This window comes from Marmota flaviventris, chromosome 5 (genome assembly GCF_047511675.1).
Source record: "Marmota flaviventris isolate mMarFla1 chromosome 5, mMarFla1.hap1, whole genome shotgun sequence".
Lineage (NCBI taxonomy): Eukaryota > Metazoa > Chordata > Mammalia > Rodentia > Sciuridae > Marmota > Marmota flaviventris.
In genome coordinates this window covers 138,599,028-138,743,206 of record NC_092502.1, presented here as the reverse complement: position 1 = coordinate 138,743,206, position 144,179 = coordinate 138,599,028, and the positions used below count along the sequence as shown (strand labels likewise).

The 144,179-nt window shown below is 31.3% G+C and overlaps 1 protein-coding gene across 2 annotated transcripts; it reads left to right on the top strand.

Annotated features, from left to right (window-relative positions):
- The first annotated feature begins 38,152 nt into the window (after window positions 1-38,152).
- Cdh9 (cadherin 9) lies at window positions 38,153-137,245 on the top strand. Of its 2 annotated transcripts, XM_071611884.1 has the most exons (11): window positions 38,153-38,380; window positions 102,358-102,652; window positions 110,733-110,852; window positions 111,097-111,264; window positions 113,647-113,834; window positions 114,834-115,087; window positions 127,274-127,410; window positions 127,852-127,973; window positions 132,252-132,369; window positions 132,458-132,709; window positions 136,758-137,245. In XM_071611884.1, exons 1-11 carry the CDS (start codon window positions 38,153-38,155, stop codon window positions 137,243-137,245), a joined length of 2,370 nt encoding a protein of 789 aa, XP_071467985.1. The 2 variants fall into 2 exon arrangements, with proteins under 2 accessions (XP_071467985.1, XP_071467986.1); XM_071611885.1 differs by lacking the exon at window positions 110,733-110,852 and having other exon boundaries at window positions 38,303-38,380.
- Window positions 137,246-144,179: the final 6,934 nt, after the last annotated feature.

Below are 144,179 nucleotides of genomic sequence, written 5' to 3'. Positions count from 1 at the left end.
AATATAGACAAACAATTGATATGAGAAATGTCTGGGAAAATCCTACATTAGAATGAAATTCCTCTTCAGATTTTAGGTTTGGAGAAACATAACTATTTATGAAAAAATGTTTTGGAAAATATGTATTTTAAAGCTGATTTTGAGCAATAACTAATTATTTTATAATTATAAAATATACATACATATTCATAAGATTACAGGTCTTTCTTATTTAGCATTTATATGAAAATGTTCTAAGTGACATATACCCTAATACAGTATATCAACTAATATACTAATAAATACATATTTTTATCCAGTGTGTATATATATATATAATGAATTAATGAGCTACTATTTACAAATATGCAAGGGGGCTGGGAGTTGAAGCCAAGACTTCACCCATGCTAAAAAAATGCTCTGCCACCAAGATGAACCACAGTAATGCATTATGTATTGAAAGTGTTACATTTATTTTCTCTCTCTCCCTCTTTTTATTTAAGTAATCTATGAAGAAAGATCTCCACACCCTTCTCTTATCCTTTCTCTTTAGCTTGAATTCTAAATCATTTTGTGGCTATTATAGACTTTAATTGTCTACTTTAATTGAACATTGCCTATTTTTTCCAAAACCCTGACCATGGTTTTATGGTGGTTAGCAGAAAGCAGACACGGACCATCTCCTGCAGTAAACTGAGGTGGTGCATTTCTCCTGTTGCTTGGTCTCCGTGAGCTTTCCTACCTCACCATAGCTCTAGCTTCGCTGACCCTTCTGTCTTCACCCTTCAGCTTTCCTTCATTCCCTCATCATTCTCCCCCTCTGCACTTCTCCACTCTAAAGACAGAATATTTTTAACTACAAGTGTCTATCCTTCGTAACTTGGCTTTCACTCTGGGAGATGATTCAGTGTGTAACAGAAAGTGACTTTTGCAACATGAAAAACTCCTTAGATGCCAGGATTGAATAAAAATTTGTCAATATAGTTCATGACCAATTTTAGAAACTCCTCTCCTCTGCTGTATCTCTCTATACTTTCACTGTCTAATTCACTGGAAATGGGCCTTTTAGAGAGCTGAGAATTACCAAAATCACATTCTCTTTTGTTTCCTTTTCCATATTTTTTATTGTTGCGTTGTAGTTGTACATAATGGTGGAATATATTGTTACATATTCATATGTGTACACAATATAAGATGTAATTTGGCTCATAATCTCCAGTATTTCCCCCTTTCCTCCCCTCCTCTCTCTTTAGTCCTTTTCTTCTATTATACTAATATTTAAATTTAAATGAGATCCCCCTCCCTCACCTTTCTTTCCCCTTTTTCTCTCTAGTTTCCACATATGAGAGAAAATCACATTATTTTAAGAGACATAGTAAATCAAGCAGAAGCATCTCACCAATAAGAAGACTGATGAGTCCAGCATTATAGCCCACCATGCACACAGCTACTTGAGGACTTTGGAGAACTGTTCATTTAAAAAAAAATGAATATTTAAAAGTTAATCTTACTGCAAGTGGTTGAGAGGAGATAGTTTGTCAACATATTCTTTACATAGACAGTATGGCTGCAGGAGCCCCATACCTGATACTTTCAATTTTTCAAACTAAAAAAAAAAAAAAAAAATCTCATATTCTACTTCAATGTGGTAAAAACATCAGTCTATCTTGAAAGTTGCAGGTGCAATAGGAAACAGTGTTTCCCTATCACTACAAGCACAAAAGTCATTCTCAACCTGTAGGGGCTTGTGGAGAAGCTTATTCAGAGTTTGTCATGGGCCCTTCATTTTCCTTTATTACAAACTGATAATAAGGAAAAAGCCTTTTATATTATTCATAATAATTGATTAGTCCATCTGTTGACTGATCATTTAATTTTCTTACATCTGAGTTTACTCCTTAGTGAAACTGCTGCATCCAAAGTATGTAACTATAATATAAATTGTATTTGCTCTAACTGGGTGCTCTGCTGGGAAGGTCACATTCAGCTGGAGACAGCAGTTGTTTCCAAATAACTTCAACCTTTAGACATTCCTTTTGGCCATCATGTCAAAATCTGCTTGAAAAAACTTCCCTCCCCTCGCCCTCCTCCTCCCCCTCCCCCTCCCACTTTCCCTCCCCCTCTCCCTCTTCCTCTTCCTTCTCCTCTCCCTCTCCGCTTTCCTTTTATTATTTTTTCCCCTTATATAGCTTGGAATTCATCTAATAGCATTAAATGCCTTTCTAATAACCATTAATTTTTTTCAAATAAAAATTTCCCCAGTTATATTTTCTGATTATTATGCATTCTAGTTACTGCAATTTATAAATAGCAGTGTTTTATAGATTACTCTATTATTCTAAATTAATCCTGAATGAAGGTAAGTCTCATTTTCATATTGTTCCTAAAATTTAAATTAGTAAATCTCATATGAAACACAGAGCATACAGTAAGTAGAACTATTTAAAAGAGTTCTACAATAAGTAGAATTATAAAAGCTACTTTTCAAATCAGTTCAATACAATTTTTAAAAATTTTCTTCCTTGTTTCCAAATGACCTGCATAGAGAAAAAAAACTTCTTCATGATTTGTAATCATGTCTTACAGGTTATATGATATAAATTCTGAGAGATATAACCTTTGTCAAATTATTCTTTGGTCTTTCACTGTCTATCCCTTGGTCCACTTTTCTTGTTCAGAACTTCAGCCTCTTGGGAATGTGTGTTTGTGTGTGTGTGTGCGTGCGCGTGTGTGTGTGCGCGCATATGTTTGTGTATGCAGTACTGGGGATTCAACTCAGGGACCTGCTACCATTGAAACACATCCCCAGTCCTTTTATTTATTTGTTTGTTTGTTCGTTTGCTTATTTTGAGACAGGGTCTTGCAAAGTTGCTGAGGCTGATCTCAAACATGTTCCCCTTGCCTCAGCCTCCTAAATCCCTGGCATTACAGGCTTTGGCTAAATTGTCTAACTCCTTGTTATATTATATGAACAGTCTTTGAATTATGTACAATTATTTTAACTACTGAGACATTCTTTATTGTGTAATTTTGTAAATTAGGGATCAGTCCAAGCTATTTTTCTCCCCTTACATGTACCAACCCCTCATCCCATCCAGAGATACATCAGCTTTGAATTTAAGATACCAGGAATTTATCTTATATTTGTGTTTTTTTCCTGCCATTTCTAAGTCTTAAAAGTATAATGTCTCAATTTATATCTATATGTTGGCACACAGATATATACTTGAAACACCAAATTTTGTCAAGAAATATTTGAAGAATTGAATAATGTCCATGCATGACTTCAAAATTGCTCTAATCAAAACTAGTAAAAATCACTTCAGTCAAACCAGATATTATGCTTCATTGGTATAAATATTATACCCATTATACTTTATGGGTGGGGGGCAACTTTCCCATCCTTGTCTCAGATTCTTTTTTTTTTCCACATTATTCTGTTATTCAAATATCATTTCCTCTACCATTCCATTGTAACAGTGGCTACCAGTTATTAAATAGTATATTAGTCCCTATCAATATATTCTAAATTTAGGAAGTAGACTCTGAAATCTTATTTTTACCAAAGAATACTAGAAAGCTTGGTCACAATTTATCTGAGAGTCATTGCCTTAAAATGTAGGTCTCAAATGGTCAGAATTGGTTGTAGAAGTTTTAAAAATATAATGTCTATGATTGAATATAAGTTACTTGGGAGAAAGTCCATGGCTTTCATACTCAAAAAAGGTATGAATTACTTACAATTAACATATCAAATTTCATTTTCACTTAAGACACAATTTTATTGGAATATAAAAGAAAGTACACAAGGTTTATGAAGTGAATAGACCCATGATCTCTTTCAGATTTCCACAGTTGCTTATTCTGTTTTATTTGTAGGTTATCTTCACTTCTGGGTGCAAATTATAATCAGCACAAACTTTAGATAAGCAATGTTTTGTGGTTTGAAAAGACAGCTTCCTGTGATCAAATATCTTACTTGTAAAACTCCATTCTCCTATAGGCGTCAAATGTAAATTCAAGAAAATAAATTTAATATCCACAAGCTCAAAGCTTTCTGTGCAAAATTCAGGTAATGGTGGTATTTATAATTCAGGACAAGATGAATAGATACAAAATGGATTCTACTGTTATTATTATCTTAGAATGTGTTCCTTGGGTTCATGATATCTGAACCTGACCATGGAAAGGTTATTGGAATCCTCTATTTGTATAAGTTGGAATGACACTTTGTTTTATTTAATGAATAAAATTAATTGTTTTGATAGTAGGAGAAAATTGAAATTAAGAGAGTTTAGAAGTAAGTTTTTATATTATGAATACAAATATTCTGACAAAATATGGTTCCTTAAATGTATTTAGCATACAGTGGAAGTATTCAAATTTTGAATAATTTTGTGCTTCAAGTTTATACCATCTTGAAATTAATATAGAATATTTACTATCACAGAATATTACCAACTTTACTGCTTAAAGTTTAAATCGTCATATCATTCACAGATTTTAGAAATGTGAATGAATTATTGAAGTCTTTTAGACCAATGGTAATAAAATTTCATACTATTTCATATCATCACATATTTTAATGCCAGATATTTAACTTTCCTTTTCTATCATTTTTTATTCTTTTGAATTATATTAATAATGACTGTAAAGTAAATGCCATTTTTACCTTAAAATGAACAGTGCATATAAAGATGGTTTATGTGTGGAAGAATTTTACTGTGGTTTAAACAAAACAGGTAATAATTGCATATGTGTGAGCAATGTTTACTAAAAGTAGCTTAACTGTTATATTTGTGGTTAATAGTAATAATTTGATAGTTGCCATTATGCTCTATAAAACAGCTATTGCTATTTATAAAATATATAAAATCTTAAATTATATTATTGAATATATTATCCCTATAATTATATATTAGTTACAAGTAATTTTACTCAACTGTCACTATAGATAAATATTTTTTTGGGTACTGAAGTTACAGAAATGAATGTTATATAAGGAGTTTTTAAGGTATTCTGAGGTACTTTCCAGACAATTATACAAATAATAAATAAGACAATTATAGGTATTAAGGACTTGTGGAAATAGATGGAGTGATGGAAAGGTACTGTTGGATTTGGTGGAACTTCCTGGAGGTGCTGGAGGAATTTTCTTTGAGAAAGTAACATTTTAATGGAGAGGAGCAAAGAATGGAGAACAGCATTTTAGGTGGCAGAAATATTGGGTGTAAGGGTATAAGTATGTTAACAGAATTTGTTTATTTTATAAATAGTTTTAATTAATTTAACCACAATGTTATGTATTACTTATTATAAATTTCTGTTTTGGTGAGCTTTTTCCTTGCTGTGACCAAATCACCCAATAAGAACAACTTCGAGGAGGAAACGTGTATTTGAACTCACATTTTTAAAGGTCTCAGTCCAACCTTTTAAGCTCTTGAAGGAACTAGCTAGAAATTCTTTAATGATAGTCCATAGCACATATTGGAAGGTTTATACCACGTGTGCAAAAGAAACAATTATAATGACACTGTTCTTTCTGAAAATGACGTGGAGATAAATATGTTTTTCCTCATAGCTGATAAGCTACACATTTTGACTAAAATGTTATAAAATGAAAATAAGGCCCAATCTGCATTTTTAATAAAAGTTCAATAGCTATTTTCCAAGAGGGAATACAATGTTGTGTTGGGGGTGTGAATTGTGTAGTTCTAAGTTAATCCTTAGGAAAGTTCATCATTGCTAAGTTGTCAAAATGATTCATATGCCCTTTTGGAAATGATAGGGTATTTATGACTTTAGTCTGAGGCAAATTACACCTCTAACTTTCTATTTCTCTTTTCATACCCCACACACTTTCACCCTTGTTTTGAGCTATACAGTAGGCAACATCTCAAGTTTACTTAAATATTAACTATAGTGGGTAAGAGCTCAGGTTCTGAGTCAGAAATGTTTGCTTTATTTCTTTCTTCTTCTGTGGTTTCAATATATTTTAATCTTCCTAAATCTCAGTTTCCTCACATAGAAATGTAGATAATTCTAATTCTCAGGTTTGCCAATAATTGTGTTAAAACATTCATCAAAGTACTTATAATAGATACTAGTCTGTATTATTAGCTTGAGAATGCACTCAAACTGTTAGTTTCAAATACTAGTTTTGGAGAATTTTATTATTATATATGAGAAAAGTAGTAATAATATACTATGTTTCTTTTTTTTTACCAAAATTTTAAAAGATGGCAGAAAATTCATAGTAATTCTGCCTCTATATACATGATGAAAAACATGCTTTTAGCCACATGTTCAATTTCATTTGGTTAATTGGTATACTTTTGCAAAATATGCAGATACTGTATTTTTCTTTTATTTTATGTATATATTTGCATTTGGGGGATGGAGTATCATTGTATTGCCCAGGTTCCCTTCAGACTCCTGTGCTTAAGTGATCCCTGACTCGATATCCAACGAAGCTGGGACTACAGGCATGTCTCACCCTGCACAGTATACATACTGGCTTTTAAAAATACCATATGTTCAACCATGAGTACAGAGAGTGTGAGTAACAAGAACATATTTGGAAAACTGGTGAAATGTTTAAAAGAATGCAAGCAATAACACTTTCAAAATGCATAGAGCAAAAATAATCTCCACCAATTATCAGACTGTGGAAAATATATTTATAAAGGTATAAAATATGTCTTGGAAACTATTTGTGCAGTTTTCATCATTAATGAAAATAGTGTCAAGTTACAATGGTGCTATATGTTATTTTTAAATTAAAAAAGATAATCCTGAAAATGTGATCACTTTGTTGAAAGAACAAAATTTAAATTTAGAAGAGAATGATTCTATAAATTCAAAGATCGTTACAAAAAAAAAAGGAAACTGACATTTTATATATTTAATTTTACAGGTAAGGATATTAAGATTTTTTAAAAATTACTGAAATAGATCCTAGAATGGACAAAATAGGGTGGTGGTCAGGTCTAGAGTAGATCATGTGATTAAGAATGCCTCATAATATGAATCATTATATTCTTATAAAATCATTTTTGAATTGCCACTGCACCTTTGGTTAGATGTCCAGTGTGCTATACATTGTGCCCCAGAGCTGGTTGCCAACAAAATCATTTTTGATTCAGAACCATATCAGTGTAAAACATGCATTATATTAATTATGAATAACCCAAATTAAAAAATGACAGCCTTTGGGTCTGGGATTGTGGCTAAGTGGTAGAGTACTTGCCTCGCACGTGTGAGGCTCTGGGTTTGATTTTCAACACCACATAAAAATAAATCAACAAAATATAGGTATTTTTCCATCTATGACTTGGGAAAAAAAAAAAAAAAAGGACAGCCTCTCCCTCTCATTTCCCACTCTGTTTGGGCCTGGCTTACTCTGTAAACCTTACTGAAAAAAATAGGATGTATCTGAACCTTCCACCCATAAAAGGAAAAAAAAAAAAAAAAAAACAACAATCATTTAAGCAGAGCATCTATCTTAGGAAACTTAAAATGGGGTTAGCAAATTTGTTCCCAAATTGTACATGGTGAATTTATACTCTACTGTGATGTAGTAAAGAGAGCAATGGGTGGGAGTAAAAAGACTTAATTTCTTTGTTTTGAAAATGATGGAGAGTATCTAGAAAATACATGATGGATCATTCACTTTCAAGTCAATTCAGACTTTGCGAATATTATTTGCAACATTTTTTTTTACAAACTTTCTATTATGATTTAGATATGAGGTATTCCCCTAAAAGCTCATATGTGAAACAATGTAAGAAAGTTTAGAAGTGAAATGATTGGATTATGAAAACCTTATCCTAATCAGTGCACTGATCTCCTGATAGAGATTAACTAGGTGGTAACTCTAAGCAGGTAGGGTGTACCTGGAGGAGGTGTGCCTTTGGGCTATATATTTTCTCTTCCTTCACCAGAGCTTGCGCTCTCTCTCTCTCTCTCTCTCTCTCCCCCCTCTTGGCTCTATGCCCCCAGCCACTTTCCTCTGCTACACATTTATCCAATGATGTTCTGCCTCACCTTGAGTTCCAAGGAATGGAGCCAGTCACCTATGGACTGAAACCTCTGAAACCATGAGCCTCCAAATCAACTTTTTCTCCTCTCATTGTTCTTGTCAAGTCTTTTGGTCACAGCTGTAAAAAGTTGACTGAAACATTTCCATCTTACAGGAAAACATAAAAAAATAGAAACAACGGAAAAACTTGGAGATGACTGAAAAACTAAACATCTTCCCTTCACTTCAGGCCCACAAAGCTCCTCTCCTCTCTGTGATCCTATTTATACAGCACCCATTGTATCTCTTCTACTGACTTCTATAGCTCTCCACATTGATATCAGGATTTCATTGTATAAACAGAATATGACTTGTAATACCATTCTGTCACACATATTTAGAAATTCATTCATTTACTCTTCCTGGAGCCTCTCTCTGCCTCAAGCATTCTGTCATTCACATCTATTACAACCTTGTAACAAATCCAAATATCATACCTGAAAGGAAGATGTATTTCAGGCATCTATTTTAAATCATTTTTTTGTGTGTGCACTAGTTACTTCAAATAGTATAATAAACCCATTTGTTTAAACTCATTATATGTGTTTCTGCTACTATAAAATCATGCTATATTTTACACTGCTTATACAAACTAATATTTCACTATATTGGGAAATTACATTATATAAACAATTTAGTTAATACAACTGACCAATAATTTCTAATAAAAAACAGATAAGTCAGTTTGACCATTTTAATGATAAATATTGAGATCATTTGAAAAGTAAATAATTCTAATTTCTAATAAATCTGTACTCAATTTGTGAATACTAGATTTTTTTTAAAAAGAACTAAAAGATCATTTAATTCTTTGAGAGGTCATTTATTATCATCTTTACATAAATCTGTATTCTTGGTTATTATTTCATCAGTTTATGTCTTGATAAAAAGCCTCTTTTAGACTGGTCAGATAATAGAACCACCAAGCAAACCTAGAAGAAATTGCTATTCTTAACCAGTTTATCAGTGGCATTCTGGAAATAGTAACAACTTAACTGTGGAAGAGAAGCTCCCCTAAATCATAAAAGAGCAATGTCCTCTGCTTTAATGTGGTTTCTTGGGAAACATAACAATAGGAGTATCTGATAGTCAATTAAGCATTTCACTTTCACAGCCTATTTACATGAAAATAAATTATTTATAGGTAAATTATCTCTTGTGATTTCCTACTGGAGTGAAAGATTTCTGTTTGATGTTCCAAAGGAAAAAAAAAATCTATTCATTAATTAAATTAATTGCATTATATAATATCATTTTTGCAGGAAAGTACTTTCAATTTTATTTTACTTTGGCAAAGAAAGCTTATTCTATAATGATATCTTGCTAAGGTCTATAGGGAAAATGTTTGTACCTACACTGGATATTCACACATAATATCAGTTCATATAATCTCTTTGCCAATGATTTTGCTGAAGTCATATAAAAGCATGTATATATTCCTGGGTTGTATTTTATATATGCATCATATTTTATTCTACTATAAAGGGTGTTTATATACATGGATGCAGCTTCAGTATTGTTGGTCTTAATATATAAGTTTAGAGGAAATCATGTGTTTCAAGTTCCCGGAAGCCTGTATGATTTCGCTCCTTCCTTTGTAAGACTTAATTTTATAAAGAAATTTTTACTTAATATTCCATCAAACTTTCATAATTTGCTTTTATTTTTTATGACTGAAAATGTTTTCTTTTGGTAGAATACAAAATTTTAGAACATAAGTTAATTACTGTCCATTAATATGTCAATAAAATAAGTGAGCATCTGACCCAGTTAAATTTGCATCTAAAACGTTGTTCAATTCATATTTGAAACAGCTTGAAAATCTTACATTCATAAAACTAAGCTACTTAGCACAATGCTTTAGCTCCCTCTTTTGGATGGCCCAGATTACAATATACAAATAGGTGAAAATGCCCTAGCACATTTCCACAGACATGGAATAATATATGATACAATATTTATTCTATTATTAAACTCTGTCATCATTTTAATCAGTATTCAAATAGCCAAAATTATATCTTTAAGTAATTTTACAAGTTGAATGCTCATTGAGCATTTTATTTTAATGCTATTTTAAAGAATAAATTTTTGATGGAAGTGTTTTAAAGAATACTGTTTGAAATGAATTAATAGATACTCAGTTTTGTAAGAACTTAGAAAAAATGTTTCTCCAAATAATATATTTGAGATCAGATAACCCATAAATTAAGTAGCAATTTTCCATAAAACAACTCAAACACCAAGAAAGACTTTGAGAGGTTCCCAGATGTTACATATTTCACAAATTATTATTATTTTTTTACTATTTTCCTTAATCATTTCAATAATGTCACACAAAACAATATATCAATATGTGTAAAACAGGAACTTCATGCAATATATATACATATGTACACACACACATAACAAAGTCCTAAATATATTTCTTTTCCTATTATAGTATCATAACATAAGTTAGTGCTGAAACTAAAGCAATACAAATTCATAAAAATCAAATATCACATTTGGTTTTAAGCTTTTAATTTTTTCAGTGAAATATATATGTTAATTTCTTTTTAAAAGTTAATAACAACATACATAATTTGCACTTTAAAATACAGTAATTGATGGAATAGTTGCATTCCAGAAAAGAGAAAGACTGTTATTTTATTTATTTACATATTTATTTATTTTTTTGTCATTGTAGATGGATAGAACACCTTTATTTTGTTTTTGTTTATTTTGATGTGTTGCTGAGGATCAAATCCATTGCCTCACACATACGAGGCATGTACTGAGCTACAGCCCCAGCCCTAAGCTGTTATTTTAATTATCTAAATGTATAAATGCATGGTGTATTTTTATTTTTATTTACTTCCAATTGAAATTTCTTTGCTTAGTCATTATTTTGGAAAAAACAACAACTTAAAATTACTAAATGATGTTTAAGTCGTGATTGTCATTAGTATATTTAAAGTAATGTAAGTAAACAATTAAGACGATTAAATTTCTACATGAAATTCAGACAATTGTATTTCCATTTCTCAAAATATTTTACACTTATATTTTAAAGTGCACATGTTATTATCAAGTATGTAAAATAATTATAATGAAAATATCAATCACCCAATAACCAAATGAAATATAATTGTATTTTATACATTGCACAGCTGTTCACATCATAAACTCAGCCTTCCAATATTATAATACCTCTCCTTGAGTTTTAAATTTTACAATAATTTAGATTTTAATCATGTTTAAAGAATTTGAAAATATAAAATAAATTTCCATTCTATAAGCAGTAGATTAATACTAGTAATATTTTCATACAGGGAAATAATTATCTTATTTGCTTTTATTTTCTCTTTCTTTTAAATATAATATTATTTCAAAGGATTTATAAAATTGATCTCAATTGTTTTTATTTACACACTATTTACCCATTATTAATTGTTTTTTTTTTTTTTTTCTCAATTGAATCTAAGTTGTTTTCTCCCTCTTCATACCAATTTTTCTGCCTTATGTGTTCTGTGGAAGAAGAAATGAATGCACAGATATACAAAAGTTTTACCATAAGCTTCATTTTACCATATACAAATGATAATATGGCTATTACATTGCAATAAACTTCACAAAATAACATCATATCATAAAAATATATAATTATGACATTTACTAATGTTGTCTCATGATAGAAAAATGGCAAAATAAAATATATTAAAATACTGGGATTAATTTTAGGTTGTAAAAATGTGTTAAATATTATTTGGGTAACTAGTAATAAGGCTTAATATGTGAGGTCCTAGATTCAATCTCCAGGACCACAAAAAAATCATATATTTCTATGTCATATAAAAATTAGAAGATGAGTCCAATATTTTGGAAAAATCCAAAATTTTACAAATCAAACATTTAATTACTTAGGGTCAGACTAAAAGCATTTGTATCATAGATGTCTGATGCTCCATTATTACCAATATCTGCATCTTCCCGTTTCCTTTCCCACATGTAACAGAAGGTATATACCTAAGCTTTCCAGTCTCCTGTAATTGTCTTTTTCTTTCTTAACCAAATACCTAATCCTAATTCCACCTAGAAAAGTGAGTCAATCCCAGAATTTATGTCCTTAAAATAAGAGTGCCTCTAAAACTCTATATTTCACCTATTTCCATTTAGGATTACTGACAAACCTTCAAAGTTGATTTTGATACTCAACCCAATTAGCCCTTATTCTTTCCCTCAGTATTACTAAGACCTACTAGTAAATTTATATACATATATATGAACATATTTAAGTGTATATGTATATACATACTTAAATATTACAATTTAAAGGAGGGGGTGATGAATAAAGATTATGTAGAGGACACAGGTTCCCAGGAAAGAGAATACTAAAATCCAAAACATCATTGCTAAATCTCCATTATAATTTCTGGCATGGCTTCCGGACTTGGCTGCATGTAGCTGGGCTATATCTCTCCGAACAAGTATTATCTGGCAGGAATATTAATTTGAAAGTGCAGAAGCCTTAATCCTCAGACTGTAGAAAAGGATTTTTAAACATAAAATAATACACTGTAATCCTATTAGTCCAGAGATGCCAGCATAAAAAAAAAAATACACTGTTAAACAGAATTCTTTATATCTTGGTATGATACATGAACATTTGGATTTCTCTATTATAAAATGTAAGACGAGCAGTTTAGCTATTAAAACAAGTACTATTATTGTTAATATTTATCATTAATTATAAGTATGTTTAATTAATTAAATATACATATACACATATATGCATATGTATATATACACACACATATGTGTATATATCTGAGGAATATTCTATACATAATATGTGAGAAACAAATTGCTTATAGAAAATAATAAATAATACTATTTTTATATTTAATCTTATCAGTAACAATGCGTATTTTTACTATTCTGAAAGGTAAAATTACTTTCACATACATAAATTTCATAAAAATTACCAATGTGTTTCCCAAAATGTAATATCAATGAAAAGAGAAAGAATATAATACAAAACAGACGCACAACTACAATAGAACATACATTAAAGCTCCTGTATATGAATCAGACAGACATAAATGCAGGTAGAATTAGGAGTGCTGGATTGGGGTTTAATAACCTCTCACTGGTTTTGCCTTTTAAAATGTGTCTTTCTAAAATGCTTTGCTATTAATGAATTTCTAAGCGAAATGAATGTCAATCTTTCTTTGACCTACAATGTAGTTGGAAATTTACGTATTCTATTCTAAAACTGTTACAAAATAGATCTAATAGAGTGTTAAAAATTTAAGTAAAATCATGAATACTGAGTTAGGTCCTAGAATCAAAAAGTAAAAGATATGTACAGACATTTCACCTGCATGAATATGGGACACAAGAAAAAATGCTTTAATGTTTGGAGTTGCCCTGAACCACACAGAGTACTTAGCATCCCTGATATTTGCCCTCAAAATCTTATAAACCAAAATAGAGAAAGATTCACTTTGAGCAAATTTCTCAAAGACGACCTGGGGTACTTTCTGATATAAATATGAACGGAAAACACAAGAGTAATTTTGGTGTTAGGAAAACAACAATGCCAGAAATAATGACAACGAGTCTCAATTATCTAAATTCTCTCTGCATCTGTGTCTTTCATATACACATATACACATTCTCTCTCTCTCTCTCTCTCTCTCTCTGTGTGTGTGTGTGTGTGTGTGTGTGTGTGTGTGTCTCAGCTCTCATTTATTCTCTCTCTCACTGGAAAGAAGATATGTACTAGGATTTAGTGGGCCAGAATTTGGAAGACCAAGTTGATCTTTCTAAGTCTCAATTTTTTTTCCCTGTACAAGGGACTCATAATAGTTTTCCTTATAGATGAAGTTCATCTGCCATCCTTAATTAAATGTACATGAGAAGTATGTATTTCCTATGAAAATGGAAATACAGGACAGAAATAGTATTTTTCAAAAAGTACTTTGACATTTGCATGACAGAACTGACAAAAGTGAGACTGAGTAAAAACTAGAAAGATGACATGAAGAGTTTTGAGGTGAAGAGTTCCTATTGTTACTAAAGTTAATGTTCATACTGTAGGAGAAGAATAGTATTATGGTTTGGATATGAGGTGTCCCCTGAAAGCTCCTACACTAATGCAGGAATGTTCAAAGAGACATAACCTAATCATCTAATTAATTCATTTACTGGATTAATAATATGAATGATTGAATAGTAACTGTAGGCAGATGGGATGTGGCTAGAGGTGGGGCCTGGGGCATATGCCCTGGAAGGGTATATCTTCCTTTCAGACTCTTCCCCACCCTCTTTCTGCTTCCTGCGATTCATGAAGAGAGCACCTTTCCTCCTCCATATCCTTCTGCTCTCATGGTCTGTTCGCCCCTTGGACCCAGAGCATTGTAGTCAGCCATTAAGTGAACCCCTGAAACAATGAGCTAAATGGAATTTTGATAAGTCAAAATAACTTTTCCTCCTCTAAGTTGTTCTTGTCAGGTATTTTGGTCACAATGATGAAAACCTAACTTACAAAGGATATTAAAAAAATCCACAAAAACAGAATTTGATAACACTGGCTTCCATAATTCCCCATGATATTAATGCAATCATTTAGAAATCTGCCAAAGATTAATACTAAATGAAGAGGAAAAAAATACCTTTCCTTGCTTTCAAACAAAAAACAATGTTCTTTGAAACTTTTTGTCTGCTTCTTTAATTTTTATCAGTCTCAAAAAAATCCCATAAATAAAAAATATATTAAATGTTTTTGATTCTTAAAACCATTTCTACTTGTTGAAGATAATTTTATTTAATAATATCTACAATATTTTCATATTATTTTTTTATTTAAAACTACTATTGTAAGAGAAAATTATGTACCATCCATGCTGAAATTTCTCCATAATGAATAGAACCAAATCCTCAGATTTTTTAATGAAGGACTTAACCACCCAAACATTAACTATATCTTCTTATGTCATGAATAAAATAAGAGATTTTTAAGTACAATGGCAAAATGGGCTTCCCTTCTGAATTGAGGACAGAATATAATGTATAAAGTAAGGAAACATTTTACAGAAATCTCAATTGTGTTCATATTATGAAATTCTGTAATGGTAACATCTTTTTATTGAATGATAATCTCTCTCATGTTCATTTTTTACCCTACCCATAATAGAGTATATTGATTTTCTTATTATGCTATAAAACTGAATTGTGAATATGTCCAAAATCCATACTTCTGACAAGTTTCTGGAAAACACTCATGGATAAAGTTTATTAATAGAAAGCACTAGAATTCCAGTAGTGTCAGAGATTTATTAAGAAACTATAGTTTTCATCTCTAAGAATGGTTTTTAATTAAGAAGTGAATAGGCTTTTCAAAACCAGTGATTATTCATATTAAAACATGCACCAAATATTAAAGAATAGGTTATTTTGCTAATAATTATATAAGATATCATCACACATTTGAATATGCCTCAATCTGCACAGTCCCTCTTCCTATTTACCTACATCAGTTCTCTTGATGATGATGTCTATTAGATCAGAATGACAAAATCATTAACTAAAAATAGTGTTGCACTAAATTATTATCAGGAGATAATGGCATGGTGAGTTTTCTGAGTGCCACTGTTGACACAGAAGACCCTCAAATGCTTAATAAGCAGAATCTTATTAGAAAGACAGCTGTAAAAGTATTGACTTTCATTTGTGAAAGCCTTTTTGTCAACTGTTTGACAGAGTACATGGTTAGAATATTATGCAGAAGAAACATGAATTAAATAATGCTGGGAATCTATATTAATGTTTAAAGACTGAAAACTTATATTTTAGATTTTATTTTTAGTAATGGACAACTGTCTAAGAGGCAAGTATTTGAAGTTATTTTAGCTTTGATAAATATATTTCATTTTAGTATTTCATATCTCTAATGCCCAATGTGCTACTTAAGTAACAGATAAATGTTGCTTTGGTAAATACATAAAAAAATCTAGTAAACTGATTTTATTATGTGGCAGTTAAATGAGTCTCCCACACAGAAGACTCTATACATAGCAAGAGATATAAGGAATTTAAATAAGGTCTGATTTTAGAAGATGAGCACTGATGATTTTTAGTCTAATTAGATTTTTCTTATGAAAGAAAAGATGTGTTCTGGCCAAGATTAATAGTGAGAACATGATTTGAGAGAAAAATAATAAATTACTTACCTTTAGAAGTGTCTCTGTCCTAAAAGAAATATTGCAGTCCTCTATTAATCTCCTTAGTTTTGTAGTAATGCTCTCTTAAACTTAGACATTTTAAACTTTAAAGTGTTTTAGAAATGAATTCCAATTATATGAAATAAATGCAAAGTTAAAGAAAACATATTTGAAGTGTTGAAATAATCCACCAAAATTGTATGTCCCATTGTGTCCCCAATATATAGAGCACAGATGACACATGGAGTCACTTCAAGTCTTGGTGCAGTATTCCTCCTACAAACCAGATCATAATTCTACATTAACCTCTTGGGATGTGAAAAGGATAGTTAATTTTTACTGTAAAACATTTTAGATTCGCAGGTTCTTATTTATTGAAAAACCCTTAGGGGAGTTGAGTGGTTGAGAGTGACAGATGGAGATAAAAATGAAACAAAAGAAGGCCTTTGTATGAACACAATAATTATAGTCTATGAACTGGGAGGATAATTGTTCAACCCTCTTAACTTACAGCTCAATAATTTTTCTTATTAATCTATATCAACATAGATGTCTCTATGTCTATCCAAGATTTTATCTACATCTGTATTGATATTTTATATTTATATGAGGCCTATATATTGGGTATCACATGCAGTCCCCAATAAATCATATCAATGCAAATTTTACCACACTATCTGTTACATGATATTTTAATCAGATTCCTTGTTTGATTCAGCCAAATCAATTTATTATAGAAAAAAGTTGGAAAATAACCTGTTCTAACCATCTTATTAACTCTCAACATTCATACTTAGATTGCAGCTTATCAGTTACTTTGTGGGCACCAGAAATATACTCTCTGATGATAAATCACAGCTACCACTGACAAAAGACTTAATACACCCATAGTGCCAGGAACTCAAATATGTTATGTATATATTATATCTTATAGCAAGGGAATATTTAATTCTTACCCATGAAAGGGAAATATGAGAGTTTGTTTCAGGGGAGGATAAAATTAATGTAGAGTTTAGGAAAATGCAGGAGACTCTAAGGTGTTCTTTTTAAAAAGGGGGTAAATACCTGATTGTCAGGAAATGAATGTAAATTCCCTAGATGTATATTAATTTCTGGATGAACAAAGTTTGAATCTATTATTGGAAAAGTAGCAATAATTAGAAGAAGAAATCTGGTCCTATTCTGAGGTTCTCAGTTCCCTTAATTTTTCTGGTTCAATCACAGCTATTGAAAGAGTTCATCAATTAGTATATTCTGTTAAAAACATTATGTTCACTAAGGGAAATCATAGTCTTAAATTTAATCACCAGGGTCAGTCAGTACCAGATATTGATTCTCAATCTTTTTTGTTTTATATATCACTACCTAGTAAATGTGTTACCTTGGGCAATGTGTTTAATTGCTCTGAGCTTTTACTTTGTGTGTGTGAAAGAGAGATAATACCATTTGGATCAAGTGGATTTTGAGAATATCATATGATTTAAGATGTGCCATTGATGAATGGCTACATTCTAAGTGAAGTATCATGGTTTGAGTGTGTCCCCCATGGATTCATGTACGGGAAGCTTTATCTCAGCATTGCAGTAATGGAAAGTGGCAGAATCTTTGAGAGATGGAACTATGGGTAGTTAATTTGGTCATTGGAAGTATCATCCTCAAAGAAGATGAGTAAAATTCTCATAGGACGCCTTCTTAGTTCCCATAAAAATGGATTGCTATAAAAAGAATAAGGCTGGTCCGTGAATCTGTTTTCCCTTATTGCCCTGTTATTTCTTCAATACTTGATCCTGTAGTTTTGATCCTATTGCCATGAGGATTTTATATAAGCCAAATAGATGAGGCCATCTTATTTTGGAATTTAAGCTTCCAAAACTGTGAGCTAAATAAACCATGTTTGTTTGAAAAGACTGAAACTCAAGTAGTTTACTAAAACAATAAAAATAACTATGATAGCATATACAATATCAAGATGCTAATGAATCCCAATCCTATATACTGGCAAGAGTGGATACATATAATGAATAGAAAGAGATGATAAATGTGTGAGGAGACAGATATATTTAAACAGATTAGAACATCACACAATTTTTACATGCATCAAAATATTACATGGAAATGTACATCAGTGTACAATAGTTTGTTTCAGTTTCAGTTAAAATTAATTTTAAGTGAATATTTTAAGTTAATTATAACTGAAAAATTCTAAAATAATTTACAAAAAGATGAACTTAGTTATACTAAATTTATAGAGTTGAGCGAAGCAGGCAATGATTCATGGATGAGGTACCACTAGACCATAAGCAGCTTGACTCCACCAGAAGGATATGTGGGAGCATCTAAAGTTTTTGTGAAAGTAAGAGAAAAAAATTTCATTGATTAAAGTAAAATGTGAGCCTTAAATTTCTGAGTTAAAGACTTGTTGGCAGTCTCTGACTGGTTTAACCTGCTTCATTTTCCTAGGATATGGCCACACACATTGAGCTGAGTTTCATTTTGCTCACATGGGGATCCAGGGTGCATGAGCCACCTAAATATAATGGATCCATAATTAATTAGTTTAACAAACAAATAGCTACCACAAACTGTGCAACACTTTGGATAGTGCCTGGCATGTTCTTCATAAATGCTAATTATAGCAATAATAAATGAGTATTGTGTTATTATTATTATTTCCCTTTTTCTCTTGCCCTCCTGCAGCTTTTAATAATAATGATTCATACATCATATGTAATTGTGTTTGTTCATCCTTAGATAGTCTTTCCGGTTGAAATAAAACCTGGAATTTTAATATCAGTGTTTGCCATCAAGATATTAAGAATATACTCTTTGTAAGTACATTGTGTTCTGATGGGGGATTTGCAAAGGGAAGCATACTAATGTATTTTTATATTAAGATATCCTCAAAGTTTATTACAGTATTATTAAAGTTTAAATCCTAGGGAAAATTTCATGGTTTTTTTTCTAGTATGATTTTTTTTTTTGTCCATTTAGACTTTATTTTCTGGTACAACTAAATTATCTATAGATCCATTATAAAGTTGCCAAATGGTACACTAGACTCACATTATATCAGAAACTGTGTCACACTAATTGAAAGCATTACCATGGTGATCACTATAGTGACATTTAAACTGGCATCAGTACCCAAAATTCTTTACTATTGATTTCATACAGGTTATTTCACTGTACAGTTCAAAAATACAAATGGAATTTTGCTAGAGTTTTCATATATGTAAAGTGAGAAAAAGTGTAATTTATATATACATCTACAAGTACTATTTAGATCAATCTTAAAAACTAGATATTCATAATTAGGATAGTGTGCTATTTTTAAACATCAGACTTACCTCATATAGTTCTTTTATATATTATATTTTCAGGGTTAATCTTAAAAGCAGTTATTAAGCACCAAGTATATGTTAAGCATTGAGTCTTTTTGATCTTTATGTGCCCTTTAATATATAATTTTGAGATTTTGCTCTGCGAGGTGATGTAATATATGAATTTGAAAAAATCCTTTTCTGTTTTTAAACCATTGTGTTACAAAGAGAGAGAATTAAATATTTTAAAAAGCTAACCTAAACTGAGTACATTTATAAACCTTCTAAGAGAATTAGCAGTGAACCCATGAATTTTTTATTGAGACATATTAATTATACAAAATGGTGGGTTTTGTTGTGGCAAATTTGTTCATATATTTAAAAACATAATTTGTTTAGTTTCACTCTCTTTTATATTCCCTACCCTCTTTTCCTGTGTCCCTCAATGCCTTCTGTCCTACTGTTCTCTTTTCTAACATCATGAAGTCCCCTTCAGTTAAATCCCATTTTACACATTAAAAAAAATTTAAGAAACTGAGCAGTGAAACAGATTAATGCACAACCAGTAAATTGAAGAGCTATCTGGAACAGTTCCAAGTATTAAATCATAAAAACCTTTTCATGTGAATTCTTTGTAGTATTCAGAACTCAGGGATGCTGCAGCATAGACAACATCTCTTGACCTCTCTTGGTAAAGTGAAGGAAGTATTACAAATGGATAATAATTATTAATGATTGATTAGCACTGTATTGGTATCCTGAGGCTAACATAACAAAGTAGGCCAAACTGTGTAGTTTCAAGGAACAGAAATGCATTTTCTTGCAGTATCACATACTAGAAGTGAATTAAGGGTGTTGGCCACACTTTCTCTAAAGTTTTCAGTGAAGCATCTTTCTTTGTCTTTTCTAGTGTCTACTAATTTGGCTTGTGGCATAATTTCTTGCTCCTTCACAGGTCTATTTTCCATCTATGCCTATGTCTTTTTCTCTTCTTTTAAGAACATCAGTAAATTAAGTTAGGGTCCACTTTAACTCAGGATGACCTCACCTTAACAGAGTTATATCTTTGAAGATAATATTTCTGAATAAGATCAAATTTACAGGTTCCAAGAGATGGTATTTTAACATATCCCTTGGGGGTTCACGATTCAACCCAAAACAAGAGTTTTCACATGCTTTTGAAGTAATCTTCAGAGCTTTTGACCATATTTCTGGCATTAAATATGTCATAAAGGGTTGGGGTGTAGGTAAGAGAGAAATGCATATGTAGTATGTATGAGGACAGAGGTTTGATCCCTAGCACTGAAAAAATAAACAAACAAAGAAGCAACCTGTTGTGGTTTAGATTTGTGTTATCCCCTATAAATTCATTTGTGAGACAGTTTAAAAAAGTTTGGAGGAGAAATTATTGGGCTAAGCCACTTTAGTTCAATCAGTGACTTAATCCCCTCATAGGGATTAACTGAGTGGTAACTGACAGCAGGTACATGTGGCTGAAGGAGGTGGCTCACTAACTCAGAGATGCCTTTGGGATTCAATTTCATCATGGTAAAGAAAGCTTTCTCTCTGCTTCCTGATGCCATGATGTTTTGCTTCCTCTGCCACATTCTTCTCCCATGAATTTCTGCCTCACCTGGAGGCCCGAGAAATGTAGAAGGTTGTCTATGGACTGAGATCTCTGAAATTTAATCCTTACCCTGGGATTCTTCTAGCCTATTGAAAGGTGAGCACAAATGAGGTTGTCTCTTCTCTGAGTAAAGCTTAAGGGCTATGGGACAGACACGTTCCCTCTTTTCTCTTGGAGATTACAGGAGAATGTGATGGAACTTCCTATACAAAATTCATGATAGTGAATTTTGTCACGGTTTCTTAGCAAAACCACAGTGTGCATACAGACTAAGCAAGAATAAATATTTGCTTTGAAAGCATCTGTAATTTTGAGAGCTATCTGTTATAACAGCATAACCTATCTCACTGCAACCAGTACATAACTATCTACCAAAAGTCATAGGCTTTCTTAAAGAAAAAATATAGCATTAGCTTAAGACAAAGAAAATTTTTTCAGGGTCTCAAAAGATGGAAATCCACTTCAGGAAGAAGGATAATATTTTGTAAAATTATAACTTGTGATAACTTTGGAGGCAGATTCTGGATTCTGTAAACTTGCACTAGGAGAATATTGAAAGGAGAATATTATTAGTTTGCACTTGTATCTATAGCAATATCTTTGAAGTATTATATAATAAAGGGATGTATTCAGAAATGCTTTTGCTAGATTGCTGGCCAGAAGGTAAGGGGATGAAGATGAAGAACACATGAGAAACTATCAGGAAAAGGAAATAGGGCTACTCTTTCTGATACTTTTTCTAAAACACATAAGGATACTTTTTGTGCATAACTGGCTATATCATTTAGCATAAGGGCAAATATTGAATGATTCTGCTTCTATGCAGTATTACAAGTAGTCAAACTCATAAAAGCACAAAGGAGAGTAGAAGTTTCCAGGGGGCAAGGGCATTGAGAAATAAGTATAAATGCTCTTCAGTGAAGTTACTTTTTCATTATGCAAGATGAAGATACTCTGGAGATCTTCTGGACGACATCATGCCTATAGTTAATAAGAATGTACTGTACAATTAACAAAAAAATGTTGAGATAGTTCTCATGTTATGTGGGGGTGTTTTTTCTTAATATCACAATAAAGTAAAAGGAATACCTTTGTGTTAAAATGGGTTATTTGAAATCTTGTAGCACAGAGCAATTCAAGAGAACAGCGATTGCATCTAATTTTAAACTTCTAAAGGTATTACATAAGCAAAATGAAGGGCACTGCTAATGGTTCAGGTCCCAGTAAAACCTTTTCATTGTAAAAAATTTATCATGTTAAAGTTGTGACTGGTCCAATAAAGCTGAGGAGTGGTAATTAAAAAAAATATAAATATAGAAAACCTAAGAAGTATGCTTAAAAAGATACTGTCTCTATGGTGTGTCTCTTGATATTATGAAATTAGAATCAAATAGAGAAGAAGCCTGTGGTTTTAGAGAGTTGTCTTGCTGAATAAACCATCAAACAAACAAAAAATGTCTGATCTCATTGAGCTTAAAATGCTGTGAGGTCCATCAACTTTCACAGCTAGTGTGTGCATAATGTCTGTGGCCTTCCACAGGTGTGGCCAATGAGGCTACTGAAACAATTCCAAAAGGTGAAGGAAGACAGAGAGCCCTAGACAGGGGAGCCCTTCTCAGTTAGCAGAACTGAAGACTGAACTCTGCTCAAAGCTTCATTCTTCACTCCTGGGTTACAAGGGCAAGTAACAGGTGTTCAAAATGGCTGTGGCAATGAGAGAAGTTGAGGAGGAGGGAGGTTGATCAGTGGGGACAAAGCTATAGCTGGAGAGGAGTGAGAAGTTCTGGTGTACTGTTGTAGATGAATGGTGTGCATAATGATGGATCATGATAATGTATATTATATTTTCTTTTTAAAATCTAAGGAAAAGATTTTTAATGTTTTTACCACAAAGTAATGATGCAGTTTGAGAGGATAAATTATGGTTAAACTGATTTTAACATTGCACAGTAAATACATATGCTGAATATCACATAGTATCTGGTCAATATATTTATTTATATGTTTTTACAATGTCACTTAAATAAATTCAGTGTACAAATTGCTATGAATTACCCTGTGTTTCTCTTCTCCTTTCAGAAGAAAGGTATTTATGGTGCTTACAGTGCCCTTCTGTCACCACTGTTTATTGCTTGTGGGGGAAAGCAGGTACACTGTCGTTTGGTTCATAAATCTCTTGGTCAGGATCTTTCTCTGAACCTGATGCAAAAATTATTGCCTGTTACATATCCCTGCAACTCCCCCTCCCACTCCAAACACATTGAATCAATATACAAACTATCAAACCCTTCAACTTGCACTTTAGAACAAACCTGAATTTTGGCTCAGATGACATTTTAAAATATTTTCTCTAAGATGAAGAGTCAGCCTCATATTTGCTAGCCAGGAATTCAGTGCCAGGATCACCTGTGCTATTTACCAACTATTTATATATCTGAGGGCATGATGGGAAGATACTTCACATGTCTTTGAAGTTAGACCAAGAAAAATGATTTTATCTTTTTTTTATTTGATGTGTACCTATTCTGGGTGGAATTATTATAAAACTTAGTCCAAATTGCAAGACATTTGTTTCCTCCCTTAGCAAAGTTGAAAAAAATGATACTTGTAATTGTATTACGCACGATGAGCTGTGGTGATCTAGGTCTTTAGGTTTTTGGATTGACTTCATAAGTAGGATCTGAATGGAACAAAACATCGTCTACTACATTTTACTATCTACTATAAATGTGCTTATGCTTTTAAAATGATTAATGTAATAATTTATAATGACCAGCTTCAATTTCATTTGTAGTTCCCTGGGTAACTGTATTTAAAATTCATTCTATTCAAATGTTTTATTTAATCATTTTATAAAGTAAGGTTATGATTCCCAGTTTAGATAAAATGGGGAAAAACCCAGTTAATAAATTCAAAGAAACTCTTGAAGAGTATAGCAAGCTCCAAATGTTGATTTGTATCTACTTACTACAGGTTTACTCTTTGTTCCCCTCTTCCATTCTGCATGTCTATGGCTGTATAAAATTCCATAGTTTTCAAAATGTAAGCTTTTTTTGTATTATAGAGTTAATATAAGGATTTTTAGGGCTCAAAATTTAAACTAAAAAAAAAATTCCACCAACATCTCTACCAATCTTTTAAAGTGACATTTAGTGTATACCTCAGTTATAATTATGAGTATCCACATCTGTATTAGAAGTGTCTAATAAGACTTTCTCATCAGTAGAATTTATATATATCCTGCTATGTGCCTTGTGTATACAGTCCTTCTCTGAAATGATGGCAATGATTAGTTCTTCTACTGGAGTTTATTATTTACTACATTAATTAGGAAGCACATATATTGTTTCACCACAACTATTTTCTAAGAATACTTTTGTAGTTTTATGTTAAATTTTTTTATATAAAATAACATAAGACTTATTTCTTATTTTGTGCTTTGAATACATTACTCTGTCATCAGACTGACAAAGCACCATTAAAACAACAGAAAAATCTATCTTGAATATTGAATTAATATATTGCTTATAATTTACATATCTCTTGAGAAAATTATCATGTTATTGCATGTTTATTTTACAATGTATCTTTCTATAGTTATTCAGTTCCCCTTGCTCTACTTAATATTGCCACAAACCTTGGCCACCTACCTCCTCCCCATTCCAATTTTCCCCTCCCTAAACTATGGATTTCCAAAACTGACTGATAAAAGAATCCCTGTCAAATCCAATACAGTTTTAAATATGAACAATTTTTTTAACACTGAGTCTTTTCTTATGTGTGAAGTACTTAGTGTAGGCTGACTCATATAAGATACTCATTAACTTGCATCTGCCAGCCTCTGATGTTCATTTCTGAGCTAAAAGTTGACATAAAACCACAGGCTGAAAATTCATTTATAGCTTTCTCCACTGATTAAAAGTTTGGCATATAAATTCAAGGTTTTCTTTCATTTTCTCAAGAGATTAAATATTATTCAGTAAATGACTTCTAATGTCCGTGCTTTATTCAGAGATATGTCATAAACTCTCCCTTGTTATGTATATGGATTATTTTCTTACAATATAAACTCTTCTAGAAGTCAGCCATTGTGTCCACCTAGAAAAATGCCTAGAAAACAAGTAGGCATTTCATATATATTTGGTGAAGGAATAACTATTTAAATTTCGTAATAATTTTATATATTTCATAAAATTGGCATGATTTGTTTACCTTTCTGTTCTTAGACATTTACTTCATTTTCATCCTTCCCCTGACATTTTCAACAGAGTGCTTTAAGAAAACTGATGATGTACTCAAATGAAATACAGGGGAAGGGTTTAGTAGAATATGCAGGCATACTTGAGGGAAGAAACTAGGGATGCTGCCAACAAGAATTCTTTTTTTTTTTTTTATAAAAAATGAGCACAGATTTATTATAAGTTTAAAGACAGTAAGAGATCAAACATAACATACTTGTTCATGCTTTGGAAAAAATTCTATCTATCTATCTATCTATCTATCTCTGTCTATCATCTGTTTACTTAGGCATCACACTGTGGTTCCTTATTTATAAGCCATAAATAAACCAAATAAATGTACATAGAGTATAAATGTTGACTATCTTGACATTGTTAACTTGCTCTGTTTTTATTGAAGACGTAGGTTGTCTAGATAAGTTTCTTGTAGACAGCAGACAGTTGTGTGTTGCTATTCCATCCAATCCAATGAAATTTCCCAAGCGAGGACTTAGTCCATTTACATTTAACATCATTCTTTATTTGGTTTTGTGTAAGTCAGCCATTTTACTATTTGTCTCCTCTTTGTCCCATATGTGTCTTTCTGTATCTTTAACAGTAATTAGTTGAAAAATTTTCATTCATCTGTTTTACTTCCTCTGTTGGCTTTTTAGTTATGCCTGTGCCTTATTCTGCATTAGTAGTTATTTAGGAATTGCAGTATCCTTCCTTAACTCTATGGTGGTTGACTTAGAAGTAATACATACCTTACCTTCATTTCTCACACATCACAAAAATATGAACCATATAACAGAATAATCTCATTTACCACACTCATATCCTTATCACATAATTAATTCTCATATATCATAAACTCAAGATTGAATATAATTTTGCTTTAAATATATTTATCCTTTGATGAAATCAAGGGAAAATTTTAAAACCACAATATTTTGTTATATGCCCACATAGTTCCCATTTTGGTGCATTTCTCTTTTTCCTGTAGATGCCTGTTTTCATTTTCATGATTTCACTTTAGGTTGAAGAAATTTGTTAGTCTTTCTTGCAATGTTGTTTTCTCAATCCCATCTTAACTTAACCCTCATCTTTTGGTTTTGTCTTGCTTTTTCGTTTTTTCTTTTCTTCCCATGTTTTGTATTGGTGCGTTAGAGCTGGACATCATGGTGGACCGCATGGTTACATATCTGTGCATGCCTACAATGGAACAACATAATTTGGCCAATGTTCTTCTTCAGTATTTTCCCTTACCCCCTTCTCCTTCCCCCAGTCCTTTTCCTTAATCTATTGGTCTTCCTTCGATTTTCATGAGACCCTGCTCCTCTTTCTTTTCCTCTCTAGCTTCCAATTCAAGAGAAAATATATGACCTTTGACTTTCTGAATTTGGCTTATTTTGCTTAACATAAGTTGTTCTCAAGTTCCAGGGACACTGCTACATCGATGTTCATAGCAGCACAATTCACAATAGCTAGACTGTGGAACCAACCTAGATGCCCTTCAATGGATGAATGGATAAAAAAAATGTGGCATTTATACACAATGGAGTATTACTCTGCATTAAAAAATGACAAAATCATAGAATTTACAGGGAAATGGATGGCATTAGAGCAGATTATGCTAAGTGAAGCTAGCCAATCCCTAAAAAACAAATGCCAAATGTCTTTTTGATATAAGGAGAGTAACTAAGAACAGAGTAGGGTCGAAGAGCATGAGAAGAAGATTAACATTAAACAGGGATGAGAGGTGGGAGGGAAAGGGAGAGAGAAGGGAAAAGGCATGGAAATGGAAGGAGACCCTCAGAGTTATACAAAAGTACATACAAGAGGAAGTGAGGGGAAGGGGAAAAATAATACAAGGGGGACAAACGAATGTCAGTAGAGGGGGCAGAGAGAGAAGAGGGGAGGGGAGGGGAGGGGAGGGGGGATAGTAGAGGATAGGAAAGGCAGCAGAACACAACAGACACTAGTATGGCAATATGTAAATCAATGGATGTGTAACTGATGTGATTCTGCAATCTGTATATGGGGTAAAAATGGGAGCTCATAACCCACTTGAATCAAATTGTGAAATATGATATATCAAGAACTATGTAATGTTTTGAACAGCCAACAATAAAAAATTAAAAAATAAATAAATAAAGGGTATTAAATGCCAACAAGAATTCTTAACAGCAAAACCTTCTTACCCATCTTGGGCATGAAAGTCACAGGATTGGTGCTGACATTATCCCAGAAAAGGTATCTCATTATTTTAGCACAGTGTTATCTGTAAAAAGCTGTGGCTCACATCAGAGAAAAGCAGCCAAATCATAGAGATGCAACATGGAGGAAAAGATACCCCCCTATCATCTCCCTAGATATCCCGCCTGTGCTTCCTGCTCTGGAAAACCAACTTAGGAGTACTGAGCCAACACATTCAATTCTTGGAGGTTTATTTCCCGTAACACCGAGGAAAGTAAAGAAGAACTTGGAGTTGATCTGAAGGGGAAAATCTTCTAGCAAATCTAATAATAAAATGTGATATAATAAACAGGCTTCTACATAAATATATCTCTCAAATGACTAATTTCTTAGTAGACTTTCTAAAACTTAAGTTACTTGGTCAAACATTGTAAACAATTTAAAGATCTTTTTTGGTGTATATTGTTAAATTACATTGAGAAAAAAACCCTCAAGTTATTTTTCCTTTCCACTTATAATATTCAAATAATTATTTTAGTTTCCCTCTTTATACAAAGAGCTATGCCTGTCCTATTTCATCTTTAATAACTATATTTAATATAGTTATTATTATTATATAATTGAATACTATACTTATTTGTTTTTTGTTGAGGCATTTAGGTAAAATATTTTGCCAGATATGTTATCTGAAGTATCTTGCTAATATCGAATCTCATAAAAATCAAACTTTCATTATGTCATGTGTATTTTCTCAATTTCAAGGCAAATAAAATTTTATTACTCTTTTTATTGTATACTTACAACCATTTTGATAATTTCAACAACTGTGGAATATACTGATGGACTGCATTATTATTATTCTACTCCCAACAACTATAATTTCCAAACTTGACTTTTCAAAAACATATTTGAGTGATGATATGTACTTGCATGTCAAATAAATACTTGATTACCTTGATGTACGTGTTAAATGGAACACATGGCTCTTCACTGTTAAAATCAAAATCTTGGCTAGGCACAGTGACCTGAAATTCCAGCAACTTTGGAGGCTGAGGCAGGAGGATAGTGAATTGAAAGCCAGCCTTAGCAATTTAGGGAGGCCTAAGTAACTTAGTGAGACCCTGTTGCAATTACAACATAAAAGGGGGTGGGAATGTAGCTCAGTGATTACACACTGATACCAAATTTAAAAATAAATACATAAATAAATACAAAACTTGACTTTCCACTCCCACATAAAACCATATTAATACGTCTAGTGGCTCTTCTTAGTAAATGACAACTTAATTTGCTGTTCAAGACAAAGTCATAATTTATCACTATTTTCTCCACTTCTTTTTTAAATTAAATTAATGATTTATTTTGAACAGATTATTTTATTTTAAATGCATTTTTATCATTTTTCTACCTTTTTCCTTATGCTGTAAAGTCTTATTTTCATATAGCAGCCAGAATTACTAATTCAACATTTCACTTGCATCATGATCCTACTCTTTCACAAACCCTCTTGAAGGTGAAAAGAGTGTATGATTTTAAGGACTCTGAAGCCTACTGCCAGTTTGGCCTCATTGTTATATTTCTCTTGTTCACTTGCCTATAGGTGTTCTTTTGTCCTTTCAATGAGGTCTTCTTCCATAAATATCATTTCACCCCACCTCGCAGTCAAGCATGTGCCTTGTACTGGGTCTTTGCTCTGCAGAGCTGTTCCTATTGAAATCCTAACAGCTTCTTCCCTATCTTCTTTGAGCTTTCTACTGAAATGTCACCGTACTAACAGGTCTTCTTTGACCACAGTACTGAAAATAACAATATTATTATGGTTTGTACATGAGGTGTCCTCCAAAAGCTTATGTGTGAGACTATTCTAGAAGGATTACAGGTGAAAAGATTGAGTTGAGAAAGCCTTACCCTAAACAGTGAATTAATCCCCTGACAGGGATGAATGAGGTGGTAGCTTTAGGCTAATAGAGTAGGGCTGGAAGACAGGGGTCATTGAGGGTGTGTCTTTGGAGTATATATTTGGTGAGCTGAGCTTAGTCTCTCTCTGCTTTCTGATGTGATGTTTTGAGTCCCTTCCCTCGATGGCACTCTTCCACCATGATGTTCTGTATCACCTCAAGCTCCAAGAAATGGAGCTGGCCTTTCATAGACTGACACCTTTGGAACTGTGAGTCCTCAAGTAATCTTTTTCTCATCTAAAATTGTTCTTGTTAGGTCTTTTTGTGACTGCAAGAAAAGCTGACTAAAACAAGTATCTACCCCCAAACTTCTCACTATTCAAATTGCTTTGTTTTTCTTGTGTAGACTTATATTTTTATCATAATTTTAGATTTATCAAAAAATTGAGAAGATAGTTTATTGTACTTCAATACCCTGAATCCATTTGTGTCTATTTTTAAATTTTACATTCATATAGTATGCTTTTATAATTGATGAAAGTATGTTGATATATTAATTATCAATATCCACAGGTTGTTCAAATTTTCCTAGTTCATAGGTCGCATCCAGGATTCTATCTAGGATAGTACATTTAATTTAGGAGTCCTGTCACTTAAGACTCCTCAGGGACAAGATAATTTGTTTTTTCTGCTTTTGGTAGCCTGGACATTTTTAGGAGTACTGTTTATATGCTGTGTAAGATACTACTCCATTGAAATTTTTCAGATATTATTCTCTAATTAGATTGAGATCAGTGCTTGTGGAGCAGGTTCAGATAGGTCAAGTGGCTTCTTCATCTCTTCATATTAAGGGTCCTTGTACCCTTTATTTAGCTTTGTTGATATTGGCCTTAATGATCTGGTTGACCTGCTGTTTGTCAAGTTTGTCTAAAGTAGAGGTACTTGTTTCTTCCAATTTCCATTGTGTCCTTTTGATAAGGAAGCTACTAAGTGCTTGCCATGCTTAGAAAGTGGGCATTTATGTTCTTCCTCCATGAAAGCAGAACATCTACAGAAATCACTGGAATCCATCTTTAGAGAGCTTGGTCTCTTCTTCTGAGTCTTTAATTATTTCTTAAAGACTTAATTACTCATTTATATAAAAATGAATTTATCAATAAAATATGAATATTTATTTTACCTATTAGGTTATGATACTTCTTTTTTTTTTATTCTATTACTCAGATAATTTTAGTTTCATCCATAAGGATCCACTCATTATTTTCTTTTAACATACCCCCATTAATATATATTTTTAATTTGTATGAGAAAGAAAAGCGAGGGAAGGTTAGAGGGAGGGAGAGAGAATGTGTAATTTCTGGTATATTCCTTGCTCTAGGACTAGAATCAGCCATTTCTCTTTGAATCCTAGTTTCTTTTATTGGAAAATGATATTAGAAACCAAGGTCTGAGCTATAGGTGATATATTGGTACTGTGTGTTGTCCTTTCTAGGCCATCACAGCTGACAGAGCAAGGAATTTGTATAAACCTCACACATACACACTCATCTCTAAATATCGCACGCACTATGTAGCCATCTATATTAAGATAATCAGTTTACATTGATAACTTCTACTTTTATACAAAGAGATCATTCTGGCTTCTTTCTCTTATCTGTGAATTTCTAGAAGATTAAAACAAGATTAAGAAGCCTGACTCTAAGATCTAAGATCTATTTACTTAATTGATCAGGTCCAGCAAGAGAATTGTCAGCCCACATTGTGTGGAAAACAACTCTATTAACTATACCGCAGTGCATAGGTATGATTCATTTTCTACCTACTCTGAAATGCCCCTAATTTCCAAACATACTGGCATGAGATTTTTGCCCTCTCACTGCTTTCACTGAGTCTGTTTCACCCATTTGTAATGAAACTAAATGCTCACGTCACAGTCTGCATTTTATCTGGGGCTGTTCTTCAAGTCTTCATCTCCAAAACACCTTTTTCTTTTTTTTTTTTTAATCTTTTAACTTGTTTACATTATTTTTTCTCTTCATAAACTTTTATGTAAAGTTTTATGAGTTTTGATAAATGCACAATTTGGAACTCACCACTATACAGAAAAGTTTCATCACCCAACACTTTTCCTGTATTTCACCTACTAAGCCCTCCTATCCTGCTCCACAACCTTTGGAAACTGTGGTGATTTTAGGGTTTCCTAGTTTGGACTCTTTCAGAAAGGCACAGAATTAGAATAATTAAGTGTGTAGCCTTGTCATACTAGAGACTATGACTTAGTATTTTGCAGTTAAGTTTTCTCACTTTTGTGTGTGTGTGCGACTCAAAAGCTCATTTCTATCATTAAATAACATTCTATTTTAGTAAATGTTATAATGTTTATATTTGTTCACCTAGTAAGCCACCTAGCAAGCCACCTAACAAGCCACCTAGCAAGCCACCTAGCCACCTCTTTCTTTTTGGTTTTGAGAGATTATGAGTAAAGGTTAGATAAACATTAATATACAGGTTTCTGGGTGTGAGTTCTTTTTCCATCATTGTGTACATACCTAGAACTGTGCCTTTTGTGTTACATGGTAAAACAAAGTTTACTTTTGTAAAAATAAAACAAAAACAACAACAACAAAAAGAGCTTCAAATAGTTTTCTAAATTGCCTGGTCCATTTTGCATTCTCTCCAGCAATAAAGGATAATTCCTACATCCTTGCCAGCATTTGACATTTGGATTTTAGACACTCTTATATGTATATTATAGCATTTTTAATACAATTATCTAACTGCCAATGATTTTGAGAATGTTTGCATGCTTATTTTCCATCTGTATTTCCATTTTGCTGATGTATCTTTTCAGATAATTTTCAGACCTTTGGCTCACATTTTAATTCTTTTGGGTCTTTCTGTTGAATTTCAGGGATTTTAAAAATATATTTACATAATTGACCTGTATCATGTATATTTTATTCAAAACTTTGCCTATAATTTTATTCTCTTAAAATAGAAGATTTTTTTTAATTTAATGAAGTCCATTTTATCAATTGTAGTGTTCACCAAATTATATTATTGATACTATATCTAAAACTCTACCAAACACAAGGTCACTGAGGTATTGATTTTTCTGTATTTTATTTCAGAAATTTTATACTTTATAATATTAAATTTGTTATCTGGGATCTATTTTGACTTAACTGATGTGAAAGGCTTAAGGGTTTTATGTAGATTAACTTTTAAAGAAATTTTTTTCTTTTAATTTTCTGGATAAGCTTGTAATTGTCTATTTCTTGCACATGGTTGCCTGATTGTTCTCACACCTTCTGTTGAGAAGACTATCCTTTCCTCATTGAATTACCTTTGCCCAGTTGGATGTGGATTACCCTTGGCTTTATTTAGCCTGATTCCTTAATGCATGTTATATTTTTGGGGTCACCAACTTGAAAAAAAATTTTTTTCTAGTTTCCATTGTTTAAGAACATATTAACAAAAAATATCACCATTTACTGGAGATGATACCAAATTCTACTTTCCCCCAAGCTAATTATGTTTTGTTAACCAAATTTCTTAAGCAGGCCATGAACCTATACTTGTTGCTGTCCTAACAGTTGTCTTTCCATCTCTGACACTAGCTAAAACCATTAACACAGAAAGTATATATTTAAATTAAAATGTATATGATATAATACCCCTTTCAGCTTTCTTCTTTTTCACCTGGGTTGTTACAATCTTGTGTTGCATTAGTTTAACTGATGTAATAGAAACTTTGTGACCTTCAAAAAGCACATTTTTGTGGTAGGAACAAAGGTAAATTTTGATTCCTTGATACTTATTCAGGCAGTGGGGTTAGTATTAGAGAAAAATTGTTGGCCTATGTCCTTTCAATTAAAAGTGGATGTGTGTTTCCATGTGCTGTAGAAAGTCATAGATCATTAATTTTTTAATCTAGTTCCACTATCATAGATAATGATTTTTTTTTTCTCAGAATCTGGCAATGGTTGTTGGTACATTTTTTAGAGTCTATCCTTCCATTTATCTCTTTATATTCTATGACACATATGCCATTATTGTTATTTTGATAAGTTATTATTAAAACCTTATTTCCCAACTGTTCTTATCATACTAGTTTATGCTGTCAATTTTCTAGGGAAGGTTTAAAAACTAAATTTTTAAATCCAGAAGTTCATTGATGATACCAAATAAAGACTGTTCACATGATGTTGGAAGCTCATGTTTCTGCAATATAATATTATTTTCCTTGAACCAATTTTGTGCTCTTTATTTAGATAAAAATGAGATAATGAATTATAGAACAATAGTGTTAGGCATAACATTCTTGAAAAAAATATATAACTGATTGTAGAAAACTTAAATATGTATATATTAAATAAGCATAAACAAATAGTGAAATATGTATATAAGTATATATATTTACACAAACATATATATATTTACATAATAAATGTCACAATTATCAATTACCATGAAAAAGATTTTTCTAAAAACACATTTCCTATAAAAAGATTATTGATTTTAAAAGATCCATAATTTTGGTGTCACACATATTGGCTGAATATATTGTTTAAATATTTATCATTTATTTAAGTTGTGAGACTTTTTTCTACAAATGATCCAAGAGATAAAGAAAAGAGAGTTGGGAATATTACAGGAATCAAATAATCTGAAAATATATGCATAAATTTTCCAAGACACAAAATTACAGGTTAAGAAATGGTTTTGCTTCAGCTCTGCAAAACTAAGATAATGTCGTATTAAAATATATAAAAAAAAAAAAAACTCAGGGATGTAATATGTCTTATGATTCTTTATCAAAGCTTTTCTTGAAGATCACTACTTTAATATATGTGAAAATTCATTGTTGATTACAAACAGCAAAATGATAAGACAGCAAAATTAATCACACAGACTTGCTTCATATGTACCTTTAATCTGAGAAAATTTGCCTAAAAATAGGAATGAAATACCTTTTCTGAATTAAAAGCATACAAATGTGCATTTACAAGGAAAATAATATGAAAGAATACAATTTAATTTTAGATGTGCAGTTTATATGCTAAACAATCTACTTAATTACAAAAACGAACATTTTTTCTTGATTCATAAATAACCAAAAAAACATTTCTTTTAAATGCAATTGAATATAATTAAGGTAACAAGGGAATAATAATAAAACAATTTTCAGTTTTTAAAGTTAACAAGATTGCAGTGAATTCCCTGATTATAAAATCAAAGTTAATCCAAATTTAAAATATTGTACTTCATCATGCATCTGATAGTATTTATTTATCAACAGAAACGTGATTAAAATGCATAGTATTTAAGGCTGATAGAGATAATTAAGCATAGAAATTTTGGTAGTCAGCTTGTTGCTATTGAGTGAATAAAGACTATGAGGAATTTTTAATAAACCTCATGGGATAAGAGCTTGCTAACTTTAAAATCAAAAGCAGCAGAAAACCTTTTAAAATGTGCACTTTTATCTAAGAGCCAAGGAATGTACAGGTATTAAATTAGCCACAAGAGAGCTGTACTAATGTTCCCTAAATGTGAAACAAATATGTGAAGAGTTATGAGAAAAATAAAGGTATTTAATGAAGGGGATGTAAAGTTCATATAAACACTCTATAATTTATACCAATCACTAGTGAAGTTCATACTTAATCACATTTGATGCAAATTCTTATAAATATTAATCATATTACTGAAGATTTTTTTTCATTTTTATAGGAAGCAAAAACATGTCCCATTCTTTCAGAAAAGATATTTTCTCCTAGGTAAATTCATCCCATTTATTTATTACCTTGTTTATGCAACAGAATAGAAAGTCAATCTCAAATGGAATACTGGACTCAATATGGGGATATCTATATTAGCATTAATCTATTAACCAATTAATTTAACATAGATCTGTCAACTATTTTATGCAAGACACAGATGTATATAAAATATCTCATATCATGTAAATTGCATTGTAGCTAAGAGAAATAAGCATATATACACTAAATAAAAATGATATTAAAAGTTGTCACAAACAATGTGAAGAACATACAGGGTAGAAGAAAAGTAAAAGAAACTATAATGTGGTAAACTATCTTTTGAAAGATTTTTTAGAGACTTTTCAAAAAAGGAGAACATTATGAAGGAACAGGGAAACGAGAAGGAGATACTTAGATGAACTAAGATCAAGGTCAGAATTTCTAAAGACAAGTGCTGTTTTTACTGAGGCTGGCTTTGAACTTTCAGTCCCTCTCACTCAGCCTCCAGAACCACTGGAATTACAGTTTTTTGCATCCATGCCTGGCATAAAGGCAAGTTTTAAAGCACATAAAGGAAACTTCAGGTTAGTGCATATAGAGTAATATCACTGTGTCATAGTTGATTCTGGCTGCTATTACAACTCATCATAGAATGAATAGTTTAAATAGCAAACATTTATTTGTGACAGCTTCAGAGAATGAGGAGTCAAGGTCAAGGGCCAGCAGATCTGGGGCATGATGAGGACTCTCTTGGTTTGCATTTTGCAGTTTTCTTATAGTGCCCTTACCCAGCTGACAGTCACAAAAGGATTCCGGCTCCTTGATGTCTTTGTAGAGGCACTAATCTCATTATGAGGGTTGCATCTTTAAGGCCTGATATAAATCTAATCACTTCCTGAAATTCCTACCTTCTAATAATATTATCTGGGGTGATAGGATCTCAACATATGGACTTTGATGTGATGCAAACATTCAGTCTATATTTCCACTACAGCCCCTCCTCCATGACTTCCACATGTATAGTATTACATTTTATCCCCAAAGTCCCAAGTATCTTAAGACATTTCACTAGTAACTCTGTAGTCAAGTCACAAAACTCATTTATTATCATATAAATCAGATATGAATGAGATTACAATATGATATATTAAAAAGTAAAATTTCTCTTTAACTGTGAACATAAAAAATCAAGCAAGTTATATCCTTTCTCACTACAGTGATGGAGAAAACACAAGATAGACCATCTCAGTCCAAAAGGAAGAAATAGGGATGAAGGAATGGATAGAAAGCAGAACAACTAAGAAAAAGAAGCCAAAGACAGGTGTCAGATTTCCAGATTCAGCATGATTTTGCAGGGGATTCTTGCAAATAAATAATGTGTGGGTTTTCCCACTTTTGCATCCAATAAGTCCTGGCTAAGGAAATCCATGGGAGATGCTTACAAAGTTTTAGCATTTCAGTCTCCTTTTGCATGAGGGTAAAGTGGCTCCAGTCACCAGAGGACATGGTTCAAAGACAGTTGTAGGTAAAGGCTATGAGAAATAAAAGAATTCCAAAATTGTAGTATGTGTGTGGCTGTATTAAAGGATCAAAGGGATTTATAGCAGAGAATCAGCTTTCACATCAAACACTTCTTTGTATGCTGTGCTCATTCCTTTCTGAATTAGAACAACAGACTCCAATTGATCTCTCCCTTAACCAAATCCCTTTCCTACTTTTTAGGCTATTTCCTATTTAACCGCCAGATTGATCTTTTCTAAATATATTATGTAAAAATCTTTCAACAGCTTTGCATTTAACTGGAAATAAATGTGAATTTCTTACTCTAGCTTGCAAGGCCTATGGGACCTTGACCACTTCCTGAATCTCTGGATTCAGTTAATACAGATAGACTTTTTGTTCAAAGGCCTACAGTCTGCATGAAGGGCGCATCCAAGTTAAAATATACCACAGATCATTTAGAGTGATATTCAATGTCTCCTGCAAATGTGGTTATCAAGGTCAATGGAAAAAATAACTTCTTCCTATGGGAAGAAATCAGGGTAACCAGTGTAATCAGCTAAGGAGTTTGTTGTGTTTTATATAAGTGAAGCATCAGCTTCCTTGAAATTCTCTTGCTACTAATTTTTCATTTCACCATGGCCCATCTACCCACTACTGGGTATGTTCTTCAGTAGTGGTGATTAGATATTTTTTCCTCCCACAAGATATTTTCTAAGTACTAGTTGTTAATTTGGATATTTATTAAAGAATTTTAACTGGATTGTGGGTAAATTTGCCAGTTACCCCATAGCTCTCAAGATTATGATTAGCTATAACAGCCCTGATGAATGACAGTTATTATCAACTGATATTTCAGATTCAGAAAATGATGAGGTTTAGGATTTCTTTTACTGGGGAGTGTTTTTGCAATCATGTATATGTTTTATTATAAATCATACCTTTTTAAAAAGTAATAAATTTGGGAATTAAGTGACATAGGTATGATGGACAGAGCTGATAGTTTTGCACTGTAGCAAACATCTATAACAATACTTGCCAGTCTCCATTCTCTTTTCTGCTGTGCTGGGCCCATATCTCTGAATTCATTTAGATTGTATTTAGTTTACTTTAGCTATCCATATGTATATATCAGAAGATATCCATATCTCCCTAATTATCTCTGTGTTATATGAGTTTTTAATGGTGGTTCACTGCTTTATAATAGAAAAATTATATATAAACTTAAATAGCAGTCAGAATAGATTTTTAGTCTACAGGTTGTGTGAAAGTGTAACACAACTTAGTAAAACCATTTTCTCCCCTCCTCTTCAGGAGATACAGACAATACATTGAATTTGACATCCTTCTGAAGTAGCAGATAATGAGGACTTACCATTGTCTACCATTATTCATCTGGACCTACATCTTGCACACAGTTGACACCATCCCATTACAAGAAAACGGTAGCAGTTACTTACCCAGCCAGAGGATAGTGAGCTTGACAAAAGATGATGGTAAAATGCTTCGTCGCACCAAGCGTGGCTGGATGTGGAATCAGTTCTTCTTGTTGGAAGAGTACACAGGTACAGACACACAATATGTAGGCAAGGTAAGGACTTTGATATGAGAATTCCAAAACTTGAAAGCTATAGCTGTTTATTTATTATTTGTACCAATTTTCCACACAACTAATAATTATTCAGAAAAAAAAATTTCTTAAATATGATGTTTGAAAAGCATGCTCTTGCAGATTATTTCAGAAAGGTAGTATGTGGAATGTGATGTATTCACATGCCTATTTTATATCACTATCTGAAAAAAGAATCAAAGTAATATAGCTCATGTGTGGCCTTGGTTCAGTGTTAATCATGACATATGAATTGATTCTATATGTATTCATTTTATAGAACACTTTCCTTGAAATGTTATTTAAAATCATGATAACTGTCTGCTATATAAGAAAAAACAAAACACAATTTTAGTATACCATAAAATTATTAAAATATAGTGGTATCTATAGATGACTAGTTCATCATAAGAATAGCATGTTCTGTGTGAGACATAAATTATTTCTAGATGCTTCCATATCTTAATATCAGACTGAACTACTTCCTGACTATAATCCAGACTAAAAGTTTAAAGGCAGAAGGAAGAAGAAAAGACAAAAGAAGGCGAAAGAAGACACTATCTTTAGGGAAGTATACTTTTTTGTTAATAGCAGCAACATGAATGGTTTCTCATCCGCAACCAATAACAAATGGTAATTGAAAATGTGTAACTCAGTTCCTCATGTCTTCCTTTTGTGTTTAAAAAGATCCTTCTCTTTCTTTCATGTATTACCTATTTTATCAATTCATTTTTATTTATTTTTTTTCTTTAGTGGCACAACCTATCTGTCATTTCTTATCAATCTTATTAATTCTATTCTATACTTAGGAGAATTCATTTTTTTCACCCTGATTATATTTGATTTATTCTCAGTGCTGAGGCCTTACCCAATTCTGAGAATAAGCATGTAAGTAAGCATAAATACTAACATTATACACAGACCATATATCTATTTTTCTTGATTCTTGAACAAAAATTCTAGATGGAATTCTAATAATTGAACTATCGACTTACTGACACCAGGTGAATACATTAGAATAATCCCAAAATAAAAAAAAAATAAAAGAGTACCTGATAGCACAAAGTTATATAGCTTTCTATATTAAACCAGAAGTGCATTTATTCTGTGAAATTGCTTAAATGTTGGTCTATTTCTTTATTTGTGTGTGGACAATATGCTTTTCAAATGCAGCCTCCCTTTCCAGAAGCCCATTTTTCCACTTCTTTTGATATATCTCCTCTGGTCCCATAGGTCATCTCACTTGACCCTTCAGTTCACTGGCTGCTTTTTTCTCTGTTATTTCTCCTCAGGTTAGTCATATGGCATCCTCCAGCATCCCTCATTTAACATCACTCTTCACACCATAGTTATTAACTAACGTGAAGACGTTTCCAGTTCAACAAGCAGACATTTGTGTCTAAGGACTTGAAATTGCCTTATGATTCTTTTTCTAAGGCAGTGTATAAAGGACACATTCAGATCACAGGGCCTTACTACAGAAATAGTTTCATCCTTGGAGACTCACAGATACAGAAAAATAGCCACTGAAAAAAGAAATAATCATAATCTCAAGACTGTTAAGGCACTACTATAAGCATTTGATTTTAGTTGAAAACAAAAATGCTTCCTTCTGAACAATGAGTTGATTAATTTGTATGTTGACCACATTGCTACATGAACAACTTAAAATACACAATATGTTTTAAATCTTTAGGTACTACTTTCCTTATTTTAAATAAATTGTATAATCTCTTACAAATGATTACTAAAAGTTGGTGACAAATCTGTTTTGTTTTGTTACTTTCCATAAAATGTTTTATCATTTGTTTTAGCCAAGTGACATTTTTTAAACCCATGAACAAATTTAAGATGTTTAATTTGTTTGTCTTTTTAACCTCAACAAACAGATAATAAGTCAAAAATAGAATTTTCATTTAATGAGAATAATTAAGCCAAACATATATGTTCACTTTTTATTTTTTCCATGTAAAATCTACATATATGGAAAAAGTCTTCAACACCCAATTCTTTCTCAGTTTTGGTGTAGAACCAGATTTTACATCTGCCCTTACTACATATGTAGTTCACTGTAGAAGTGGGATACTAACCACTTTGGAGCCTTTGTTATTACGAGCTTATTCACACTAGCCTACCCTGTTCTCATTACTTTTAACTTCATTAGTTACATGCCTATACAGAAGCTAACAGAGCCCTTGACCCAGAACATAGAGAAACACAAGAATTGTAGTAAAGACTGAACCTCTCGAACACCACAAAGACAGTGTCTGTGACCATATTGCTGCTGGTTCTCCTGGTAAACTAAACTTTTATCCTTCAGAATCTACTGCACTGGAGGCATTATGCCTTGTGAAGTTACACCTGCCAAATTCACCACGCACCAGGACTGGAAAGAGACAGGAAGTTTCTAATGAAAAAAATTATATTTCTTATATCATATTTCTTATAATTTTATAGTTTGGTTTCAGTTTTTGTACATACTAGGTAACACAGAAAATTAAAAACAAAACATTTATTTACAGGTGATATAAAATTATGTAAAGTTGGAATAACAAATAATCTGAATAGAAACTAATGTTTCATCATAAATATAAAAGAAGCAATTAGAGAATAAACAAAATAACAGCAACAAATTTAATCTTTACATATATGAACACCCACAAATATGCAACTTACAAGATTTGATCCTGATTGTGGCATTTGAAATGGTATAGAATTTATGTCATTTAGTTTTCTAACCCTCAGATTTTTGTTATATTAAATCAATTGCCATTAAAATTTCTTTTATTCTAAGATTCTGCTATTTTCTAGGCTTTTGTAAGAATCTGCTGATGTGGGCAGGAGGATTCAGTAAAAATGTTCATGTAAACAAATTTAAGAAGGTGGGATTGAAAGCAGAGGAAAAATGCCTAATCTAATGTATCAGAGATTTACTAATACTCTTTTATGTAACAAGAGAATCCTTTATTTCTTACTCAAAACAATTTCAAAGTCACAACTGCCATCTAGTTTCTCTTCTATTTGAACAGAGACATTTCATTGAAATTTTTATGCAGAATAATAATATTGAACAAGAGAGAAATGAATAAAATTTAGCAAGAAGTATGGCAAGTGATTTTACTCTCTTGTTGAAGAATCTTTACATGTACTTTTTGTGCGTATGTGTGTGTGCACGCGCATGCAAGTGTGCATGTATGCTTGAGTTAAAATCCAGGGCCTAGCATAAGTTTAGTAAGTGCTCTACATCTGAACTACATGCCCAGTCTGCATGAGATTATTTGTTACATTAGAACAAGATCCTAAAGAACTTTTGCTTATTATGGATCAACAATTAAGTTATATGTCCAGTATTAAGAATTGGACAGAATTTCATTCTGATTTTAATATATGCTTGCTAAATCGCATTTATGGTATGAAGAGATGCTACCTTTCCAGACATAACTGATATAGCACTAAATCTTGAAGGAAAAAGTTAATATTCTTTAAATTTTTATGAATATCAACTTAATTGACTATTACATTTTAATTTGAACATATGTATTTAGAACTAGTTTTGTTCAGGACAGGGAGTGTGGTGGTCAATGGCCTGCCTACAGTAGCCACCATAAGAATAAAATAGGATCTCTGTTACAGAGTGAGTTCTGAAATCCTCATAGATTTACTTCAGAAACTTCCATTATTCCATAACTGAAATAATTATGACTATAATCATAAAATATAAAAGGGGTGTTTATCATTGATCAAGTGCTGCATATTTGGTTATAATAGATTTTGTTGTCACTGAAAACAATGTGAAACACAGGTAACAAATATGAAGTGGGAGAAAGGGTACAGTCTTGTTTGTATTTGATTGGGTATCAAAATTCACATGATTCTCTCATGCTCTCTCATGATGATACATGCACTAAATACTAATATATCCCTAAAGCATATATAATATATTGGAATGACTGGGAATTTTTTATTAGGCTTTTAAGATATAGCACTTTGATGTGTATAAGTATCAGGCAGAGGAGAAATCAAAGACTGAAATAAAGCATCAAATTTACTAAGGGAAATCTGATGATTTTATTGGTATATTATAGTACTTTTTAGAATCTAAATAACATTTTTATGAGGGTTTTAGAATGTCATTATTTATGGTGCAGTACATGTAGCAGCAACTTTTTATTTGTGAATGCATCATATTTCAAAATTCTCTTTATATGTTGATTGCTTAAAACTCAAAACACATGACAAAAATACTAAACATTATAGCCCATTATAACCAGACTCCCAAGATAGTCTATAAAAGCTGGGTGCGATGGTGCAGCCTGTAATCCCAGCAGCTCCAGAGGTTGAGGCAGGAGGATTATGAGTTCAATGTCAGCCTCAGCAAAAGCAAAGTGCTAAAGCAACTCAGTGAGACCTTCTTCCTAAATAAATACAAAATAGACCTGGGGATGTGGCTCAGGGGTCATGTGCCCCTGAGTTCAATTCCCAATTCCTCAGAACCAAAAAAAAAAAAAAAAAAAAAAAAAGGATAGTCTACAAAGATTTGTTTCACACTGAGTTCTATTAAAAAGGCAAAAGATTTATACGATCTGAAGAGAAACCATAATCAGAGATATGATAAATTATGATACAATGGTGTAGGAATTGTAATGCAAAAATAAAAAAAGACCAGCATAAGTAAAGAATTTACCATTACTTCTGACATATTAATTGAATAAATAATATGCATTCATTTTTTTAAAAATCTGCAATTAAAGTTGAACCAGTCTTCTACAACAAATACCCTTACTGCCAGTACTGCATTACCATTTTACCAGACCAACCACTGCATTTCAGCACACTAAACTAATATTTTAATTTTAAATTCTCAAAAACATATTACCCACTTTTTCTTTCTTTCTTTTTTTAAAAAATGACATAATAAGTGTCCTAATTTATGGCATATAATGTAATATTTTGCCATATATTTATATTGTATTATGGATAAAAATCATTGTGATTTGCATATTTTCCTCTCAGATATTATTTCTTCACAGTGAAGCACTAAAACACCTCTTGTCTAACTACTTTAAATACACAGTTTATTATTCTAAAACAGTTTTTTGAATAATACCTATCTCTTGTAATATTATAGAAAATCAATCTAAATTTACTTAAGTAGAATTAAGTGTTCAATGGTCTCACATGTTCCCACCTATGTTCTATGTACCCCTAATCCTTGGTTCTATTTAGCATGAAATATTTCTTCTTCCATGCACCTATCTTTTTCTTCATCATGTCCACAGATCACATTTATTGTATGAAGAGATGCTAGCTTTCCAGACATAACTGATATAGCACCAAATCTTGAATAACTGATCCTTTTTTCCAGAATCTCCTTCCTTGGGGTATCACTAAAGAAAACCCATCCTCATTCTTCCTAGCTAGTATTTTCCCACAGAATAGTAAGATTATAAAAATCATAGTCATGGAGTATTTCCATTACTGTGTTCTATCTTTCATTATTTTCTTCTAGAATTTGTGTACTTGAATCTGCTTTAGACCCAGATTGGTTTTTTTTCGTTTCCTCAAATGTTTAACATCATTGGTTTTCTCAAAAATAATATTTAGTTGGTATTTCAAAACTTTTTTTGGGTGACGGGTATTTATTAGTTAGTATCCTGAGAGATTATAGTATGGAAAACAAAACAAAAAAAAATTAGATAACATTAACCAGTAATCTATTCACTTTCCCCATTATATGCAACAGAAAATTCAGACATTCTCAGCAAATGATGTTAGTTTTGACTGTTCTTGTAATTTTCCCTCCTTATTCCCATTACATTCAAGGTCCCTAAATGCATTCACACCCCTGTCCTTTTCCCATATTGTCTCAAATACCATATACTTTAAAATGATTTCTACTAAAAATAATCTCTATTCCTAATAGTATGTAGAATTTAAAAATAAGACAAAGCCAATTTGGTCTGAATTAGGATTTGAAGTACTCCTACATATACCTGATTCTAAAAATTAAGTGGACTTTTTTGTTTTATTTATTGTTAGAATATAACTAACTGTGAAACTATTTTAAAAATATTAAGTGGCAGAATATTATTAGTATGACTACCAAATTATATGTGTAAATTTTCATCACAGCATCACTGGTTTCAGAACTATTGAACTATTTCTAATATTACAATATTTTCTTCTCCTTCAAATTTGAAGGGGTCAGATCCACTATTACTCATTAGGAAGGAAGAAGGAAGGAAGCAGGGAAGAAAGGAAGAAAGGGAATTGAAATAGAAGAAGTAGTACTGCCTCTAGAAGTATTTAGAGGGAATAATAGGGAAAACATTTACACACAAGAACACAAGATATTATTATTGTCATTATTATTTTATAACTATAAAATATATCACTATAAAACAGTATATATTACCTATGAAAAACCATGTGCATTGAATTTTTAAAAAGGATGAAAATACTAAGATAACTACAATCATATCACAAAAGATTAAAATATTTATATATTAATTTTATTTACTGAATATATTCTTTAATATTGTGAGTTTTCTATTTCTTATACTTTTTTCCTGCCTTTCTCAGATAATTCTACCTTTTTGCATATTGTTAAAATGTTGAAATAAGCCATGATATATGTTAAAATTTTTGTTTTGTTTCTTTCTAATTTTATACACATATACACATACATGTGCACACAAACATCTCTGTGAAGGTTTTGTACTAAATAATCTTCGTATATTATAAATTACTGTATCTAAATTTAAATTAATGAAGTGGAAATTCTTAAAGTTAAAATAAGAATTTTAAGACTTTGAATATATTAGCTAATTGTACCTCAGAAAATTTATAACTCTTCTATACCACTAGCATTTAATCAATGCACCAACATAGCACATTAATGTTTTGCATATTAATTATAAGCTTCCAACTGCATTTTAATGTTCATTGTATTCCTGTGTAGTATTATTAATGAGTGTGAAAATGGAAAACTTGAAATGTGAAACCCTAGAAGGAGGAATAAGAAGACCTCACCACTTCTTAAACAATTTTTTCCTGTGTAAAATAAACAAAATACTATTATTCTGGCCTAATATGGGAAAAGCCTACCAAACATGAAACGTCTGTTCAGAGTAAAATAGACAGATTTTAATTGATTATCTAATGCACTGAATTCTTTGTTTTGTTTTGTTTTAGAGTGTGTGTGTATGTGTGTATGTGTGTGTGTGTGTGTGTGTGTGTGTATGTCTGTGTGTGTTAATTACTTGAAATTCAAACCAGGAGATTCTGCCTATGAGCAAGATCCCCAGTTCCTGTTTTTAAACAATTATCATTTTGAGAAGGGTCTGCTAAATTGCCACGGCTGTCCATAATCGTGTAATCCTACTGCCTCAGCCTTCCAAGTAGTGGGGATTACAGGTGTACACCACTGCTCCTGGCTAAGATTAAATCACTAATAAATTCTATGGTGCCTAATTTGACACTAGAATTATTCTCAATTAATAATATATGCAAGCTTGCTCCTTTTGTTTAGGAATTATTATGTTTCCTGTTTCCAAAGAACAAAGACTTTTGTACCAGATAAAAATGTTTCAACTGTACTCATACAAACCTTTTGAAGTTTGTCCTGAGCAAATCTTAAACAATTAAAAACCACAGAACTGAACTGTTGATATTTATGGAAATGGTGTAAAGAAGGTACTCTAAAACTGTCAAAGTTTTACACTAAGTATATAAGGTATTTGAAATCACTCTCAATATGCAATTGAAAGTTGGGGATGTGGCTCAAGTGGTAGCACACTCGCCTGGCATGCGTGAGGCACTGGGTTCGATCCTCAGCACCATATAAAAATAAAATAAAGATATTGTGTCCACCTAAAAAAACTAAAAAAATAAATATTTTAAAAAATATGCAATTGAATATATACTTAGCTTAATTCATACAGTAAATACTCTTATTTCAAAGTCAGAGTTTCCTAGGAATGTGATTATAATAAATTATCATATTCAGAAATAAACATTAAAAACAAAGGGACAAAGATGAGTTCAAGATTAGTAGGTAAATAGTGACTCTGCAAATCTATGATAAAAAGATATACATTGCAGCCGGGTGTGGTAGTACACACCTGTGATCACAGGTGTGAGGCTCAGGAGGCTAAGGCAGGAAGATCTCATGTTCAATGCCAGCCTCAGTAAAGGTGAGGAGCTAAGCAACTCAGTGAGACTTTGTCTCTAAATAAAATAAGAAATAGAGCTGGGAATGTGGCTCAGTGATTGAGTGCCACTGAGTTCAGTCCCTGGTACCCCCACCCAAAAAAGATATACATTATTTGTATTTAAGCAATTTTTGAAAATTCTGATACTCTTAATTTTTCTAAAAACAAATGTTTTATTATAAAAAATTATAATCATCTTACAGGGTTTATTCTATTGGTCATAGTTTATAATTGAATAAAAAATTGCTACTTTCATTTGTTAAGATTTTAGAACAAAATATCATTTAAAAGCTGTTTTGATATATGTTTCTTATGTACCTGAAATGAGCATTTATTTCATACTACTGGCTACTATTAATATGCTATAGTCTTAGGAAAATATGATGCTAATATTAAATTATCTATCATTATAATTTTTATCTCCTTGTTCAATTCTTACTGGGAGTAGAAATTTAAAACCTACATTGTTAAATTTCTTTCTACTTTTGTCAATTTTTTAAATTATTTTTATTCAGCTATTAGGTGTATATCTAATTATCTTTCTTGAGTTTGTGATTAAGAGGTCTTTCATCATTATGAAATTCTGCCCTTTACCTGTAATAACACTTCTAAATTGATTTCATTTCACCTGAGGCATGTGTTTGTATCCTTTATCTTTTGTCATCCTTTAGCTCTCAGCATTTTTCTGTATAATTGTATTTGAAAAGCAGCTACCATGATTTATTGAAATGCAAATAGTTCATGGTTGGTTTATACATTTTTGTGAAGTTTGGTAATCTTTGATATTTAACTGGCAGTTTATTCATATATGCACAATTAACTTTTGTAAATCTGAAAATATTCTATTTAACTTTCATTTTTTGAAAGATATTTTAATGACTATAGAAACATGTTAACCTGACCGTTTTATTTTCCTTCTAGCATTTTATATTGTTGCTGCCTTTTGTTGTGTCCATCATTATATTTTTCTTGGGGTGGGGGGCTGGTACCAGGAATTAAACCCACTGATGCTTACCCACTGAGCTACAACCACAGTCCTTTCTTATATTTTATTTAGAGACAGGATTTCACTGAGTTTGTTAGGGACTCACTTAGTAGCTGAAGCTGGCTTTGAACTCTGGATCCTGTCTTAGCCACCACAGTTGTGTCACTGTGTCTGAAGATTCAGTCATTATTCTTATATTTGTTGCCCTATATATAATGTGTATGCTTCTCTAGGTGCTTTTAAGTTTCTGCTCATAATTATGGTTTTCAGCTGTTTTTCTCTAATACCCACATACAGTGCTTGTTTATTCTTCTAGGAATTTGTTGGCCTTCTTAGTTCTGTAAATTGTTTTTCATCAAATTTTAAAATTACATAAACATTTAAAAATTATTATTTTTGCGACTGTTTGTTCTTCATTTTGGAGATTTCAAATACAAGTGATTTAAGACAACAGATATTGTTCCATAGTTCAAAATTGGGTAGATTTATCACAATATCAGTTTGTCTCTGGGCTCAAATTGGGATAATTTAATTACATTGTCTTCAGATTTATGTTTTTATATGTTTTATATCCAATCTACTGTTTCATATTTTTATTTTAGATATTTTATTTTTTGCTTCTAGTTTTAGTATTTCATCTCTTTGACTTTTCACATATATTATGACATTCCTCATATTTTACCGTTTCTTTTATTATACCTTATTATATTTTTTATATATTTATGTGAGTTATTATAAAGATTTTTTCTGTTTAAATCCAGCATCAGGGTCCTCTTTGTTTCTATTTATGTTGAATATTATTTTTTTACATACTGACCTTTATAAATTATATATTGTGGGGATTCTAGATTATGTTATCTTCTTATGAAGAATGTAGAGTTTTGATTCAGTAGGCAGTATAATTACTGTAGGCTTCTTTGATGTTATGTAAGTTTTGTATTAAAGATTTAAAGGCAGATTATTATTTTGTTTATGTGTTAGTCTTGTGATATATATATATATATATATATATATATATATATATATTTATATAACCTTTATGCCAAGTTTATCATTCTTCTCACAAATTATCACACTCCTAGTGTTTCACTGCAAATTCCAAAATGTTTCCCATCCTCATCTAAGTAGAGCTTTAGTCTTCTCTCCTAGGACCTGAAGTGGCTAAAATCTCTGCTCAGGTGTCAGTCTTCAGGCTATTCCATATCTCTTTTTCTTTTTTCTTACCCCACAACATTCCCTGTCCTCTGCATGTTTAGTTTAGGCATTAGCTGCATGTTAAACTGTATGTATAAGTACCACCTCTTCTGCGACTTCTTCCATTCCTGGATTTTCTCTTTTCAATTTTCGCCTCTATGAGGGTCCTGAATCCTGACTGTGATTCCTCACCTTTAGACATATGACTTCTGCATAACACAAGAAATAGTGTTAATGTAGAACTTACTTCTTTCCCTTATTTGCTTATATTCTTCCCTGTTTTGTTTGTCTGTTATTGTTTTCCTCCTGGTAATTTGAAGCAAGCATTTGAGGTTAGTCAGTAAGTGTCTTTGATCTCCGTTCTCACTGTATGCAGACATGCCTCAAGCCTCCTTTAAATGCAACTTTCTTTAATTGACTTATCCTTCCAATATTTTTGCTTGGAGCGGAGGTAAGAGGGAGTCAGGTGTGGATCACACAGTCAGACCACCAGCAATGGCCCCGGGGTTTTCTTCTTTATTTTGATATATCCAGCCTCCTGAGTCCCTGATCTTCTTTGAATGTCCAGAATTAAATCCCAGTAAAGTCCCCCTTTCTCACTTTCTTGGTTGCTACACCATTCCTCCTGATAAATCCTGTGTGTGTGTGTGTGTGTGTGTGTGTGTGTGTGTGAGAGAGAGAGAGAGAGAGAGAGAGAGAGAGAGAGAGAGAGAGAGAGTTCTGTGAAGAATTGTTATCACCAATATCAAGAGTTAGTGTTACCAAACCCATGCTACATGGCTGGAATCAAAACAAATATGCAGTTTTTCCTTATTAATCTTTACCTTTTGGCAGTTCAAACATTGAAGCATATCTATATGCCACAGTCACTAGTTTTAGTGAGTGAAAGGCCTATTTGGGGGGGAATATATATATATATATATATATTTGTCTCACCAGTATATCTCTTTGGTATTTGAGTAATGACCAATATTCAAAATTAATTATGTGGATATCTTTTGTGGAAATACAAATTTTAAATGTTCCTACTTACTAAATTAACTCCACTTTTTTTCTTTATATTTTTCATATCTATTAATAAGAAATGCAAAATTAGACACCTTTAAAATGGTGAAATATTACTTACTGAAAATGATTTTAATTTACAAATTTCTGAAAGAAACTTCACTTCCATTTTTATGCTCAACCCAATAAACATAACAAATAATCATGAAAAGTTGGATTCCTAAGAATGTGAAGTGGTTTTTGTGTACATAAGAAAATAATCAAAGATGGCTTAATCTAATGATAGAACTTTAAAATTGATTGTATATATATATTATGAATTATTTTTTGTCATGTATAACAAATGTAATCTAAACCATATTTCATTTAGTCTAAGGTTTGTCATAAAATATTTTAATCTTAAAAAATAAATTTAAAAAAATGATTCAAAATTAACAAAAACTCTTTTTCTCATAACTGAATAAACCCATTATACCTCAAAATTAATTTAAGCAAAGTAATATTGAAGTTTTTTTTTACACTATAGAGTCAGGGAAACACTTAAAAACAATAAAATGAAAGGCCACTAAAATAAAAAGCAATTTTTAATATTTCTCATAAATACACTATATCACAAATACTTTTATTAAATAATAAATAATTGTCTGATTATGCACCATAGGCAAAAATCACATAGGAAGGTCTATTATCAATCTAAAGACACTGTGTTAAGAGTGCCTTAAATTAAAGACAACAAATTATGAGGGTGTACAACCTTTTAGAATTAACTTTATAGAGGTTATTCACTGACAATTCATTAGGAGGTTTAGGGAGATTGAAAGAAATCCAGAGAAGGCACACACTCAATTAATTCTAACAGAACTTTTAGAAAGGACAGGAAAATGGTGTCACATATTCCCTGTAATTTTTTTTTTCTCACTAGATTTATTTCTATGTCCTGATTGATTGGTCAGCCATTCACACTACATCCTTTGCTGTTTTCTTGAATTTTAAGTCAAATGCAGTGATAGAAAATGTGAAGACTTGTGATTAGAGAATAAAAAGACAACTAGAAGATTTTGAGTAGTTTTAAACCATAGGTTGACTATGATAAAATGATGTCCTTTGTAAAGAACAAAAATGCTTTCTCTTCTGGCATACAAGGAGATGTTAAATGTATTTGAGTAGTGGAGAGTTAGGGAAGTGAAAAATAATATTTAAAAAAGCATGAAATACATACACTGACAACTCATTGATAACTATGAGGTGATAAATTGATTCTGTTCTTCTTTGTTGCCATAAAATTTGAATCGATTAATCATAAGGCAAATACAAACTGTGTACTGCCTTTTGTACCTAAGATTGTGGTAATTTTCAAGGTGATTTTCTAGAAAACAGTTTTTAATTATTATGCAATATTACATCAAATAGAAAATACAATCATGAATAATTTTAATAAATAATGAACAATCACTGTGAATATAAATAAATCTGGATCAATGGTTATGAGTTTTAATAAACATGAGTGTTTGGGTGTGTTATAAATTTTGACTCTTTAAAGGTAATCATATATAAACTAATATATAAAAAGTTAATTATATAGATCAACTACATTTTATATTTTTATACCTATGTACTATTTTTTATGCATAAAATATAACTGGATCAATTTCACTCTCCAATCTCTACCCCACCTTTCCCTTCACCTATCATACTAGTCTGTCTTCTAATTTCATAGAGTTCACCTTTTGTGTTGTTATTTATTTTTCCTTCTATCTTCTACATAGGGGAGAAAATGTACCATAATTTTCTCTTTGAGTCTGTCTCATTTTGCTTGATACTATGATCTCTGGTTTCATCCATGTTCCTGAAAATAACATAATTTGGTTCTTCTTTATGACTGAATAACACTTCATTGTACATATATTCCACATTTCTTCATCCAGTCATCTCTTTATTAAGAACAAACAGGCTAATTTCATAATTTGGTTCTTAGAATCTGTGCTACTATAAACATGGGTAGTATAGTATATCTAAAATAAGCTATATTTAACTCTTTTGGAGAAATACTATGAGTGGAATAGTGAAGTATATGGTAGTTCTATTTTTAGGCTTCTGAGGAATCTTCATACTGATTTCCATAGTGGCTATACCAATTTACATTCCCATCAACGGTGTTTAAGGATTTATTTTTCCCCACATTCTCACCAGCATTTATTAATTTTTTTCTTGATGTCACTCATTCTAATTGGGTTGAGATGGAACCTCAGTGTAGTTTTAATTTACATTTTCCTGATGGTTAAAATTATTGAACTTTATTTCATATAATTGTCTATCATTTATACTTCTTCTTTTCAAAAGTGTGCATTCAGTTAATTTTCTGATTGAAGATTTAGTTTTATGTTGAACTTGTTATTATATCAGCCTTCTTTTGAAGTAGTAGCTAGCAAATCTTTTCTCCCAATGTATCAGTTGTCTCTTAACTCTGTTGTTTCATTTGCTGTGCAGAAGCTTTTCAATTTGATACCATCCCATTTATTGATTCCCTTATTTCCTGAGACATATGTGTCTTATTCAGGAAGTCTTTGCCTGTGCTTGTATGTTGAAGCAATTGTCCTATTTTTCTTTTAACAGTTGATAAGTCTCAGGATTTAGTGTTAGGTCTTTGGTCCCTTTTGATTTTACTTTCCTACAAAGTGAGAGATAAGGATCTAGTTTCGTTTTTTCAACATACATTTATCCAGTCTTCTCAGCACTGCTTGTTAAAAAGGCTGTCTTTTCTCTAGTTTATGCTTTTGATAACTTTGTCAAGAATCACATGACTGTAGATGTATGGATTTGTCTCTGTAGCTTCTATGATGTATGGTTCATCTAGATATTTCATTTATGCCAGCTCCATGCTACTTTATTTATTATGGCTCTACGATATAATTTAAAATCAGGTTTTGTGATGCCTAAGCTTTGCTGCTTCTGCTCAGGATGGCTTTGGCTTTTGTGGGTCTTTTGTTCATTGAATTTTAGAATTTCTTTTTTTTTTCTTCATTTGGTGAAGAACAAAGGAGGGGGAAAAAAGACAATTCTAATCTACTTTATTTATTGAAATATTATATTTTTTTTCCTTCACAATCTGATCATATAAACTCCACCTCTAACCCCCAACCAGGGTACTCTTTTTCAAAATAATTGGTTTTCAAGATTCTTTATACTTTCATAAAACTTTTAGAATTAACTTGTCAATTTCTACTATTTTTAGAAATTGTTTAACTTTAAAGAAAGTAAAATGGCCTACCTATTTCAGAAAATGCAATTCTGGATATGCATGGGGAAATACTATATGACATTATAGGAACAATTGGCATATTTTAGACTATTTAATTGAATATTAAATATAATTATGTTATTAAATATCTAAGTTTAATCTAAGTTAATAATATTATTATTGTATTAGATGATTTTCTTAGAGAACAGATGCTGAAATATTCATTTTAGGGGTATCAACACGACTCGGTCTTTAAGAGGAAAATAATTGTAATTCACATAATATATGTAATAATAAATATGACAAAACATGCATGTAGAAGTTTGTAAATCAATTTTAAAAGATGAAGAGGAGGGCTGGGGATGTGGCTCAAGCAGTAGTACTCTCGCCTGGCATGCGTGCAGCCTGGGTTCCATCCTCAGCACCACATACAAATAAAGATGTTGTGTCCGCCTAAAATGAAAATAAAAATAAATAAATATTAAAATTCTCTCTCTCTCTCTCTCTCTCTCTCTCTCTCTCTCTCTTTAAAAAAAGATGAAGAGGTAACAATAAAATGAGCAAAGTGTAATATATACTTCACAAAGATAATGTCAGTAAGCATTTGTTAAGCAGTTCAATTCATTTAAATAATAGAGATTTAACCCACTCAAACACTAGAATGACTTAGAAAAAGAAGAAAGAAAATCCCCAGGGGAGGTGATGATATGAACAAATTCAAATTCTCATAGATTCAGGTTGAACAGCACATGCTGCAAACATTAAAGGAGAATCATAAAAGGAGAAATGAGATATGTCTAGAAATTAGAAGACTAAAATACTACCTAACCATTAAATGTCAACTCAATTGATATCCCTGAATATTTTGGGGAAATGTATTTTGAAATAATTACAAACTTTCAGCTGCAGTGTCACTCAGATTATGCAAAGAAAATGCACAGTAATTTGACAAGGATTGAATTAATTTCTTCTTCCTTCTCATACAATCTCTGTGTATTCTCTTAACCTTCTTGATGCCATTTTTACTAACTTACTTGGAGCTGTGTTTTGTACATGTGAAATACACACATTGTCTAAATACTGGAGGATGTTAACAGAGAATGGAGGGACCCGAATATCTCTTGATCCTGCCCTAAGATGCTCAGAGTCAAAGCTTGGAATTTCAGTAAACCATAAGAAGCTTAATTCAAGGTCATAGCTTTTGCAGTTTTTCTCCTCTTGCTAATGCTCAATATAGTCAAGTTTTTATATCTGTATATTTGCTTGCTTGCACTTTTATAATTATCTTTTGTCCAATAAAACTACTTTTTGAAGACAAAAGATTGTGCACCTAGATTCCTTTTAATAAACACAGTCCAAAGTGAATAAGCAGGATTTATCCTACACTAAGGCTTCTGATATTGTAATACATAAAATTATCTCATATATACTCAGCCCAAATAACCTCTTCCCCACCCATATCTTTCTTTATTTAGTTCTGATTTATGATCTATTATATTAGGAAAAAAAATTCAGATTTTTTTCTGTCATATATTATGGAATTAATCCATACTTGTCCCTCTTAAATAAGACTATGAGCTTTGATATTTTGAGACATTCTATTATGTTAAGAAATATGAGAACCCTTACAAAACATTTTCTTTGTCCCTTTTGTATGTACCTGGAAAGTCTATTTTGGAATCTGAACATTGTCCTTCCTGTTAATATCCCAGGTGCTTGTGACATCAGTGATGGGCTTCTCTTCCTTCTAAGGCTACTCATTCCTTACCCATGAGTCTTTGAAAAGTGAAAGCACTCATCAAGTGCTACTCATCAGCCTTTATTCTCTTGAACTTTCTACTCTTCCACTCTTCTTCATATAATAGACATGGGCCCAGGTGGATACAAGAAATGAAGATATGTTGTCCAAAGGACACAAACTTTCAGTTTAAGAGATCAAATGCCCAGCAAGATAAGTATAGTTAATAATGACATATTTTGTACTTGAAAATTGCTTTGAAGGTAGATCTTAAGCATTCTCAGCAAACATACATGCACAATTGTAAATATGTGAAAAATATACAATCATTTTATAATACATATGCATCCAAACATCATGTTGTGTACATTAATACATGTAATTTTTAATTATTATTTATAGCTGAATAAAGTTGGAAAAAATAAAATAACATATCACGATTTTCCCCTCCCATTTAATCCTCTTCAAATGCGCCTATCATATCTATTCAGACTGGTTGATTCCTGAAATGCAGACACTCCACACACCCAGCTCAGAGCCTGTAACTTAGCACTTAATTCAATGTTGATTTTTAATCCTGACTTTTAAAAGCAAGTCTTCAATGTTGTTTATTCCTATTTTAATCACTGCACTGATTAAACAGAGATATCACAGCTAAAAATAAACAGGTGAAAAATCTTCCAAACTGATTGAACTATTTTGCTGGAGCTTTGCAAATGTGAACTGGGACACATGTCATATGCATTTATTTATTTATGTTAATAACTAGAAAACCATTTTTTTTTTACTTACTAGGTGTAGTCTTCCTAGTGTGAATACAAGATATTTAATTAAAACTGAGCAATATCAAACAATATAAAGATTACATGTTCTTTTGTTGAAGCTTTAAGGCATTTTAAAATGTAAAAATGCTTTACTATTTGAACCTTTAAATGTCTTCATATAAAAAATACAACATGGAATAACAACATAAAAAAGAAAGAAAATTCATTTAAAGAAATGTTTATTAACACATACTCCTTAAAACTTATTAGGGAAGAGAGACAAATTCAAATCAGTGAAATTTATTCTCATTAGAATCACTTCAAAAAACATCGGTTATGGAAGAGATTGAAATACATGGACAATATTCTATAATTATATGCTTGTGATGAATTTCAGTCATCTCAATTGTATATCCATAGTTTATACAGCTTTACTGATAATATTCAAGGAATATTTTTCATAAATAATTACAAAATAAAACACATAAAAATGTTATTGCAAGATCAGGTGCAAAATAAAATATTATAATTATGCAATCAGATACTGAGCAGAAACTTTTGAAGGCTAAATAGACCATTGTAGCTTAGGTTAGGTTTAATAATTTTTTAAGCCGTTATCTGAAGTCATAGAATAGATCTTTTATGTACAGCACATGAAATAATCAATCTTAACGACCCAGTGATCAAGCATTTCTTCCAATTTGGATAAAAAATCTGAGTTTACAAGTACCTGGCTCTATTTAGCAATCCTAATTTGAGACTCAACGTTTTAATCCTTAGTTTCTTCCATTTATCTTCAACCTGCATCTAAAGTGCAGGACCTGCAGACTTTTTGCAATGATTGCACATATATTTTGAGTCTTCTTTCAATTTTTTTTTCTCAAACAGACACTGAAAAACATCCAGTAGAGAAAAGTATACAGAAAGAAAATTCCCTTTAGCTTAGTGATGTTTCTTCTTTTTATTCCTTTTTATTGATTGATCTGGTTCTTGTCCCAAGCAATCAGTCTCTCAATGTCTTTCAAGTCTTGTCTCAAAACCCCAACTTGACCTAATATTCCCGGTTTGCCACTCGCCCTTTCAAATTAGTTTTCTGTACTCTTTCCAGACTACTTTCTTCTGTAACAATGTTATCCTCCTTAAACACTTAATGGGAAAATGCCCAATTATGTTGATGTCACCATTTTTTAAATACTATTAATAATAAGCCATTCACAATTCATAGCATCCTCATTAATTTCCACACCTCCAGTTTGTTCATAAAATTTATTTCATTTTATGATAATGAAATATATTCTTATTTATGAGATCTATATATGATGTCACTTTTCATGAGAAATTTTTCACCTGTAAGTCTGTAGTTGCGCTTCATCTGTGTTCTGTTACTATATATTTATATTGATTTTTTTAAAAATGGATCTTTATTTACTTATATGCAGCGCTGAGAATTGAACCCTGTGCCTCATACATGCCAGGCAAACGTTCTACCACTGAGCTATATTTATATTGTTTTTAACATTTTCTTATCTCAGTTCTCTTTGAATGTGTTTGAGCATGTATGCACTTGTGTGCAGGCTGTCAAAATAAAAATTTAGTCCCTTTATATTTCCAAAGCCTTAGCACAGTGCAGGAATTTTACACACACACACACACACACACACACACACACACACACACACTTGTTAGAGCAATAAGTACAGATTTATTGTAAGGAGATTAAATTTCACAAGAAAATATTCTAAAGTAAATCCTATTGCCAAAGTACTTGCTATCCATGTAGTTGATTTTAGCAACATATACAAATAATGTGTTACAAGATAATGATTGACACTAGATTCTCTTCTTTTTGACTCTCGGTTTTATATTTAATGAATATATATCGAGAGCAAAATAGATATTATTATTTAACGTTGGTCCTACTGAACATGCATTTCTCTAAAGTTGGAATGAAATAGAATGAAAATAGATCACTAGAGTTAGCACTCTCCAGAGTGTAAAAATTGCTTCTTGAAAATGATGTGTTCAAGGCTATAACCTTCGTTTGTATTCTAGGAGATATAATATGACCAATGAGTGAATCCTAATTTTCTCTCATGTCATTTCACTGCTGCTAATGTGTGCTTCATCTTGACTGTTTTCATGGTGAATAATGCTGGAATAATAGAGTACGCATTCTCTTTCGACTTTCTGGTCAAGGCTAGAAATAGAGGCTCTCATTTTAGCTTCCCATAAAGCTGAAAAGAAGCAGAGTTTGCATTTATGTCAAAAGGAACTTTATAGGATAAAAGATAGCTGAAACGTGTGAATTGTGATAAGAATGGCCTCTTCTGTGGCAGGAACATTCCTAGCGGCTTTACTGCTAACATTCTTTCCCCTTCTGTGGATCAGAAAATTTAGAGGAAATGAAATTTCATGTTGGTATTCAATTTAAATTGCATGTGAGCATCCCAGGTCCATCCTTATTGTATTTACACTGGGCACTTGAATCACTTTAGGACTTGCAAGGCTCAAGAGAAAAAATTGTCTTATTTATATTTATACAGGTGTTCAGGGCAAGATCAACGTTGCAAATGAGTTGTTTTTTTTTTTTTTAATAAATAAGGCCTAGTTTTTGTAAATATATGTAAAGAAAATTCAGTGAAGGCAGGTTCTCATTATTAATGCATAAATTTCAGAAGGTACTGAATTATTCTGCTCTGTTTCTTTGGAAAATATTCCAATGATTATTTTCTAAGCTAGCTTTAGTTTAATAAGCCTGACAAGTATAATATGACTGGAACAAAGCAGCTTAATCATGAATATCCAAGCAAAACTATTCTTGAAAAAAAAAATTATACAGTACATAAAATAAGATGTATCATGTGTGTGGATATATTTAGACACAATAAGACTGTTTTTACTTAAATTTCAGATCAGGTAAGTTATTAGAAAATTGTAAATAAAACTATTAGGATTATTGGTTGCTGTGAAACAATATACATTCTATCATTTCTTTATATAGTCAATGAAAAAATTAATTGATCAGAAAGTACTGTAAGACCGATTACTATAATTTAAACTATATATATATATATATATATATATATATATATATATATAAAGAATAATGTTTAGTAGAGTCTTGACATTTTTATAAAATTAAAAGAAATTTCACACATCACACATTATTAGAATTCAGGATTTATTAGTATATTTTTAATTTATTGTAATTAAAGCATTAGAAAAATTTCATTTGAAATTTATAAGTCCTTAAAATTAGTTTTGTTATGAAGAACTTTTGAAAATAGTATGACTTACATTAAAAATTTTATATTCTAGCCAACACAATTTCAGTATTTAACCAACAAAGAAATCAGCAGAAAACAGAAAAAATAATTCTAGAATTCTTGATTTCAATAGCAATAAATAAATATTTTATTTAATAAAATATTAAACAAAATAATGAGTATACATATCAGGGAATGTGAATTTTTGAAATCTCGATTCCAATCCAATTAAACTCTGAAACTATAAGTTGAGTGTCTGTTAGTCCCAAGGCCTATATTAAGAAATTCCAGATTTATACTGAATGTTTATAAGATGTGCCCAATCATGAATAACAAAAATATATTTAGACAGGCAAAAACTAATTTTGAAAACATTTAAGTGAGCACCAGCATCTTTTCTTGCAGGATTTAATTTATCTAACTTAAGTTTTTAAATATTTGAAATAATCACCACCAAGTTCTGGCCAATTAACATGGACCAGATTTTTGTCTTCACTGATCATCACCATCATCAATAATAAAATTTAGCTCTTCTTCAACTCATCAAATGAACAAATTTGATACTTAGTGAATTTTGGTGCATTTTAACTATGAGTATCCAAGGACTGAAACAACAGAAACTTATCCACAAAATATATTCTTAAGAATACCTGCAGATACATGTGCAAAAAATGTTCATGATAATATTCAAAACAGTAACTAATGAGAACTGCATAGGAAGGAACTAAATTTCCAATTATGAAAGATTACTAAACAGGAAAATGAATAATTCCTTCACTGTAAAGCATGAATATATGGAATTTTTCAAATGATATGATAAACTATGAGTCTTTGTTTTTAAGAGAAAAGTTCAGAACACTTTTTTAAAAAATTAGGATAGAAAATAACATCAATTAACAGTTGCATACTTTTAACCTAAGATATATAATACTGTGTATTTCAATTCAGTGAAAATAAGTCACATGTTACAAAATTACATATAAGAGAATGTGAGGGGAAAGGAAAAAAAAAACAAGGGAGAGAAATGAATTACAGTAGATGGGGTAGAGAGAGAAGATGGGAGGGGAGGGCAGGGGGGATAGTAGAGGATAGGAAAGGTAGCAGAATACAACTGTCACTAGTATGGCAATATGTAAAAACGTGGATGTGTAACCGATGTGATTCTGCAATCTATATACGGGGTAAAAATGGGAGTTCATAACCCACTTGAATCAAATGTATGAAATATGATATGTCAAGAGCTTTGCAATGTTTTGAACAACCAATAATAAAAAAAATTAAAAAAAGAAAAACAGTTACTAATATGGCATTATGTAAAAATGTGGATATGTAACCGATGTGATTCTGCAATCTGTATTTGGGGCAAAAATGGGAGTTCATAACCCACTTGAATCTAATGTATGAAATATGATATGTCAAGAGCTTTGTAATGTTTTGAACAACCAATAAAAAAATAAATAGAAATCATAAAGTAGAAAAAAAGAAGAAAAAGAAAATAAGTCGCATGGTAGCTTAATAGACTTCTTAGATAGATATTGTTTTTTCATTTGTATTTTTATTTTTACTGATTATATATATATATATATATATATATATATATATATATATATTTGTTGGGCACCATGTGATGTCTCAATACATATTTACATTATATAGTATAAATAGTTATTTTCTTAATATGTTTACATAGAGCCTTTATGCTAAGGAAAAATTAATATTTCTATCATATTTTGTATGATGTAAAACCTATTCAGGGGCTGGTGTTGTGGCTCAGTGGTACAGTGCTCACTTAGCATATGTGAGGCACTGGGTTCAATCCTCAGTACCACATAAAATTAAATAAATGAAATAAAGGTATCATGCCCATCTAAAACTAAAACATATTAAAAAAAAAAAACCTCTTCAGACATGGCCCCATCTCCCTCATTAAGTTCAAGACACTTTTCCTGCCAAAGATGAGTTCCCCAACTTTACTGATATGCTTATTAATGTCATATCATGCTTCTTATACCACCAGGTATGTTATAAGTGATGTGTTCTATGTTAAGTGTCTTGAATCATTTTCCATGTATTAGTTTTCCATCTACTTAAAATAATTCCTATTCATTTTTCATTAGTTAGCTTTTCATCACAGTAACCAAACTATCTGACAAGAACACCTTAGAAGGCTCACCCTTTCAGTGATCTCAGTACATAGTTGGCCAGCTTCATTGTTCTGCATCCAGTTTGAGGAATAGCATCTTGGCAAAAAGGGGTTGCTCATGGCAACTTGGAAACAGAGAACTACAGAAAGTTGTGGTAAAAGGATATGATACAGTATCCATGGGTATGACCGCAGGGACCTACTTCCCCCAGGCATTCCCTACTTACCCACAGTTACCATCCAGTAATCCATTCTAATTACTAACTCATTGAATGGAATAATTCATTGATGAAATAAAAAATTGCCTAAAAGTTCCACCTCTGAACCTTGGTGCTTTAACCCATGAGCTTTCTGGGGGGATATTAAATATATAAACCATAATGTCATTTTTCAAAGTTTACCTCATATATCATCAATTTCAGAAAGTTTTTCCTGGGTTTATTATGGTAAAATATATTAAAAAAAATGTAAGAATATATCATCTCATAATCTTGTATTTTTCTTGTTTTAGATGTTTATCATCCCATTACATTGTGAATTTTATTAATTTTATATCTCAGAAAATATATTGTATGCTCCGTGGCATGTGCAAGGGTCTATAATTTTTGTGAAATGTATATACAAAAGGTTTGTTTTAGTCAGCATTTTTGCTGCTGTGACTAAAGGATCTGACCAGAACAACTATACAGGAGGAAAGGTTCATTTGAGGACTCAGGGTTTCAGAGGTCTTAGTCCATAGAATACTGGCTCCATTTCTCAGGGCTTGAGATGAGGCTGAAGATAATGGAGGAGTGTGTGGCAGAGGGAAGCAGCTCACATCATGGTGAACAAGAAGCAGAAAGAGAGACTCCACTCTCCAAATACAAATATATACCCCATAGCCATGCCCCCAATTAACCACTTCATCTAGCCACAACCCACTTGCTTCCAGTTACCACTCAGTTAATTCCATTGGGGATTATTTCTCTGATTGGGTTAAGACTCTTACAATCCAGTCATTTCTTCTCTGAACCTTCATGCATTATCTCACACATGAGCTTTGGGGGGAACATCTCATGTCCAAACCATAACAAGGTTATAAGAACCAAAGACAAACAAAAACAAAAGCAATGTTTTAAAGAAATTAGTGTAATTTAAAATAAGATAGTATGAGAACCTTTGTTTCTCACCACCAGAACATGTACCCCATTAGGAAAGCATTATAATTTGTGTGGTTATTGTTATATTTTTATTTCCTAACAAAGTTTCTATAATACATTTTAATATCTGATAAATGAATGCATTCATAAGTGTCCTTTCTAAGGAAGCAGACAATTCAAGCAATTAAGTAACTTTTTTCATGACATGAACTTAAAAATTATGTTAAAATGATATAATTTTAAATTCTAGTGGAGGAGTATAAGCAGAATTCACCAGATACCTGGTCTTTATACTCATGAGCAAGGCTTCTGCTTAAGAGGGACCTACTCAGATAAATGTGGAGGTGATAACAGAGGGAGGAACTAAGTGGCAAGATAACCAAATGTAGAAAGAGGAGAGAGAACACAATAGAAGAAAAACCAAAACAACGAAAGAGAATGAAGGGACTGATACCTGAGAAAGGCACATGTTTGAGAAGTAAAATATGGCCTAATAATTCCTGGGAGAGTCCTGAGTGTATGAATAAGCAGTGGCTAATGGGAGAACCAAAAAATGCAACATCACAAAAGTTAAGCAAAGACCATTTGCAGTGAGCAATTATGCAGCCAAAATGTGAGGAAATCTCTCAAGAGCATCAAGAGAAAAACTGAAGAAAACTAGTAGAGACCTCTCATTTACTCTAGGGGGAAAAAAGTACAAAGATGTAACAGTTATAGATAAAACATACAGAAATGAAAGTGTATTATTTGGATAGGTAATTAGAGGAAATCATGGGATATGTGTTTAGAGGAGCAATTTGAGTATGGATTGCATCATTCGCTGTTTCTGAGGAAAGGAATCTTGAGACAGCCTTTCCATGGGGAAAGCTTATCTGTTGGTCCTTGAGCAAGACCATCTAGGCAATGAAGGACTTATTCAAGTTGGACAGAAGGAACATTTGAACTTCTAAATGATGACGGAAGTCAATCCACTGGTGAACTTTGAGGTGGAATTATTCTTCAAGCGAGGCAAGCAGATAGCTTTACTGCATGTTGGGACTCGCAGAATTAAGGTGTCAACAGTACCTCAGAGTTTTACTTAAAACATATTTCATTTTGTGATAGAGAAATTTAAATGTGTTTCGTTTAACCCATTAAGTTCCAAGTTTTGAATTTTGTGAACATTTTAATGAAATTGACATGGGTGCATTAAAATCGTAATATAGAGCTTATGTGTTCTTTACATATTTGCATACATATGGGCATATATTACCCTAAAAACTCATTTACCTATTACTTTTCTCAAAAGATTAAATTCTAAAATCATAATGTTTCCTACAAAAATTATCATAAGTGGTGTGTTTGTTGCTGGATTTAAGTTTTTATATGTGTCCAACATTTGGGATGCTGAGACTTAATAAGTTAAAGGAAATATCACAGGTAAAAATGCTGGAATTCATCATTCTCACTAACGAATCTCCTCATTGCCTGTCACTGTAAAATCAATAAACTAGTGAGAATAAAATTTCGTAACTGAAGGTTTTAGCAAAATAGAAAGAGTTTGGAATTTTGCTGAATCAGAAGCTCCTTATCTTTTACTAAAATACAAAACTAAACAAAACAAAAACCACAAACTCTAAAACAATTTAAAAAATAAAACAAAAAAAAAACAGTTTCTTAAATATAACCACTGTACAAAAACTGATTCATGAAAGTAAAATACTTCCATTAATCAATCAACATACTTCTTATTTTTATGAGAATAGAGATGAACCCAGAGAAAATAGCACATACTCTGTAGCCTTACATATTTTTGATGTTCATACCTATAAATTTATTGAAGAAGATATAATGATTCACAGTACCAAATTCCTAGAGAGTAGGAAAATTGTTTTCTTAGGGTGTCCCAGAAATCTGGTTTCAAATTCAGAATTGAAGAATATTTCCTGTTTCCTAACTTCTATAACATGTGTTTGTGTGTTGGGCCAGGGTGGGGGGGCAGGTATTAGTCATCACACAAGCTTGCTTTAAATTGAACATAAGTTTTATAAAGATAAGAGAGCTCTTTCCTGAACAAGAACTAAACCATAAAGTAACATGACAATTCTATTACAAAGCCTGTGAAAATACTAGTCACAAATATACTAGATTGTATTTCACATGAGCACTCATATATATATATATTTTTATTTTATGAAAGATTATAGTGTTTATCTGCATGGAGCTTCATGTAATTGGTAAAAGCTGTTCATGATAGTGAGACAAGTTATTGTCTTTTCTAAAATTATTTTAGGATTTATTCTTAAATGTTTTCAAAATGTGAATCTGTGTTATTTATTTTTATTAATCTTTAAGTTCTGATAAGATCAATTTTTCACCTCCTTATTTTGTGATTCAATTAATGTTCATTGAGTTACCTAATCTCTGGGGATCAAATCATACTGTCTATATTGAAATGACTCATAATTTTTTAAAAAATATCAAAGCCATAATTTACTCTTTGCACTAATGTTCTTGGAATTCATGATAAAGACCTGTTTAAATTTGTACCCATTAATCTAGCAAAACAATGAAAGAAAAACTCTCCAATTTATCTATTTCAGAATCTTTTGGAATATGGCCAATGTTAGCTCTTCATTTTTTTTTTATTTGGTGTTTATATTACAATATTTTAGTAATCTCTGAATTTATGTTCTGGTTGTGCTAAAATATCAGCAATGAATAGTTACCATAATAATAAACCAGGAAAAATAAAATTGGTATTTGATATCTTCATGTGCATGTTTGAGAGATTCTAAAATATAATTATTTTATCCAAAATCAACTTAAAATGACTCCACCACAGTAGAGTCAAATGGGACTTGGGCTAGAAACTTGATTCCCTAATAACTCAGAAAAAATGTAAATTATTTTATTATAGTGTCCTTCTCTAGTTCTTTTACATTTTCCTCTGGGATAAACAAACATTATTTCTCTAAAAAGACAAAAATTATAAGATAAAAAATGCATTATCACCAGTACTAAATGATCAATTCTAATGTGATTTAATATGTAATCACCAAGTATAGCTTGGTATCTATCTATCTGTACCACAGTAATTTTTACAAATAAGATTAGAGAATAATTTGTACCTTCTTTTATATTCTCATGAAGTCAAATTAACTAGTTCAAAAAGAATAAAATTTTCTGTAAGATAATATATTGACTTAGCTGGCAGGAAGCTTCTTTTTATAAAGAATATAATGTTTGGGGGGCTGGGGTTGTAGCTCTGTAGTAGAGAACTTGCTTAGCACATGTGAGGTTCTGGGTTCAATCCTCAGCACCACATAAAAATAAATAAAGAAGATAAAGGTATGTGTCCATCTACAACTAAAAAAAATTGAAAAAAGTATAATGTGCTTAGAAAAGAAGTTTGATAAATATTGAGATGAGCAGGATTGAAACTAACAAAAGATAGTAGAGAAGAGAAAGGTCATTTCCATTTTATTGGAGAGAGACATAACAGAATACAGAGGTTGAGGAGGCCCACAGTGACAGAAGACCATGCCTTATGTGAGGGAGGGTCAGTGTGAGTCAGCAAGAAAACACTGACATTTGGTTGTGAAATGGACTTCACATAATAAACAGTGCTATATCTGAGGAGTGGTCAAAGTGACTCCAGGCTAGTGTTTCCAAATAATAAGGAAAGTTTTCTTCAACACTAGAAGTTGTGTGAGAATTTTTTAATAGGTATGTTGAGTGTTTGGAGTAGAAGTTTTAGTAGATTGATATCTTTTAAAATTTTACTTTATAGAAAATTTATTTATTTAATGCATTCAATTCATAGTACATATATACAGAATAATTTTTCATGTCTCTGGTTGTACATAAATTAGAGTCACACCATTCATGTCTTTATATAAGTACCTAGGGTAATTATGTTCATTTCATTTCACCATGTTTCCTATCCCCATACTCCCTTTCCTCCCCTCCCTTCCCTTTTCCCTATCTAAAGTTCCTGTGTTATTCCCATGTTCCCCCCATCCCTATTATGAATCAGCATGCACACATCACAGAAAACATTCATCATTTGTTTTTTGGGGATCGGTTAACTTCACTTAGCATAATATTCTCCTACTCCATCCATATACGTGCAAATGCCATGATTGTATTCTATTTTAATGCTGAGTAATATTTCATTGTGTTTATATATCACATTTTCTTTATCCATTCATCCATTGGAGGACATGTAAGTTCGTTCCACAATTTAGCTATTGTGAATTGTGCTGCTATAAACATTGACGTGGCTGCGTCCCTTTAGAATGCTGTTTTTAAATCCTTTGGGTATAAACCGAGAAGTGGGATAGCTGGGTCAAATGGTGGTTCCATTCCAAGTTTTCCAAAGAATCTCCAAACTGCTTTCCATATTGTTTCCACCAATATGATGTTGCCTGGAATGCCATGGAAAACAGGCAAGAAAAGAGGAGTAAATGCAAATGCAAGAGGTCAAAGATTTACAAATTATTCAGAGAATATAGAAGGGTTTGTAATTCAATGAGATAAAGAAAAGATCTATACAGTTTTATGTAGAATTGTAAGTGGATAGAAGATGCCAAATATTACTAAGTTTACAACCAGAATGATGCTATATATTTTAAAATATATTAACCATTGAAATCTGTTAGTCAAACTCATTTTTATTAAACAGAAGGACTAAAGTCAACAGATCTGTTGTACAATATGGTGACTATAGTTAATAACAATGTTCTGCATTTGAAATTTGCTAAGAGATTTGATGTGAAATATCCTCATTCCCAGAATAGAATGTTTGAGAAGAGATGTTAACCAGTTTCATTTAGTTATTCCACAACCTGTGCATTTACCAAAACATTACATTATACACTGCAAATATATACAATTATACTTGCTAATTTAAAAAATACATAAGTTGATAAAATTAATGAATATCAGTCATTAATCATTATTGGCCAGAGGAGTTGGTGATCAACTTTAGAAATGGAGGAGGAAGAGAAGAGTAAGAGAAGCAATCGACTGAGCAAAAAAACAAAATCAAGATATTAGAGCACAAATCATCAGTCAATTTTTGTGCACTTTTGATTGGGTATTTTTGAATTTTTCTTTTACATATAGTTAAGTAGCTTCTTGATTTGATTTAGGTATTTTATATTACTATCAATAACAGTAAAGAAACACCACATGGAGGTAAAAACTCATGAATGCCCAGATTTTCAAATTTGTAGAGTATTACATTTACACTAAAAATTTTCAGATTTTTTTTTAGAACTAATTTTTCATGTCTGCGGAGATATTTAAAACATACATTAAATGATATTTTGATTATGATTATTTAAAACTTATTTGGAATATAGTAATACAGATTCAGAAATATATTTATTATCAAGCATTTTCAATAAAATGATTTCTTAAATGACAAGTGAAAATATACAAAGCTGCAAGATCCTAAATAAGTTGTGTTTTATAAGTATCTACCAGTTGTTAAAATAATGGTACTCTGATTTTACTTCCTAATTGAACTATTAATACTATCCACATTTTAAAAAGTGAATTGTCCTTCTATCAGTAAAAATGACCAATGACAGACTCCACAGAAAGTCTCAATATCATAAGTATAATAATAATTCAAAAGTCTAATATGTTGTCTACACCTTTCAGGTGTGGATTTAGAAATGACATGAGGGATAAACTCTTTATGTATATATGCAAATTGTCTTCATCTTATTCTCAAACTGAATTCATAACTTGCAGTATACAGAATACAATTTCAATATAATTCATCCATAAAACACAGCATTGATCACTTCTTTATCTTTAATGTCCAGGGCCACTGATAAGAAGTCTATGATTTAGATAATGTAAATTCCTGAGCAGGTGATTTTTATTTACCCTTCATATAAACATTTTTGATGTCTTCTTTTTATGCAGTATCATGAAATTTCATGGTTGTAAAAGAGAAAGAGATTCAAATGAGAAAGTATCAAAGTGTCATGGTTGAACACTTTGTCTTTTGAAATATTACTAACAGAATATCAACCATTTTCAAGTGCACAATTCTGTGGAATTTAGCACATTTTTAGTGCTTTATAGTGATCACCTGTAATTTCAAGACATTTTCATCACCCGCCAAAAAATCTTCCAGCCTTAGTTACCCCTTCCTCAGCCATTAGCAATCATTAACTTGTTTTCTGCCAACATATACTTACTTGTTCTGGGCAGTTCATTTAAATTGAATGATAATTAAAAGTCCTTTTGCTTCTGGCTTCATTGATTTAGCAACATTCTTTTGAAATACATAATAGTATTTCAGTTATTTTTATGATTGTATAGTGCTAATCCGTTGTATGAATATATATCATTTTGTGAAGCCCTTCATCCATTGTTGGGTCTTTGGTTCCTCTTTTTTGGTGAATAACGCTGATGAACATTCATGCTTTCACATTTTTGAGGATATATTAGAAAGAATAGTTTTACCACGTCAAATTATAACTCTGTTTAATATTTTGGGATAGTAGCAACCTGTTTTTCACAGTAGCTTACATTCATACCATTGTTGTACAGGTATTTCAATTTCCTCAAAATTTTTCAAGGACTTGTTATTTGTTTTTTTTTATGTCTATTCTGCACGAAGTGGTATCTCATTGAGGTTTTAATGAACATATTTTAAATGAGTGAGAATGTTAAAAATTTTTATGTATTTGGTCATCACTTATCTGTCTTCTTTTGGCAAATGTCTATTCAATTTTTAATTAATTTTCTCAATTTTATTGTAATCTTTACATTATGGAGTTCTTTATAAAATGGATATTAGGCCTGTATCCAATATATATTTTCAAATATTTCTCTTCATTATGTAGGTTATACCTTATCTTCTAGGTAAACTATTTTGATGAGCTGAAGTTTGTGCATTACTTTAAATGTAGTTAAATTTATATAGGGTTTATTTTATTTCTGATTTTGATGCCATATCTAAGATTCTATTGACCAAGCCAAAGGCTTAAAGGTTTATCTTTGTTTTCTTCTTAGATTTTTTTTTTTAATTTTGGTATTAAAATACAGATCATTGTTTTATTTTGGGTTAATTCTTGGTACCATTCTATTTTCATCTTTACTTTTCTCCAGATTTTCTTAACAATATTACTGTTTGTTTCTTTAGTGCTTAGATTGTTCCTGTAGTTCTATTTGTCCTCTTTTTTATGATCATTATTTTATAATAGTAAATGGAAAGTATACATAATAGACTAACTAAATAATTTACAATTTGTATAAAAACCATTTAACTTTCATTGTATTGATGCAGTCTGTTCAGGGTTCACTGTGCTGACATTAGCTTAGTTATATTAAAATCACTGGTGACTTCAAATATATTATGATAATTTTTATTTGCTTATATTTCTAACTGCTGTTACTATCACTATCCCTCATCTATAGGTGAACTTCAGCTTTCTGCATCTTCAGGATGCACACAGAATGGCATACTTTATCGCAGGGGATTAGAAGGTGCATCTGGAGCACAGGCTTTAGTTAAACAAACAAAGGAAACATGAGTTTCATAGCAAGTGCATCTCTTCTTTCAATCTGGATGTAAACAATCTTTTTTCCCCCATAATGGTTACATTGGAAGAGGCACAAAAGCTAACCAACCAAAGATGCCGCTTCGTAAACTGTTCTTTGATTAACTCTATCATTGTTCATCATTCTTCTCATTTTTCCCTTTTCTGTTATTTTTTACAGGTTCTAATATACTTTTAAGTATGCTTCATCCCTCCCCAAAGTATTCTTTGTTGCTCTTGTTCTCTGAACTTTATGTCTTAATGAAAAGATCCATCCCACCATTTGCTCTGATCAAGAACTTGGCTAAAATTTGTCCTCATATCTATTATCAGTTAAAGTAACCTTTAAGTAAAATCCATATGTAAAATAATGAGAATTTCTTTAAGGTATAAGAAGTGCCAAAAAATATTCCCTTTTGGAGATGCAGATATGTTTGAAATGCAGTCTGCATAATGCCTATAGCTGTCCATCAAACTTGTCACTGAAGGAAAAAGAAAACTTTTATGTAATTCCAAAAATTCATTTGAATATCAATTCAACAAGGTAAAGAAAATCTTTAAGAAGAGGTTTTATTATTTCTAATTTATATTTTATTTATTCACTTTTTATTTAAATACAGCTCATTTTATTTTTATGTTTTAACACAGACATAAAACATAAAAACTGTACATATATGTGGAATACTATATAATGTTGCAATGTGTATGCACTGCATATTTATATTGAGGTATATATATTTATCTTAAATATTTACAATTTCCTTATGCTGAAAACATTTAAAAATCTTTTCTTATAGAATTTTAAAATATGCAGTATGCTATTATTATCCATTGTCACTCTAGCATACAATAGCACACCAGGACCCCCACTTCCATCTAGTATTTAATATTCACGTAGCAAATGTTTCCCTTTCCTATTTTTTCCAGCTTCTAATAATACCCACTCTACTCTCAATTTTCATAAGATAGATTTTTTAGATTCTTTCTATGAGTAAGATCACATAGTAGTTGTCTTTCTGTGACTGGTTTATTCACTTAACATAATTGATTCCATTTATAGCTGTTTAATTACAAATGGAAGGATTTCATTGTTTTCTTTTCTTTTGACTGAATAATACTTCATTGTGTGAATGTACACACATTTTATTTATCCTTTTATCATGTGATGGACACTTAGTTTTTTTGCATTCCTTGACTATTGTGAATAGTGCTTCAGTGAACATAGGAATATAAATGTCTCTTCAACACACTGATTACATTTCCTTTGTATATATACCTAGGAATGGATTTGTTTAATCATATGGTTGGCTTCTGAATAAAATTTCCAAAAACATTTCTTAAGAGAATTATAGTAAATACTTCTTATTAATAATATATAATGTCTCCACAGTGCTCTTAAAACAATTATCAAACATAATTAAATGTTTTACAGAGGATTTTATTTCCTTGGTGTTTTAAATGAAAATCAAGTGTATAATATTAAAATCAACTAAATAAAGGGACATTTTTGAAGAAATTTGTAAGTTCGGTAAGAAATTAGAGGTACAGATTTAATCCCATGAATTCTGACACAGTATATTAAAGAAAAAAAAAAACTAAAACTATGTAGAAAGATGGGAAAGTAGTTGAATGACCACATAGTGAAATTGAAAAATTAAAGCAAATAAACATGTTGAAAGGTAACTGCATTGCAATACACCCATGGTTGTAGCTAATGCTCACTGAGTGCTAACCGTAGCCTAAGCAATATTTCAAACATTTTGTATATTTAACAAAGTTCATTGCTAATGTTAAGAGTGTTTGATATTATTATTTTATCTTCATTGAAGAAATAGAGATATTAAAATATTATATGATTGACTCAAATAATGATTGTTAAATCTAAGATCTTGGATTAGAATCTAGTGTGTCTGTCTCTAAAACACATTCATTTATCAACTACACTATATTGAAATCCAGATAGCTCAGTGTATAGTATATCAGCACTATATCTGCTAATTGTAGAAAGACTAGTGTAAGAAACTCATGTGAAGATGTGTGATAGGCAAATGATGGTCCCTAGGACTGAGGTTGTGGCTCAGCGGTAGAGCGCTTGTCTAGCACATGCGAGGCCCTGGGTTCAATCCTGAGCACCACATAAAAATAAATAAATAAAGATATTGTGTCCAACTAAAAATATTTTAAAAAATGATGGTCCCTAAACATTCCTGTATCCAAAATCTCAAATATCTATTTCTGGTACATTTTATGGTGAAAGAAAATTGACTTTGCTAATCAAGTGACCTTGTGATTCAAGAGCCATAGTGAAAAAAGGAAAGAGAGAGAGAGAGAGAGAGAGAGAGAGAGAGAGAGAGACTATCACTAAGAAGAAGATTCAGAGAGATATGTGAAGATTACAGAAACTACTGTTTGCTAGTTTTGAAGACAGTAGAAGAGGAGAAGGGGACTATGAAACAAGGAGTCCAGTTAGCTTCTAAAAAATAAATTAAAAAAAAAAAACCAAAAAGCTTCATTATTCCTACAAACTCCAGAAAGGAAGGCAGCCCTGATAACACTTTGATTTTAGCTTAAGTAGAATTGTCAAACCTAAGGATCTGTTGGTATTATACTATATTTATGTTGCTTGAGGACACTAACATTATCATTTGTTACAACAACAATGAAAAACTAATAAAATTAATACAGGTATAAATAAGGTCTTTTCACAATTATAATATTTCACTTGAGTTTTAAAGAAATACCGGAGAACAATACTTCAAAGAAGTAAGAAGAAGAATTTCAGATAGTGAAGTAATGTCTAAGAAGAAATTTGAGGCAACAGTTAAAAATGGAATTAAAATAATTGAATAATAAAGAACAGTGAGTTTGGTTTTAATTTACATTGAGGACTAGCTCATTATGACAACAGTCCACTATAAGCTATTTAAATTGAATTTTATAAAGATACACATGACACAGTATTTATTGTATGAAACTGTATAATAATTATTGTAATTGTAAAAGTTTTTTTTTTTTCTTGTACTGTAATCTTAACCATTCTCTTCACTGTGTTAGGGGACTTCTGAAAATCCAAAGAGTGGTAACATAAATTTTTAAGAAAGGAAAAAATTGGGCAGTTGACAAAACACAAAGCTTTAAAGTCTCTTGAATTCCAGTTGGAGATAATTAATCTTAAAATCTGATAAATAATCACAAGATAAGGGAGCCATAGAAAATATTATTAGTAATTGGAACTTGCATATCTACGGAAAGGAATGAAGAAAAATTGTGAATAGTAGAAAATCTTCCAGAAAATACCTTTCTACAAAAAAATTTCACACAATCATGAACAAAGTAATAAATGTGTCACTCTAACTTAAATGCTATTGCCAAATTATGTTGAGATCCATTATTCAACATAAAGAAAGTCATCATATGGTTTATTTAATAAATGAGGAGGAAAATTATGACTAGATAAATTTTTGAGGTAAGGAGAAGTGAACTAACATGAGTTCATGGAGGCCTTGGTAAAATTTTGCTAATGTGTGTGCATGTATTTGTGTGTGTGTGGGGAGGGTGTGTATGTGTGTGTGTGCGCGTGTGCATGCATGCTACTGGTAGTTAAAAGTCATTGGTGTATTTTAAGCAAGGGAGTCTAAGAACTTGCTCATATTTTGAGAAAGAAAAAACTTTGGTTGTTTTGAATGACGTGGATTCTAAAGAAGAAAAAGAAAGGAAGAGCAGTCAAGACACCCTAGAAGTAATTCAAGAGGTCATAAATGATCAAAATGGTCATAAGTGGTTTGCACTAAATTGTTTGCAGAAGAGATGAAGTCATAGGATTTGCTGATGGATTAAATGAAGGATGGGAGAGGAAGAGAACAAACAATTTTAACATGATCAGTCTTGAAATTGAAGTGCAACTTGTAAACATGGGATGTGTTGGAAAAGGAAATGTGCAGGGGCAAAGACTGGGTGGCCCAGAGAAAACAGAAGATTCTAATTTGGGCATTGCTATGCTTTGGATATTCTTTGATTATGTCCAACAAAATTTTATATATGGGAAGCATGGTGCTGCTTACGGCAGTGTTAAAATAAAGTTGAACTTTTAAGAGGTAGTGCTTAGTGCAATGGAATTAAGTCATTAGGGTTGCTGCACTCAGAAGGTATTGACAACATTCCTGTGACTTGTTATTCTCTGTGAAAGAAAGTTACTGTAAAAGAGCAATGCTTGTCTCTGCCTGCTCTAAGGATTCCTTTCTTACCACATAATTTCTTGTTTTGGCCTGTTTTTCCACCAGGATGTCAAACAACATGATGCCATCCTGTCAGGGATACTCTTGGACAAGCCATCACCATGCGGCTTGGACCTTTATCGATCAGCACTGTGAGGCAGATAAATCTCTTCACATTATATACAACTCAACCCCAGATACTTTCTATGGAAATGGAAAGTGGACTAATATAGCCACATATAATTTTAAATTATTTATTTGACACATTGTGGATATAAAAAGCAAAGATAAAATCTCAGATTCAAAAAGACTGAAAAGTTTAGGATGTGGATGTGATTGTGAGACTCATTTGATATAACTGATACTTAAATCTATTTGGTAAGCTCTTTATGGATAAACTATAAATAGAATACAAAGATAAGGACCCTTATGTTTGTGTAATAACAAATTCATTAAGGCGATATCCATGGTAATCAGGAGAGAATGCATTGTGAATATAATTGTAGAGTTCACATGCATAAGTTTTACTTTTTTAAAAAATTATTTTGAGGCACAACAGGAAATATTTAATAGAATAACAGTCACATTTTCAAATTCACTGAGCAATAATAGAATCAAAATTATATAGTGTCTCTGTAAAAGCCAAATTATTGCCTCATTATGCTTTCTGAAGAGGAGTGGTTGATATACAACAGACTATAAACTTTAATGTTTTACAATAAAAATGAAGGAAAAACATTGCAGAAAAATAAAGGCTTCTCTAAATCCTAGGATTTTCTGAAGTTAAAGTGAAGCATCCAGAGAAGGCAGTATGTTTAATGCTGAGATAGCTAGACTCTCAATTATGTAATATGTCTCCTAATTACATTTTTGCCTAATTTCTTTTAGTTTTATGAATTGTCTTACCATCCAAATTACAAATTTATTTTCTATTAAAATCATGTATTCTTTAAGTAATGACACATTTGGTTCAATGCAACAAGAATTATTCAAGAATTGCAAAATTTCCAAGAATTTGTGAATTTCCCCTTGTCTTTTAAGTTGAGTCTACACCTTTGAAAATACAAGTTTATTGGGCACATTTGAATCAAGGAAAAAGATACAGTTGAAAGTGGTACTATGAAGATCTTTGATTAAGAAGCAATAAAAAACTTTTCTTTTTATATTCTCTTATTTCTCAATCAACTATAGTCATCTGAACTTTTCTATGTATGTTGATGTAAGCATTTATTCGATGTGTAAATTTCATAGGGCCAATTTTGATTTCTTTTTAGATATATACACAGGCATTTTTAAAAATCAAGTAATAACTTCAGTTTATATTTTAATATATTTCCTAATTTTTTGAAAACTATTTTTATAAGTCTGAATTTAATTCTGGAAATAAATTTTCAAAGGCTTTGCTCATCATGCGACTTTGTCAGAGAATATTTTTCCCATGCTCATATGTTCCCACTGACTGGGGTGGTAACCAAAGGACATCATCTTGCCAGTTCTAAAATGCATTTTGTATGTAGACAACATAATATCCCAGTCATCACAGCAATAGCTTCACAACACTGGCTTTTAGAGTTAGCATATTAGGTTAGTCAATCCATACTCAGTAGGTGTAATTCAGTTTGTCCATCTATCTCTTTAGCTCCATAGTAAAGAATTTTTTTTTTCTCTACGATATCCAGGACACTAGATAACAATGATCAAAGCCCACTATAATTTAAGTTTAATATAACAATTCAAACTATTAAACATCTGTTGTCTAAGCCACATATTCCTCAACCTTTAACAACAGCAGTGCAATGGTAAATGATGCCTTTTCTTTGTAATAGATAAGGCTTGTCTGCCATTGTTAATAGCTCTGCCAAGGTAATTACTGAGTTCATTTGTACATTTAGAACTCATTTTTTTTTCTTTAAGACAAATTTCCAGCTATGGACAACTGACTATAATAGAAACACTTGTGTTCCTATTTTAATTAGCAAGACTTTGTCAACACCGTGGCAACCTTCTAGGAATGTTATTCCTATCCCACTCAGAATCTGAGAATCATATGAAGTGTCCCCCCAAAAAAGGTCATGTGTTAATGCAGGAGGTGAAATGATTAAATTATGAGAATGGCAACTTAATCCGAGCATTAATTCATTAGATTCATTAATAATTTGAGAGGAGCACTCTTTTTTTTGGGGGGGGAGGGGTTACTGAGAACTGAATCCAGGGGCACTTCACCACTGAGCTATATCATCAACCCTTTTTATTTGTTTTGAGAAGGATCTAAGTTGTGTAGGGCCTCACTAAGTTGCTGAGGCTGGTCTTAGACTTGTGATTCTCCTGTCTCAGTCTCCCAAGCTGCTAGGATTACAGGCATGCACACGGTGCTCAGATTGCCAGAGCTACTCTACTGAGTGGTGATTGTAGAAGGGGGCATGGCTGGAGAACTTGGGTCACTGGGGGGTGTGCCTTTGGGAATTATATCCTATTTCCCTAGATCCTGCCTCTATCTCTCTGCTTCCTGGCCCCATGAGTTGAGTAACTTTTCTCCACCTCACCCTTTAACCATTATGTTCTGTATCAGCTGGGAATCAGAACAATGGAGTCAGCCTACCATGGACCGAAATCATACTCTCCAAATAATTTGTTCTTGTCAGGTATTTTATTGACAAAAAAGACTAACACAAGTTCCTACATAATTATAGAACATTTGAAACAGTGGGGTCAGTCCTAATCAAATCACCATGTATGTTATGCTGTGAAGAGTGAGAGAGTTTAGTGTTGTTCTGTGACAATACAAAGTCCTGAGGTTTCTCCCACCACCTGCCAGTGGATGTTATGAGATGACAAGAAAGACTAGGGGTATTACTGTCTTGTTATGACATGTTCACTTGGAAATCACATAGTTGCAGCCTTCCCTGGTAATTAGTCCTTTTATGAGTGCCTTTTTCATTCATTACTTATTTTTACCTATTACTTTTACTTTCACAACAGTTTAAAGACAAGGTCAAGTGTTTTTCTCATATGTGGAAGCTAAATCAAAGGAAAAAGGGGCGGGGGAGAAAGAGATGGGGGGAATCCTCTGAAAACAGAAGTGAGACCAGTGGAGAAAAGGAGGAGGAGAAAATTGAGGAGGAGAGAGGAGACTCAGGAAAAGAGAAAGGCAGTGGGATGAATTTGAACAAACTTTCCTATGTACATATGTGAATATGCCACATTGTACAACTGCTTGTCAGAGCAGTTGTACTAATGCATAGTCCCACCAAAGATGTATGAGTTTACACTTTCCTTCACATTCTTGTCAGTATCTATTATTATTTGTGTACTCTCAATAATTACCATTGTTACTGGAGTGGGATTAAGTCTCAATTTAGTTTTGACTTGCATTTCCTTGATTGCTAGGGATATTGATAATTTTTTTTCACATACTCATTGACCATTTATGTTTCTTATTTTGAGAAATATCTGTTTAGTTCTTTTGCCCATTTTTTTGGGTGGGTTATTTGAGGGTTTGTTTTTGGTGTTAAGTTTTTTGACTTGTTTATATATTCTGAATATTGATCCCCTGTCTGAGGAACAGGAGGAGAAGATTTTTCTCCCATTCCATAGGCTCTCTCTTCAGGCTCTTAATTGTTTTCTTTGCTGTGCAGAAGCTTCTTAAATTGATAACATCCCACTTATTGATCCTTGGTTTTATTTATTGAGATTTAGGGGTCTTGTTATGGAAGCTAGAGCAAAATAAGGGAAAAGAAGCGGGAGATTGGATATCATAAAGACATAAATAAGATCAGTGGAGTAGAAGAAAGAGATCAAGAGTGAGTGAGGAAGGATGGGAAAGGGGAAGAAATGCAGAATAAATTTAACAAAACCATGCTGTGTGCATATATTGCATATATTTATAAATATATCATAGGGGATTTTAACTTGATATATGTGTATGTAAAGCACCAATCAAAGGTGGGCAAATTGGTGAGCAGGGGAAGAACTGGTGGAGACAGGTGGTGGTTGGGGAAGGAAGAGAGGCTTAATGGAAGGGTGGGGTGAGGACCAGGGACTGAAATGGAGTGGGTCAGATTCCATGCATGTATGATTTTGTCAGGATAAACCCGGCTACTATGTATAACTATCATGCTATGAAATATAACCTCTTTTATGTCCTCTCATACTCAAACTTAGGATGTGTTCATTTAAATATTAAGCCAACCTAAAGCCTTTCCAGTTACCCATTTTCAATAGTAAAAGTTTGAAAAGAGCACTGTTCTGAGTGTAACATGTTCATAACAAAAATGATATATTGAGTCTTTCTGTACATTGATAACAAACATAACACTAAAAAAATGCTTGAATGTAAGAGATATACTCATGGATAGTGTAAGAAGGAAAATTTTTATCCCAAAATTTTTAATGTTTTTTTTCTGTTGTCATGTGTGTTACATGATTAATGAAACTGACATTAAAATTAGAGCACCAAATGAAGTATACTCATAAGCCCTCGGGTATGCAGCAGGTGTCATGTCATGTGTGCTCTATGCTCTTATGGTCCTTACAGATTTTAAACCACAGACATTTTCAAGCAATTTCATCCTGTTGCTATTAGGTGAGACTCTGGACACATTAGATCATTTGATGGCTACAAAGAATGTTGCCATCTCTCCATCAGTGATTACTTGAGTTCCAACATAGCTTTTCATTTCAGAAACCAAAATAGCTCTCTCTTGTCTGAGGCACTGCCTTTGCATTGTTTCCTTTATGAACTGTAATACTGCTGCTGGCTTGTTTGTTTGCTTGGCAACTCCACAGAATATGATAAATCTGCGTTAACTTGCCTGACCACAGAAAAAGGCTATAGCATAAGATTTATGAATGTCATCAAAATATTCTGATAGTGGGGGCATAATTTTTCTTCAATGCTGAATGAGTTTTAATCAATAACTAATGTTCAAAATTTATTTTTCAATCAGTTTTATAATCTGCAAGTATGTCTGTGTTTACCAAGTGAGTGGACACTCCCTTGAGTGTGTTGGCCATGAGAAAATTAAAGTGCCTGTGTGTTATTAGTTTAGATTACTTGTCCCCAAAATTTCATGTTTGAGATGATGGAAGAAATTTTAGAGGTGAAATAATTAGGTTCGAGAGCTTCAACCTATTGCTGCAGTAATCCAATGATAGGGATTAACTGGGTGATGACTGTAGGTTGGTAGGGTGTGGCTGAAGTAGGTAGGTCACTGGGAGAATGCTTTGGGGTTTATATTTTGTCTTGGTTAGGGGAGCTGTCTTTTTCTCTACTTCCCAGTGTGATGTCCTGACTCTTTGACTCCACCATACACTTCCTTATGATATTCTGCCTCACATCAATCTGTGAACAGTGGAGTCTAGGTACTGAGACCTCTGAAAATTGTGAGCTCCTAGGTAAAGTTTTTCTCCTCTAAAATACTTCTTGTCAGGTCTTTTGATTGCAGGAAGGAAAAAAGAAAAACCTGACTAAAATATTGTTGAAGAAGAATGATGCAATAGGGTGTTAATGGGGGTCTCTATTTACAAACTTTGTTCAATGAAAAAACATACTAGTAAGTGTGCTTATGGGGCTGAGGTTGTGGCTCCGCAGTAGAGTGCTCGCCTAGCACGTGCAAGGCCCTGGGCTCAATCCTTGGCACCACATAAAAATAAATTTTAAAAAAGTAAATGTGCTTATGTGGTAGACTCATCCTGAAATGCATCCTCATGAAGTACTTCTTCCCTTGCTCTTTCTTGCTCAGCCAAAAGATGGAAAAGCCATCTCATGATATACTTCTTAACAATACATCATTGTGTGGCTTTTTCCTTATCCTCATATCTCTGTTATTAACCAGGACAGGATGTATTTTCTGCCTTCAGGCTTTTCTGACGCCTTTCCTTGGTGAAGGAACTTTTTACATTAGTTAGCAATTGCCTTTCAATGTGTGTGTATGTGGTGTATGTGTGTGTGTGTGTGTGTGTGTGTATATATATATATCTTTAGGCAATTTCTGGGGTGCAAAATTTGAGATCTCCGCTAAGGATCCGTGATTGGTTTCTGTTAGATCTTTAGTCTGTGTATGCTTTGGTCCACAGCTATATCTAACATCATTGAACAGTGGCTTATAAGAGCTTTCTGGAATTGTTTGTGTCACCATGCTTTGTAAATATTTTAATGGTTATTCTTGCTCAGGCATTCACTCAAATTCATATTTTGTTCTATGAATAGAAATTGTGTTTGCTGACAAAGAAAGATTCCAAAGGAGATAGTGAAAAGAAATTTGTCATGGCAACCATTTCTTGAAGCTTAGAAATGATACATTGATTAACTCCCAGAATTGTATATTGGTTAGTATTTTCTATCAATGAGTACTAAGGCAATTCAAAGTTTCCCTTTAAATGTGATTGAATGGAAAATATAGTGAAATGACCCTAGGAAAAGAGTAGACAACATGCCCCTTTATACATAATGATATTCATCAAAATTATGCATCAGATAAAAGTCACAGAGCTGCTGAAAAATCTCATTAATCACACTTTGCAATTTTAGAATGCACTCCAACATTTCACCAATTTCATTAAATTTAAGAATTTATCTCTCCTGATATTTTTCTGAATATTTTAACTTAATAAAAAATACCTTCAGGATTCAGTAGTCATGTGTTCTTGACCCATAGTTGCCTATAGACTTTTTCAAGTAGTCAGCAATTTTTTGTTACCTCACGAGTAAATAGGATAATTTTTCATGTAGTTACAGAATTATGAGGAGGCCTGTTACCAATTCCTTCACTGAATAATCAGGCTTGTAATAGGGGTGCTCAAAATTGCTAGAAAATAAAAGTTTTTTGTTACCTTCTTTTTGACTTTCTTCTTTTAATTCACTTAGCCTATGCATCTGGCTTTCAAGTCTTCTGCCCTTAAATTTAATTGGTGAGACTTAGATCATCATCTGCTTGAAAATCTTTGCATCTTAATAATAAATATAAGTGTCCTGAGTTCCTGCTATCAAATCTCCATCCTACTTGTCTTCTCTTATCTACCTTCCAAAAGAGACCTGAGAGAGCCTGTGGTTTCAATGCAATCTTTCCCATTATCACCAATCTGAGCTAATAGAAAGCACTTACAAATCAGACTTAAACTAACCAGACTTTACTGAGTAAAATCTTTATGTTCAATTTCAAGTATGCAAAAATTCAAGAAGCACAGATAAATCAGGGAGGAGTCTGGGATATTCAGTGTAGGTTGCTATGATCTTCTTTTAAACTCTGATGATTCACTCCAAGGGAGGTCATGCAGATGTTGGGTGTCTGGATTACAAGAGCAGGTATGTTGAGTTTATGAACTCAGATTGTTACATAGTTTAAATGACAATATACAGCAAATTAGGTTGCATTAGTCATCACAGTTAGAAAATATAAGCCCAGCAATCCTAAGCTACAGATTTATTGTCAAAGTTATCTTTGAGTCAAGATTTTCTCCTTAATTGCCCTTAATTCATTTGTCAAATAATCAATTTACATGGAGTCACCTATATTCTTGCATTCCTAAGAATAAAAAGCTAGAACTAGATACCTAAATGTACCACAATTTATATGAAGAAATAAGATGAGATAGTCACAGGAAAATTTTTAAAATAAAAAATAAATATATCGCAAGGAAAAAAATGTTTTTCCCAAAAGGGTTAATACATTATTCATTTTTGAAAAAAAAGTAAGCTGATTATTGTGTTAAAACTTGAAAGAATAGATTTAAAACCACATTTGGCTTTCTATCCATCAGTAGCCATTTTATATTAGCCTTATAATTGCTTCAGATGAGAGAGAAAAATATCTAGGAAGAAAACACACACACACACACAAGTAACAGAATGATTATTTTAGTTTAAGAAGGGAATTAGAAAACAACTACACAATTTTGCATTTTATTAGATAAAAATACAATTTTGAAATTTTCATCTATGAATAGAAATTGCATTTGCTGACAAAAAGACAGTTCTTTATTTAAAAGAAATATTTAAAAGCAATCAAAATTTTATCTATTAAGTTTCCATATAAAATGTGAGGTACAAACTCAATACCCAAGGGATATAAATAGGGACAGTGTATCTGATCCTCATGGGGAATAGAGTCTAACTCAGAGTCACACTGAGAGTTTATACCAAAGTTTGTAGATTTGATATAAGTTATTTTCTATTATCATTTTGTTTTAATTTGAGTTGTATGTTTAAGAAAGTAGAGTAGAATTGTATAAGCTTCTGGTCAGTATTGGAAATGGAGCATATTCTGAAATGCATATTCTGTGCAATGTAAGCAAAGAAAACTAAAAAAAGGAAAAATTTGGATTCAAAATACTGAAACATAAATATGCAAGCATAAAATGATTTTAAAGAAAGAAAATAACAAGTTACATTTCACAGAGAAAATAAAGTTTGGAAAGCCATTTAATTTTTCTTCAGGAGAAAAATTTTATAGAAATTAGCATCTATGATACAAAAATATAGAAATAAGAATAAAAAGACAGAAAATGGAAATATCAATGAGGAAAGCAAAAACCCTAGGAAATGTACAATGCAATTACATTGAAGGAAGTGAAGATTAGCATTCACAGAGGGAAAAAAAGAAACAGAAACAAAACATTAATTAGGGGGCTGGGGTTGTGGCTCAGCAGTAGAGCACTCACATAGCATGCACGAAACACTGGGTTCAATCCTCTGAACCACATAAAAATAAATGAATAAAATAAAGGTATTATGTCCAACTACAACTAAAAAATAAATATTAAAAAAAATTAATTAGTGAGGAGCAAAATACACCCTAATATGGAATAAAAATAATAATAAGCAATGTAAAAAATAACAGGAATGCTGGTAGGTATGATTTAATGAGAATTGAATTTTTATGACTTAGAACAATTAGAAATAAAATAATAAATTTGGTAGATTTAATTCAAAAATAACAAAACTACAGTCTTTTTTGGTTTTATTGTTAAAATACATGAGAGTGGAATGCATCACAATTCTTATTACACATATGAAACAATTTTTCATATTTCTGTTTGTATATAAAATATGTTAATACCAATTCATGTCTTCATACATGTACTTTGGATAATTATGTCTATCATATTCCACCATCCTTGCTAATCTCCTGCCCCCTGGGCCCTTTCTCTCTCACCCCTCTTCCCTATTTAGAGTTCATCTATTCCTTCCATGCTCCCCCTTACTACCCCACTATGAGTCAGCCTCCTTGTATCAGAGAAAACATTCAGCATTTGTTTTCTGGGGATTAGCTAACTTCCCTTAGCATTATATTCTCCAACACCATCCATTTACCTGCAAATGCCATGATTTTATTCTCTTTTATTGTTGAGTAAAATTCCACTGTGTATACATGTCACATTTTTTAATCCATTCAGCCACTGAAAGGCAGCTAGGTTGGCTCCACAGTTTAGCTATTGTGAATTGTGCTGCTATAAACATTGATGTGGCTGTATCCCTCTAGTATGCTGTTTTTAAGTCCTTTGGATATAGTCCGAGGACAGGGATAAGTGGGTCAAATGTTGGTTCCATTCCCAGATTTCTAAGGAATCTCCATACTGCTTTCCATATTGGCTGCACCAATTTGCAGTCCCACCAGTAATGTATGAGTGTGCCTTTTCCCCCATATCCTCGCCAACAATTATTGTTGTTTGCCTTCATAATAGCTGCCATTTTGACTGGAGTGAGATGGTATCTTAGAGTAGTTTTGATTTGCATTTCTCTAATTGCTAGAGATGATGAACATTTTTTCATATATTTGTTGATTGATTGAATATTGTCTTCTGAGAAGTGTCTGTTCAGATGTTGGCCCATTTATTGATTGGGTTATTTTTTTTTTTTTTTTTTTTTTTTTTTTTGGTGTTTAGCTTTTTGAGTTCTTTATATACTGTAGAGATTAGTGCTCTATCTGATGTGTGAGAGGTAAAAATTTGCTCCCAAGATGTAGGCTCTCTATTCACGTCATTGATTGTTTCTTTTGCTGAGAAGAAACTTTTTAGTTTGAGTCCATCCCATTTATTGATTCTTGGTTTTAATTCTTGTGCTATAGGAGTCTTATTAAGGAAATTGAGGCCTAATCCCACATGATGGAGATTAGGGCCTACTTTTTTTTCTATTAGACACAGGGTCTCTGGTTGTATTCGTAAGTCCTTGATCCATTTTGTGTTGAGTTATGTGCATGGTGAGAGATAGGGGTTTAATTTCATTTTGTTGCATATGGATTTCTGGTTTTCCCAGCACCATTTGTTGAAGAGGATATCTTTTCTCTAATGCATGTTTTTGGCACCTTTGTCTAGTATATGATAATTGTAATTTTGTGGGTTAGTCTCTGTGTCCTTTATTCTGTACCATTGGTCAACCAGTCTGTTAAGTCATATGACTTGTCCAACTGAATCAGGAAGATATACACAATTGAAACAGACCAATATCAAGTGATGAAATAGAAGACGCCATCAGAAGCCTACCAACCTAGAAAAGCCCAGGACTGGATGGTTATAGAGCCGAGTTCTACAAGACCTTTAAAGAAGAACTAGTACCAATACTCTTTAATTTATTTCAGGAAATAGAAAAAGAGGCAGCACTTCCAAACTCATTCTATGAGGCCAATATCACCCTGATTCCAAAACCAGGCAAAGACACATCAAAGAAAGAAAACTTTAGACCAATATTTCTAATGAACATAGATGCAAAAATTCTGTATATAATTCTGGCAAATCAAATACAAAAACAAATCTAAAAGACTGTGCACCATGATCAAGTGGGATTCATCTCAGGTATGCAAGGTTGGTTCAACATAAGTAAATCAATAAATGTAATTCATCACATTCATAGACTCAAAGATAAGAATCATATAATCATCTCAATAGATGCAGAAAAAGCATTTGACAAAATACAGCACCCCTTCATGTTTGAAACTCTAGAAAAACTAGAGATAACAGGAACATATCTCAACATCATAAAGGCTAAGCCCCAGGCCAACATCATTCTAAATTAAGATAAATTGAAGGCATTCCCTCTAAAAACTGGAACAATACAGGGATGCCCTCTTTCACCACTTCCATGTAACGTAGTCCTTGAAACACTGGCCCGAGCAATTAGACAGATGAAAGGAATTAAAAGGATATGTATAGGAAAAGAAGAACTTAAATTAGCACTATTTGCTAAGTATTTGCTGACAATATGACCCTATACCTAGAAGACCCAAAAAGCTCCACCATAAAACTTCTAGAACCAGTAAAGGAATTCAGCAAAGTAGCAGGTTATAAAATCAATACCAATAAATCAAAGGCATTTCTGTATATCAGTGACAAATCCTCTGAGATGGAAATGAGAAAAACTACCCCATTTATAATAACCTCAAAAAAAAAAAAAAAACTTGGGAATCAACACAAAGAGATGAAAGTTCTATACAATGAAAACTACAGAACCCTAAAGAAAGAAATCAATGAAGACCTTAGAAGATGGAAAGATCTACCTTGCTCTTAGATAGGCAGAATTAATGTTATCAAAATGACCATACTTCCAAAAGCACTGTACAGATTTAATACAGTTCAGATCAAAATCCCAATGGCATTCCTCACAGAAATAAGAAAAGCAATCATGAAATTCATCTGGAAAAATAAGAGACCCAGAATAGCTAAAGGAATCCTTAGCAGTAAGAATGAAGCAGCTGGCATAACTAACCAGACCTTAAACTAAACTACAGAACAATAGTAACAAAAGAGCAGTCTTAAACAAATTCTAATTTATTGAGAGCACATTATATGTTAGGAACTAAGATAAGTCTTTACCAACATTATCTCATTAAACCTTAAATAACAGAGCAAAGTAATAAATATAACATAACTGTTACTTGAACACGACTTAATTCTCCCTTGGGAGTAAATATTTTGAGAGCACAGTTTGTGTGCCATGCAGCAATCTGTTATCTTCTGACTCATTGTTCTGCAGACACTCATAGTTCACCCAGCTTTACAACAGTTGCTGCCACATCCACTAAGCTCACAAACTCCATTGTAGTCTTCATCATGCAACTGTCTCAGCCCCTTGGAACTTTTGTCCAGTATAATTCACTTATAAAACTGAGTCTATCTACAGTAGGTCATTTTGCCCTCTTCATCCTTATAAAATGCCTACTAGTCAGCTGTATCCCCTAGTGATAGTTGATTGGCGTGTATGGCTAGATAATTAAGAAGAAATTATTCAGCAGTGTATTTAAGGAGAGTTGAAGGATTAAGGTTTTTTGTATGTTTGTTTGTTTGAAGTTTTGTTTTTGCCTATTTGTGCTGCAGTCCGGCTGTAGCAAATTAACCGGGGGGTGACGAGCAACTTGTGTAGATTGATACAGCAGGAGTGGGAGCTGTTTATTGTAAGACAGGAGGGGTATATATACATTATACATAGCTTATCTTAATTAACATAAACTAGATACAGTAGTCAACCAATAAGGAATCTCCACACTTAATGGCTCGCTGGCATTACTTCACAAACCACTCCCCCTGGCAAAATACCAGATGCCATCTTGACTTGTTTACAGACCATAACATATTTGTATTAAGAGAATCTCTCAGAAAAATATGGTGCTACTATTGGTAGAAAGTTAAATTCATCCACTTGTTTGATCTTTAATAATAGAGTGACTAATTAATTTGGACTCCAAATTTGTATTTTTTTCATCACAATCCATACTCGATATGAGGAAAATGTCCTTTGCTTTAAGACTGCTGAAATCAAAATAGGGGGAAAAAGCAAGTTAAAATCTTGGTCAAGTTGTGAAACACCAAGTGAGAATAAAAATTTTTGGTATCAGAGTAGCTTTGGCAGAAGATATCAGAAAGAATATTTATATCCCCCCTGGGTTTGTATGCAATTTAGACATGCAACTGATTAAACCAAGCTATCAATCTATAGGATCCTAAATATTATAAACACATTGACCTAGAACATTACCATCAATTTTTTTTTTTGTTCATTTGTTTTGGGGTTGTTTTGGTACAGGGGATTGAAAACAGAGGAGCTTTACCAATGAACTACATCCCCAGTTCTATTTATTTATTTATAATCCAAGACAGTGTCTCACTAAGCTGCTGAGTGTTTCCTTAATTTGTTGAGACTGGCACCAATCTTGTGATCCTCCTGACTCAGTCTCCCATGTGGCTGGGATTACAGATTGCCTCATCATACCCAGATGTAGTTTGGAACTGTAAACAGGTATTTTAAACTACCAGTTTACCCAGCATATTCTGTCCCAGTGAAAAGTAAATACCAGACTTTGATGCAACCTGAAAATAAGAATAGAATTATCACAGTGCAGGTCTAAAGTAACTCCCATACACAGTGTATAGCAGTGAAATTATTCCTAGAGTGTGTAATCATTTAAAACTAGTTTTCTTTTCCCATATCCATGGGCTATTACACAAATACATAAGATTAGTTGCTCTGTGAAAGATCTGAGGACAAGTAACAGTTTGTGTTGTAGGGTTCTTCAGTCAACTTTGTGTATAATAAACCACTAGAAAACATTGTGTTTGGAGAGGGAAGGGTACCCTCCTAGATTCCTACCTTAACTCTGATAGGCAGTGGGTTGGTTCTTATTCTCTATGCCACAATGACAGGGAGCAGTTAAGTGGAGAAGTCTACATGGCACTCTAAGGATAGAGAGTTCCTGAACTGTGGACACCAAGATATTGCCATTCTGAAGATGCATAGAAAAATGGAAGAAGTCTCCGTGTGGATTGAATGAGTATGAACATTTTCTCTATGGAAAGTTACCTTCAGCTGAGCAAGGGCTATTTATAATGTAACAAAGTTTAACAAAATGAAAAATGTCAAAGTCAATTTGTGTTTACCTTATGGAAACAGAAAACTTTTCTCAGAACCAAGTGGGCTGATCCTTTCATCATTGTTTGTATCCAGTAGGAGTGCTTCTTGAAATGCATTAATATGACATTGATCCTTGTTTAAAACTGCATTATCTTGAGCTGTTTAACATGAGGACGTAAGGAGTATAAGAAGCTTTGTTTATGTATATTGGTTGAACAGAAGATGTTCATTCATTTTTTTTTTTTAAATTCAGTGATTATTTGCTAACGGAATATTCTAAGCACAATTTCAGTTTTCTGAAACAATGCTTATTACACCAGGCTTAACCTGGATAAACTCAAGCTTATTTTCAAAAGTATACTATGGAGGATAGAAAACAGGACTTTTTTTTCTAAATCCTGAATTAACTTTACAAATCAAGTGAGATGTCCCCAGTATATTAATACAAATTTATTTCCTCCAATAATATTTCTTGATTAATTATTCTCACCAGTTTACTTGTACTTGAATTTCAAAATTAACTCCACTGTACCATGTAATTTGCCTTATTTCAAAACACTCATGAGTTAAAATCCAATGTAGACAATGGCTGTGCTCCATTTTAAAGTCTGAACAGAAGTTTTTCAGTATTTCACACACCTATCTTTCTTTTCAATTTAACTTTTAACTTCAGTTATTAATAAACTTTATTTCTTAGAGCAATTTTAGTTTTACGGAAGATAGCATAAAGTAATGAGTTTTCATATGCCTACACACACACACACACACACACACACACATAGTTGTCTCTCTTATAAGCATCTTGTGTTAGTTTGGAATCATTATTGTTACACTGTTACTATGGCCCATATAGTTCACATTAGAATTCAGTTTCTGTCCTGTACAGATCTGAGTTTCAACAAATGCATGTTCCTTGTATCCCCCATTACAGCATCTTATAGAGTAGTCTCAATGCATAAAGATTCCCTTTGCTAGATCTATTCATTCCTAACATCCATTTAGTCTTAGAATGGCTATCTTTCTATTCTCTATACTTTTGCCTTCCTGAGAATGTAATGAAATTAGAATCATGTAGTCTATAAAATATTTTGCAGACTAGTTCCTATCATGTAGTAATCTGAATTTAATGTTCCTTTGTGTATTATTTAGCTTGGTAGCTAATTTCTTTTTACTACTGAATAATATTTTTTAGGGATGTATAATCAGTTATCAATTCAGCTACCAAGGGACATCTTGGCTGCTTCCAGTAATTGGGAATTTTGTCTAAAGTTGTATAAACATTTGTGTAGAGGTATTTCAACATATTCAGATAACTACCTGGTTAGGTAATATGGTAAGACTATTGAGCTTTGTGAGACATTTCCTAACTGCATTAAAAAGTGGCTTCAATATTTTGTATTCATACCAGCAATGAACAAGAATTCCTATGGTCTACATCCTCATCAACATTTAATGCTCCCAGGACTTTGAAATTTAGTCATTCTAATATGAATGAAGTGGTATCTCATTTAGTTTTTAGTTCCCTATGGAAATTCAATGTTGTATATTTTCATATGCTCGTTTTATTTGTTTCTGTCTTATTTGGTAAGGTGACTCCTTAGATCTTAAGTTTTTTTCTTTTCTTTAGTTGGGTTGTTTGTTCTCTGACAATTTCTCTCTCTCTCTCTCTCTCTCTCTCTCTCTCTCTCTCTCTCTCTCTCTATATATATATATATATATATATATATATATATATATTTTTTTTTTTTTTTTTTTGAGATTTCTGCCCAATAAGTAGTTTGCTACCATTTTCCCTGGACTGAGTCTTTTTCATTCTGTTAATAATAATTTTCACAGAGAACATATTTGTAATTTTCATGAAATTCAGTTTGTGATTTTTTTATGGATCATACATTTGTACCTAAAGTACATTGCCAATCATAAGATGATTTAGATTTTTCTCATTGTCTTCTATACATCTATAGATTTGCCTTAACATTTAAGGCTGTTATGGTTTAGATACGAGGTGTCCCCCCAAAAAAATTCATATGTAAGACAATGCAAGAAAGTTTAAGGGTGAAATGATGGAGTCATAAGAGCCTTAACCTAATCAGTACATTAATCCACTGATATGGATTAATTGGGTAACTATAGGCATGTAGGGAGTTCCTGGAGGAGGTGGGTCACTGGGGATATGGCTTTGGGGTTTATATTTTGTTTCCGATGAGCAGAATTATTTCTGGTTCCTGTTTCTGTGACATGAGCTGCTTTCTTCCACCAAGACCTTCCATTGTGATGTTCTGCCACACTTTGGACCCAGAGCAATGGAGTCTGTCATCAGTGGACTGATACCTATGAAACTGTGAGCCCTAAATATATTTTTTCTCCTTTTTGTTGTTCTCACGAGGTCATTGGGTCATAGAAATGAACAAACTGAGAAAACAAGGGTATGACTATTTTGAGGTGTGTTTGTGTGTGAAATGTGTAAACTGTATCTAGATTTATTTTTCAATGCTGATATTCATGTTTACAGCATTTCTAATAAAAAAGCAATTCTTTCTCTTTTTACAAAAGAACAATTGAATATATTTACTTGGATCTATTTCTGGGCTTTTTAATTTTCTTCTATTAATCTGTTTGTTCTTTCATCAACATCACATTGTCCCAATTATTATATTTTGTAGAAAAACTTCAAATTGGTTATTGTCAGTTTTCCAGCTTTTTTTCCCCAATATTTTGATGATTATTCTGAGTCTTTGTTCTCCCTACATAAATTTTATAGTTAATATGTCTATATCCACATATAACTTGCTTTAAATTTGCTAATGATTAGATCAAGTGGGGAAAAACTGACATCTATAGAATATCTAATCTTTCTACTAATGACAATGTAATACCTCTTCATTTATTCTTTTTTTCTTTTATGAGAACTGTGTACATCGTATACATATTTACTAAATATCTGTAAATATTTTTATTAATCTAAAAAGCGTTATGTTGTTAATTGCAAATTTCAATTGCTTATTGCAATTGGTTTAAGGGTAATTTTGGTCTGACAGAATGAGTTAGTATTTATTATTTTGCTTTTATTTTCAGGAACAAGTTTTTAAAATTTTGTAACAATTTTTTCTTAAATGTTTTAAAGAATTCACCAGTGAAAACATTTTATCCCAGTTCTTTCTGTTTTATAATGGTATTACTTGTTGATTTTTTTACCTAATTGTTAGAGTCCTGTTTAAAGTATTTCTTCTTGTGTTGTTTTGTTTTGTTTTAAAATTTTAATCTATTTATATTTTTGGTAGATGGTGACTTTTAAGGAATTTATTTCAGATTGTGAAATTTAGTTTTCTTTTTTCTAAGGGAGAACTTATGGTTTATTTTAGAACTTTATTCCTTTCTATTATATACATGCAGCTTTCTCTCACTCTCTCTGCATTTATTTAGGCATATGGAGACAGAGAGAGAGAGAGAGAGAGAGAGAGAGAGAGAGAGAGAGAGAGAGAGAGAGAGAGAGAGAGAAGGCTTGGCAATGGACAAGCAATGTTACAAATATAATAATTAAAAAAATACAGGGCAAGTATATGTTGTGTACAGTAAATTCACTTTAAAATGAAGATTAAAAAGAGACATAAAAAGTATTCTTAAGTTTGTCAGATGCTTTCTCTTTATCTATTAAGATAATTATGTGATTCTTGTCCTTAACTCTATTTATGTGGTGAGTTGCATTTACTGATTTTCATATGTTGAACTGTCCTTGCATACCTGGGATGAATCCCACTTGATCATGGTATACCCTTTCCTTAATGTGCTTTTGAATGTGGTTTGCCAATGTTTTTTTTAAGGATTTTTGCATCTATGTTCATGAAGGATATAGATCTGAAGTATCTTTCTTCTTTGATATGTCTTTGACTAGTTTTGGTATCAGGGTGATTGTGGTTTCATAGAATGAATTTGGCTCTCTTCCATCTTTTTCTATTTCATGGAATAATTTGAGGAGGATTGCCTCTAGTTCTTCTTTAAAGGTGTTGTATAACTAGGATAAGAATACACCTGATCTTTGGCTTTTCTTAGTTGGAACATTTTTAATTGCTCCTTCCGTTTCATTGTTTGATATTAGTCTATTCTATGTTTTCTCTACATGTTTCAAGCAGTGTTGAGAAAACTGAATGAAACTAGATTCCTATCTTTATGCTGAATAAAAATCACCTTAAAGTGAATAAAAACATTGGAATTAGATCAGAAACGTTTTAATGGCTAAAAGAAAATGTGGGTTCAGAAATCCAAAATATTGACACAAGCACCAACTTTTTTAACAAGAATTACAACCAAGAATCAATAGGTGGAATGTCATCAAATTAAAAAGTTCCCTCACTGCAAAGGAAAAAAAAATCTAAGAGCATGAAAATAGAGGCTACAGAATGGGAGAAGGTCTTTTGCATTGTTCCTCAGACAGGGGATTAATAAGAAGAATATCTAAAGAACTAAAAAAATACCAACAACCAACAAAGAACCCAATCAATAAATGAGCAAAAGAACTGAACAGACACTTCTCAAAAGAAGAAATAGAAATCACAAATATAAACAAAAAAGTTCAACATCTTTAGTAATCAAGGAAATACAAATCAAAATTACACAGAGATCTTATGTCACTCCAGTTAAAATTTGAATTATTGAGAATTCAAATCGAGGGCTGGAGTCATATCTCAGTGATAGAATGTGTAAAGCACTGGGTCCGATTTTCAATACCTCATGTAAGTCAAGATCCAAATGTTTTCTCTTGTACCCAGAAGATAGACTAAAATAATGGGGAGGGGGATGTGTGTTTGTGCCAGGGGTAGCATCATGAAAATAGAAGATCAGTGCAATAGAGGAAAGAAAGAGGGGAAGGAAGCAAGGATGGGAAATGGGAGGAAGTTTGGAATGAAATTGAACAAACTATCCTATTTAGTTAAATGGATATAACCCAGTAAATCTCAACTTTATGTATATCTATAAAGCACCAATTTAAAAAGACTATGGATAAATAGAAGGAAGAATAGTAGAGTAGAGGAAAGGAGATAAGAGAGAAAGGGAAGTACTAGGAACTAAACTGGAGCAAATTATATTCTATGCTTATATAATTATGTTAGAATGAGCAACAATATTATGTATAACTATAATACACTAATGAAAAAGTTACTCAGTTAACAACAATCAAAAGAAAGCTGAAGTAGCTACATTAATATGCAGCCAACATCAAATCAAATTATGAGAGATAAGAAATAATATATAATCACAAAAAGATCAGATCTCTTAGAAGAGAAATTCCTAAATATGCATATATACAATAACAGAAGACAAAACACGTGTTTTCTGATGAACTGATTTTTATTTTAGTAAAAGAGCAAATATTGTGTTTATTTTTTTATTTTTAGTGACTATGGATGTTACATGAAACGTTTGTCCACTTTATGTCATGAGTTCATGTTCCTGTTTTATAAATATTTTCATTGGAAATTTATTGTTTAGATTTATGATACATATATAATTTATATTTGTAAACAATGTGAGTTATGGGTGAAGTGTCTTCATTTTTAAAGTTACTGATATACTGTTGCTAAGGTAGAATTACTGTGATTTCTTCTGCAATGGATAGATTGGTGCATTTTTTTCTAAATGTAAGTCATGGTGTGCCTGTGGGTTTATTTCTGAATTTTATAGTTCACGTTCTTTTATCTATACTATAACCAACATCTCATTGTGTTCTTTATTATAAATTCAAAAATTTTGAAATATAATGATGTAGACTTTCCTGTGTTTATCTTCAAAATTGTCCTTACCATTCTAGGTCAAAGGTAGGCTCATATTGATTTTAATTCTATGTCAATTTGTTATGAAAATGTTAAATTGAAGAAGTTTTGATGGGAATAGAATGATTCCATATATTAAGCTTTGAAGTATAGACATAATAAAGATTATATATAAACAGATCATGGCTAATTGTTGTCAATCCCAGCTCAATTTAGTATAATCTGGTGAATGCTCCATGTGTACTTGAAAAGAATGTGCATTGTGAGAATGTGGTTGATTTGCTTTATAAATACTGACATTGATGTTGATTAGGTTAATGCCATTTTCTAGAGTCTGATATTTGCCTTTTTGTTCTATCAATTACTAAAACAAATATGTTAAAACATCGAACTGTAAATATCATAATGAACTAATGTGTAAACTAATATTATTAGAACTAGTCTCATACAGTGTGTGTGTGTGTATATATATATATATATTATATATATGTATATATATATAATATTATATATATACATATATATAATATTTATTTATATATATATATATATATATATATATATAAAATATGATTTTGTTGGGAAGCTATGAAGATACATAATAACACCCCAGCAGCAACAAACACCTAGCAACTATAACTTTTTTCTACTGCCATTTTCTTAGGAACCGGGGCTTATCAAAGAAATGGCTGATTTTCTGATTAGAGCAAGAAATATACAAGATGACCAGGAAGCATCTTGTAGTGCCATAAAGTATGAGGTGAACATACACAGAAAAAGAAACCATGATAATGGTGTATGTCAAAGGGAAAACAGAACCCATTGAAAGAGCTCTCAGTGAACTAAGAGAGAAACTGCAGAACAACAACAACAAAAAAGATATAATTTAGGATTGTAACTCAAAACATGAAATATGAATCCATGAATCCAAAGTAATATAAATAAAAGATTGACTAACTAAATAAATTGGGAGAAAACAAATCTTCCATGCTGAGCAATTCCCCCACATTTAATGCTTAACCCAAATAAACAGGTGTAATACAAATCTGTAATCTATGTGTTGGCAACAAATAATGAGTTTTCTTTTACCAAAGAATATGATAAGAAAAAAAGAGGATAAATAGAGCAATTTCATGTAGGAATCACTAACTAAATACTAGTCTGAACTAGTTGATAATTCAAGATTAATATAAATAATTACATGACATATTTATAGTACCCTTGATAGGATGAGATGGAAATGAACATTTACTACTTTGATGTATCTCCTCAGAACACATAATCCAAAACTAATTATGAGGGACAAACACAGATAAACTCTGAGAGAAGGACATTCTATGAAATACATGACATATAGTTGAAATTGTCAAGGTGATTAAAGATGAAAAAATGAGTAATTTTCATTGTACACAAAATACTAAAGAGACAAGAATAGTGAATGGAATAAGTGTCATTTAAAAGACATTAAGAAGAAACTAAGGGAGTGTGAATACAATATAGACTTTGGTTAACAATAATGAGTCTGTATTGGCTCACAATTATAAAAAACATACTATATTAATGTAATATGTTAATAAAGGAGAAACTAGATATGAGATATACTAGAACTAATCTACTGTTTTAGAAATTTCTCCATAAATCAAAAGTATAAAACACAATGATATTACATGTGTACAGTGATATATGAACACATCTGTTAACAGTATACTTATTGCAATTACCTGCCTTAATTATGTGTGGATATGATAATAATTCACTATGAACACCTATTCCAAAATATGTGAATTATATGTAGATAATATAATAGTATAATAGTATCTCGTATTTATATAGCTTTTTTCATATTATTATACTCTGGACATTGTAGGTAATGCAATGTGCTGTAAGCCTTGATCTTAAGCTGAGTTTAAATATGTTTATTTTATTTTTACTCTATTTATTAAAATACATACACACACACATATATACATACATATATATATATATATATATATATATATATATATATATATATATATTAGTTGTAAATGGGTGGATTGAGCAGACCACTTGGGTCTGACCTCAAATAAAGAAAAATCCTGTGTTTGCGTTTGCGCTCTCTCTCTCTCTCTCTCTCTCTCTCTCTCTCTCTCTCTATATATATATATATATATATATATATATATATATATATATATATCAGTATATATATATATATATATATATATATATATATATATATATATATATATATATATATCAGTACACACTGATCTCCTTTATGGTGGATAGGATGAGAGGGGAAATAAACAAGTGTTTTTTGGCTTGGTAGGTTATGCCCATGTCCAGAGGTTATGTTTGAACTTGGAGTTGTGCGCTAGGTCAGGGTTCCAGCATTATCTGGACTTTTTGTAACCAGGGAATTTCTCCCAGAAGTTCCCAGAACTACAGAGCAAGGCTTCCTTGCCTTAATGGCTCAAACATTGCCCAGATAACACAGGGCTCCCAACGGTTGATCTCTTCCCTGTGACTTTTTTACCTTTGTATACTGTCTAGGATATTGATGTCACAATGACATCCCTGAATTCTGTATCTGGCAGGATTGCAATTCTGTGCATGTGCCACTTCTGTGCCATAAAATTCTTCCCAAAAAACTCAAGTTCAGTCAATTGTATCTTAAACCAAGCAGGAATACCCTCCAGTATTCCTCCTGCTGCCCTCTAGGTACTAGAAATTCAATCCATGTGTTCTCTACCACCAAGCTACATCCCTCACCCTTTATTTTATTTAGTTTTAATTTTGAGACAGTGTTTTGTTAAATTGCTAAGTCTAGCCTCAAATTTGCAATCCTCTTGCTTCAGCCTCCTGTCTCTTTATGATTACAGGTTTGTACCATCATGCCCAGTCACAAGCACAAAATCCTTATGGTGTAAAGATATCACATAGTAATAATATTATGTTGAGTTTGCATTTACTACACATTCAAGCTCTAATATAGTAGTCATGAAGCAATATTTAATATGAGTTGATTTAAATACATAAATTGACTTACCTGAAATAAATGAGAAAAATTTAATTAATTTATTTATTTGTTTGCTTATTTATTTATTTAGGGTACTGGAGATTGTATTCACGAGCACTCAGTCACTGAACCACATCCCCAGCTTTATTTTGTATATTTGATTTAGAAAAGTCTCATTGAGTTGCTTAGCACCTAGCTTTTGCTGAGGCTGGCTTTGAAGTTGTGATCCTATTGCCTTGACCTCTCAAAACCCTGGGATTATAAGTGGGAGCTAGAAAAATATAAATTTTGTCCTGAAATGCAACATGTCATTTTTGAAAATGTTTTGGAAATGTATTTGGACATGAAATCATCAAAAATACTGTATTCTACTAGTTATTTTAGCTATTGTCAGGTTTTTTGCCTTTCCTCATTACTAACCAAATAAGATGATATAAAATAAGAAGATATATTTAAGAACATACAAGGACTATTGGTATTATATATATGGAGTTTGTTATTATATTTTGGACTTTCAGCATTTTAAGCAAAGTATAAAGTGATTATGATGCTATTGCCCTAATCATCTTAAAAAACATATCAATGACAGATATATACATGTCAAAATTATAATATTTTATGTATTAAATGTACACATATTATTGAATATAATTTATGTCTTAAAGTCATTTTTAAAAGGTTAAACAAACAACCAAAAAATCCTCACTCCTTATTTTGAAAATGATTTATTATTGAATTTTCTTTGATTTCACAATTTATATTTTTTTAAAAATTGAATTTAGATTATATGAGATTTCCAGAGAAACAGAAACTATATTTCAATTTATTGCAAGAAATTAACTCACATTATTGTAGAGTTTGAGAAGCATAGATATGGGAAGCTGGAGCTGGTGAGAACCCATGATATCATTTTCAACTGAGTCTAAAAGAACTCAATGAATGGAATAATTCCCACACTGGATCTGAGTCCAAAGGATGACCAGCCTGCTGTGTCAACTCATAGGGTAAATTCTTCCTTTCTCAAGATATTTTTAGTACACAAGTCTTCAAGGCGTTGAAGGAAGACCATCCCATGTGGTAGTGGTGGGCAATACACTTTGCTTAGTCTATGGATTTAAAGGTTAATCTCACTCCAAAACACCCTCTCCCACACATCCAAAATAATATGATATCTGAACAAGCCAGTCAAGTTGACCCATGAAATTACCATCAAAATTCCAATCCTTGCTAAATTGACATTCACAGGCGACATCTCTTTACATAATACATTGTCTCCAAATAAAACAGAAACAAGGTCATAATCCCCCCTAACATGACACAGCAAACCTTCTTACAATGAAATACTAACTCCTTCCCCAGAGGTTACCTTCACCCTTGAGTTCTGTTTATTCTCCCAATAATATGCTATAACATAAATGCCATGATATATAATTAGCAATAATTAAATTGCAAGATTTCAGATCACCATCTTTAATATTACATGATAATGGAGTGAATAAAACAAGTTTATTTGAAATATTTGCACACATACTCACAAATACATTCAACAAAATAAGGAAAAAAGAGTCACAAAACATATGTCCTTGTTTCCGCTAGTGGTCGCATGGTCATACCTGACCTTTACAACCATTTTTCACTACCATTCAGTATTTTATTTTCATTTACAAAATACCTCAACCTTTTAGAGTAGGCATGTGGGAAACAATGGAGAAAGATTGATCAATAGGTACTAAGTTACAGTAAAACATTAAAAAAAGCTCTGGTATGGTATTGCACACTGGATTGATAATAAATAAAATAAGGTAAGTTTACAAATAGCTATAAAAAAGAATTTTAAAGTATTCACCATAAAGAAATAATAAATAATCAAGGATATAAATATGTTTAATTGATTTAAACAAACACAATGTAGATGTGTATTAACTATTAACTAATATCGTGTTTATACGTATGATTTTTATGTATCAGTTAAAAAATAAATTTTAAAAATATACTAAAAATAATAGCTAAAAATGACCTTGTAATATGTATGTATGTTATTATATAAAAAATTCCTGAAAATCATATTTTAATAAAAAGGTAAAAAGTATATATAAAACATTTTGGAAGAAATTAGATCAGGTGGATATAAAAAAAAATAAAATCACCATTATTACAATCTCAATAGTAAAATGAATGAAATGATTTTACCATTTTTTGCAAATCTTTTATGTATAAATTAAATTACATTCAAATTAAATTACAAATTTATAATGTCCTATAATTTCATGAATGTTTCAATTTGTCTTAGTCAACATCTTCTGTGTGAAGAATAAGCATAATGCTCCATTTCTTTGATATTGTAACACTGATTATAAAACCATTCAAATAGAAGAGGAGTGATTATGAAAGCTATTGTGTTTATGTAAACATTTTCCAGATTGTTATGTATTTTGAATGAGGATAAAATAACTGAAAGTGAAGGTATTTCCATGAGTATTTAAACATTAATGTAAACAGAATGTAGAATCATATCTAATTTTGAGAATTATAAAATCAATTTCATGAAGAGATTAATACAACACAATAAAGTGTTGAACATTACCTAAATCATAAAAGGCAAGCAAATACTTCCTTAAAATAATACCATTATGTTAAACACATTGGAAAATAACAAGAAAAGACATAGAAAAAAAAGTACAATATTTTTTAATATTCATATGTATTCAAAATTTCTATAGAGTTTATTACAATCATTTAGACTTTCTGCTATGTAGCTAAGTTGTTTATCAATAATTTATATAAGAATTAAATAGATGTCACTGAAAAATCTATCTATTCTTTGTCCACAGTACTTAATATTCCATGGCTTTAAGCAAATTGCAGCATCACAGTGACACTTCCATGCTTAAATTCTAAAATTATACAGAACAATAGAGATAATTCACAAATCTCTTACATTTCTTTTCCTGTAGGTATAATAAGCATGAAGCAAAGAACAGTAGAATATAACTGTGAAGAGTTACTTTATAATTCATTTATGTGTAGTTTCTGACTCTTTTTTTTGTTTTCCTGTTTCAAGAAATCAATACAAATTTATTCCTAATATGCATAAAATATGTATAGCTTAAAAATTAAAGATAAATTAAAATTTTAATAAGTATTATGTATAGTTGTTTATTTTTATGAAAAATAATCACATAAAACCATGAAAAGATAAACTGTATTGCACCATTAATATCCTACTTAAAAGTATGTTGCTTAATCAAACATTTACATTCAACATTTATGTAGACCATAATTTTGATGACTCCAGGTGATTTTCTAGTACATTAATTAGCCTAGGCAACTCAATAAAGTGAACTTTTTAGTTAATTCTACAATTTTTGCCAAATTGACAGACTTTCATAACTACATTATTCTCTATTTACCCATCCATCTCCGTCATCTTTTTCCAATAATTTTCTTCATTAATTTTTTTTTCTTCTCTTAAAGTAAAAGAACAGGTGATACAGAGATAAATATACAAAATACTTTTATAAATATTTTTAGGAAAACTAGTCACTGATCAATAAAATATTATGGACTTTAGAGATTTCTAACATGTAATTTAATTTATTTCTGTTCTGATTTTTTTCTATTAATCAATGATAGACAAATCCTTTTATTTATTTGAGAAGATGCCATTTAAAAAGGGAACAAACATTTGGTTTTCTTATGAATATACGTGTATAAATATATGTGTGTTTGTGTGTGTGTGTGAGAGAGAAGAAATATATATTGAGTTATTTAAAATGGACATCTATGTTTTCCTAATTTATTTTACCTTTTAGTAGCATGGTTCGAAATTATACTTAACTTGATGAAAGTCAGAGTGGGGAATGAAGTGTGTTACCCTAGAAGTTGCCCTGAAAAGAAAATGTCAAAATGAGATATGCCAATTATTTATTTACGGGAAAACAAAAAAAGAGTGGAAGGTGTCTAAAGGTAAAAGATACATATGTAAACACCAGCTGTGAAAACAGGTAAAGGCTTCCTGAGAAATGAAATTAAACAAACAATGGAAAACAAACAATTGGTATGTATGGGAGGCGTCAAGAAGGGGCAAAGTGGCAGAGTCTCCAGGATGAAGGGCCACATTATGGAGGTTTGAATGAGGTAATAGACATCAGGAAATTACAATGACAATAATGTAAAGACTATTTTTAAATATTGAGATTATCCCTTTTCAATGGAGGAGGCTTAAATTATAAAATAAACAAAAAAAGCAAAAGGATGTTTCCAATATAATACTTAATTTTGCATGAAACTAATCCTAGTTTGTAGGAGTTTAAGTTCATAAACACTATGGCTTGTTGAAGATTTTTAATTTCTAGTAAAATGTCTATATTTGTGATGTAGAAAAGTGGAAAATTGTTTGAAATAGAGCAAGAATAGAGGTAGCATGATTAGGAGACTACTGCAGTGATCTGGTGAAGTATGTTGGAGGAAAAGCCAGAGTATTATCCAAGGAGGGAAGACAGATGAAGAAAGTATTTCAAAGAATGATGGATTACATATGATGATTATTTTAATAGGTTTAAAACAAAGAAGGATAAAAAAGGAAACAAGTTTCAAACTTTGGCTAACATAAAAAGCAACATTTATATAAATAAACAATTCAAAGATGGATTTGGACATGATAAATATGTAAGTTCAGAACAATAAGAATTGTGATGAATGTGGTGTAAGACTACACCAGAAGGGGAGACTAGTTAGGATTCCAGTCTTATTAAAATCTACAGTTTTAGCAATTTTGAAATAAAGAGCATTATTATTTATTATAGTTAATATTTTGTACAATAGATCACTGAAGGTTATTCTTCCTGAATAGGTGAAGTGTGGTACCATTTAAATAACACCACACTTTCTCCATCGATTTTATTGTAAATGACTTAATCGCACAAGAAAAATGATAAGCCTGAGATGATGAATTGGTTAATTAGCCTGATTTAATTAATCTACAATTATTTACTCATTCTGCAATATACACATACATCAAAACATCATATCATAACCCACAATTTTTTAACATACACAATTATTATTTCTCAATTTGATTTTTAAAGAATTGCCGAAACTTTTAAAACTTTTACAAATCAAAGTTTCTTTGATTGTAAAACTGTTTTAAATTTTCATTGGTGAGCTTTCTACATTAAGAAGTTATTTTATAGAAGGGTAGATTTTGAAAGAAAATAATTTGTGAATAAATACTTATTTCTGTTAAGACCTAAAATATATGGACAAAGAGGAAAGTCATGTTTTGTTTTACTTTAAATTTAAAATGTCTACAAAATAATTTCCTCCAAGTGAAAACATTGTGATTGAAAAGTTACTCTTCAAAAGTGATACAGAAAATATGAGTTTGAAATTCTCTCTGACTGGCCTCCCTGAATACAGAGTCTGCGGTTTGACAATGTTATATCGGATGGTGATAAAATCAATTTAAAATTAAGTTATTCATTTTAAACTTAGCATTATATCAAGTTCAGAAATTCCTCATACCATAACTTTGAGTTTCATTATTTTAAATATTACAATGATTACTTGACATTTAAAACTCAAGATCTGAGTTAATGGATTTTTTTTTTTTATCTCTAGAGGTAACAAAGATTTCTTTGTAATGTTCTACTTAAAAATATCTTTCAAATACTATGCATTGAAAAGAGATACATTTATTTTCCTTTTTATTTCAATCTAGCTTCATATGATGTATAAATGAAATTGTTAAAAATATTTAGCAAAACAAAACCTGAAATGTTTAGTTTCCACTCAATGAAAATAAGATAGCATATTTGTAGTGATATTGTCTAGTTGATATGTGCCAAAACTATTTTTACTGTAATAATGCATGTGTTTACAGAACTCTTCTTTTTTACCTCTTTGAAGCTTCATACTGACCAAGATAAAGGAGATGGAAATTTAAAATACATTTTAACAGGAGATGGGGCTGGCAGTCTGTTCGTCATAGATGAAAATACAGGAGACATTCATGCTGCAAAGAAATTAGACAGAGAAGAAAAATCCCTCTACATTCTTCGAGCCAAGGCTATAGACCGAAAGACTGGTCGGCAAGTGGAACCAGAATCAGAATTTATCATTAAAATTCATGATATCAATGACAATGAGCCAAAATTTACAAAAGACTTATATACTGCTAGTGTTCCTGAAATGTCTGGAGTGGGTAGGTATTTCCTAGTCAACTAATCACCATGTTTGTTTGCTAAATTATACAAGGATGTAGTTATTATATGTGACCTCTTTCATGATAAGAGCTGTCTCTTATTACATAACAAGAGTCTCTTATTACATAACAAGTTACTGAGAACAATTATTTCATTGCATTGTCATGGATATCTTCAGCTCTATTCAACTGTCACTCAAATGAGAGCAAGTAGAAGACATTTCTATGTGAAGGGAAAGGAATAATAGTGCAGGCAGTATTGGACAACTTTGCTTGCGTTATTTTGAATTACAAAACCTAATGCTTGCATTTGACAAATTTCTTTTGAAGCATTATCTCATTTGATCTTTCAAAAAACTTTTTTTTAAGAAGCATGGGAAATAAAACTTTAAATCCCCATTCTGTTAATTAGCAATTCAGAATTCACAAAGATTTAGCAACTGGATTAGTATCAAATAACCTGGTAGCTTCATGGGCGAGATTCCAGGCTTTTTTTTCTTGTTTTTTAGTTTATTTTTGTTCATGTTCCACTACTGAACAAAAGTTTATAAATGAAAATGAAAATAACTTTTTCTCCTATTACATCTGCCTAAGATTTTAAATTTAACTCATTAATATCCAAATATTATATCTGAGTGACTACATTTAACACTATTCATGTAGAAGGTTTATATTTGTTAATAAGAGTAGACTCTTAAGTATAAAATATTTCTTAAAAATTATAAAACTTATAGTATACAAAATATACAAGCTGCATATGAGGCTTAACAGTCTTAAGTATATATTTGATGTTATTATAACTAACATAACTTTCAATCTAAAATAACTTCTATGTAGGTAAAAAAAATACTTGTACACATTTTTACTGAGGATTTTATGTAAAATACTTGTTAAATATGAGTATCTGGCAAGAAGAACCAAGAGTTTATAAAGAAGTAATTTCCTCTAATGGCAAATAAGATCTCATTTATTTGAAAAAAGTGCTGTTCTATTGTTTTGAGGGGTATTTTCTCCAATAATGTAAAAAGGAATCCTGTGAAATCATAAAGCCTGGAATAAAACATGAGTGGATATGTTTTCTTTAATATTATTCTTGTATCTGTTAGCCTGGTACAGTTCTTTGGATTAGTCTATAGTGTTCCATCACAAGGGTAGTTTAGGTACACATCATGGTCTTTTTATATTTCATATGAGAGTACATTTTAAATTATATTCCTCTTAGGTATTCAATTTAGTATTGAATTGCTTTCAAGTGATTTGGTTTTTGATAATACTCTTTAAAATTTGTAAAACATTTTATATGAGTGATTTTGTAACAGATATTTTTACATTTTACTATACCAAAACTTATACTTTTCTTTCTTCAGAAAGATTTGACATGTATAGAAATTCAAAAGCACACAAAAGATAACATAAATATTGTAATATGAGAAAATTTGATTATAGTTGATTAAAATATAAATATACTTTAAAAGTTTCCAAAGCATTACTTCACATTTTAAAACAGAGTATCATAAGAGACTATTGATATTTAAATTTAAAAAGCCTGTATTTTCTCCTGAATTTTATAGTGATGTTTAAAGAACTATTATATCTCACTCTAAACATTCCTACCATCTGTCTGCCTAATCAGATTCTTCCTCATACTAGTATTCTAATCTAGATTATATTATTAAGTACATAAAGGCATCAAGACTGAACTAAGCATTTTTTGTATATATATATATATATATATATATATATAAAATATATATATTTTAAGTCTTCACTGATTCAGTTCTTCATAATACAAAATATCAACTTAATGTGTGAATGAAGGATTGTAGGTTTTCTCATTCTAAAACACTTCCTGTATTTCATTTACAGAAGATCAAGTTGTAAGCAGGGCAACCTCTGATCAGGCTTTAAAAATGAGAATTTTTTTACCATTGCCAATTGCACTCCATGATAGGAATCTCACAAAACTGAAAAAAGTTACACAACAAGCAGTTATATGACTCTAGTTGAAGCTAATTAATAAAAATTTTAAAATGTACATGAAAAAAATTATACATATAAATCCTGATTCTTTTTGTAGGGGATAGTTATTACTCTTTATTACTGACATTGGTGAATGTATTGCTTCTATGGTCCACTAATTGACTTTGTGTTTCTAGTTTTTAACTATGTTATTATATAAAATATAGTATGCCAAAGGCACTATAATTTTGGTTTATGTACTTTCTTTAATAAATATGTACACATGAATCCAAAAGAATTAAGGTGCCTTGCCCAAAATACACAGTCAGCTCATTGCTAGCCTAGATTGATAACGAAAAACATAGGTTAATAGATTCAGAAGTAGCTGGACAATCTCACTGTCTATTTTCCTGCACTGTTAGTTATACTTGTTGTCCAAAATGTAATCTGAAAATCTTCGACTTTATTAGAACCTGAGTAAGGCCCACTAAAGAGCATTTTTTAATATATACTATATTAAATCAAATGCCCCTCTCAAATTAAATCCAAATAAGGGTAAAGCAGGGAAAACACTGTGTTTTTCAATATAATTTTAGGTACAATTATACACACTCATACACATAATGTCTAAGTAAAATGTAGATGTATTTATGACCTGAATTTGTGTTGTTCTTTGTTGCAACTCTCATACCATTTTTTTATTTGATATTTTTAGTTATACATCTCAGTAAAATGTATTTTGACATCTCATACCTACATGGAGTGTAACTTCCCATAATGTGGAGTTACACTGGTCATGCATACATATATGAACATAGGAAAATTATGTCTGTTTCATTATACTGTCTTCCCCATTCCCATTCCACTCCCTTTTTCCATTCCTCCTTCTGCAATTCAGTGAAGCTCCACTCCTCCCTCCATCCTGCCTCTTGTGAGTCAGCATCTATCTGCATATCAGAGAGAACATTAGGCCTTTGTTTTTGGGAGATTGGCTAATTTTGCTTAGCATGATATTCTCCTGTTCCATCCATTTACCAACAATTGCCAAATTTCATTCTTCTTTATGCCTGAGTAATATTCCATTGTGTTCCACATACCTTTTTTTATAAAAATAAAATAAAAGATGAACTCATTATAATTATTGCAAGTGAACATATTCTTTGTTTTTATTTGTACAAGTGAATAATTTTATGAAGGAAAATTAAGGGGTGATATCTAGGAACATCTCAGACTATGTATTACCCATATTAAGAGTTTAAGCACATGTGTAATTAAATTAAAAAATATATATCTAAAAGAAATAATGCGGGCTGGGGATGTGGCTCAAGTGGTAGTGCGCTCGCCTGGCATGCGTGCGGCCTGGGTTCGATCCTCAGCAACACATACAAACAAAGATGTCGTGTCCGCCGAAAACTAAAAAAAATAAATAAATATTAAAAAAAACTCTCTCTCTCTAAAAACAAAAAAAAAGAAATAATGCACAAAAACTGACTTACAATTTTATTTTCATTATATTAGTGATTTTTATTTAATCAGTGGGTTGACAAACTACAAATAGCTGAGGAGGATAGGAAGTTTAATAGAATGAAATAAAATTTCTCACCCTCCAAGGATTTCCTTCAGTCTGCATCTTCTTTACATTTGCTTTTGTTCTGAAAATATTTGTCACTTCCTTTCTCCTTCACCAATCATTGTCCTTGAATTTTCCCTCTTTCTTTCTTTCAAAACCATATATCATATTCCATTTTAGCTCTATAATTAACATACCCCATTTTACTTAAATGTGAATGATTCTAATGAGCTCATAAAAATTGAAATGCATTAACATCTTTTTTTTAAAAAAATATTTTTTAGTTGTAGTTGGGAAAAATACCTTCATTTTATTTATTTATTTTTATGTGGTGCTGAGGATCTAACCCCGGGCCGCACATATGCAAGGCGAGCGCTCTACCACTGAACCACAACCCCAGCCTCTGCATTATCATCTTCTGATTAAGCCTTTAAACTTGATAATACACAAATACGTGCAATTAGAGAAAATGGGAAGTACTTCTATTAAAATGTTAGTGGAAGTCCCTACATTTTCCTTTTTCCATTTCTTGTGGTCAGGTTGCTCTTGTATAAATTTGGTAGTTTGGCATGCATATTTTCTCAAAGCCTGGATATTTCCCTAAATGCACTCTAAAAGATTTAGCCAGTCCTCCTCCTCACACTGGGCAATTTTCCAACCACTAATTCCTCTGTAGTTTTTGATAGAAATAACACAATCAACAACTCCTTCAGGTCCTATTTCAGTCCTTTTTTTTTTTTTTTTTTTTGAGGTTTACTTGCTCTGGATTCAATAATGTATCCAATAATATCCATAACACTACACAGAACATTTGATAAAATATTTAGAATAATTGTTCTTACCCAGACTAGTTACAGCTAATTCCAGTCTTGCAATTCCCAGGTTTATAATCAAGAGTAACTTCTGCATGTCCCAAGGCCTATAACTTAGAAGATAAAGTAATAATACAAATGAAGTACTGACAATCCTACCTAGCTTACATTAGCATCCTGTACATGCTAGTTCTCATGACTTCATGTGAAATACACTGGTAAGTCGTAGGGACAAACTGTTGAATAGAACCAGATATGAACTCAGAAATTCAGAGTTTATATTTCACATGAAAAGAAATTTATATCGAACAAAAGACGGTTTTAATGTTTATGTATTGAATTCATGGGTTGTTTTAAACAGGTTCCATTATACTGTCTAGAAATATCATCCCTATTTTTGCTGGTGCCCCCTTGCCATAAATATTTATGCAAGGGGCTCTCCCCATAGGTCCCCAAGTCAATGACCGTCTTAGCTGAAGGCACAGGCAGAGAGTTAACTTGGCCAGTACTATAAGAACATCCATGGAAGAGTGAATAGTTATTTCCTTCTTTTTTTCTCTAATCTTCATCACCTTATTGTCTCATAGGGCTGAGTTAAATTCAATGTGTTTTATACAGGAGTTAAAAGGAATGCCTTGGGACAGAATAGGATAAAAACCATGCTACCTGTCTTATTTTCCTTTGGTTCCTCCAGTTCATGGATCAGTTCTGTTCGTTTTCCCTTTATTTGATCTCACACATTTCTTAACATCTCTCATATATATAAATTGTGGGTGAGTTTGTGTACATGCACATTTGTGAGTGTATACACACATATATACAAACTTGTATATAAAAATATATATAATATGCATTATGTACTATATAAGTGCAATATACATAAAGGGAAGATAATTTCTTAAAAGTTTTATACAATATAATAGGCCATATATATTTTTTCAATATTACCGTGTTTATTAAAGAAGACTAAAAGCAGTAGAGCAGTATATTCCTTTCCCAATACTGTTTGTGTTTAGCAGTTGAAAATTATTTGAAACTAGTAATTTTGATAATAGCTAAGTAAGCTTGTACACAACTATTTTACTATATTTTAGTTTATTCATAGCTGTACTTGGATTGATAGGTAGTTGGCTAGATACATAGATAGGTACATACATTCTGCATAATACATTGATAGATATTTAGATATGAAATCTATACTCTTTGGTTCATTTACATTTGAAAAGTTAAGAGTTTCATGTTCTATTGAGTGAACTAGCTGAGTTAGTTGAAATTGTATTTTGAAATTCGAATCATGTTCAAAACTGTATATTGCAAATATAATTTTATTTCTGCCTATAAGGCATAGAAACAGAAAGTTCCCTTTTGTTTTATGGACAGAATGTATTCTATAAAGTGAGATAGCCTGAATTTGTTTAACTTCCCCTAATTTAGTTTATAAGCATAGAGGAGAACAACTGGTATTATTGGGTTACATTGTGTGATATAAACCTTTTTACTTTTATATTTCATCCATAAAGGTAATGTTTATGAATATTTCTTTCACCACCAAATAAATGATTTTGCTTTTCCAAACACTTAACATAAAAAATTATTATTTGATTAATTTTTAATATTTTTATGTGATTTTCTATTATGAGTTTAGCTTTTGTGTCTTGAATTTTCTTAAATATTAAACATTAGCTTTATATTAAAGAGAGGAATTAGCTAAAGGATGCAGTAAACATTTTTGATTCCATAACATATTTTCTATTTAAAGAAAGATATCGTATACAAAATTCTTCTAAGAGTTTTCCAAAAATAGCAACATCAAAATCATGCTCAATTTTTTGAAATAAGAAATGTTATATTTAATTGTCACCTAGTCCTTGTTATATTTTCCCATGTTTTATATTCTTTAATGCAAAAAAAATGAAGAAAAATTTTAAAAATGAAATTTTGAAAAAGTGAGAGATATAATAGCCAAAGTGTATTTTACATTAACCTGTCTTCATAAATACATGCAAAATTACTTTAACTATGCATCATTTTACTTTACTTAAGCATACTTAAGTATTACTAAGAATCTGAGGGATGGAATGTGAGTATTATATGGGTGTTCTAGTTTTTCAGTCACATCGCGGGGGTGATTTGTATTCTCTAAACTTTCTTTTTTCTTAAGGCCAAGCATTTTTCCACAAGTTTAAAGATCACACACCCATAAAATAGAACAAGCAAAACTTTTTCACCATGAAAATATTATTTAAAAAGTGTGAAAATGTGGGGCTGGGGTTGTGACTCAGTTGTAGAGTGCTTGCCTAGCATGTGTGAGGCACTGGGGTTGGTCCTCAGAACCAAATTAAAAAACTAAATAAATAAAATAAAGTTATTGTCTCCAATTATGACATATTATATATATATATAATTTATATATATACATAAATTATATATATATATATATATACATATATATATATATATATATAATAGTGAAAATGTACAGAAGATTATATTTACCTGTACCCATAGTGAAACATGAAAATGTTTACTTACAAAAAACAAAAGGGACAAGTAACACAGGAAATGTCCAAAACTTGATGAAGTAACTAATGGAATTTTCAACCTATAAGCAAATCTTAGTAATTTATATATCAATGATATCCAAATGTGAAAACAATTCTTCTTTTAACTCACTTGTACTCACATATGATTAAACAAAAAATTTAAATATAAATTAGAAAACAACTTAGATGAACTTTCAAAAATTATTGAGGAGAAATCTAGTTTAAAATTTGGGGTGAGGTTGGATAACTTTTCAATGATAAATCTTATAATTGACATGGATCTAGTGAGTGTGTAGTGTTTCCTGTCACAGGATATATCAATTCCATTACATATGAGGAGAGGTTTTTAGTGGGTGAATTCAAGTTATCATTGTACCTTAGGGTCTGTAAACAAGTTAAGATGGTGCCTGGCATTTTGCCAGGTGTACGTGAATTAATTTAAGAAAACATAAACGACTGTTGCTGAATTAATGGGGTACTATTGAAATGATTTGATGGGAAATGAGTTGTTAGTGTTAATCTCAATGGACATCATATTTATTTAATGAAATTTGCATAAGTATATGCATTCAAAGTTGAGAGATATTCACTGCAATTCACTTAGAGAAGTTTATGAGTGAATAATATATATGGGGTATTAGGAGAGATAACAGAAACAATGAGGAATTCACTCAGTCCTCAAACACATTAATATCTGAGTGATATAATTAAACTTGAAAAGTTGTGTATAATGTACTTAAAATGTTCTACAAAATCATTTCGCTCAAGGGAATCCATAGTAGGTTTCAGTTAAGATTTTAAAATTATTCTTTAATCTTTATAGCAAATGAGTTAAAAAATATGTACATATTTTTATGTATATGTACATAAAATGTATATATATATACATACATGTGTGTGTGAAATAATTAATATATTCCCTTTGTTTATCTCTTAAAACTAATTTTTAAAGCACTTCTAGTTTTTAAAGGATTGGGATTTCTTACTAACCAAAAATAAAGAAATGTTTGTAATATAAAATTAAATAGATATCAGTATACATTTTTTAGTGAATTTTACAAAAAAAAATTTATTTTAGTCTTTATTAGTAAATACTACTAACTGCATTATTAAAAATTATTACATAGTGCAAGTACACAAGTACATTTTTCCAATTTGGAAGTATTTACGTGTTTATATTTGGGGGCTTTTTGTAGGTACATCTGTTATACAAGTGACTGCAACAGATGCAGACGATGCCAACTATGGAAATAGTGCCAAAGTGGTCTATAGTATATTGCAAGGACAGCCATATTTTTCAGTGGACCCAGAGTCAGGTAAAACACTTATGACATGGTATATTTCTCATTATATACATCAGGATTTACTGATTTCATGGAGAATAACCCATGGGAAAGATCTTTCAGTTTTATGAATTATGTTGAATTAATTGTGCATTGAAGGATATGCTTAATCACACTGATGTTTTATCTATTTGTTATGATTAACTTATGTAAAGTGAATCTTAAATAACTTAATTTTAAAAGCCAGTGGTTTAATTGTCTTTTTTTTTTTCAAAAGGCATAATAAAAACTGCATTACCAGACATGAGCAGAGAAAATCGAGAGCAGTACCAGGTGGTTATACAGGCCAAAGATATGGGTGGCCAGATGGGAGGCCTTTCTGGAACCACAACAGTGAACATCACTCTGACAGATGTAAACAACAATCCTCCTCGATTTCCACAGAGTAAGGAAGGTTTAGTGATCTCTTGTTGAAAAACTTGTCAAACATACAATTATTTAAATCTAATGTTTGCACTATCAGTTCACTATTAATTTATGCAATCTATCAAATCCAAAACCCATCCCTCTACTCACACACACACAGAAGCACAATTTCTTTCAAACTGAGAGTGATGGGTATCATTTTCTTCATTGGGTAGGCAAAGGGACAAAACAAGGACATGAGGTTCTTTTGCAGTTTCGGCTTTTTACTATCCTTTTCTACTTTTTGGAGTGTTGAAAACTTCAGAGGTTAAATTCTGTATGATCTTCCTGATTGGAATGTGGTCTCTGCAGTTGGTCTGATTGGATCCAAATTATTTATTTATTTTAATTAATTAATTAATTAATTAATTAATTAATTTAGTGGAAATTGAACTCAGAGGCACTCTGAGCCACAATCCCAGCCCTATTTTGAATTATCTTTAGAGACAGGGTCTCACTGAGTTGCTTAGTGCTTCACCATTGCTGAGACTGGCTTTGAACTTGTGATCCTTATGGCTCAGCCTCCCCAGCCACTGGGATTACAAGCAGGTGCCCCCATGCCCAGCCCCTGACTAAATTCAAATTCTATGCCTCACACTGGTCTCTGTTGTCATGTGTGTGCCTAAGCATTATAAGCCTTTGTTAATTGATCCTAAGCAATGACTTAAATTTTAACATCTCTGAAATCAAATGGTTTATGAAAATGGGTTAAATTGGCCACATTCTATATTTTTATAGTGAATTATAGAGTCATGACTTCCCAAGGTTGTGTGTGATGGCATGTATTGATTTTGACATTGTTAAAAATGTGATGGCATACTAAAATTCAATAATGTCAATGCTGTTGAGCCATGAAGATTAAATTATTTAATTCCCTTTTGGTTGTTACAATTTTAGGATACACTCTAAAACATGGATATTTTGCATCTCTTAAGGTCCTACAAAAACATATTTCAATTATCTGATTAAAATTTTTGACTCTGCAGTGTGTAAAATGATAAAAAATTCTTCCTTAAAATTCTCAGTTGACATCTGATTTAAATTCATATTGATTTCAAACAATAAAATATTTTTTAGGTTGACAAAATGTGAAATATGTGATGCAACAGTTTTGGTAAACATATTCATATGATTAATTTTTAAAAGTGAATTTTGCTGAGAACATGAATAATAAGACCAAGTAACAGAAACCTAAACATTGCATTAAATGTTAGTAGTGTTTACTAATAATTTTAATGTAAACTAAAATTGTAAATTGCCAAATTATTTAATGTCTTGCCACTTGGTAATTCTAAGATCTGTTAGAAACTTAACAAATATTTGAAACTATGATAGTACTAATAAAATGCTGAGGACTAGATCTTGAGCTGAAGGAATTACAGACATGATTTTATATAATACAACAACCTTATAATTCAAATGCTAGCATTTTCTTTTTCATTTTATAGATGAAAACATGGTCTTCAAAGTTTAGAAAATTTAATTACCTTGCACAGGAGGACAACTTAAACTCATACAGTGGACTTATAAGCTTATATTTTTAACTATCAAACACTGGAAAAAGAATAGACTATGAAGTCAGAGACAACTGGCATTTTCCTTTACCTAAATTTGGAGGATGATTTTCTTGAACCTGATCTTGAAGATAATACCTACATTGTTATTTAGAGGAAAAATAAACTACTGTAGAGAGCATTTGACTATACTGTTCAACACATAAAAATATTTTAAAAGGTATTTTTTTTACTTTAATTAATTTTTCTTGGACATTTTTTCCTATTGATTCTTGAATACTTACAAACTAAAACACTTTCAGGAATGACAGAATGTGGGGTATTGAATGGGTGGGTCTAGAGAAAACATAAACAAACAAAACAAAATCTACTAAAAATACATTAAATTTGAAACAAATAAAAAATAAAAGTGAGGGAGCATTGACATTGATCTCTGCAGAGTTGTTTTTCTATCCCTGATTTAAAAAAAAAAAAAAAAAAAAAGAATAAACACATATTTTTAAAACAATTGCATTGATGTAAAAATATATGATAACAATTTTGAATCTCCATATAAGCAATAAATAGTTGGTTTTTATGTTCTTTTAAATAAATAATTTTAGATTCTAATATCACATTTCCCATCTGTAAGTAGCTTCCCAAAACTTATATTTCTCACTTACGAATTGTTTGCCTTTATATATTCTTCTCCTAACTTAATAAATCTATAAATTTTGACAGCTTAAAATTCAATAATATGGAAATCTCTTCCAATTTAAAATTAATTTATTTAAGTAAAAAAGAGAAGAAATTACACAATTTCATCATCTAAAAAGGAAATGCCAAAGCAGTGCTGATTTAATTTACAGGTACGTATCAGTTTAGTTCTCCAGAGTCTGCACCTCTCGGAACCCATCTCGGAAGGATAAAAGCCAATGATCCTGACTTGGGGGAAAACGCTGAGGTGGAGTACAGCATTGCGGAAGGAGAGGGAGCGGACATGTTCGATGTCATCACTGACAAGGATACACAGGAAGGGATTATAACTGTCAAACAGGTTTCTTTTTGCTGTCTTCATTTTTCCCTTGAGTGCTCTTTAGTTTATTCTTGCTTCTCAGTAAAGGAAGAAAAGTCTTGGATTTATTTTTCTGTATCTTTTATATGCTGTCTACCTTTCACGTAAGTGGGAATAGTTGTGATTTCACTTCAAATAAGTAAAGCATCTTTATCATTCACACTTATACAGTGGTTTGAAAGCTCAATTGCTTGCATTTGTAGTAGACAGCCATCAAACTAAGTTAATACTAAAAGTACCTGTTTAATCTCTCTTTATGGGAGAAAAAAAAAAGCATGTAGCTATCACTGTTATTTCACACAGTTTTTAAAATGTTCTAATTTTAGGTGTAATGGTTTATATAATTAAATAAAAGATAAAAATGATATGTGTTTTATGTTGATTATATTAATTTTTAATGCATTTTAGGGAAATATTTTGAAACTTTACATGGAATAATGTAGGTCAATATTATTTTACATTTTACTCATATGTTACAGTCAAATAAATGAAATATAAACAATTTTGCTCTAAGATTTTACATCAGTCAACTTTTCTTCTTGTTTTAATTATGTATAACTTTAATGCCAATAATATATAATCATTATATTCATTAAAGAATATCTCATTTATCTGTGCCTAAAAATATTGAAGTACAATACTGAATGTGGATCAATTTGATTTGCATATTCCATTATATTTAGTTAAACCTGTATAAGTAAGTATGAGGCAAAAGAAAAAAACCTGCAAATTTATTTTATATATTATATATTATATAAAATAAATTTGTATATATATACAATATTTATATATAATTAACAATATTATATATAATTAAGTATATATATATACATATATATATATGTGTGTGCGCGTGTGTGTAAGTTACTTAGTCTTAATTGCCTGTATCATTAAAAAATCAGGATTTTATATCTAGAAATTTTCACCTATGGTTATGGCTTGTAAATTGTGCTAATATTTTCTTGTTTTATCTAATTTCAGAATTTAGACTTTGAAAAAAAAATGCTGTATACTTTAAGAGTAGATGCAAGTAACACTCATCCTGATCCCCGATTCTTACACCTGGGACCTTTCAAAGACACAGCTGTAATCAAAATATCTGTGGAAGACACAGATGAGCCTCCTGTGTTCAGTAGACACTCCTACTTGATAGAAGTCGATGAGGATGTAAAGGAGGGTAGCATCATTGGACAAGTCACAGCATATGACCCAGATGCCATGAACAATTTAATTAAGTAAGTACTTTCAGAAGAGTTATGTTTGCAGGTATATAATCTATTTTCAAGCCATTTGGAGACAAATGTGTTGCACAATGTCAGTCAACCACAGAAATAAACACAGATTACAAACTCTTAGTTGAGATGTATTTTAAGCCATTTAGGTGTATTATTTAATTAGAGTCTTACAATTCTAGATATGACTATGATATTTTTCTGGGGATGATAAGATCAAGACACTAAGTATTTAAATAGCCCAATAGTGACAAATTTGGTTCTTAAAAAATCAGGCAGTCTATCTAGCTTCAGGGTTAGTCAGGGATTTGAATCTCACTTTTGATGTGATTCTTCCCCATTGTTCTTCTTTGTTAAATCAAAATGCATGTAAAAGTGATTTAAGAAAGAAATTGGAAATATACATTTCTCTCCCAAAATTATAAAGCTATGCACTTTCAAAAAGAGCCACTAAACCTACCTTAATTAAAATTTTGGTGAAACATTGCACTAGTTCACCATAATTCAAATATGAACACTTACATGTTCATATACTACAGCATTACTAAAGAAATAATGATATATAAGTCAATGGAAAGGTTAAAGTACTAACAACTAGCAGACTATAATACTTTTCCAATATTTCAATATTATATTCATTGTTTCAAAGCTTTAAATAAGTATAACTTTAATGCCAATAAAATAAATAAATATAATAAAGTATCTTTATAAAATTATAAATTTACATAAGAAAAACCTCAATGATTCTTAGAAAAATTTTCTTAAGGAGAATGGGAATGTAATTGATACCTAAATAACTATGAATAGGACAGAAGGGTGCTGATGTGTAGATATGTAGAGGAAATTAGAAATGACAGAAAATGTAGATAAATAATACCTTTTCCATTTAAATATGTGGCTAGTAAAATACCTATAATTTCATTTTTCTTTAAATTTTACTCTTAAGAAAAATAATTGGTTAGACTTTTTTTATGCCTTCCTTTACACATAGAATATTAATGAATATACGTATTACCTAGTTTTTATTTTAGGACTTTCCAAATGTGTCAATTTGCAAAGTAATATTGCTGCACAAAATATATTCTGGTAAAAATTCTATTAGTTATTGGCATTAATATACAATTGAACATGTTAAACTTTGTAACCAAGAAATATTCTAGAATATTTTATTCTGTAGATCATAACTAGAGCTTAAAATTTGGTTAGTTTTAGGTTGAGTAGAAAAATCATTTACTGAATCTCCCCGTGTAAAAAGTAAATGATTGTTTTCAAATTTTATATTTTGTATGCTATTAAACATTATTTTTATGAGATTCATTCTAGTTTATACAAGAAATATTTTACTCTTAAAAATATTTTTATAAGGGCTGAAGTTGTAGCTCAGTGGTAGAGCACTTGCCTCATAAATGTGAGGCACTGAATTCAATCCTAGCATCAAATAAAAACAAATAAAGGTATTGAGTCCATATACAACTAAAAAATAAAAAATAAATAAATATAATAAAATATTTTTATAAAATTATAAATTTATGTAAGAAAATATTTACTCTGAAAAATATTATTTTCGATATACATAAAAGTATGCATATCAGTATACTCATATTTTTATCAATATACATATATTTTTATCATTATAAATGCCCATATTAGGGACTGGGGTTGTGGCTCAGCAGTAGAGTGTTCACCTGGCAAGTGTGAGGCTCTGGATTTGATCCTCAACACCACATAAAAATAAATAAAAAAGGTATTGTGTCCAACTACAACTAAAAAATAAATATTAAAAAAAATAAATTCCCATATTATTCAAAACAAAGTCTTTAAATAAAATGAAAAATTATCAGTTTTTCTATGATTAATTTATCTGTACTAGAATGTTCATTTCTAATACAATGTGATTTTTTATGCTATTGAAATGGGACATGCTTATTGCCTTTTTGTCCCCATATGTGAATATGTTAAAACTCAGTGTTTAAAATACATCCAGCTTCTTTGCAATGCTCAAAGAGAAACAAATGCTTATTTCTTTTTTACTTTTAAATCATATATTTGGAACTTGATAAAGGACTTCACAAATTTGGCAATTATCCAAAAATTTACAAATGTATATGATAGTACTAATAACACATTGTAATAAAATGTTCTTATAGTGAAAATAGAGATAGTTTGGCTATTCCACTAGAATGATGGATTGGCTTTTCAGTGATTGGTGTTAACATTTTTTCCCTCTAACATCTCAACTTGATAACACCTTCTTATTTTTAAAGAAAATAAGAGGTTTGCCACATTAGTAACTATAAAGGTTTAATGAGTGTCTGCCTTTGATGGTTTGGACCAGTTTCTAAACATGTGGTCTAGGTTTGGTCATACCTTCATTTCTCCTTAGCATTTGATATGAACAAATGTTTTTGATAGAAATCCTACATGTTCATTTTTAAAATAATTAATTGTACCTTTTTAAAATGAAAGTAATCCACTGTTAAAAAGTTGTTGTCAATGACAGAGTCTCAACTTATTTAGATAATGAACCATCTTATTGTTTGACCATTAAGCATTTCTGAATCATAAGGAGACCACATCTTAACAGTAGTCTGTGGATCTTTCCTAATTTGTATCCTATATTTGCATATTAAGAAGTCAATAAATGTTGCAAGAGGCATGTTAATTATTCCATGACACCAAGGTTACTTGTTCATTTACTCAGGTGAGGTGTCTCATCAGCCTTTATCAATTCTTAACACTCCTTTCTGCAGAAATATTTTCATCTCATCAATAAATTTTGCACCAGGCAACAATGTGTATGTTTTATTAGTCAAATCATATTATAAAATTTATAACAGTTAACTACCACACTTTGTCTATTTTCTCCATTCAGTTATTTCTGTTTCAATGCATTTGTTTTACTATTACATTCTTTTTTCTGTTTATATTGTGGATACTTTGCTTTCTTCCCCCTCCCTGTTTCTTTGACTTACAATATGAGGTTATTTATTTGAGATATTAATTTTACATTTTTCTTAAATATACATCATAGTGATATAACTTTCTCTGTTAGCATAGCTTTAAGTGTGTTATACAACAGTCTAATATTAATATGTGGCCTTCCTCTTTTTTAATTATTGTTTTCAATTAAAACATAACTTGTATTGTAGATAGATGGTCTTGCTTTATAACCCAGTTTAATATTATTTCTTTTAAATGAAATGTTTATACTGTGATTTTCCATACTGTTAAGTTTGTCATCTTGCCTTTTTTTTTTCTGATTGTTTCATCTTTTTCTTGTTTCCTCTTATTTTGTGCCATTTTGGATTAGTACAATATTACAGATTGCTGGTTTTCTAACAGTATGGTAAATATTTTGCTCTGTAATAATGTTTCTTCCTGTATGGAATCTTCCTCATGCTGCTTTTAATTTTTCAGTAATTTTAATTCAATTGATTGGAATATGACTTACAATAATGGACTTCATTTCTTTTTTGCTTAAACTTTGTTGAATTTCTTCGATCTGTGAATTTATATCTTTTGTGAAGCTGGGGAAACTTTTAGGCATTGAATCTTCAATTTCTTCCCCCATCTTCTTCTCCTTCAGGGAATATAAATGTTATTAGGTCTCATGAATGTTTCTGTCATTTAGTATGTACCACATTCCACAGCATCTTCATATTCATTAATTATTTCTGTAATGTTTAATCAATTTTAAATCCATGCAGAATATCTATCTTTTTTAATATTTATTTTTAGTTGTAGTTGGATACAATACCTTTATTTTATTTATTTTTATGTGGTGCTGATGATTGAACTCTAGCCTTGCACGTGCTAGGTGAACACTCTACTGCTGAGTCAAAACCACAGCCCCCAGAATATTTTTTAACGTACATTCATTGTCATTTATTCTGTAGATGTTCTATTAAGATCACATATATATGTATACTATGCACATATATGAACATATGTATACGGAACACAGTTAAACATCTTTTGAATGTCATTTTGAGCTAATTCTATCGACTGTGTCATCTCTGTGTTGGTTTGAATTAATAGATTTTTCTTTTCACTCATGCATTCCTGTTTTTTGCATACATGTAATTTTATTGGATTATAGACACTGTGACTTTTACCATGGTTACTGTTGTCTAAGTTTGCATTTTTATGAAAATTCCTGAGCTTTATCTGATGTAGTTAAGTTGGTTGAAAGAGCTCAGCCCTTTTGGACCTTGTTCTTGTGCTTTCTCAGCAGCCCTTAGTGTAAGCCTAGTTTTGCTCCATTGTTCACAATATCTGTTTGTTTGAAATTATATAGTTTTCCATCCTGTATGATAACCAGCAAAACTATCTCAAGGTTCATAATATTCCACTAATATTCCTAGTTGATATTGTGTACCCTTTAATTCATAAGATAATTTACCTTCATAGTGTTGTAGCCAAGTTGGATCCTCTTCAGATTTCAGCCTTCGCCTTCTCTCCAGTGCTCCCTGCCAACTTTAGCCACTGTTGTCTACCTCTACCTCTCTGGGTTTCTACTCACAATACTATAGGAACCTAGAGGACATTCGTGAAAGTTCAGGAGCTCACCTCCTTTTCTTCCCTTCTCTAAGAATTGCTGATTTCTGTTGTTGTTGTTGTTGTTGTTGTTGTTGTTGTTGTTGTTGTTGTTCTTCTTCTTCTTCTTCTTCTTCTTCTTCTTCTTCTTCTTCTTCTTCTTCTTCTTCTTCTTCTTCTTCTTCTTCTCCAGCTCCCCCTCCTCCTCCTCCTCCTCCTCCTCCTCCTCCTCCTCCTCCTCCTTCTTTTGTAATACAATGGAGTGGATTGTTCTTTGATGTTGTTGTAGTACATGGACACAATTCCTTTATTTTACTTGTTTTTATTTTTATGTGGTGCTGGGGATTGAACCCAGTGCCTCACACATGCTAGGCATGCACTGTACCACTGAGCCACAACCCCCAGCCTCTAAATGTCCAGTTCTTTAAACATCATTGTTTGCTTGCAATTTGCCTTTTTTTTTTTTTTGATGTTTAGTGTGTATGGGAAATCCATCCCCTATTATTCTATTTTTGTCAAAAGAAAAATGAAAAATTATTTTAAAAATTGTTCCCGAATTGTTTAAGTGTAGCAATTCATTTTCAAAAACACAGGAAATTTTGTAGCAAATAAAACATGAAATTCTCTGTTACTCCTGTGTTACTTTACTGCCCTTCTATTAAATATTCCATTATTCAAACAATTTGTCAATCTATCTCATTTTTATATCATTGAGTCCTTTAGTCTTTGTATGTTTTAAATTCTGTGTGTTCACTTATGTTCCAAACTCAGTAATTTTTTTATAAATAATGCACTATTATGTCAACAATACATCATTGATAAAAATTTAGATTGCTTGGAGCTTATATGTATATTATAGATTACATATAATACATATATATGAGATCACACATATATAATATATATAGATTACATATACATGTTCTGTATCAATATATGATTACACATATAGATTACATGTAGAGGTTACATATATTTTGTATACATTTTAGGCATATATATATATAAATAATAAATATATGTACAATCTTCACCTAAATATAATAATTTACTGAAGGTACAATTTCAAAAATAAAGTTCTGTGTCAAAAAGATCTATAGTCAAATTTGTATTCTTGTTTCACAGTGTTAAAAATTGGTTGTTACATTTTTAAGTTTATAGTCCTCCCAGAAATATTGGCCTTGGATAGAGAACTCACATCCTGGAGAAAAAAACAATGAGAAATAATTTTACCAGTAAATCTAAAAAAGTGCCTTTCAAAGAAAAATATTAAAAGAACAAATTAATCTCAAATTATATTTCTTAAATTATATTGCCAATTCTGCCCCCCAAAAAGCATTATAGACTGAATGCTATTAACATGTAAATGTATGGGGGAAAAATACTTTAGAACTCCAAATATAGTATGAAGAAAAATCGGTATTAATTCAACAGTGAGTCAACAATGTAATTTGGGGCAAGGGGCTGGGGATTGAACCCAGCCCCCTCCCCCCATGAGCTAGGCAAGTGTTACATCAAAAGCCCATGTAGAAGTCTTTGCTTTGTCTAATGCAATTTAGAAAGATGACTAAATGACTATTTCCTAAATGCAAAAACAGGCTGCAATTAGCATCATGGGGATTCATATTTTTCCAGAAAATATTGGGAACTACTTCTTCCAACACTCACCCCCTGTAAATCTGTCATCAAACATATTTTCTGAAATACATCTGCTACTTGCAACATGAAATTTTTGTTACAGTTAGCAGCTGTTGTCACCTCTGCTTCACCACATTAGTTATCATGGAGTTACTTATCCCAAGTTGTAGAGTCGATTATAGCTTGACAAGGTCTGAAAGAACATCATGCTTCATTTCACACCTATTTTACGCTTAGTGTATTTAAAATTCAATGATTTTTTTTTTAAGAAATCCTTTATACTGCTGTTAAAACTAAAATAAAGTACTTATGGCAAAAATTTAGTTATGCTTCAACAAAATATATATATGATTCCAACATAAACAAAAATATGTGCATAAGTGCATTCATATATAGTGGTGCTTTTATTTCAGAGGGTAACATAGTAATGGTGTAACAACAATACTAAACTTAGAAAAGAATATTCTGAATTAATATAATTAACAAACGTGAAAAAAATGTTAAACATCTCCAACAATTACAGAAATGCAAATTAAAGCTACACTGAGATTTCATCACACTTGAGTTAGAATGGAAATTCTGACAAACAACAATAAATATTGGTGAGGATGTGGGGAAAAAGGGTACACTCATACATTGCTGGTTGGATTGCAAATTGGTGCAACCACTCTGGAAAGCAGTATTGGAATGGAACTAGGAATGAACAACCATTTGATTTAGTTATCACACTTCTTGGTGTATATCCAAAGGACATAAAATCAGTATACTACAATGATATAGCCACATTAATGTTTATAGCAGCTCTTCACAAAAGCTATGCTAAGGAACCAGCCTTGTTGTCCATCAACAGATGAATGGATAAATAAAATGTGGTTTCTATACACAATAGACTGTTACTCAGCCATAAAGAAGAATGACTTTATGATATTTGCCAATAAGTAGATGGATGTAGTGACTAACATCCTAAGTTAAATAAGCCAATTCCCAAAAACTAACACTTGAGTGTGGTCTCTGATACATAAATACTAACCCAAGGGAAATTAAGGGAATAGAGGTGGTGATAAGAATAAGAAAGACAGTGGAGTGAATCTGACATAACTTTCCTACATACATCTATGAATACACAACAGTGAATCTCAACATTATGTACATCCATAAGACTGTGATCTTAATTAGAATAAGATATATTCCATGTTTTTATATAAATAAGTCAAAGTAGACTCTATAACTAAAAAGAACACATAAAAATAGAGAAAAAGAATTATAAGTAATTTCATCATATAACAAACATTCGTGTTTTTAATCATTTCATGGTTCTCAGCTATGGAAAATTCATAAGTAGAAGCTAGAATGGAAAGAGTAGATCCATATCAGGACTCTACTGACTTATTGAAAGAAGTAACATGAATCCAATAAAGGAAAAATAATGTAATGATAAGCTATTATAGCATATTACTGATTTGGCCTCCTGTCTTAACTCAGTTTCCTTTTTACTTGTAATTTTTTTAGTAAAAAATTTCAGGTATATGATATGGGTTTGATTTTTAATGGTAGAATATGAAAATGGAAAGCAAACAAAAAATGGAATCTAGAGATTGGCTACAAGTTCAGTTCTCTTTGCTTTATTTCACTTGTTATTTGACTCCCAATGGTTGGATCATCTTTCTAGAACAGGCATTCATACACCAAAAATATTATGCCGGTGTTCTTTTGTAACTTACCGTTCAACATTCAGTGTAGGGAAATCAGAAATCAATAATGCATTACTGCTATTATAGGCCATCTGCTGGGACAGAGAGAGAGGTTTTCTTCTGTGTTAAGTGTTTATCAAGCTCTTTCTGCTGTTTTTTTTGTAATCCAATGTATTTATTATTAATAGGTAAACCAGAATGTTCCTATTCTGTGTTGAAAATAGAACTTGGCTGTTAAATAAAAGAAAATTACTTTGGGCTTTTGACAAATAGTAAGGCATCATGTGCGCTGACGAAATTTGCTAAATATAGACCTGTATCATTAACAAAGTAAGCTATTTCTAAATTGTTAAAGTGATTTTCCTTTATGATTCTTAACTTAAAAAGCAATGTCTTTCAGGGTTAAACCTTGGAGTAGGGGCAGACAGAAACACATCCATTTTGATCCTACTAAGCTACAAGAGGGTCAAACCTTGACTTTAATACTTTTAGAATTGTTGCTTATTCCTTCCTCACAGACTGCACATGATAATCTCTAGGGAAAGTAACCATGGGGATAAAAGAAAATTTTATTTTCCTTTTTGATCTTAATGGAAACAGTAGAAAAAAAGTTCAAGATCTATTCAGACAGAAATAGATAATGGCTGACTGTTGACCTTTCCAACAATGAAGAGACGCACCTACAGAGGATACTGTAATTGCTTCATTCCACACAAGATGTGGTCATGTTTTTTTTTTTTTTTTTTTCTTTCCTTGTGTGCATTTCATGTTTGCTTTTACTCATAAATAGAATTTGGTGTATGTAAGGAAAATAAAGCATACTTAATATTGCAGTAATTTTCTTTGTCTTTCTCCTAAATACCTTATAATAGAGATGTGATCCCAAAGGTAAAAACAGCCCACATTGGGAACTAAATTTTAGAAATGCTGAAACTTATGGATTAAAAAAACCTCAAAATTTTGTTAGCACAATTAATCAATAAAGTTTAAAAAGACACAATTCGAAATACCTGACATCTTCAACTTAGGTGTATTGGTAATGATTTTAAAAATCAGATCTACTGCAGATAAGTATGTAACAGAGAACTATTTTTAGAAATCTGATGTAGTTTTGTTTCCTTTTTTTTCTTTTATACGTTCATTGCTATATATATATAGATTTCTAATTGTCCTGTGTCTCCTTAGTGTTTCCCACTCTAGAATTACAACTACTTCCTGTTAAATGATCATAAATCAAATCAGTTTTGTTTTAATCTCCCAAATTCTTATGTAGGAAAATTTCAGTGATTATTGAAAAAATGAGGAGGTTTTTCCATTTCTGTCCAAGATAGGATTCACCTCAGTTTCCCCATTGCACAGTCCTTCCAAAGGAAAAAGAGTGACTAAACTGTTCCATGAGTTAGGAATAAGGTGCAGAAAGAAATCTGAGACTATAAACTTTTCCAAAATTCTACCTTTGAGATAAAACACAATATATTTTTTTCAGTGCCCCAAATACTGTCTTTGAAACAGTATTTCTGAGTTTAAAACATTCATTTAACATAGTTTAAAATAAACTAGGAAAGAAAGAACCTTTATGAACTACAATAAATGTTAAAATTATTTTCAAGATCTAGATTTTCTTTTTGGATTTCTTAAGTTCAGCAGAGCTTTTATAACAATAGATCAACTCGTGTAGCCTCTATTAAAACAACACCCCCCCAAAAAACAGTAGAATTTAAATAAACATGTTTTTGTCCAACAATATTGAAATTGCCAACTTTTCATGATGTTTAGAATCTTTAAAAATGTATTATTAATATTTTTTTGGTTTTTATGGGAGAGGAGTACCAAGGACTTTACTCAGGGGCACTCAACCACTGAGCCACATCCCCAGCCCTATATTGTATTTTATTTAGAGACAGAATATCACTGAGTTGCTTAGTGCCTCACTTTTGCTGAGACTGGCTTTGAACTTGTGATGTTCCTGCCTCATCCTCCTGAGCACTGGAATTACAGGCATCCACCACCATGCCTGCATAATGTTTTTCAAAGTTAGTGCCAGAATGACTCATACAGAATTATAATTGGGTAGTTAAGTTTTCTAATATATTATAATCAAAGGGAATTCATTTGTTAAATATCTTTAATGAGACACATATAAAAATGAGAATTGAACCAGATGCTGATTTTTATGTTTTCTGTCTTTCATGGTTGTTCTTCTGTCTTCATTCTGAGAACTTTATCCAATAGGCTGTATTTGAATGTAGGCTTTGCCCAACATAGGATTCACCTCAGTTTGTCAAAAATGCAGAATCCCAGCTCCCATAATAGACCTACTATTGCAAATTCTAGGGTTTACTGTTGTTGCAATCTGCAGATCAAACCCAGGGCCTCATGCATACTAAGAAAGTACTTTACCAACGAGCTATACCACCAACCCATCAAATCCTGTTTTATTAAGAACTACCCATGATTCATGTGAATGATGGTGTTTGAGAAACATTCCCTTTCCTATATAGCTCCTGAAAAACTCAGAAACAGAAATCTCAAATTTTAGCTAGTCATGCATAGCAAGATTGGATCTATCTACCATCTTGAATTTAAGACAGCTCTTTAAAACAAATCTTTAGAGAGTGTATTAGTTTTCTGTTGCTGCAATAAGAACATATCACAACACTAACAACTTAAATAAAGAAACACAAGTTTGTTTTCTTGTAGTTCTCTGGGTCAAAATTATGGTGTGCACCTCACCAGACCATGAGTAAAGGTGTAATTGTAGACAGGACTATGTTTCTTTCCACAGACTCTAGGAGAAAATTGTTTTCTTGCCCATTCTGGTGGCTAGCAGATTTCAAATCCTTGCAGTTGTGGAGCCAGTTTGTTGTTTCATCATTGACTGTCAGTTTAAAGACTGTTCCCAGATTCTACAGGTTGCCTTCATTCCATTCCTTGTTCCGCCATCTTTGAAGCCATCCACAATAAATCTTTCCTTATCACCCCTTAATTCTCTCCTCTTTGCTTGTCTCCTCTTCCTAGACCACTTTTTTATCTTCCCTCCAGTTTCACTATTAATAACTCTTACGATTAGTTTTTACCCATCAGCATAATTGAGAAAAATCTTCTGTATCAATGTTTTCAGCCTTAATCACACTTGCAAAGTTATTTTTGCCATGTAAAGTAACATATTCATGGGGATTAGGGTATGAAACGCTTTGGGAAAGGAGACATTATTTTGGCAACCGTAAAATAAAGCTTGGGATAACATGTGCCGTATTTATCCTTGATGGGAAAATCACAGAACTCTGTGGTATTTGAGATTAGATTTTTATGTGTAATAAGTTGACGCATAGATTAGAGTAAGACCTTTTAGTCACCTGAGATGTTACTTGAATAGAAAACCATTCAAGAACAATGCATTTATGATAGCCTTCTCTATATTAATATGTACTCTTTGAATACATATTCATATTGTTTTTAAGTTTTAGAGTATATTTCATTTACTCAATGATATTGACTCTATCTGATTCAACAATACTATTATGTTTATATTAAATACTAAGATAAAATAAATGATTCAAGTGACAATAACTCACTGCACAAAAATTCATAACCATAAATAATGCCTTTAGTGTGCATACTAATACAATAGTAATATTGGAAACAATTATATAAGATTGTTTATGAGATAAAGATCCCAAGCCACATCAATGTTTATACTAGCACAAATCACAGTGGCTAAACAGTGGAACCAAACTAGGTGCACATCAGTTGATGAATGATAAAGAAAATGTAGTAAATATACACAATGGAATACTATTCAGCATTAAAATAGAATAAAATCATAACATTTGCAGGTAAATGGAGTTGGAGAATATAATGATAAGTGAAGTTAGCCAATCTCAAAAATCTAAATGCCAAATGTTTTCTCTTATATAAGGATGTTGATTCATAGAGAGGTTGGTGGGGCATGGGAGTATTAGATGAACTCTAGATAGAGTAAAGAGGTGAAAGGGGAAGGGAGGAGGCATGGGGACAGGAAAGACAGTGAAATGAGATGGAGATCATTACCCTAAGTACATATATGAAGACACGAATGGTGTGACTCTACTTTGTATACAACCGGAGATATGAAAAATTATGCTCTATATGTGTAATTTGAATTGTAATGCATTCTGCTGTCATATATAACAAATTAGAATAAAAAGATTCCAGAACGTTATCAGCACTTTATATTTCATGCCTTTGTCAGATCATTGAGGAAAGTCCCTATAACTTTAAGAAATATTTGAAGAACTAATAATCTTAAAATAATGCCAGAATTTATGAGTCTCTTTTCTGCCAGATACTCTGTTGATCGGAATACTGATATGGACCGAATTTTTAGTATCCACTCAGAAAATGGCTCTATTTTCACTCTGAAGCCTCTTGACCGGGAATCATCCCCTTGGCACAACATCACTATTACAGCCACAGAAATAAGTAAGTTGTCAACACATCTATCTGAATGCATTATCTTTTACCAAAGTGATCAGGTAATGTCTTAAGTTGACTCTTTCTCTCCTGTAGAATGGCTACATTGTGAGAAATATTTTAGAGAAATTATTTCAAAAGTTTGGGGTTAAAGGATTATTGAATCACTCATTTATTTAAAATTTTATTTTTTATAATTTAGAGTAGGATAGAAACATAATCTAATCTCATAAAAATTATTAACCAATCTATAAAAATAGAGTACTACATTCTTAGTGATATTTCATCTTATTATTGTGCTTTCCCTGTGGACCATGTTGATGTATTCATCAGCATCAGCTAAGAAAGTGAATACCCCAGAACTGATCTGTTGCTAAGCTACAAATGGGCAAGTGGTTTTAGTTCTTCTCTGTAAATGAGCCTGAAATCTTACACATGTTCTTGTTGCAGATAATCCAAAACAAAGTAGCCATATTCCAGTCTTCATCAGAATTCTGGATATTAATGATCATGCTCCGGAATTTGCCATGTATTATGAAACATTTGTTTGTGAAAATGCAAAACCTGGGCAGGTAAATGAAATTATTATAAATTTAAAATATTTTTTTTCTTTATGAAGGCAGATGACATTAATTTATTTGTAAGATTATTTTCATGCCACTCTGTTCCTAGTTCCTTATTTACTTCTGTTTGATCTAACCAAATTTATTTTTTAAACTCATTTTTATTGTCAATCTAATAGAATATAATAGTGAAAATTTATACATCAGGCATATAATAAATATCATGTATTGCTGCAGTCCGTCTCCAGCAAAATAACCGGGGGGTGACGAACAACTTGTTTACGTTGATACAGCAGGAGTAGGAGCCGTTTATTGTAGGACAGGAGGGGTATATATACATTCCACACAGCTTATCTTAATTAACGTAAACTAGATACAGCAGTCATCTCCACATGTAATGGCTCGCTGGCATTACTTCACAAACCACTCCCTCTGGCAAAATGCCAGGCGCCATCTTGACTTGTTTACAGACTCTAACTATATATATATATATATATATATATATATATATATATATACAAAGTTCATATTTGGATTCATAATTAGGCTGAGTTATATACATTAAAGTATGGAGGTACATTATTAGATAAATGTGAAGTATAAAAATAAAAATTTTCTCTTTTAACTAGAATAATGATAAATATTTTTATTACATTTTTCTAATTTAAATAGCTCAATCAGGAGTTTTTGTTTTGATCTAAATGATATTTGTGATTTATAATTTTCTATTATAAAATATGAATTATATTTATAATTTTCATTAATAAAAATTGTTAATGACTTGTAAATTCCAATTACAAAGTAATGTTTCAAATATATCTAAAGTAATTTAAAGAAATGTACAATATGCCCAATTTTTATTCAAACAGAATTTTCTAAGAACACCAACTCTATATCTACCTATCTATCTACATGTATATTTAAAGAGTTATTCAGTTACTTCTTTAAGGCAAAAATATGTAGATGGTAAGAATCATCGACAATTTCACCATGTCCATTTAAGAAAATAAAATGGAAAACACTCATTCTTTTATTTCAATTGAGATTTTTAAATGTTTGTGCCCCCCCCCCCAATTCATTCACATGTTGCAGTTGTGAATTTGGAGAAAGGGTCTCCAAGGTAATAATTAAGGTTAGTTGGGGTCATGAGAAATGTTGATCTGATATAACAAGTGCTCTTATGAGGAGCCATACCAGGGATCTCATGTTTTCTCTTTCTCTCTGAGCTCATGAACCCAGGAAATGCCATGTGAATACTCAAAGAAAAGACAGCAAAACATAAGGCAGGAGGACAGTTCTCACAAGAAGCCAACCATGTTGGCAAGCTGATCTCCAACTTCTAGCTTTAAGAACTGTGAGAAAACACATTTCTTTTGTATAAGCCACAGTCTGTAGCATTTTGTTACAGCATCCTGGCTAGGATGAAACTACTTTCCAACTTCCACATACACTCAAAAATTACAATGGAAGCCAGGCATGGTAGCCTCTGCCTATAATCAAAGCTAATGATAGCTATTATCCTAGCTACTCCTCCTAGGATTCTGAATTTGAGGCTAGTCTTGGTAGCATAATAAGATGTCTCAAAAATAAATAAATAAGGCGAAGTGGTTATTTTTTTCTTTTTTGACTCACATAGATTTATTACATGCTTATTTCAGTTCAAAAACATTTTTCTTTTTCCACTTTGGTACATGATAATGGCCACGTTCTCAGTTCAGTAATAATTACTGTTATTTGATGTTTATTTTTTTATAGCATGGCCACACATTAGTAAACTTACTAAACTATTTTTCTACTAATGGACATTTACTTAATCAATAAGATCTTATTCTTTCAGAGAGCATCATAATGAGCACTAGAGTACATTATGTATTTTTACTTACTGGTATAATTTTTCTTTGTTATAAGCTTTGAAGTATGAATGATTAATCTATAAATATTAATAGATGCTGCCAAATATTTTCAAATATTATTTAAGGGATTCTTCTGACAGTTATGATTGCCTATTTACTTGGATTACTCTAGATTTTAAATGTCTGTGAACTTCTAAATATCTCATGAGAGTTTAGTATAAATTTCTTCAAACTCATTTAAGCTGAATGTTTTCATAAATGTATGTTTTTTTTTTTTTTTTTAATCTTCACACTTGTATCAGGTTCCTGGAGTTGCCATGAAAAATTACCACATACTAGATGATTAGAAACCACGGAATAATTTTTCTCATAATTCTAGAGATTAAATTTCCAATATTGATCTGTCACCAGTCTATGCTCTCTCTGAAGGTTTTAAGTAGGATCCTTCCTTAACTTCCAAGCTTCTTGTGGTTGCCATGATGTTGTGACATTCCTTGGAGTGTGGACTTCCAATCTCAACCTCTATCATTACATTGTACTCTTTAAAAAAAAATTAATTGTAGTTGGACACAATATCTTTATTTACTTTTATGCGGTGCTGAGGATTGAACCCAATGCCTCACAGGTGCAAGGTGGGCTCTCTACCAATGAGCTACAGCCCCAGCCCTACATTGCATTATTGATGTAAATCTTTCTATATTCAAAATTGTCTGTTTTTATGACGACTCCTGTCATTGAATTAGAGCTCTCACTCATCCAGTAAGATTTAATTTTTACTTGATAATATCTGCAGAAAAGTTTGTTCCAATTGTGATCATATTTATAGGTAATATGATTTAGGACTGGAATTTATCTTTTGGGGACCACAAATGAACCTACCTGAATCAGTAGGTGTTCTTTACTCATTTATATATTAGTGTGCTATATTTTATTGATTCATATGAATTACTGATACAATGCATACTAAAATTAGATACAAAGTATGATTGATAATAATTATAATTATTTAATATATATTCTTACTGTTTCATTAAATCAACAAAGATAAAAATAAAACATAGTTCCTAAAATATAAAGCCCATCAAATCATTTGAAGAACATAAGTCATGCAATTAAAGGACCAAGATTTTTTAATGATTAAGAATAGTTCTACAAATAAGATTTATTATTATTATTCAGGATCAGGAGGTTGAGCAATAATATTAAATGTTTTGTGATTTTTTAAAATATTGTGCTTCAATTTTCTAAGGGAAAACGATTATTAATTTTGTATTAACAATTGTGCACTTTCAGAAGCCTCATACAAAGAAACACAAAGTCACATGTTAATCTATCAATAAAATGAATGAACTCATATGTAATATGAAGTTAAAGTAGAAGAGTATTGACTAGGAGTTGTAAATGGTATGGCTATAATAGGTACACAAAAACCAAAAATGTTTAAAATTATTGTGAAATTCAATAATTGTTCACCACTGAATATTGGACTAGTACACCTGGAAATGGCACAACTGTTTATTTTTCTAGAAGAGAAAACTGAAAGTAAGCATAATTACATGACTTTAATTTCATATCACACAGATGGCAGAACCAGAACAAGGAAAACAGAACATTGATATGTAGCTTGGTGCCTTTTGTGTTATGAAGTTCTCAATTGGATTTTTCCTCCCAAACTAGTGCTTGCTGCTCCATCTTCCTTTATGCCACACTTCAGAATTATTATGTGCTCAGCAAAGAGGGTCCTAATTTTGCAACTTCCAAAATGATTTCACAATACTTGAGAAGCATTTTTTTTATGAATTTATCTTTACAAACAACATTAAAAGAAAGGCAAGCAATCTGAATTAAATATGCAATATGTTGCAATAATACACATAGCTGTAAAATCTTTTTCTTTATGATAGTATGCGATGAAGAGTTCACTTGTCTGGAAACATATTAATAGTATTCTTGATTTGAAATTGTGGTAAAAAGTTATATTTTTAAAAGGAATCTTGTATGATTTCTTCCTTTGAGAAAACATTTTCTAGTGAACGAAAGGGGTTAGGAACCAAATACTAATAAAATAGGCTGGTGCTTTACAAGACGACAAAAGAGGATGCTTATTGAACTGATCACATGTTTGTTTGTTTGATTTTTTTTAAGTTCATTGTTTCAGTGGCAAGGAAACAGATGATGAATCCTTGAGAAGCACTGACAAGTAATAACAATACAGATAAACATTTTTATTTATTAATTAAATATTATCTTGGACAAAACCTTTACAAAACACCTTGGCATGGTTTACTAAAAAAGACTTTTTTTGTTTCTTAAGTTTAGTGACAAACTCAAAATTCAAAGCATGAAAGCATGGACTTAAAATATTTTTTTTATTAAAAAAGATGGCTACTTTTAGTTTTGTTTTGTTAAATATATGCATTTGTTTTGCTTTCAGCTGATTCAGACTGTCAGTGTTATGGACAAAGATGACCCTCCCCGAGGCCACAAATTTTTCTTTGAGCCAGTACCAGAATTTCCTCTCAATCCAAACTTCACCATTGTAGACAATAAAGGTAATAGAAAAAATTTTAAAAACAAAAATTTTGAAACCTTAAGATGGAAAACTACAAAAGTGTGAAATATTTTCAATTTCTCCCCCAGATAATACAGCAGGAATTATGACTCGCAAAGATGGGTACAGCCGCAACAAAATGAGCACCTACCTACTGCCAATTTTAATTTTTGACAATGATTATCCTATTCAAAGCAGCACTGGCACACTCACTATTCGGGTGTGTGCCTGTGACAATCAAGGGAACATGCAATCCTGCAACGCAGAGGCCTTGGTCCTCTCAGCGGGCCTGAGCACAGGAGCTCTTATCGCCATCCTGCTGTGTGTCCTCATACTTCTCAGTAAGCTATGCCCCTCTCAATGCTCAGTGAACCCATAATTCTCTCCTTCATTGTCCAGGAATTGTACACAAAGTAACACTCTCCTCCAGAGCTAATGGTGAAGCATCTTAACATTTATCAAAATTAGCTTTTCCATGAGAAAAAAAAAAAGTAATTCTAGCTTTTATCTGTGTGGTTAGTTTAAGTTTTCTAGAGGTCAATAACAGAGAAAGTTCTTGGGAGGGAAATGGGATAAATTATGTTATTTGCAGGTATCTATGTTACAATGTACTCATTAAAAAACAGTAAAAAACACAAATATAAAACAAATGCTACATACATATTTTTACAACATTTTATGGCATTAACTGTTATTTCTCTGATTATGGTTACTTTGCAAAGGGCAATTGATTTAATAAGCTGATCTAATCGTTGTATCAACTTCATCAGGTAAAACGTTTATACTTCTACTGAATGGTTATGTAACATGCCAAAATCACTCTTCAGAAAGTGTTTTTATACTGGCATTAAAATAGTTGAGTCTATTTTAGAATACTCTTTTCTATTATTTTCAAAACTGAAGATTGTTTTATCTTTACAAATAATATTACTAACAAATATTTATACTTACATTTATATATGCCAACAAATACATACATATTATCTATATAGATATACATATACATACATACATACATACCCACACAATTGGCAAATTTTTAAAAGTTGTCAAAATAGAACATTTTCCTCATAATACTTTCTATATATAGATGCAATGCACCAAATTAAAAAGTTAAATTTCAGTTTTTAAATATCACTGTGACCCTGTGGTATACTTACCCTACAATGTTTTCTAAATAAATTTGTGCTTCCAGTAGCAAATGTTTTATTTGAGCATACACTAACAGTACAACAATTTAATTCAATTAAACAGTTGTTTCACTGCAAAACACTCCAAAAAATTATTTCCATCAAATATTCATCCAAAATTTTTATGCGTAGGGCAAGAGAGAAAGCCAAATTTATATTCTAATGCTCATATATGCTGGCTTCTTTTCATTGCAAATCCTTTCAAGCTATCTGGATGAAATCCCTTTGGCCAGATATCCTTGCAGGACTTCACTGGGGGATTGATGAAAGTGAGGAGAAAACATTTGTCTCAGTTAAGATGATCCAAATATCTAGAAAAAAAAAAATTCTCCAAGATGAGAACACAGGCACTACCACCATAACCATGAGCAGTTCCCATCCTCACCTGCTGCTAGAAAGTTCAGGTCCTCTATAAAATATTTTTGAAGCCCTGTGGAGATTTAAATTTGGTTTACCCTTTTAGCTCTTACTGATTTTATAGCTTAGACAGTTCTACTTTCCTAATTTAAAATAAGGTAAATATATGTATATTGCAATTTATAAAATTTCTATATTAATGTAGTACACACACAAAGATATTTATGCACATATGATAGAACAAAACATCCACCAAATATTCTGATATTCAAATACAATCATTTAAAACATTTTAAAAACATTTTTGCTATGCAAAAATCCTACAAAGTTTTTATTATTATTCTGAAAAAAAAAAGAATCTGTCACCATTCTTCCTGGAGAAATATAGAAGACACATATTTATTTTTCACCTTCCCAATATATTACTTAAATATGGAATGATTTTGTATCATTTAGTTAAAATTGCTTGTAATGCAGGTTTCATTATCAAAATTACTAAAACATTCTTGCTGTTATTTCAAGTCTTTATAGTAATGGCCAGACATAGTTACTGCATTTCTATAGTTAAAAGTTAGCACTTTGTAAGACAGAATGGGAAATATTTCACCTCTGTGCTGATAATTTTGAAGAAATGCAGTCCTTAGTTTCTCTCTATGCTGGTGGGGGCATGATTAAAACTTTAGCGCAGAGCTTTATAAAAGTTTTCATTCCCAGTACCACTTTGACAGTCTGATGAATCTTTTTAATTTTTTCAGAACAGTTTAAATAGTTGAGACCTTTGGGATGTAGCTCAGTAGTAGAGTGCTTGCCTGGCATGCTTGAGGGCCTGGGTTCAATTCACAGTACTGCAAATAAGTGAATCTATAAGTATATAACTTTATAAGAATGAATCAGAAGAAAATAAGATGTCTAACTAAATTCAAGAAACAAGCAAAAATCAGAATTTGTTTGCTTATTGAATTATTCCTTTGTAGAGAAAGTTTAAATATAGTTTGAAGATAGCTGTCATACTTGAAATGCAATATAAAGTATCTGTGATTTCTATTGGTTTAATAGTCACAAACGCTGCTACTATAATTTTGAATATTATTTACTATGGTAAGAAAGGAAAAAAATGCTAAATTACAGTTTCAGCTTACTAAAAGTGTTCAAACATTTTTCACCGCTCTTTATCCTAGCTTCTCTGAATTCCAATTCCATATCCTTAATTATTAACTTTAAAATAGGAAATGAAGAAAATAATTTTTTTTCTGCCAAAGGAGAAAAAGAAAACTATAAAATGTCTCTCAAATCTACTTACAAATTTTAGTAAACATTTATAGGTAAACTTTAAGATAAATTTACTATATGCTTATTATGCTATTTACCAAAATTAAAGAAATTTAAAATTATCCTTGAATATTAAAATTAGAAAGAACTGGGTTTTTTTTTCCTAGTTATGGCTCAATTTGATGGATGTTAGATCTATTTGGGACTCAATTAATCTTATGTTGTCCTTTAATAGGAGCAAATACAGATATATCTCATTTTTACAAAATAATTATTTTTTAAAAATGTCTCCAAGATGATCCTGAACTCAACACCTGAAGCTCTTTCTGATGAGGTTAACTTAAGATGCTTCTAATTATTATTATAAAAGTCTATTAATTAGGAAGAGCAAAGGATAGCATGCTGGCCAATATAAAAATGACATTGGACATATTAACAAAGAATGGTAATTTTTAAGAAAATATTTTCTTATACAATGAAACATAAATAATTTTGTCAATATATTTAACTGCTCTCAACTAAAGTAAATGTAGCTGTTATTTCTCTGAAGTAATATTTAAATGTTTTGGAGAAGTTTTCTTTCATTAGTTTTTGTGTAACTTATATGTAAAATTACAAAGTTGGTCTCTTTACAATAGAAGATATATATTTTGGAAATCACAAGGAGTTTTTCGTTTTCTTAAAATGAATTTTATTGACTACAGCATATATTTGTTGAGAAAGAGTCATTGTCAAACAAGTAAATAACAATTTAAGTACAAGTTCTCTTGCTATAAATAATACAGTATACTATATGAGGAAGTCCACAGTTAACTTTAAAGCAAAAGTATGTAAATAATAACAACATACAAGTAGAGAGAATACTATTAACAATTAAGTCTCAAAGTTTAAATGCAACTCCTTAAAAAATCATGGAAGTCCTTGCTCAAGATAATATTTAAGCTGTCATGATAATATTTAAGATAGGTACAAGTTAAAGATATGCTTGAGCTTAACTATTGTAATGTAGCAGTTGGAATTTATTTCAAATTTTGAGCAGACATTCAAAACCAGACCAATTAAAGATTTAGTAAAATGGCCCAATTTGGAATAGGATTAAATCAGTAGTTCATACATATTAATGTTCTTATGTGTGTTTATAAACACACACACATAATATAAGACTATAATGCAAATATAAGCATATATTCATCTATAGATGAGTAAATGATTTGTATATATTGCCTTGGGTCATTGAGAAAATATTCAATAGCTGCAAAAATTCTCTTGAGATAAAAGCAACTGGTGCTTCAACATGTCTGTATTTGGAATCATATGTGCATTCTCAAGGAGTGATGTGTCAGATTAAACAATATTTTTCAATATCAGAGGCCCATAGACCTTAAAAGTGAATTGACCTTGTATTATCTGCTTTTTATCAATGTACTGCATCCATTCATTGGCCCAAGGCACTCTGTGCTTGTACAGGATACTCCTCCTGCCAATCAGTCTCACAAACTTCCACACACTGAAGTATGCATGCTGTTTTACCTCGCATCATGAAACCTCACTATTTTCTCATGTTTTTAAATAGTTTTAGTCGTGCTGTTTGCTGCATTGAAGAGACAAAGAAAAAAGGAACCTCTCATAATTTCAAAGGATGATGTCCGCGACAATATTGTGACGTACAATGACGAAGGCGGTGGGGAAGAAGATACACAGGCTTTTGACATTGGCACATTAAGAAATCCAGAAGCAAGAGAAGACAGTAAACTTAGAAGAGATGTAATGCCTGAAACTATTTTTCAGATAAGGAGGACTGTACCCCTATGGGAAAATATTGATGTACAAGATTTTATCCATCGAAGATTAAAAGAAAACGACTCAGACCCAAGTGCACCTCCTTATGATTCACTGGCAACGTATGCCTATGAAGGGAATGATTCCATAGCAGATTCACTCAGTTCCTTAGAATCTCTCACAGCTGATTGTAACCAGGATTATGATTACCTCAGCGACTGGGGTCCTCGTTTTAAAAAACTGGCTGATATGTATGGGGGTGATGAAAGTGACCGAGACTAAGCATATTACTTAATATTAGTGGAACTGTCTTCGTTACTAGAATGAGTGGCCTGCATTCTCCTCCTTGGAGGAATTTTTTCAAAAATTGAAATTACAAACAATACGTAGGTGTTGTCTTAGTAAGGGTTTGCTTAACCAGTAAGTTTCCGTGAATGATTATGAATGATATAGATTTTAAAACAGTAATAATAACCAGTTCACCCTCTTTGCCTAATAACCTTGGAAGGAAATTATATCACATTAATAATCAATAAAAATATTTAAAAGGCTTTTTGTGCCTTTTCTTAGGTATAAAAACTTTATAAATGCTTTCTTAACTGACTTTCAGTCACCTTTACTATTAAATTAAACATTGTGCAACTGCTTTGTAAAATAATATAGAAAATATATATCGCTGATGAAAAAGGAATGACTACTACTGCCATATTTATTTAGTTGAAGAATGTCTTTGTGTTAATTCATTCATATTTTTATAAATGTATATTTATATTTTTGTATTTTTGAAATAAACTAGTATTTATAAAAAATAAATTTCATTTTATTTAATCCATAGAGGCAGTCTGATCTCACTTAAGACATGAATGCTTTACATCTTTAAGTGTAAAGTATGATTTACTCAGGGAAAAAGCAGTTAAGAAGTTACTGCTTGGAATTTGGTACTAAAGTGAGGTGGAATTATAAATGATCTTTGGTACGAATTGTTATTTGTTGTTTTAATTACTTAAATATTGACAAATGTTTATTGAACCACTGAAGTCTATGCATGGAAGAATATGAGATACTTTGGAAATATAAAGTATTATATATACATATATATATATATATATATATATACACACACACAAATATATAGTTGTGGATAATAAATTAAGTTTTTTTCAAGTCTTTATCAACCATTGGATTGTATTTATAGTAAATGAAATGTCAGTGATCTTATGTAGAAGAGAAAAACCTTAATCTCTCTTCTTTGTTTTTGTTGTTTTTTTTTTGGGGGGGGGGCTTTGATTGAATAATTCATGAAATACTTGGTGAGTCTGGGGTAATAATTCAAAATTAATATTGACAAACTATAGGGTGTTTAAAAATTAATTATTTTACTGTGGCTAAGAGTTATGTATTTGAGGGAATACTGAAAGAGCTAAGGACTTGTAGAAATAAAATCTAAAAGGATCTTATGGTGCTTAATAAAGGTTAAGATTGTCTAAAGAACCAAATATAGGCACACTAAGACATAGGCAGGAAGAAGGAAAAGGTTCCTGCATGAAAATCATTTGCAAATCTTTGAAAGACTGCCATGCAGAAAACTTGACCTTGTATTATCTGCTTTTTATCAATGTACTGACTTCACCAGCATGTAAAACCTAAATCAAAATAGTCACAGGGAGACTACACGCTATCTATTTTCTCTGGCAAATATTATTTGTTTTCTTTAATTATTCATCTTTTAAGGAGCACATGCCAGACAATGGTAATTCACAGGTGGAATTAATAAGGGAGAAATTGACAATTGACTCTTCTGTTGTCAAGGCTGAAAATAGTAAATATTTCACAAATTGCAAGCAGATAGGTATGTGTTATTATGTAACTCTTTTGGAAAATTTCTGAAGACTAACTCAATAACTTCATTAGCAACAGCTACTACACACTAAACAGTCAACTTAATGTTTAAATTATTATGAGCACCACAATAAACCAGGGTACCTTCAAGTTGTAGACTTAAATTGCTTTGAAATAGTCACATTGATACCAGATAGAATAAGACAGAGCAAATTTTAAACTTGATATTTTAGCAATGTTAATTCAACTACCATTTTTTGTGTCAATTAATTTATGAGTTAGTATCAGAGTTTTCTCTTTCCTTGATTATGAAATTACCAATATACCATTTATAAAAAGAAAGTACCTAACAGATTTTATATTTAATATACTTAGCAGATGCTCTAATCAGAATTTGATTTAATTAAATAAATTACCAGATCTAACTCTAGCATTTCCTAGAATTTTTCAAAGATGTTCAGAATTTCTTTAGCAAGAAAGATGAATTTAAGAGACAGAAGGACAAGGTTTTAGTATTCTCATGCTGATGAACTAAAGAGAAATTATTAAATTTCTCCAGAAAATACACATAATAAGTTTACTATGCGTGGTATAAATAATTTTATGTCACTAAATGCACGCAATATATCCAGTAATATGAGTTTTTTATCACTGGATTTCCATGGACTGTGTACTTGTTAAATTGAAGCATATTTATTCCTTATCTTTACTTACTTGTTAAATAAAACAATTAATTAGCTTTGAATATGTAAACGTAAGATAAATTTAAAATCATTTGAATAGTTTCTACCAGATATAATTAAAACATTATTTCACTATTTTATTTAGAATGTTCAATAATTTTCAGAAAAAAAATGTATTATATCTGGGTATGCTTCCATGTGAATCAATTATCTACATTATTTGAACTTTTATATTCAGAGCAAACATTATTTGTTCATTGTTGCTCTCAGACATATAGACTAGATCCCAATAACTTAGATATCACCCTTATATAAGTAAATAAAATGGCATAACAATTAAAAAGCAAGCAAACAAATAAGAAAAAGAGTGACAGTGACTCCTAAGCACTAAGGTGGATGTTGACCACTCCTCCCTTGTTTTAAGTAAAACTGACTTTTCAGGATCCTTTATTATTTTGATGATTCTTTTATTTTACTTGGTCTTCTTAGCTGGTTCCTTCTCTTTTTTTTCAGTATCTTGAAGTGTTTCTGACCCTAGTCTTTTTCTTTGGTGTTTCGATTCTGGCCCTTAGTCATCAGATGCAGTCTCCCAGTTATCATTTACATCTATATCTATATCTATAGTTCAACTGAGATATACATCATTCAGTTTGGAGCTCTCAAATTTACACTTCCCTTCTTCACCTCCTTCTAGTAAAGCATATATCCAAATAGCTATTCCACATTTCAAATAAACATTTAAAAATTAATGTGTCCAGATTTTAGCTTCTAATCATCACATCTATATTTTCTGTACCATCACCCTGACCCACAACAATTATACACGTCTAGTCGATGGCAGCTCACCTGATGAGAATTCTATGATAATTACCCAGAGCAAAAGAATTGGGTTATCTTTTTCTTGCATTCTGTTCTCACCCACAGTGACTTTTGATCACATCTGCTACCAGAAAGCTAATACTATTATCTAGCTTATTGCAATATTAAGAACTCATTCTTACCAGCTGTGCCCCTACCATCTATTTTAGTTTACACATATGTATACATACATATATTTATTTATTTTTCTTTTTATTTAATTAGGAAAGTCTGAGCATCTCATTTCTCTATAAAAACTTGTAAGTTGTTCATTTGCAGTGTAAGTCTTCACAATAGTCTCTAAGGACCTATCAGATTAGGTTTGCATTACCTCTCTGATCTCACTTCTATTTCATTAACTCATTTCATCTCAGATATTCTGAGCTCCTCAAAAATGCCAAAGGACAAATGCTATTGCACAGTTTGATCATTCTCCTTGGAACAATCTTTCTGAAGCTATTTCTGAAATTAACTTTCTAGTTATTTTAAATTCATTTTCAAATTACAGGTTTTTAATGAGAACTATGTGAGACAGTCTATTTAAAATTGCAAACTCATACCCCATTGCCCCTTTCTCATTTTTAAAAGTAAATATTATGCAAAGTACATATCATGATTTAACATAACATATGTTTTTCATTTAAATTTTTGGTTTGTCTATGTCTATCAGAAAACTTAGTCCTTTGGGGCAATAATTTCATAAAATTTATACATTAAAAACCTCAAAAATGTCTAAATTAGTGTCTCCTATCTTATTGAAATGCAGCAAATATCTGTAAAATGTTTAATAAAAAACTCAAATTTTTTATTGGATAAGATACTGCAAATAGGAGACATAAAATAAAACAACTGAACAAGACAACACAATGTTCATAATAACCTAAATTGTTAAATCAGAAACGTATATTTTTTCAAAAACAGCTTCACTCATTTAATATTTCCTTCAATAGTTTTACCTTCTAAAATAATATAGTAATGGAATTTTACAGGGTTTCAGACAATCTATCCCACTTGCTGAATCCAAATACCAGCCAATGCAAAGAAAGGATGAAATAAACAGTCTTCTTTTCTTCTTTTCAGCAAATGTAATTACTGTTACAATGGGCTTGTCATTGGACTGTCCTGGCTATTGTCTTGTACATGGGTAATAGAATATGGGTTCTGGAAAATGAACAAGTCCAAAGGAAAATACGTATTTTATTTTTTAAAAAAACATTTGGGGGCAATCACTTATATGAAGTAGAAACATCAGCTGTTGAAATTTAAAATCTATGTGGACAAAATAGCACCTTGGAAATACTAGGCCTCATCTCATTTACAGTCATTTTTTAAATAGAATTTTGTTAATGTAAACATGTTAAAAAGTATAAGTTACCATATTGTTTCTAGCACTAAAATTTAGGACGCTTTATCTATAAGTCATTTATTTTATATTTTCTTGAAGAATCTACTAATGAGGTTAAGCATTTTTTTTCTATATGCATGTCCCACACAAGGAACTATAATTTTCTAGTTAATTTCTCTGACACTTTTCTTTAGATATGTTATTTTCTCATAATTTCTAACAAATAAATTATTTTTCATAAATAAGAAACTTGTTTTTTCATGATAATAAATTTCAGTGAACTATAATTATCTATGCTAAAATTTATGGTTTCTCTGCTGTAGTTTGTTTTGTTTTCTGTGTGTCCTTAGTACTCATTCCATACCAAATCCTATGTCATTTATTTTACCTCCTCTCTAGCATTTCAGGCACAAAGAAGTATACACATTCTTGAAGTATATATCCTTAGTTGACCTACCTACTTCAATCTGAGCAGGACAGTGGTCTTTCATGCTGGTGCTAAGTTTTCATCCTGCTATCAATTCCCACCATCAGCTTGGAGACTCCCATGATCTATCTCTTCTTCAGGGCTGGAATCCTGAGCCCCAACTCCCATACCAGCAGTTTCTGTTTTCTTTCCTTGTTTCTCCTCTTGACTTAATATAGGTGGGGTATTCCTTAAAATAGTTGAAAATAGTTGAAGCAAAAAGTTTTTAAGATTTTGAAGTTTTTCCAATTTTGCAATATCTACATAAATTTTGCTGTTTAAGTGTCCCTAATTCAAAAATTTTAAATCCAAAATGCTATAAATATGAAATTTTCAACACTCAAAAATGTTGGAGATTTCAGATTTTCAACCTGAGTAATATAATTCACACTTCACATATTTAAGATGATGTTATTGATTATTTTTCTGTAGAAATTCCATTACATTTTAACTGAATAATTCCTTGATAATTATTGGATCTTTTTGCTCTGACTATATTGGCTACCCTGAAGTTTCAATTGTAAAGAATATATTTTAATTCTTTGATGACTACAAATTTCTTTGTAATTATTTACACACACTATTTCATAATTTATGTTATTTGCTTGCTCTTGGTAAGTATTAGGCATTTAACTTTGTAACTTCTATTACATAAAATTAACAAGAATTTTTAAAAATGTATTGAATGCTATTACCAATAAAAATCTCAATATTTTAATTATTTTCAATTCAATACATTATTCTTATTTATGCTATTCAAAAAAAACCCTCATATGTAGAAATTATAAGGAAATATATTTTCAAGTAAATATACTTGGGAGAGAAATGTAAATATTCAGATTTGTTTTTCTCCTATTTATTTTTATCATATTAATATAATACTACTTTTCAGTACTCAACATTTCAAGATCCTTTGTCCTAAACATGAAATTTCATTGATAGAGTCTTAACAAGTGAATGAGTAATTTATTCAATAATGTTTTTTTTAAAAAAATTTTATTCATTGTTGATGAATTTTTAAATTTTATTTATTTTTGGGTAGGTGGTGCTGAGAATCAAACCCAGTGCATCACATATGCTAGGCGAGCGCTCTACCACTGAGCAACACCTCCAGACCAATATTCAATAATTTTATAAATCTTTATTAAGTGCTAGTATTATAAAAATGATATGAGAATTAGAGTTAAATTCAGCAAAACAAATAAACACAATTAGCTAAAATTAAAGTTGTATTTTATGTGTATATACGTGTACATATACGTGTGTGTATAGTAATTAGGGCTTAGAAAAGATATGAAGATTAACCAACAAAAATTACTATTTTTTTGCTTCACATTTCTTTCATCATGATGTTATATATTTAAAATATAATTGGTTGTAGGTTACTATATTTGTAAAAATCTGAGTCATCTTTGAATAAAAAAATATGATAAGAAAATTTAAGGGCTGGGGATGTGGCTCAAGTGGTAGCGTGCTCACCTGGCATGCGTGCGGCCTGGGTTCGATCCTCAGCACCACATACAAACAAAGATGTTGTGTCCGCCGAAAACTAAAAAAAAAAAAAAAAAAAATATTAAAATTCTCTCTCTCTCTCTCTCTCTCTTTAAAAAAAAAAGAAAACTTAAACTGGTTAAACTTTCTGGGTTGAATTCTTTGTTAATTTTAATATATAACAATGTCACAATGTACTGAAGGATCTGACTCCATTTTTTGACATTCAATTGCTGATAGTCTTTAAGTGACACTGTCACTCTAGACTTTGAAGCTATTTCTGAGCAAGGTGGTAAGAAAGCCTGGAATTTCTCTCATCATGGGCAAGCAGGGAATTCAAACCACACAAGTCCTACCAGAGGAACAAATTCTCCCCAGTCCTGCTTTAGCCAGGATAAAAGCCCAGGTCCTTCCCTTTGCCTTGCTCTCTCTGTCCAGCTGGGACCAGCTTGGGAAGACTGCTGGGTTCTCCCTGAGATCTTAAAACCTGTCCATGCTCTTTGGGTATGAATATAGTGTCCTTAGTCTACATAT

Coding starts and splice junctions, on each gene's coding strand:
- Cdh9 (XM_071611884.1), top strand. CDS start 38,153: ATGAGGACTTACCATTGTCTACCATTATTCATCTGGACCTACATCTTG. Junction 111,265..113,646: donor TCCTCCTCGATTTCCACAGA/GTAAGGAAGGTT, acceptor TTTAATTTACAG/GTACGTATCAGTTTAGTTCT. Junction 113,835..114,833: donor GGATTATAACTGTCAAACAG/GTTTCTTTTTGC, acceptor ATCTAATTTCAG/AATTTAGACTTTGAAAAAAA.